At 30.3% G+C, this 144,179-nt stretch overlaps 7 protein-coding genes and 1 long non-coding RNA gene across 21 annotated transcripts in view; 3 read left to right on the top strand and 5 right to left on the bottom strand.

Moving 5' to 3' along the window:
- LOC8288360 (pleiotropic drug resistance protein 1) overlaps positions 1-6,914 on the bottom strand; it is a 7,435-nt gene extending 521 nt beyond the window's left edge. The window contains exons 1-23 of one of the 2 annotated variants that reach the window (XM_015724998.3): positions 6,305-6,913; positions 6,083-6,203; positions 5,890-5,978; positions 5,714-5,798; positions 5,461-5,620; positions 5,295-5,371; positions 5,097-5,150; positions 4,906-4,996; positions 4,534-4,835; positions 4,167-4,448; positions 3,751-4,067; positions 3,451-3,611; positions 3,248-3,351; positions 2,998-3,154; positions 2,798-2,917; positions 2,596-2,717; positions 2,172-2,504; positions 1,788-2,078; positions 1,627-1,710; positions 1,389-1,522; positions 1,069-1,296; positions 803-974; positions 454-708 (exon numbers count right to left, since the gene is read on the bottom strand). In XM_015724998.3, coding sequence (XP_015580484.2) covers positions 454-708; positions 803-974; positions 1,069-1,296; positions 1,389-1,522; positions 1,627-1,710; positions 1,788-2,078; positions 2,172-2,504; positions 2,596-2,717; positions 2,798-2,917; positions 2,998-3,154; positions 3,248-3,351; positions 3,451-3,611; positions 3,751-4,067; positions 4,167-4,448; positions 4,534-4,835; positions 4,906-4,996; positions 5,097-5,150; positions 5,295-5,371; positions 5,461-5,620; positions 5,714-5,798; positions 5,890-5,978; positions 6,083-6,203; positions 6,305-6,627 — 4,062 coding nt within the window. In that variant the 5' untranslated portion in view covers positions 6,628-6,913. Of the gene's footprint in view, positions 1-453; positions 709-802; positions 975-1,068; positions 1,297-1,388; positions 1,523-1,626; positions 1,711-1,787; positions 2,079-2,171; positions 2,505-2,595; positions 2,718-2,797; positions 2,918-2,997; positions 3,155-3,247; positions 3,352-3,450; positions 3,612-3,750; positions 4,068-4,166; positions 4,449-4,533; positions 4,836-4,905; positions 4,997-5,096; positions 5,151-5,294; positions 5,372-5,460; positions 5,799-5,889; positions 5,979-6,082; positions 6,204-6,304 lie in introns of both variants that reach the window. The other variant, XM_048379779.1, reaches the window with a different exon arrangement.
- A 16,222-nt stretch (positions 6,915-23,136) lies between these two features.
- On the bottom strand, positions 23,137-29,156 carry LOC8288363 (nuclear/nucleolar GTPase 2). Its single transcript, XM_002528521.4, has 11 exons — positions 28,761-29,156; positions 28,387-28,520; positions 28,002-28,131; positions 27,639-27,799; positions 27,162-27,263; positions 26,952-27,056; positions 26,438-26,566; positions 26,198-26,338; positions 25,657-25,757; positions 25,073-25,130; positions 23,137-23,732 (listed from the first exon to the last, which is right to left on the bottom strand). Exons 1-11 carry the CDS (start codon positions 28,987-28,989, stop codon positions 23,346-23,348), a joined length of 1,677 nt encoding a protein of 558 aa, XP_002528567.2. The 5' UTR covers positions 28,990-29,156; the 3' UTR covers positions 23,137-23,345.
- Positions 29,157-30,381: 1,225 nt separating this feature from the next.
- Positions 30,382-34,200, top strand: LOC8288364. 4 transcript variants are annotated; one of them, XR_003080384.2, is made up of 8 exons: positions 30,383-31,040; positions 31,480-31,559; positions 31,655-31,741; positions 31,817-31,881; positions 31,976-32,825; positions 32,925-33,328; positions 33,418-33,921; positions 34,014-34,200. It is a non-coding gene; the product is annotated as an uncharacterized LOC8288364 (long non-coding RNA). The 4 variants fall into 4 exon arrangements; XR_001535920.3 differs by having other exon boundaries at positions 30,382-31,040; positions 33,418-34,200; XR_001535921.3 differs by lacking the exon at positions 31,655-31,741 and having other exon boundaries at positions 33,418-34,200.
- A 2,264-nt stretch (positions 34,201-36,464) lies between these two features.
- Positions 36,465-40,757, bottom strand: LOC8288366 (pentatricopeptide repeat-containing protein At1g20230). Of its 5 annotated transcripts, XM_025159023.2 has the most exons (3): positions 37,893-40,757; positions 36,958-37,030; positions 36,465-36,851 (listed from the first exon to the last, which is right to left on the bottom strand). In XM_025159023.2, the coding sequence occupies exon 1, from the start codon at positions 40,485-40,487 to the stop codon at positions 38,244-38,246; it is 2,244 nt and encodes a 747-aa protein (XP_025014791.2). In that variant the 5' UTR covers positions 40,488-40,757; the 3' UTR covers positions 36,465-36,851; positions 36,958-37,030; positions 37,893-38,243. The 5 variants fall into 5 exon arrangements, with proteins under 5 accessions (XP_025014791.2, XP_025014792.2, XP_015580476.2 ...); XM_025159024.2 differs by lacking the exon at positions 36,958-37,030 and having other exon boundaries at positions 36,465-36,794; XM_015724990.3 differs by having other exon boundaries at positions 36,737-38,025; positions 38,102-40,757.
- Positions 40,758-40,850: 93 nt separating this feature from the next.
- Positions 40,851-68,438, top strand: LOC8288367 (plant intracellular Ras-group-related LRR protein 6). Of its 4 annotated transcripts, none has more exons than XR_007217392.1 (21): positions 40,858-41,012; positions 41,138-41,201; positions 41,317-41,453; positions 41,564-41,650; positions 42,194-42,269; positions 43,760-43,834; positions 43,962-44,031; positions 44,138-44,215; positions 60,309-60,369; positions 60,493-60,571; positions 60,977-61,067; positions 61,424-61,484; positions 61,571-61,638; positions 61,793-61,863; positions 63,350-63,487; positions 64,119-64,223; positions 65,446-65,570; positions 65,690-65,786; positions 65,843-65,918; positions 66,109-66,183; positions 66,658-66,718. XR_007217392.1 is itself a non-coding variant. In XM_048379449.1 (21 exons), the coding sequence occupies exons 1-21, from the start codon at positions 40,948-40,950 to the stop codon at positions 68,265-68,267; spliced, it is 1,755 nt and encodes a 584-aa protein (XP_048235406.1). In that variant the 5' UTR covers positions 40,858-40,947; the 3' UTR covers positions 68,268-68,438. The 4 variants fall into 4 exon arrangements, 3 of the variants coding, with proteins under 3 accessions (XP_015580482.2, XP_048235406.1, XP_015580480.2); XM_048379449.1 differs by lacking the exon at positions 65,843-65,918 and adding an exon at positions 68,192-68,438 and having other exon boundaries at positions 66,658-66,713; XM_015724994.3 differs by lacking the exon at positions 65,843-65,918 and adding an exon at positions 67,277-67,532 and having other exon boundaries at positions 66,658-66,713.
- Positions 68,439-70,158: 1,720 nt separating this feature from the next.
- Positions 70,159-74,597, bottom strand: LOC8288368. Of its 2 annotated transcripts, XR_007217393.1 has the most exons (6): positions 74,321-74,597; positions 72,983-73,120; positions 72,577-72,627; positions 72,317-72,368; positions 70,786-71,264; positions 70,159-70,695 (listed from the first exon to the last, which is right to left on the bottom strand). XR_007217393.1 is itself a non-coding variant. In XM_048379450.1 (5 exons), the coding sequence occupies exons 2-5, from the start codon at positions 73,115-73,117 to the stop codon at positions 71,074-71,076; spliced, it is 429 nt and encodes a 142-aa protein (XP_048235407.1). In that variant the 5' UTR covers positions 73,118-73,120; positions 74,321-74,597; the 3' UTR covers positions 70,739-71,073. The 2 variants fall into 2 exon arrangements, 1 of the variants encoding a protein (XP_048235407.1); XM_048379450.1 differs by lacking the exon at positions 70,159-70,695 and having other exon boundaries at positions 70,739-71,264.
- Positions 74,598-91,449: 16,852 nt separating this feature from the next.
- Positions 91,450-97,871, top strand: LOC8288369 (ultraviolet-B receptor UVR8). Of its 2 annotated transcripts, none has more exons than XM_015724999.3 (7): positions 91,450-91,726; positions 91,877-92,569; positions 93,223-93,435; positions 95,457-95,567; positions 96,286-96,654; positions 96,759-96,866; positions 97,331-97,871. In XM_015724999.3, the coding sequence occupies exons 2-7, from the start codon at positions 92,231-92,233 to the stop codon at positions 97,685-97,687; spliced, it is 1,497 nt and encodes a 498-aa protein (XP_015580485.2). In that variant the 5' UTR covers positions 91,450-91,726; positions 91,877-92,230; the 3' UTR covers positions 97,688-97,871. The 2 variants fall into 2 exon arrangements, with proteins under 2 accessions (XP_015580485.2, XP_002528573.2); XM_002528527.4 differs by having other exon boundaries at positions 91,515-91,726; positions 93,226-93,435.
- A 6,257-nt stretch (positions 97,872-104,128) lies between these two features.
- LOC8288370 (CBS domain-containing protein CBSX5) lies at positions 104,129-106,234 on the bottom strand. Its single transcript, XM_002528528.4, has 2 exons — positions 105,740-106,234; positions 104,129-105,264 (listed from the first exon to the last, which is right to left on the bottom strand). The coding sequence occupies exons 1-2, from the start codon at positions 106,096-106,098 to the stop codon at positions 104,397-104,399; spliced, it is 1,227 nt and encodes a 408-aa protein (XP_002528574.1). The 5' UTR covers positions 106,099-106,234; the 3' UTR covers positions 104,129-104,396.
- Positions 106,235-144,179: the final 37,945 nt, after the last annotated feature.

A 144,179-nucleotide genomic window follows, 5' to 3' on the forward strand; every position in this document is an offset into this window, starting at 1 on the left:
TGAGACTCCATTATGCTTTCTTTGCAGTAAATGCTCCGTTAATATCAAATTTTTTAATCTAAAATCTAGTTAGTATAAAAAAAATTATTTTTCTTTTAGTACCAGTGCTTATATTTTCTGTTCCAATTTAGAATTCCTACTACATTTTCGGTCTATTTTTGCCGGTTAATTGATATTATTAATATAACCAATCAATTAAAAAATTTAATTTTTGATGGCCACGTCAGCAAAAATAAGTCTAAAAGATTGCAGGTAATTTAAATTGAAACAGAAATAGAAGTTTTGATACAGAAAAAGAAACTAAAGTATTGATACCAATTGAATATAAGGGTCCAAAGTTTAGTACCAATGAAACAATTTATCCCTCTATTTGCAGAGGGAGCTTGTTTTCAGGACTCAGAACTTGCAAACATAAAAATGTAGCAACCAAATGTTCCATATTAAGAAACTTACAGGTTGTGGGATTATGAATCCTGAAAAGAGGTTCCACATCCCGTAAACTGCAGCTGAGATGATAGCTGCAACGTGCTGGTTCGGTGATAAGGCCATGACCATCATGCCATAGAAGGTGAAGAACAAGAATGTGCAGTATGTGAAGAACATATACCAAAAGAATTTATAGGCTGTCCATTCGAATCCCATCATTGCATATGCTATGGCACCATACACTACAGCTTGAACAAAAACATAGGGGATCTCAATTCCAACCTGCAGTGAATAAACATCAGGTTTACGTAGAAAGAAGCACACATTTTTATAGGCAATATTTTCTTGCATGATGATAAGTAAAAAGGATGAGTACTTGGGCAAAGGCATACGGCAAGGCTGAGTACATTCCAGCAGCTCTTTCTCTATAAAACACTGTTCGTCCGACCGCTATAACAGGCTGCACATTTGATCCATTTTGCGACCCAAGGAACATGACAGCAACGAACATTGAACCCATAGAATTAAAAAGGTCTTGTCTGTTTGTCCTGCAATTAGTTTACATATACGAGGATGACATTAGAAATGCAGATGGATAAGTCCAAGATTATATTCTGTTTTATTTCTTCAAGTATGTCTTACGTCTTCATGCCAAGATTCCAGAACATTGACCCAAGAACCAAGCCCGTGAAGATTGTAAATATGAGTCTCACAGCAGTGTATCGCGGGTTGCACCAGTATGACCTGTGTTGTTTCCATAAGCATGCCAAGCATTGAGTGACAAATGGCTGCGAGTATTGAGTAGGGAAATATAGATCCCTTGAACCAGGAACAGGCTTGCTTAATTCTTCAATAAGTACTTTGTTTCTCCTGAGAAATATATACAAAATTAACCAATCAAATTAGGATCAGATCAGATCCTTGGAATTAAAACCCAAAAGTAATTACGTCAGGTAACCTACCTGTATAGTTCTGAGTTCTTGTATATACGAGCAAAATCAACACCTAGTGCTACTTCTTGTCCGGGAGTGGTAACTTCCAACATCCAGGTTGCTGGATTATAACCATCTTTGATCTTACTGACTCCTTCGATTCCCTTTAATTTTTAAAGCGTGCGCATTAGTAATTAGGGTGAACATGAATTAAACTTTTACAGCAATATCTCCATTGTAAATTTTTGTTAGAACCATCAGTGAATACCTCGAAGTACTCTATCAGATGGCAAGAATGACGGCCGAGTGGCCCTACATATATTTCTTCTCCTCCCCGCTTTAATAGGAGTAGCTGCAAGGTCATGTTATTCATGTCAAAATGTAATGTATGACTCCTATTCAGTAGAACAATGTTCAAAATTTTCTCACCTCGTCGAAAGATTCAAAGATGTCGATGCTTGGTTGATGAATGGTGCACACAACTGTTCTTCCTGTGTCGACTGTGTTCCTAACTGTTCTCATGACAATTGCAGCAGCTCTTGCATCTAGTCCTGATGTTGGCTCATCCATAAAAATAATTGACGGGTTTGCCACTAACTCAACAGCAATTGTTAGTCGCTTGCGTTGCTCGGTTGACAGCCCATTTATACCAGGCAATCCAACTAATTCTCGCCTCAGTGGATTCAGTTCCAGAAGCTCAATAACTTCCTCAGTGAACATCTGTAATCAGTTTTAAATAGATTAGCAGGAAAAAGAAAAGAAAGAAAAAAGAAGAAAATCGAGCCTACAGAATATCAATTTTCTGATGCCTACCTTTCTGGTTCTTTCATCCACTTCGGATGGAAGACGAAGCCAAGCTGAGAAAACCAAGGATTCGTAGACAGTGACGTGTGGTGAGTGAATATCATTTTGTTCACAGTACCCAGAAATTCTAGCAAATGTTTCTTGCTTCTTTGGGTACCCAGAAACTGTGATGTTCCCCTCAATATGTCCACCAGTTTTCCTACCAGCTAGCACATCCATCAGAGTGGTTTTACCAGCACCACTGACACCCATTAAAGCAGTGAGTACACCAGGCCTAAATGCACCACTAACACCCTTTAATAATACCAGCTTATCTTCATGAACACCATGATTTTTCATCTCCTGCAAAGTTCAAATTCAAAAGTAAGATTTATATTTCTCAATTGATCACATTGAAAAAGGGTACCATACCATCTGCCTCACTTTGTGTTACCTGAGGCATTTCGACAGAGTAGATAATCTCTTGGAAGGTTATAGAATGTGGTTCAAAAGGAAGAACCATTCCTATTTTATTGTTATTAGCGGACCTGGGGGACTGACTTCTTTTAAGCACATCTGCGTCAGGTAAAATTTCTGATTAGTACATAAAAAAGAATGTTACTTAATGACTTGCCAATACTGGTGAACTTTCCCACCATTGTTTGTTTGGTGACTGAAGCTACTTTCGTGGTTCGTTGGTAGTGCCGCCTCGCCCTCTCTACCTTGTTCATTGTCGTGCAGTTCTTCTGATGCTACTGCCCGAGGCTTGTCAATCGCTGCAAAAGGTTAAATTTACAACATCAGAACATAACCTCACTTCAAAAGAAATTAAAGAAGAGTAAATGAAGATACTTACGATTCAGAAAAGTGAGGGCTAGACCATATAAGAAATTAAATAAAAGTGTGAATCCAACCGATGCCCCAACTCCAATCCAATACCAATGTGCTTCTGTGAAAATCCCACGAGACTTCAAAACTTCGACTCCTAATGACTCGGTCGAATTTGGAAGAACCTTTGATGTTAAGGAAACTCAGATATTAGTCAACTCTACGGAGGAAAAGGAAAACAAAACAAATGCAGGGTGGTTAGTTGCAGAATTTTGTACATGACTCCAACTCTTTCCAAGGAACTCATTAATTACAACTGCATTCTGCCCATACATCATCGGCGAGGTCCAGTAAGCCCATGTCCACCATTTGTTTATTTTGTCTGTAACATCAAACAGATATCAGAAGGAATTTTTTATGAGGTTTTGTTTCAGTTTTGATAGAAAGATTGATCTGGGTAAACTTGTATCACTAGTTTTACCTCTTGACAGGACAAAACCACTTAAAGTGAAAACAATAAGCTGTACAAATGAACCAAACGTGCTAGTAATAAGCATGTTTCTGCTAACTGCAGCAATGCATCGAAATAACCCAGAAGCCATCTGGTTACCGAATACAAGCACAAGGTATTGCATAAAAAACCTACAGAAATTGTATGAGATTCATATATCAGTAACAACACCTTGTGTGTGTATATATATGCTCTACATGACAGATTATGAAACAAATCCCACAGAAGATCCTGGTTTTCTACAAACAAATCCCACAAAACACTGCTTACCTTCCAACACTCGGATCAAATCCAATTACATAGTAGGTAGTGAAAACCAGTACAACAACTTCTAAGAATGACACAGGGATTTTAAGGATCCATGCAGGAAGAGCATATGCCCATGCAGGATAGAATAGCATGTCCCTTTGCTTGTAGAAAACAGGAATCTTTGCAAGAGTCATGGAGATTTCTGCTGAGCCATTGAACAGGACCATAGTCACAATATAGGACAAAGCACCCAAGTAAATTACTCCATCTGCCACAGAATCTCGATGCATCTCAGTCCTCACAAAGAGGGACATTGAAATTAGTGCCACTATTGTCAGCTATAGCAAGGGAAAGAAAAAGAAAAAAGAAAATCAGTAATTATCCATATTTACAGCAAGTTCTGGAATAAGTAAACTCAAATGAATGTTAACACCCACCTGCGAAAACTTGAAGATGTAGAAAAATGAGTTTCTCTTCATAAGTAGGAATTCTCTAGAGAAGCAAGCTTTATACAGCTCTTTCTTACTAATACCATACTTTTTAGTTGTCAAAGCAGCTCTATGACTATTGGCCTTGTCATATGGAACTGCTAGCTGATCTCCAAGTTCTCTTCCTACATGGAATGACTGGAATGCCTCAGAAAATTCCTTGGCTGTGAAAAACTTGTAAGGCACATCTCTGCGTGCCCAATATTGTTGCTGATCTTTCCTTGAAGTCACCTAGAAAAATCTCATACTCACAAAGATTAAATGTGAGGGGCCGCAATATATTAATGATACAGATAAATTTCATTTGCGTGCTTACTTCCTGCAAAAAATCGGCCACCCCTTTTCTTTCAGGACACTTGAAACCCATGTGCTTGAAAAATTCAAGCACTTGTTCACAAGGTCCCTGGTAAACAATATGGCCATCTGATAGGAGAATAATGTCGTCAAAGAGATCATAAGTCTCTGGTGCTGGCTGTAGGAGAGAGATGAGAGCAGTTCCCTTAAGAATGTGAACATATTGCTTGAGTGAGTTTACAACTTGATAAGTGGTTGAGCTGTCCAAGCCAGTTGATATCTCATCCATAAACAGTGCTTTTGCTGGTCCAACAAGCATCTCCCCTACAATTCAGTTTTTGAAGATTCAGATTCACCTATGAAGGCCATAAATGCATCAGTAGAGCTTATCTACCTGTTGTAACACGCTTCCTTTGTCCTCCTGAAATGCCTCGTAGCATGTCATCCCCCACCATTGTATCTGCACAGACTTCCAGTCCTAAAACCTGAAAATCTCAAGAGGGAAGGCATTACGCAAATTAGAGATATCAGCTCAAGTGGTTCTTAAATCCATTAAAACGTCCAACTGCTTGGTTCTTGTATTACCTTCAGAATATAATCTGTGACCACACTGGTCTCCTCACCTTCTATTGCTGCTGCCTGTTGAAGAAAAATGAACAAGAAAACAGAAATCAACACCATGTATGCAACTTCAACATAGTAGTTGCCAGTAATCAAGTTTTGATTGTCTGCAGAACAAAATAACCAATCAAAGTTGACTGAGAATCTGATGCCTTCCCCCACCTTCATGAAGACGTCAATATCAGGATCAGGCTTGATATTCATTGCTTTCTCTCTTCTTGATAACTCTGCTAACATATCTGTTGAAATCCAAAAATTTTCAAGTTATGATGATCACCTCACATAGATAAAAAGATATATGAAAATTGAAAACCAAAGGTGAACGTACCATAACGGGTGCCAACACCTTCACATCTTGCAGAAAAGGCCAAGGTCTCCCTTACAGTCATTTCTCCTATATGGAGATCATATTGACTGATATAGGCAGCACTTCTTTGGGGTACAAACTCATTCATGCCATGGCCATTGTAAGTTACTCTCCCCGAAACCTGCAGCCGAAATTTCCAAAGAGTCAATAAAAAGCAATAAATGATAAAGAAACTCCAAGAACATATGAGGCTATAAAAATTCTGCAATATCACCTTCAAAGTAGGATCAAGCTTTCCAGCCAAAGCCAATAAAAGTGTTGTCTTCCCAGAACTTGGAGGACCCAAAAGCAATGTCATTCTGCAACAGAATTTTGAAGCATATGAAATTCTTATTCTAAAAATTAATCCACAACGCATAAAAGATCATCTCCAATTCATGCTCATCTTACCTTGATGGCTTGATGATGCCACTAACATTATTAAGGATGTAGAGGTGCTTCTTTTTACTTGAAATTACATGTAGAGAATTCAAGATACGCTACAAAGTTGAAACAAAAAGAAAAATGAAGCTGATCGTAGAAGAAAAATTAAATACAAGTACTGCAATTTGATAACTAGTGAGGTGCACTTGCATGTTCTTACCTCTACCATATTAGCAGTGTAGTTAAAGAATGTAGGCAAAGCTCTGCCTCCTACATAGGCTTCTGCTTCAATATTTAGATGCTCAAATCGGACTTCAATGGTAGGAATTTGGATTCCAACTCTGAAAGAATCAAGAAACAGGTAAATAAATTGAAATGATCATGAAAAGAGGACAAGAACCAGCAAAAAGAAAAAAAGAAGAAGAATACTACTAATTATTACCTATCGACACGATTCCTGAGCTTTAACAAGAAGTTCTCATTATCCTCCTCAGCTACTGCCACCAATCTATCAACCAAACTCTTCCTTTCTTGCAATCCAAGATTGTGAACTTTAATCTCGCGGACTCCACCTATTGAAGATGTTAGAATTCCCTTCCTCAATCGATCATAGGTAGGAAGTTTTGACAGTGCAGCCCATATTAAAGCCTCTTCGTCAGTCTCTTGACTTCCATGAGAATTTGAAAAGATTTCTGCAGCATTGCTCCACATCAAAGAGTCACCTCTTCTTACACTGCTTCCTGCTCTATAAAGATCACTTTCCATTGATAAGGAAACTGCACTTTAGTAGCAGCTAAAACCCACTAAATTTTAGTCACTTTTATTACAGAATTTCAAGATTTTGACCTCTGTCAGGAGCTCTACAAGAACTCAACACAACAAATCTGTTTCTTTTTCTTTTGTTGTCACTTTGAAGACTGAGACTTTATTTAGTAGAATGGTGCATTTCTTCCTCCTGTCACAATTATATAGCTTCAGATATATGTGTACTTGATTCAGTCAAGGTTTGGTGCTCCAAGACAGATGTCCAAGACCATTGTTTGGAAAATAAATAAAAATAATGGAAGGAAAGAAAGGACAGTCTTCTTTCCAAAAGTGTATGGAGAAAGATTACAAGCAAGGTTTTGTTACATATTTTTCCTAGATTTGGATTTGGCCAGACTGATTTTGGATTTGGCCTGCTTAGTTTGGCATGTTCAGTGGATTTCACTCATTAATGTGTCTATTTTCGATGCTCAGAAATTAATTAAAAAAGATTACAAAAGATCTTTGAAAGTCTGCTGTAATTACACTGCAAATCAGCCCTCTGTGGAAACATTTTTATCTACTATGTACTTAAAAATATATTTTTAAAAAAATAGTTACTTGACATTTGGTTTAATACACAAACTAGTAATTTTTTTATTATATTAAAATTCTTTTAACTTTTTTTATAAATCTAACTATAGTAAGACTTCTTTATAATAGTAAATTTCGAATCAAATAAAATCTATGACTATGATAAAATTATAACTTAATAAAAATTTAAGTAATAATCTTTTTTTAAACTTAATCCTTAATTTTGTTGGTGAAATAATAAAAATTAGAGACAAGATATGTAAATATCTTGTCATATTATACAAATAAAATTGATGAGACAAAATAATACTATACAATAAGACAAAACATAGCATAACATATATTTTTTAAAATTTATTTATATAAAAATATTACTATATAGAATAATATTTTCTTAAGACGGAAATAAAAGAATTTATAACTTATTACAATAGATATTTTATTCTTATTTATATGTAACCCAAATTGGAACTGGAATTTTGTATTGTTATATAAATGTTATTCCTATATAGAGTATCACTATAGAGAGTTTTACTGTATTACTCATTTTTATATAGTCAGTATAGTAAAAAGAAAACTAATGCTATGGTTGGTTGAAATCCATTAAAGAATTCATTTCATTTAAGAAAAAGACATGATAGATAAAATAAAATTGAAATGATAAAATTGAAAGATATATTTTTAGTGTTATGAAATGTATTGACTTACTAATGTGAAATCATTTATTTTGTTAATCACTTACTAATGTGAAATCATCCAAAAAAATTAAAACATGTTAAAAACACTTACTTTTTGGAGAAATGTTAATCAATTTTAAATTATTAAATGAATTTCTAAATATTATTATTTTTGTTAGACATTAAAATTTAAACTATACTAAAAGTGAAAATTTGACCCATATTAATCTAATTTGAATTTTTGATATACAACTCTATTTTTAAGCTATAAAATTATTATAATCTTTCCATTTATAATGGACTTGTCAACTTGAGCATTTCTTTAAGTGTCTAAATTTTTTTGACTAAATTAAGACATGATTATGTAATTTTTTTATCAATTAGAATAATTTTTTATTTTTAATATAGTTTAATTCCATTGTGTAATAAAAGTAATAATAGAAATGGTGTTTTTAACTAAAAATATTAATTTTATATTAACAGTTTAAAATTAGTATAAAACAATTTAATGATATTGTATATATATGTCGCTTGTAATAAATAAGTTTTAATCGGATTAAAGTAGACTAAACAAGTTAGAACAAGTAAAATAATATTAATTAATAATTTTTTTAGACTCTAAAATTAATTATGTTGAAAATAAATTTTTACTTTAATTGATAAAAAATTGAAGAGTTTGATATTCGATAATAATTTTGGAGATTAAATTATAATTAATTATTTATTTAGTCCTTTTACTCTAATATTTTATACAAAGAAGGATAGTAGTTCATTTTATAAAAAACTTAAAGGGTTTTAATATAATAAGAAAACATACAATTAAATCTTGAAACTTTCTATTGAATTTTCTATGGTTATATTTTATTTTAAAATAAAGTAAGCAACCAATAGAAATATATCAAATAATTAATTTTTATATAAATATAAAAAATTTAATTTTGATAACCTCTGATTATATATTATCAATTATAATGGAGAAATGCTATAATAACCAAGGTTGTATAAACTTTTTAAATTTATGGAAATCTTTTTAAAACTATAAAGAAATATAAAAATGGTTATCATTTTTCCTAAAATAGCAATTCATTTTGCTATCACATAAAATTCTGTAACTTTCTAATTCTTTTGTATTTTTTTTACTTTTACAAAAATAATTCTATTTTTATAATATTTTATAATTTTTTCTGAGTAATAAGACTAATAAAAGAGTATTTTAATTTCAAAAAAGTATGATAAGGATTGTCGTTACTCGTAAGCTTTCATGATTATGTAAATTTAAATTTTTTTTGTAAAGTTGACTGCAAAGTAATAGATTTTCAAATATCATACTTTTTTAATAATAAGATTTAAGAAAGGTTATTTTAATTTACTACAAAAATATGAAAAGAATTGTCATTTTTCTTAAATAGAAATTTATTTTGCAATTATAATAATTTAATTATTTTTCATAATTTTATCAATTTTTTCATAATTTCTTTTATTTTTCATAATTTCTTTTGGTGTTTACTATTAATTAGGATACATTCTAGGGAAAATGATTAAACTATCCATATTTTAATAAAAGCATTGAAACTAAATCCATGAATTATCTCTTATTCTTAATAAGAATAGAATTGAAAAAAAAAAAACAAAAGAAATAGAGTTTATTAGAATTCTAAAATGACAAATATTTGAGAAAAGATTATGTAAAAAAAAAAAACACTTTTAAGTAGGATCGGACGAGTTATTTTTATTTCTCGGCAATTGATTCTATGCCTCATATGACATCGGTGTCACAATAATATTACTTTCAATAATAGGCCAAATAGATTAACATGTAATTAAAATTAATAATATGGATAAATCCTATATATAATAGAACTTATCTATTTAATTTAAACTAAATTTAAATATTCAAATATTTTTACTTAATTTTGTTAAAACATATAAGTATCTAATTTTTTATTTTTATTTTATTTTATTATAAATTTATTTTTAAAAAATCTAACTAATTTTTGTTAATTTGCAGTCCGTAATCAAAGTCATGTTGCCAACCCAGATTTTTTCTTTAATATAAATATATATATTTTTTAATTTTGCTAGTAGATATACCACTAATAATTTTTTTAATCTTTTCTTAAAAAATTTCATAAAACAATATCTAATATTATATGGGTAATATTTCAAATAAATCAAAATATTTGCATAAAATCTAATATCACAGTCACCCAATGAATAACAATATTTTTCTAAAATTATTATCTAATATGATTTTAGCACTAAATATGAATAGTTTAATCTTATATATACATCCTATTATTACTCTGGTAATTTTATTAACTATTTTTGAGTAAATGAATATCTTTAATAAATTTAACTAAATCACTTATCATCTATTTGTTGTTAATATATCATTTTAAACAATTTATTCCTTCTACTAAATTTCAAAATTTTAGACAATTTATTTTCACATTTAATTTCAATATATAAGACTAGTCTAACACAAATATGAGTTAGAATATAATGATCTTTTTTATTAAATTTGAATTTTTTAGATAATTTGATTCAATATTATTAATTTGAGTCTTATTTAATTTAGTTTTTACTAATAATTTATGATTAAAGATTGATGGTTAATGAATAATATAATCTTTTTAAATATGATTTTTATTATACTTTAACATATTAAATTCTAAAATGTAATTCAAATTTAAATTTAATTTATTTTTGCATATTTTTGTTTTCATATGGGCAATATATTCTTAATATTTTACAGAGATCTTATATGCCTATAATAATTATGTTAATTTAAAGTCAAAAAATATATTTAATGATAATGAGACAATAAATAGTTAATATATTTTAATATTAATTATTGTCAAATTTATATATCATATCAATTTGCTAAATATACATACAAACATAATAAAGAATTTATTTGAAGTATTTGATAAAGTGGGAAATAAACTTTGGATAATATAAAACATGGGAAAAAAATTCTATACCAAGAATATACTAGTCAATCTTCAAAATAAGAAAAATGAATAAAATCGGTGAAAATAATTGCTCATTGATTTTACAATTAATTTGAATTAATTTTATTAATTAATGATATTTTAAAAAATATATATTAAATTTTATTAAAAATAATATCTGAAAAATAAATATTTTTTAAAATAAATATCATATATTAATTTATTAATATCTTAAAAATATATTGAAATATTTTTAGCAGGTTATAGTTTATTTAGATGAATAAAATTTAATGTCTAAAATTTAAAAAAGTAAATTTAATGGTTAAAATTGATGCTGACACTGGTGTCACGATGACACCAAATAATGATGCGTTACTAATGAAATTAGACACTGAAACGGTCTTCTAACATAACCGTTGCTAAAATGGCAACAAAGTATGCCAACAAAGATAATAAATATAAATGCTATCTATTTACTGAAAACTTATCTAATTGGATGGGGAAGACTATACCTCCAATATCACAACCAATAAAAAATCAAATTAAATTTGGAGAAAAGATTTTCAACATTAAAAAATAAAATAATTATTTGCATTTAGAGTAAATAGATAATATGCCTTTTCTTTCTGTTTGAACTATAAGCTATTTTATTCTAAGATTATAAACATATTTATAATTGGAGCGACTTTTTTTTTAAAATAAAAATAAAAATTCTTGGATAATAAAAATAAAACAAAGGATTTTCTATTGGTACTTATCATTGATCATCTTTCAATAAAAAGATGAAATTAATATGGTTATCTTATTTTATTGAATTTGAAAGTTATTATACTTCTTAATGATTTTTTATTAGTAATAGTACTCTTAATACTAACTTTTGATAGCATTTTAACTAAGTATTGTGTTACTTTAGGTTTGGATTTCCTCCTAAAATTGCTAGTTGGAATATCTATTTTAGTGTATAATTTCTCCAAAGAATTATAAAAGGGGATGTCGTTAAGCTAGTAGTCTAGTGCATGCCTCACATATGGGAATGAAAATTAAAACCGACTGATTCGAACAATGTTCAAAATTTTAGCTCGATGAAATAATATTAATGAATGAGATTGGATTGAGTTTGAGATAATTTATACGAGTTTGAACAAGTTAAATAACTAGCTAAATTGGAATCAAGTTCCAATAGTTCGAAATATTAAAATTTTATAAACTTTTTACTTTATTTTTATTATATTTAAATTAAAATGAATAAAAAATATTTTTTTATTAGAACTAGTTGTGGAAAAACACAAAGAGTAATAAATTTAAATTAGGATTCTCTAAAAAAATTTTAAAAATACCTTATACTCCACTAAAAATAAAATAAAATAATCATTTTTTATTGAAATATCCTAAAAATTATTATTATTATTATTATTATTATTATATATTTAAATATGAGAAATAGAAAAAGATTTATTTGACTTTGTCTAATAAAATATTTGTCTTATTACATATAATATATATTATCAATAACGAGCTTAAATATTTATTTCTTATATTCAATTCAAAATTTTTAGAAAAATCTAAATATAAAATCAAATTTAAAATATTATATTTTTAATCGAGTTAAAAAAGGAATTGAATTCTGAGTTAAACTCCGACGTTGTTATCATTTTACACCCTCATAGTACAAGGGTCTCTTTCTTCCTGAAATAATAACGTAAAGTAATAGATCCACATCATTGTCCATATAGCTCTTCTTCTCCAAAGCATTACCTTCTTAACGAAATTGAAACCCTAGGTCATATTCCAAGATTTTTCTTTCAGTCCTTGTCTTCTACATAATCTTTATTTCTCAACTTGTGTCGGCACCAAATCATGGTTATTGATCAACAATAAAGAAACTCATTCTTTTCGAAGAAAAAAAAGAAAAAGAAAACCAGTTACTGTTTCAAGATGAAAGTTTGATCTCAAAAAGCTTCTCCTATAGCACCTTTTTCACTCCATGAAAATAAGCGTTGCTTCAGAGAATTGAAGTTTCACTCGCTTAGGTGTTCATCTCATACCCAGTCAGCCTCATTTTGTTTCACTTTATATGCCTCTAACAGAGAGTGCGTACACCATATACACTCTCAATTTCTATCAAACAAATTGTTAATAAAATAAATAATAAAAGTTAAGGGGCTTAATAAGCACAATTGATGTACTGAAGCTCAATATAATAAACATGAATGGTCCAGGAAATTTTATTGGGGTTTGCCTTTTATTTATGCAGTGGATCGAGTTACTTGCATATCATTTTTCTTTTATTTTTTTGACTTACGTTACTTGCATAATTAATCGAAACGTTTGAGCCTTTTCCTTCCCAAGAACGCCACTTTGACCATGTTTTGTTGCATTTCTGCTATTTTCTGGCTCAGTTTTGAGAGTGTGTTATGTGTGTCAGTATGCATTTCCAAGAGAGCTCTTAACTGTGGGTTTATGGTTTCAAGATGAACATAAAAGAGCCAATGTGGTTTGCAGTAAGAAAACGGTCATTTTGGCCTTAGGAATACATAGTGCAATCATGGTATCAACCATCGAATTTCAGTTCAAGTAATAACTCAGAACTGAATCCGAGTGCTGTACCAAAGTAAGCTTCATCTAGTGTTTAAATTTTGAATTAATTTTAAAATGGCTTTAAAGATCTTTATACTAAATATGCATAAGATTTCGATTACTCATTAAATTCTGATAAATTTTTATTTGAGTTTTATATATACACCACAACTAATAGCAGAATAACATATATGTATGAATAATTTATATTTTATAATTAAATAATTGGCGTATATTTTATCATTTAAATTTTCAATTAAGATAATTAAATTTTTAAATTAAATAAAATATAACTATTAAATCCATCGATATAAGTCGGTCAAATTAAATGGTTCCCATTTTCATAAAAGGTGCTAAAAGATATCATTCAAATGGACCTCTGAATCTTTTGGATAGGGCTAAATAAATCCTTTAGATTTTTTTGGGCTATTTGAGCCTAAAACTTAACAAATTTGGCTCATCTTAATCCTTGAGTTATGTTTGCTTTCTATTATCAATAAAAAAGGTTTTTATTTTGAAATTACAAAAAGAAATGGTTATAAAAGAAAATAAAAACAAAAAAAAAATATCTCAATTTTTTATTATTTTTCTAGCAATAATAAATCCTACCAACTCAAATCTTAACTAAACAAAATATAATCAAATGCTCAAACAATAAAAAGAATTTCATCTCCGGCCATGGGCGACGACTGTTGCATCTGCGACGGTTGTTGTGGAAGAGGAGGGAAGGTAGTCATTGTAAGAAGACAGTTGCGCTAAGGCAAAGGTAGTTATTGACGACCCATTTAACGGCGATGCGACATTGTGCGGCGAACGTGGTTGTTTGCATGGTGAGGGAAGGGAAGGAGGATGACTGGATACAAAAGGATGAGAGTTGGGGTAAAGGAATGTCCAATTGGGTTGGTGAATCAAGTCCTTGCGATTGATTATATTCTTTTTGTTGTATTATTCGTTGCTAAAATCTTAAATCTTGATGTTGTTGTGGTTTATATGGTTTAAAATGAGAGAGAATGGATTTGGGAAGAGTTGCATCCACTATTGCCATTAATAATTGCAAATAAGGTGTTAGATAAAATGTCTCAGTTGTTTTAATTACTAGCAATAGTTACAAAGGCAGTATTATTTTATTGATGAGAATAGTTGTTTTTGTGAGGTCTTGTTGGATGGACTTGCTACTGCAAATTATTGTAAACTTTGAAAAATAAAAGTATTGGATGTTGTTCGGAACGATGACAGTGGTATTGTGACGGTGGAGATGGTGGTAAGATAATAATAGAAAGGTATGTTTTATTTTTGCAAAACCTATAAATTGGCCCCTAAACTATTAGCTTTTGTTTCAATAGGCCTCTAATCTTTTTTATTGAACCCTTAATCTATTAATTCTACTATGTTGAAGGACTTTTTTGACGGTCCTCCTCAACGTGCTCCAGACGCACTTAATGAGAGCGTGAAGTGTCTTTACTTATGCTAACTAGGACATAATTGGACATGTAAAAGATGATAAAGAAAGGGACAACTATTACATAAGAGGGTTTAAAGTTAATAAAACGATTTTAATTCAAAGAAAACATATTTATTCGGCTTAAGATTTGGCTCTTTCTAATTTCCATCGATTTAGGTAATGGTTTCGCCCTTTGGCTTTCACAGAACTGATAGAGAGAAAAAGAGAGAAGACGATTTTAGTGCTCACATTTAAGGAATGTGGTCTTCAGGTGTTAATGAACATCAAGATAGGTTTGTAGCAAGTTTTTGTAGATTTACAAGGTGGACCAACATTTGTTTTTTCTGTTTATGGTGGACCAACTATCCAGATAGTGGGGGACCATTTGTCTTAGAAATATGTGTGTATTTTTTTTAATCTTTCATCTAAATGTATAATACTTCTTTAATAAACGTTGTCATTTTCTGTTGGTTGGTATTCTATATTTTGTCTATTTACTGCATTACCATGTTAACTATGAAATACTTGTAAAAGAAACTAAGGTGCTTGGCTTCAATACCCTAAAAAAAATTATTAAATAAAATAATAATAATAAATAAATAAATAAAAAGGGAACTTTTCTTTTCTATTCTTCCTTCTTCCCTCCCCCTTCTTCTTCATCTTCCTTCCTTCCCCACACACCACCCCCAAAGAATTATGTAAAAAACAATACAAAAATATCTTCACCGGAGTCGAGACTTTCCGGCCTTGATCCGGTGCTTCCGGCAAAAGCAGTAATTTTTTCAAACTCCCCGCAACTCAAGCTTCGCGTAGGCGCTTACAGATTCGAAATCCGACACTGCTGGTAGTACCAGTTTTCGGACCCTGGTGTTCTCCGGATGCACAAAATTTCAGATTTTCAGTTCGATATAATTTTATTTGGACCTTAAAAATTATTTTATAATTTTAAAAAATATTATTCTCATTAATTATTAAGTATAAATAATTTAATTTAATTAGATTTAATTAATTATGACTTAGATATAAATATTATAAATTAATTAGTATGATTAATTATTTTTCTGGTTAGTGGTAGATATGGTTGTGTTTGATTAGTTTAAATATCAGAAATTTTTTTTTGGGTTGGTCGTGAAATAAATATTAATGATGACCGTCTATAATTAATTGTGATATGTAGTATGTTGCAGAGTCGGAGAAAAATAATACAGTTTGGTGGCCCGACTCCCATTAATTAATTGCGGAATATTTGAAGTGTTTCTAGCACGTTCTGGACCCATTATACGGGGGGTAAACGTCCATATTTTAGGGGAGGTTCTGCCGAATTTTCGGTAGAATTTCTGAGTCTGAATTTCTTAGACAGTCTAATCTAGGAGTCTAGGCCTAGGAAAAATTAAAACTATCTTATTGATTGAGTTATTTTCGTGAATAGATAATCCGTCCGTCCAGCCAGCTCCATCCAAAGCGTAGGAGCAGACTGCAGAATGCGGCAGAACTATGAGTTAAAGTCATATAATCAAATGTACTTTTGTCATGTCTAAATTAAATGCGATGTTAATTGATTAATAATTATTATGATTATTATTAGCATCATTACTAGTAATTTTATTTGATTAATAGTTATTACGAATATTATTAGTATCATTATTAGAAATTTTATTTTCGTTATTATCGATATCATTATTATTATTATTATTATTATTTTTGCTATCATATTTATTCTTATTTTATTATTATTATTATTATTATTATTATTATTATTATTATTATTATTATTATGCATAATTTGCATGTTTGCTACAATCGAGCTATTCAACTTTAATTCTTAATATGTTATTCAATAATGTATGTTTGCTTATGATTTATACTATTATTAATTATTATCGATGCTATGATTGTAACATCGGAATGAGGTAACAGTAGAACATGCCACCTGATAGGTTGCATCAGGACCGCGTGCACACCGGTATTAGTAAAAGATTATTTTTGGGATTTGCCCTGGTCGAGCGTTGCTCTCTGGGCGCCGACTTATTTGGAAATCAAGTGACTAGGATGGATTTAAGGACTCTGGCAGAGCTTCGCTATCCGGGCGCCAAATCTTTTAGAATAAGAGAGTCGAAAGGCTGTTATATTAGCGTTAGAGTTCTGCTAAGGCACTCGTCCCATAAGCGTTTAAATTATATTTTTCTGAATCATGGTATGACACATGTTTTAGTACATTATGATATGATATTCTGATTAAATAAATATTTTATTGAGAAGACTGTATTTGTTATAGGATTATATGATTTTAACTTACTCTCAAGGTTGACAGTCTCAATTTTAAATTTTCAGGTGACAGATAGGTTCTCCGTTGTCTTCCTTTTGACAGCCCGGTTTCCTTCTCCTTCGGGATTATTGTAATTAATTTTTACTTTTGCATTTTGAATTATTTAAAATTATAGATTCTCCGCAGTAGTATACATGGCATATTATGTTTGAATTTGGTCTGTAACAAGTTATGGAATATTTGCTAGCATCCAGCTGAAGATTTGTGAATGAAATGCTAGACTGTTTTAATAGTATATATATATGTATGCATATCGATTAATTAGACTGACTACGAGTTTTTGTAGCCTTAAGCCTAATCATTCCCTAGTGCAGGTCACGGGCCCATAAATCGAATCGTGACATTGGTATTCTATCTATTTACTGTATTTCATCTATTTACGACATTTTGTTGCTTGGTGTCTAAGTGTATAATACTGCTTTAATAAACATTATCATTTTCTGTTGTTTGTTTAAATGCGCAGTTTGCTAATAATGTATGTTTATAATGTACACTAATGCTTTCATGATTTATTGGAGATATGCTTGTGATTTACATGGAAATATATAATGATGAGTATGTATTTTGTGACTTGTTGCAAATTGTGGCTTGTTATTATGTTAAGTTAGTTAAAAATGGTGGAGGGCAGTTAGTTAGAGGAAATAGCCCAAAATACTTAGGTGGAGTTGCTAATATAGTGAAGGAGTATTTTGACTTGGACTTGGTGTCATATCCTAATTTGTTAGCTTATGTGAAAGAATTGGAACATACTAGGATTGGTGGTTTATACTTATTTAGATAATAGTGAGTTTGTTTTATTAAGTGATGATGCAATTGTCATGCAAATGGGTGCAAAACTAAGAACTGTTGATGAGCTGCATGTATATGTTGATCACATAAATGGACCTACTAATGGTGGTGAGAAGCACAACCAATCTTTTGTCCAAGTTGGCAGTAATAGTCAAGATTTTGGTGTGACTGAAAAAGATTATAATGATTTTATAGATGATGTTGGAATTTCTGTCAGACAACAAAATAAGAAAAATGGTGATAATGACCAGCCTCATCTCACTTTTGATGAGTTCCTTGTATCTGTTAATTTGTTAACAAATGATGGAGATGATGAATTATAAGAAGTAAGGAAGAGGATTAGGAATTTTTGGACTAGAAATAAAATAAAAGTGGTGAGTGATGATATAGGTGATGGAGCTCAAACACAAGAAGAAAATGAAGATGAAGACGAAGATGAGATAGGAAGGATGAGAGAAGCTTGAAAAGAACAAGCAATTGAGTTATCTATGGTACAATGACTTCAAAAGAGATGAAGGATTTGAATAACATTTGTTCACAATGCTGTAATAAGGCACACAGTTCATTTAGAAAATAAGACATGTACATGCAGAGAGTGCAGTTGACTGGAATTCTATGTCAACATATAGTGTGTTGTGTATAGCCAAGATAAGGATCCAAAAGACTTTGTGGCTCACTGGTATTATAAAGACACCTACCTGAAGGCTTATTCATATTAACTGCAGCCTTTAAGTGGTAAAGAGGTTTGGCCAAAGCTAGGAGCTACACCAATAGCTCCACCTCAAGTTAGAAAGACGCTTGGAAGGCCAAAGAGGGCAAGGAGGAAAGATAAAAATAAAGTGAAGAAAGTTGATAAATTAGGAAGATAAGGAAGATTAATGCATTATAAGATATGTAAGAGCACTTCACATAATGTGAGATGTTGTCCTAAGAGAGAAAAAGCAACTCAGGTACTCATAATTCTATTTGAATAATATTTTGAAATTATTTGGTGTCTGTACATTTGGTGTTTTTAACAAGTTTTTGCCTAATGAAAAGAGCAAGGAAAGGGACAAGAAAAAGCTCAAATGGTGGGCAGTCTTCTCAAACTGAGGCAAAAAATTACATATTGTTCAAGTTATTACAGCCAAATATAGTCTAAAGGTAAAAGCAAAGGTGATAGATATGCAGCAAAGAACTCATATGTGGGATGTAGCAGCAAAGAAGGAGGTGCATGTCCTTTTAATGTGACTGTGAGAAATTCATGCACCAGGTCACAAATTAGTTTTAATAAGGTGGTCAATTTTAATAAGATTTACAGTGGAATATATATCAAAGAATAAATCACCTCAGAAGAAATTACCAACATGGAAGAAGTGTCTGCAGAATCAAGTGATACAATATCAAAATACATATTAGTTTATTACTCAAGGTTATAATATTGGCTCAAGTGGAAATACTCAACAAACACTAAAATGATGAGCATGACTATATAGGATAGGTTTTTTAGGCTTCACAACACCCAAACTATTCATTTTGCAGCTATATATTAATATTTTTGTAAAGAGTGAATTGATAGAAAACAATTTACTCAGCTTTGGATTATAGTAATTTTGGTTATAATTGGCAGCTAGACAGTCTTTGTAATGATTTGAGATGTTTTGAATTAATGCATTGTTGGTTAAGTATATCCAGTCTTATTCAAGATAGTTTTTATTTCAGTTCATTAATCATATTTGTCTTACTAAAAGTTGTCTTACAAATTATATATCCAAAAATATAACTATACAGAAAATACCAGCTTTGAGATAAAACTCTTGCTATTAAGCTTCCATTCAATTTAAATAAGTACATATTCCCACTAAGCCTCAGTTGTTACCATAATACAAATCAGCGATATATGTTGTACAAGAACAATCCCACTGCAATAACAAACACAACCTTATAAAAATCCCTACTAAATCTCAAACACTTGGCTTTTTGCTTTGCTTCGGTGACAGTTGCATTCAAACACATATTTGTTTCCTCAATGCTTTTGCCTTCTTCATAGCCCGATGAATAGCATTGTTATCATTGACTTTATTGTGACCCAAAGTATGAAGATGCAGCTTCAATGTCCTTATTTCATTCAGCAAAGCTAAACACCTTTCGCTCTTCCACTTATCATGCCATTTAAAGTAGTTGCAAATTAGTGGCTGTAAAATTAAAAGAAAAAAATATGTTTAATCTTGCCTAAGGAATGTACAAGAAAAAGTAGAGAAGAGGTTTTAAAGTCCATTATTACCCCCAAAAGAGCATCTCGAGAAATTTTTTATTTGAATTATTTTCACTCCTTGAAATAAATAGTATTGCACGAGCTCCACAATGGCAATGAGTAATGTGAGAATCTTCAATCCTTTCCAAAAGGCCATCATCGACGTGAAATTGCTTCCACCATACCCATCTCCATCACCACTTTCCATTTTTTTCTAGGATCTTAATGTAGTAGTTGAAATGATAAAGATGCCACATTTGAAGACACCCTGATTTTAATATGTAGCTGAAAAGTAACTTTCCACCTTGCATTCCACCTAGCATATATACAATTATTTACTTTTCAAGTTGGCCTTTTTATTAATTCTTTATTATGTTCTTAACATTGTTAAATGTGTGCTAGAGCACGCTCAAGAGGACTGTCAAAAAAGTCCTTAAATAGAGCAGATTTAATAGTTTAAGGATTTAATAAAATAAATTATTTGTACAGGGACTTATTGAAATAAAAGTTAATAGTTCATGAGCCAATTTGTAGGTTTTGCCTTTTACTTTTAATTGTTTATTATGTTAATAATTAATAATTTATTATATTAATTACTAATTATTTATTAAATTAATTTTAAACAGTTTTTATTTAATTTTATACTATTTACGCGTGTATCATTGGCAGTTTTTTTAAATAAAAGAGCCTAAATGATCCATATTGATTAAGTTTTGGGCTAAAATAGCCCAAAAATATCAAAAAGATTCCTGCCCAAAAAATTTAAAATCCTATTTAAATCTTATTCCATCTAAATATGTTTTAAGTTGGTTGCAAAAGCAATTTGGAGGTCTTAATTTTACTCCTAAAACTTGTGCAAGACTTTGATATCGCCATTATATATCGGCCAATTAAAGCTAACAAATCAATAATTTGATTACTTTAATTCTTTTGGTTTTTACATTAAAAAAAAAAAGAGTTGGTAGCTAATTTCATTAGTATATTAAATTTTGGGACCCATTTGAAATAATGACTTACGTCCTTAATGTTTACAAGTGTTCTTTTAGATGAAGTTACACAGAAACGTTTAATTATTTTGTTATATTCGGTATAAGAGTTTAATAATTGTTGTAATTTAAATTTTTAAAATTTAAAATTTAAAAATTTAATTGAAGGTGGAGAGGTTATCTTTTAATTGCTAAAAAACAATGCAGAGGTTACTGTACCTTTTCCTTATTAAATAATTTAAAAAAGTTTGATTCATATATTTTATATAATTATTAATTATTTTTTACTAAACAACTATATTAAAAATGTTTGATAAGATTTAATAAAAATAACTAATTTAACTACTAGTTGTTGATTCTATCAACTCTATTTTAGAGGTTTTTTATCAGCCGATAATTAATTTAATTTTTTTATTTTTTGAGACAATATTAGCTTTAGAAAAACTTATTAATAATAACTTATTTTAAATTGATTTCATATAATTAAATTTTATAATTTATAATAAATAATTATTATTTTGATATTACACTTGATAGTTAATAATTATGATATTTGTAATTTGTCAGTAAAATTTAAATTTTAATCTCTATCTTTAAAATAATTTTTATAAATATTTTTAATAATAAATACAATTGAGTTAAATAAAATTAATTATAATTTTTTTAATTATTATAAATTACTTTTACTAATTTATATCATCAAAAATAATATAATAAAATAAACTATACTATTAATAATTATTTAATATATTAAATGTAACTACTATAAAATTTTATCAAATAATTTAATTTATAAACTACCAGCTATCACCTACCAAATAAAGTCTTAATGGTACTTAAAATAATATAAGTTTACTTAGTCTTTCAAAAAGAATAAAAAATAAAAGTTTTAATTTATTTAGAATAAAATACAATTTGGCTACTAATCTTGTCACACGATCTCAGTTTAATATGTTTCTAAATTTATGGATTTATTTAGTTCAAACATCTATATATTTGGCTCAAATTAATCTTATTTTAAAAAAATAAAATTAAGAATCGCTCTCTCTTAAAAATAAAAAAATAAAAAAATTATAATATTATTTAAAAAATATTATATAATTTTAGTACAATTAAAATAATTAAACAATAAATAGCTATTACTACTATTATTTTCACCGAAATCACTCTCTCCTCCACCACCCTGGGCACCACTACTACTATAACTTCATTCACTATAATTATTAAGAAAAAAAATAAGAACACTATAACAATATTTATTTATTTATTATTTATTATTTAATTTTTAATTTAAATTTTTAATTTAAATAATTTAATTTAAAAAATTAAAAGAAATTAAATTTTCATTCTATCCACTTTTTTCCTGAAAAATAAATAATTGACTCTCATTTTTATAAAAAGTTAAAACTAATTTAAATTGAGTATACAAAATTTTAAATTAAAATATCCAAAATTTAAAAAATAATTAAATTAAACACGAGCAATAAAATTAAAAGTTAAATCAGACTTTATTCCTTTTTATTTTATTAGTTTTTATTTTTTTAACTTTTCATTTAATTTAATAAATTCTTGAGTTCTATTTTTATATTTTTTTTAAACATCTAAATTCTATTTTCTTTAATAACAAAAAGATATGTAAATATCATAAATAAAATTGAGGCACCCAACATATTATATTAGATCAAGAATTAACATAAAAGTGAAAATAAAAATTCAAACGTCTAGATATTGTTCATGCGCCTCTAAAAAGGTAAGGTCTTTCTTTTAATAGAAAACAAATCCAATGAATTGAGAAAATATTAAATGAAACAAGAGCTGAAATTTTTCTGGTGTTCTGGTTACTATGTTCATTATTGTGTCGTTCTTCTCTCAATTATCACAAGATTTATTATTTTATTCCCCTCCCCCTTCTCTTACCCTGAAATGGACTCACACGTACGCACGCCATACTTTAGAAACTGAAAACACATTGCTTCAATTAATACTTAATACTTTGAATTGAAGCTAACAAGATTTTAAAAGAAAACTTAAATTAAGGAGCAAAATTACTTATCAAGCAACTACTACGTTACCTAGCAAAAATCTCATAATTTCTTTACTTCTCTCTAGATCTCAAAATCTCTTAGTTTCCAGACTTTTAAAAAAGAAAAGGTAGATCCCAACTATGATTCAGTTGCCTGTACCTTCTCTTCTATTTTATCCTCTTCAGTTGGAAGCTCATCAGCTATTTCATCCTCCGTCCCGGAAGGCGACTCGGGCATCTCGTAGTCGGTCGGGTCAGTTCCATCACCTTTCAACTCATTATCGGTAAAGAGATCCCTCTGGACAGGGACGCTTCTAAGTTGTTGGGATGACATGACATTCGCAATCGCTTTAAAAGCTGCAGATTCTTGATTACTATCCTCCGCAGCCTCCTCGTCCATACCGAATGTATCATGTTCTACAATGTCATCTTGTTGCCGCAGTGGAGGAACGAAAAAAGGTATCTTACCTCGCTGCCAGTCGTGGAGGACCATCTTTGCCGCCGTCATATAGTCAGGCTCACCACCCTATGTACAACGCGGGAACAAACACATTAAGTGCTAGTGCAACCATTGTCTTTCAGAAGCAAAGAATGAACAGATATTTCCAAGATATTGCAACCAGTAGTTTTGTTAACAAGTATAATTTACTTTGGATCGCTGCCAATGTTTTATGCATAGACAGCCTGCCAAAAATAAATTAGGTTTACAACCAAAAAATTACAGACTTTGACCAACCTTAAACTAAGGCCACAACTTTAGGAGATATATTATTACGACCTGTACACCTCATGCATAAAGTACGATTATAGCCAATGTCCAACATTGTCTATCCAATGATGACATGCCCATTAAAATAACAGTATCTATTATGTGAGATGGCCTTTCTGATCTAAGGGATGTTGACATCGAGTCCAATGTACTTTCTGCCAGATGTACAGGGAATAATAGTGCATAATATTATTTTAATGCCTGGAAAGTAATTTAAGAACTTGGCTACAACTATAGCAGAAACATGAAGTGCAGCCATAATAATGCATCTTTAAAGAAGCAACAATCATAAACTTTTGACATATTTGGTATTTTCAGGTCATTAACCAAATATATTTACTTGATATCTTGACTGAACCAACAAATTTAGCATCCACAAAAGGCAAAGAGCATCTGGCCATGTCATGTGGCATATAACATTCTATAGCAGCACTACACTTGCAGCTAGAGAATAGAACCTCAATGCTGAACTACAAGAATGTACTATAAACCCAACCCGACACGTTTGACGTTGTCTAGAGCAATCTTCACTCAAGCTATATAGTAAGATGCAAACCTATGCTCTTCTTTACTGCTTATATTCTCCATTTAAATGCTGCTATGCACTCATAGGCATACTCCTGAGTCATCGCTCACTGTACACTATTCACCCATTCATGCTCCTTTCTATTGCTGCATTGATCCATCCTACCTAGCCTAGTAGTAAGCTATTACCAACTATGCACTATGTTCCAACCATTCTAAATCACAGAACAATCAATCAGAGGAAATTTGGCAGTACTAGTTTCAATCCCACTCCTTCAGTTTCTCTATTTCCAACTAAAACTCAGCTGAAACATAACCATGAGGTCTCAAGTCTCCCTGGCCCCATAGTTCACTCAAGATGTTCAGATCAATAATAGAGTAAATATGGAACTCCTATACACATCTAAATACACCTTGAAGATTTTTAAGAGGAACAAGACAAAATACTAGTGATCAAGTGTCATATTCACTCAGCAATCTAATGACCAAGTTGAATTGCAAATATTACACGCAATCACCCTGATTTTTCCTGAAGTGCTTTTCAATATGAAGCATTTAAAGGAGAAACATACCTTCAAAAGCTTGCCTGTTGATTTGCACAGCTGAACCAAGAAATCGTCCTCATCATTCCTGAAAACAATGAGATGTAATTGATTATTCACAAAAAGTCTGCATTTAAACTCAATGAAGAATACTTTGGTCAATAGCCAAAAAGGGCTGAGGCAATATTTGTAGCAATAAAAAGAAGCAAAAGAAGAAAAATTATCTCAAATTTTTCTAAGGCCTAGAGATTTTTTTAATTTATTGGTTATTAAGGCAAAACTTTCTGCAGGAGAGAGGAAAAACATATGGCAGTAGTGAAAGTATGCAACAGCAGTTTTAGCATGAATTAAATATTTAAGATATCATAAAGTCCCTTTCTTTTTGAAGATTCAAAGTGGATTTCAAAGCAGAATAAGGTGCATCTCCCAAAACATATGAGCAAGTCGTAACAACTGATACAACCAATTACAGCTGCATATCTTACAAAGGCAAGGGATGCCATTACGTAAGAACATTTATATAGGGAAGGCCATAATGCCACGAAAACCAAAAAATATAAAAATTCTGAATTACTTGATTCATAGAAAATAAAGCATCATTAGAGGTAGCTCACCACTCTTTTATTTTATATGCTCTTTGCAGGTGCTCCTTCTTGACACGTTTCAGGACTTCTCCTATGTGTTCAGCAGCATCATGCAAGTTAGTGACACGTACCTGTAAAGGGCCCCAAACACTCACATAAATGAATAGCTATATTGCAATACGAATGTGCATAATCAAGCAAGATTAATCAAATGTGAAATAGAAACTGTTCCGCTTCTTATCAAATTTATGTTCTCGAAAGATGGGAATGTTTTTTCATTTACTTTCTGTATCTTTCAGGGTCTTTTTCTAATAAAAAAAATAATATCTCCACCTAGAATCCCAGCATAAGTTCTGAAACCACAAAATCCAACTCTTTCCTATTCACAAAAATATAATCGGCCTTAATACAAGTCTCCAACAAACTATTTGGTTCAAAGAGCAAAACAAACCGACTAGTTCTTACAGACAAACACCTAAGCATGCGTCCTCACAATTAACCAAGTAGCAAAATTTACCAAATGCAACATAATACATACAGATTGACAAATGCAAACGGACAATAGACATACCACTCCCTTCAATACAATATCAGTTTCAGTGTCTTTATTCTGATAAACAACTCCAGGGCAATCAATCAAGAAGATCCGTTTTGTTAATGTTATATACTGCCAGACCTTTGTCTCCCCTGGAATAGGAGCAACCTTACAAACCTGAAAGAAGAAGAAAATATATTCATTAATTAAAATTAACAGCCGAACTGGTGTACATACATTAATCAGATTTATTTACAAGGTGAAAGAAAATGTTACATTCTTAGTGCGCAGCGTATTGATAACTGATGACTTTCCAACATTGGGATACCCAACAAATCCAACTGATATTGCTTGCTTATCGCTCTTTAAGCGGGCAAATTGTCTCAGTACAGATAGAAGAGAACCCTGAATTTAACAAGAGCCAGTTTAACAAATTAGGATAGAGAATACAGCCTATATCCAAAATGATTGAAAATTATAATTTGACATCTCTCTAGCAAATTCACATGCATAAAGAGAAAAAAACGAAGGTTTCATAACCCTCAAGGTAGAACACAGAAGCTGGTTTAATCCTTATTTATTGTAGTAGTAGCAGCAGTACACCCATAGCTTCTTTTTTTCTTTTTAGAGAAAGGAGCTGGCTTGAGAAAAGAAATAGTTTGCAAATTGTTTGAATTCTGAGAAATAAGCATGACCCCAATTCATGGAAATTATTGAACTCCAAGAGATAAGGACTGCAGCATATAGACTTCAATTCATCTAATCTTGACATTGACAAATATGAGCCCACCTTGCCAAAGGACTTGTTGATACTTGCATGGAATGCTAAAGTCGGATATTCCTTGGATAATATCCTTAACCAGCCCTTTGTTGCCCAAGCCGGAACAAGATCACACTGGATAGAAGGAATACAAATATTACAAACATTTCTAGAGATGTAAGTAGCAGAAACAAGATAAAACTCCTAGTAATAAGATTAAAACTGGGAAATACATCTGACCTTGTTTAACAGAAGAACCATGTGCTTCTGCTTGCAATGTTCTTTTAAATGCCTCTCTAAATGATAACATCTAGTTCCTTGGGGATCCCTGGCATCTATAACCTGCAAACATATTAACAAATAAAAATCTCAAGAATTCTTCTTCCAACCAGCTGAATGAATTTCTATTCATCAAAAGCACAAGAGAGATCAGGAGGAAGAGGTAAAAAAGAACAACAAAAAAATGTGTAGAATTGAACTGAACTTTTCTGAGGAAGACCCACAAAATTGGATCTCCATAGGAAAAATGTCATGGGAAGATAAATATAGCACACATTAATTTAATGATGATGCACATCATATTTTCTAATAGTAAGAAAAAGGACAGCAAAGTTTAATCTCAATCCTTGAGTATTCAACATTATCTTGCATCATGATTAACGACAACAAGAAAGAACCAAGATATTTTTTAGTTTGGCTAAGGAAAGATAGAATCACCTGGACAACAACATCTGATGAATCAATAACTTTGTATAGTTCACCCCATATACGCTTACTCTGGCCTTTTTCAAACATTGTATGCCGAACCAGGTCCCTAAACCCATCACCTTCACTTCCTTCTGCAGGGGCATCAGTACCATGCTTCGTCTCAAAAACATCTACAAATTTCAAACCCATTTGCTCAGAACATGATCATTTGATCCCTTTGGTAATATCATAAATTCAAATCTAAGAATGCAATAAAATGAGAAGCACACATTACATTAACAAAAAAGAAAGAACAACTACATATAATCAATGAATAACTAGAAATAATTAAATGCAGGAAGAACAGAAAATAAAGGATCCCATTTCATTTACCCTGAGAACCATCAGCTTTCTTAAGTAAAGACTCGTAATCAGCTGCCAAGAGCTTTGGGCGTTTCCTCTTCCGCTTAGGTCCAAATGCATCCTCAAAGGGCTCTGTATCAAGAAGATGTACTCTGGCTTGCTTCATAGATAAGAAATATACAAATGAAAACACATGTGAGAATTCAACTCAAAGACCATTCCAATAACCATGCAATACAATATTCTGCATTCCCAAATGAGAACTCGACAAAGCAGGTACTTACAAGATTCTAAAGAATCACATCAATTTGAACAATTTGCAAATGTGTATAGGCATTTTCATAATTAATCAAGACCTTGAATTGTTTTAATTTCACATTGACAAAAAAGGAAAAAAAAAAAAAAAGGGATATACCTTCTGATGGTCATTTAAAAGGGATAATGGAAGCTTTCTCTCCTTCAAGATAACATTATAGCTACTTGACATCCGACTTTGAAGCTCGTCACGGAAAAATTCAAGCTCCTTCTGATTTACAACCCTTGTATTTCCTGCACAAACCAGCCAACAAATATTATAGAAATATTTGGAATTGCATGAATTAAATTAAATTATATTCTTTCAGAATCATGTCACTTCGTAATACTTGAGCTTTCCAAACAAGAGAATTAATAGAAATTCAGATGTCTAATTAAAAACAAAATCAGTCAGCCGTACAAGTTCCCCTAAGTTGAACTGTTTTACATGTAAATTTCAATTAAAAGAAAAAAAAAGTGATTATAAGAACATACCAAACCAACGGCGGTCAGGTACGATACGAGTACTGGGCAAGTCCTTAGATTGCAAATCATGCTTCAATATCTTGCCCTTACTGTCACGCAACGGTTTATTCTTGTACATCTTCAGCCGCCGAACAGTGGCGGCGCTACGCGTAGAGCTACTACTTCCATTGCTCCGATTTGTGTCCAGTGAATGCTTTGGCTTGCCGGACACGTTCACCTTCCTCTCTTTCTTCACCATCTTAATTATGTCACTGCAAATGCAGAATCACTTGCAATTAACTGACGATGCTGTTGTTTGGTGATTTCTTTTTGAAACGAAGAGAGAGATATAAAAATGAACGGCGAAGAGTAAGGTTCTTTGTTTTTTGGAGGACGCGAAGAGTAAGGTTTTGAAAGAGGTAACCATGAAATAAAGTGAGATTTTATAGCGAACTTGTAAACGGACTAACCGGCCCGAGTGTTTGTTGGCCTTGCGTGGAGCATACAAAATCGGGTCGGTTTAAATTGGTCTACTCTTTCGGGCTGAAGTTACCATTTTGGGCTTCTCTTTTTTTAGAGCGATAAGGTATCTCAATCACGATGATCATTTTGTTCTTTTATATTTTTATCTTTTTTAATGGCCTCACAATTCTTCTTTTTCTTTTTATTTTTTATTCAAATTCAATCGCCTAACAGTTCTTATTATTTATCCTTTTTCCTTCTTTTATCCCTTTTACGAAGAAATAGAAAAAATATTATTATTATTTATTGGCTTCGATTTGGATTTGTAGGCATGCATGTCTGTACGATACACGAATCGTATTTGAATTTTGTGTTTCTGACTTTTTATCAAACGTTTGTGAATTTTTAAACATCTTTCAGCCACAATTTATTTGAATGTTCTACTAAATAACTATAAATGATTGTAAATTTGAATAAAGAGTGTTGGAATAATATTGGTTAAAAGTTTTAAAGTACAAAAAAGGCTTAATTGCATGAAGAAAATATAAAAAGAAAATTATCTGCTTGAAATTATTTAAATTTTTTGTGTTGTTTGAATTATTCCCTTTTTTTTTTTTGTATTTCCATAACTCCCATCAAGACTTGTATCTAATACTTATACCATGAGGCTAAATTCTAAAACTGCCATAGAAAGAGTTTAAAATAATTTATAGTTTTAAATCTCTTTTTTAACCTGTGTAAAATAACTCCTACATAACTACATTCTATCATTTAATTAAAATAATTATTTTATTTAAATCTTTATTCAAACTTAGATTTAATAATTATTCATGGGCTATAAAATACGGTGTAAACAAATGTCTCCTTATATAGGCTTACATACATACAATAATTCTTAAATCCTAAAATAATTTCTTTCCTCTTTCTCTTGCCACGGATGAAAATCAAATTAAAATCAAGTATAGAAATTTTAGGTCCAAAGTTTTCTTTCACCCATTTAATAAAAAATAAAATTTTACTGAAAAAATTCATTTCTACATCCAAAAAGCTTTTCAACAAAATCAAAATTTGAATCTCTCTTCTATACCTCTAAAATATCTATCTTTTTTTTTATTAATTAACCTTAAACCCTCATTACATGATTTATCAGACTTTTCATCTTTTTCAAACCATTTAAAATTCTCAGTACCAATCTACCAAACCAAGCATTACTCATTTAATTCAATTTTTTTCCTTCAAAAATCCAAAATTCCAACTTCTTAAATACCCAAAAACCAAAAACCTCAAATTTCTTTTCCTTTCCTACTCATCCTACATTTTCATCTCATCAATAAAATCCTCATTTCTCACAAATATCACAACAACCAACATTCTTTATTCTTCCACCATCTGCGTCGGCACCTACCAACCTCTTTTCCATTATTGAGAGCAATAGCTCAACAACCCATCTGCAACGCCGCCAATCTCTCCTTACACTACAACAATCTCGTCATGCTCAACAACTCCAACAGCAGCACCACCGTCGTCCTGCATCACAGCAGCCTCGTCGCCTTGCACCACAACTCAACGACAACAGCTTCTACATTGACGGCAGCAAGCATAACAACATCCCTCATTTTCTCTTCACATACTATATCCAAAAATCCATTTTCTAACCAAATCCGCATACCAAAAAATTATTCCTCTTACATTTCTAATACCCACATACAAAATACTAAATTTCACATTCTTTTGCAAAAGACTCACTTTATCATAAATACAAAAAATATTTTTGAGAAATTTTTCCTCCCTCTTTAACCAACAAAGCAAAGACTTTTTTGGTATATTAAAGGAAAAAGAGAAAGAAAGGTATCCATCTTATTATTTATTTATTTACTTTTAAACATTATTTACTTTTGCACATTGTGAATCTTATTGGTGAATTTAATAGTGTATAATTTTATGGTATGTTGATACTTTATTTTTGAGAAATATTTATGAACTAGTGTGATGAGTTGTGTCTTTTTAATGATATGAAAACAATGAAGAATTATGTCTTTATTTAGCAAATCAAACTTTCGACATTTAACCTTGAATTTTAATGCTGCAAACTTTGGAGGATATATGTATGTCCCTTAAAATGTAAAATGTCCCCGACTATACCAATTTATGCAATATTTCTATTCCTAATTCTGTCATATTTTTATTAACTGTTAATGTACTCCATCAAACTATTCACAAGCCCTAAGCTTATACAAGATAAAGGATAAGAATGTGCATCTTCCAATGTATATTTCTCTTTGTGTAGGTGTTGTCATGAATTCAGGAGGTGCTTCAAGCTCTTGTCTTTCAAGTGAACCCATTACTATAGATACAGTCGCTGCTTAGGTAAACTTTTTTTTTTTAATCTCCAAATTAATTCTTGGAAAAGAGAAAAGATAATATCCAATTTATCTTATGATTTTGTGATCTTGGTCTAATAGGAATTACTCTCATTAAGCACTACTACCCCACAAGTTATTATGCCTTTACCTTTTTTCATAGATCCTCAGACTATTAGTATTCATGAGGTACACTATTTGTTATACATACGCTTTTATCTGTTTTACTTCTTCCAAAACACTCTTAATTCTTCCCTTTTGCAGGCACCACCTATACCAACTAAATTCACCTACATTATTTTAGGAGTTCTTGACTTTCTCACTTTCAGGTAAACACATTGCTTCTACCTAATTTTATTTTGAACTCCAGTATTATTTTAATGTAGTTCTATTATTCTAAACCAAACAACACCTTGTTTGCAGAGATCTCCTGGCCATGTTCAATCCCGAAACAAGACATCAAAGGACTTTCCTCTCTATTGGTTTACCCAACTCTTCTCAACTCTCATCTTCTTTTCCCTTTGAAAATCAAGGAAAGAAGAAACTAAGACATATAAGGAGGAAGGAGCACTGTTATTGGGCAAGACTCTCTATAAACCAGTTACTCCAGGAAAAATTCAAATCTTAGCCAAGATATAGGAAGGATTGGCTAGCTTGGGTAGATAGACTTAGACCAGTCTTCTCTCCTATTTGGAAGCAAGTTGGTGTATATGATATGATTAGCCTCAGTCTGGAAGACCCAATTATGGAGTAAGACTTACTATGTGTCGTATTCAGGTTCTGGTCACCATCCATCCACTCTTTCATTTTCCCTTTTGGACCAGCATCCATCACTCTAAAAGACATGTTACTCCTCACTGGTTTACCTATCTTGGGATGTAAAACTCCTATTGTAATTGATAAAGCAACAGATTCTTACCCTTCTTATGATCCCCGTTCTATGGAGTTTTCTTCCTATCATCACTTTGTGCAGAAATGAAGCCAAGCGAGTGGATCCCCTTCAGATATTGAGCATATTGAGTTTATGTGGTTCCTTATTTGTCAATTCATCCTCTGCTCAACCTCCGGTAAACTTAGCTTGGAGTTCCTTCCCTTAGCCAAGGGTATAGTGTCGAGTAAGACGTGTTATGCTTTAGTCATGCTACTTGCCTCCACATATCAATCTTTAGATAGGATGGTTACTGAGCATCCATTGTATAAGGTTGGGAACCACATGTGGATTGTTCAATTATGGCTCTTAGCCTATTTTTCATCTTTGAGGAACAAGCAAATGGTAAACCCTCACTTATCTTTAGGCAGATTTCTTATGACCTACAAAGTGAAATGTAATTTGACTAATATAATGAAATGCTTCCTATCTACTGGTAACTAGGGTGTATCCGAGCTTGATATTTGGTCTTCTAGCAGAGAAATAACTTGGTGGATCAAGGAAAGGATCATTTACCACAGAGAGGCTTTTTGCGGTTAGTAGTTCTTTAAGTTTTACTACTGGCATCCTTTCACCTCAGCCTCCATTTTTTGTGAGATACTTACCTCCCTTTTGATGTAGGCAATTTGGTTTCCACCAAATCATACATGCCTTGAATTTTTCTGATGAAGCTCTTATTTTCTCTAATGATGTTACTATGCAGCACATAGATGCTTTTTTTAAGAAATATTAAAAATTATCATGTTCCATTTGTGAGATTGATGATGGTGCTAGAATTGCTTTTGACACCTGGTGGCCCTAGAGATTTGCACAATTTGTTCCAATCATTACAGGTGATATAGCTTAAGGTATGTTCTCTCACACATAACTTAGTCATATAACAAAATGGTCTTTAGACTAATTTTATTTTCTAACTTTATCTTGGTCTATTTTTCAGATTTGCCCTTGATTCCATTTCAACTTCAAGGAAGATCAACAAAAGGGAAACAAAAGAATAAAGTTATGAGCCCTCTCCATATTATCCTAAAAGAAGAAATAAAAAATCAACAAGTCTTCCTCTTTTGATGTTGCAGGAAAATCTTCAAAAGCTAAAACTTATGTTCCTCCAGCTCCTACTCGAAGGTCCCAAAAAAATATCGTCAAGAGTACCTTTATTAACTTCGTAGAGGATCCACTTGAAGTTTCAGGAGATGAAAATACGAAAGATTCTGAAGATAACAAAAGTCATGATCCTAGCGACTCTGATGATCTTGTGGATGGCAAGGATGCTGGGACCGAAATGGATGAAAATCCCATTGATATAGAGTATCTAGGGAATCACTCCCTCCCTTGACACTTACCTCTTTATCCTCCTGTAAAGTATGATGATATGGAGCCTCATATGACCAAATCTCCAGTTATTATTCTACCCAAGCCTTCAGCTTCTCTTCCTATGCCTTAGGTACATTTATTTTACATTTCCTTCTATAAATGTTTAGATTTGATATGCATACTTTTAAAAACCTGAAGTTATTTTATTCACTTTTTTGGTAGGACATAGCTCTAGTTCTAGAGTTTATAGATCTTCTTTTCGGACTTGATTTCTCTTTTTTAGCTGCTACCTCCTCTTCATTGAGTACTTCATTGACTCCCCCTACTCACTGTAGCCATTTTGCACCATGTAACCATATATTTATTTGCACTTATTTGTATTCTACTTTAAAATTTATGCTTTTGGCCATATGGTATTTGCTAGAAATTATAAATAAAAACAATACAAATTACTCAAGCTTCAAAAGTAGTCATGAGGCCTACTTTTATTAAAATCAAATTATTTTTTAAAATAAAAGAAAAATATAGTATTAGTCATATATTTGGCTTCACATCAAACAAAAACATATCCTAACAAACACATATGTTATAAAAACACAAAAAAAAAAAAATACATAAAACACATAAATCCTACCAACTACTAGTGGCCACTTTATTGGCCCTAAACTTCATTTCTTGTTTTTTAATTATTTTTCCATATGGTGGGATAATATTTCTCCAGGTATTTATCATTAATCTTTTTTAGCCAAGCCTTAAAAGAATTTAGTAAGGGCCTGTCTCTTTATCTACTCCCATGTGCATATGAACTTTTTTGGCAAAATAGCATTACCAAGTAAAGACTGATTCTATTAAATGACTAGGAAAAAGCCTAACTTAAAATTAACAAATTTTTTTGAATTGGTCAATTCACCACATTGAATAGTAAATTTAGCAATATGCTCTAGAATGGAATGGCCACTAAAGAAAATGGTGAAATCATAAACTCTATATTCTCTAGGGTAAGGATTATCAACATCAACAACAATATGATATGATTTGTGAAACTTTGATCGGCTTATCTGTCTCAGGCTAGGACCATACAATACTATATCTCTTACAACCTTTATATCTACTAGTAGTTGTCGTTGGTGTTGGTTTAATGGATCCATACACTAGTTAACTACAAGAGTATTGCCCCTCGGGCTTCCTTCCATATCATATACAGTAGTAGGTTGGTTAACATTCACATAAATCTGATGAGGCAAATATAGCATATGCTAGTATTGTGGCCATTTACAGTTTCCACCCTAATATTTCTCTTTTTATATGAAGGCACATATCTTTCCTCGGCCTAAAAGGCATGAGGTTCAACAACACTAGTAACTTCCACTTTTTTCTAGGAGTTCTATTATCGTTAGCAGAAGATTGGCTCCTGAGTTCTTCTTGGGTTTCTTTCTCCCTAGCATTAACATTTAAATAATCACTCCTAAACCTAGTAGGAAGACTACCGGTTAATTTTTCACTTATTTTTTTGCACAATATTAAGATGCATATTTTGGAATTCTTGAGAACGTATTAAAAATTCTAATAAAAGATTATCAAAAGAGATCAGACACATTAATACCTAGACCTCCAAGTATATTGGCAGAAGGTGGTCTGCCAATAACTCTTCTAGTAGGTGGTAACGCCTCACAATATTAAGATGTGCCTCGAGGTGTCATGTTCTTCTCTAACTGCTCCACCATGTGAGGAATAGAAAGTTGAACTTCATGTTCTGCTTCATCAGCAGCAACCCTGGTGTCTTGAGACTCCATTGGTTCTTTTACAAAATTACATATTGTTCTCGAGGCCATCCCACCGGGCGTGCCAAATTATGTTGGCTCCGATATGAATTTACAGGCGTGCCACATGTGTGTGGTACATGAACCGTTGCGCTTCTCACTTCAAATCAAACGTTTATGGATTTTCAAACGCCTTTCAATCACAATTTGTTTGAATGCTCTACTAAATGTCTATAAATGATTGTAAATTTGAATTAAAAAGTGTTGGAATAATATTGCTTAAAAGTTTCTAAGTACAAAAAAAGCTTGATTGCATAAAGAAAATACAGAGCAAATTATCTACTTGAAATTGTTTGTGTTGTGTTAGTTGTTCCTTTTGCCTTTTTCTTTTATTTTCTATATTTTCGTAACTCTCGTCAAGAACCGTAACTTGTATTAATACATATACCATGAGACTAAATCCAAAACCGTCATAGAAGAAGTCTAAAAGAACTTCTAGTTTTAGATCTCCTTTTTCGCGTATGTGAAACAATTGGTACATAAAAGACTACTACCCATCATTTTAATTAAAATAATTATTTTAATTAAATTTTTATCAAAACTTGAACCTAATTTTGGACAGGCCTATTAATTATTTATGGACTACAAGATGCAGTGTAAACATTATTATTATTATTATTATCTCTAAATATCATATTTTCTTATTGTTGCATTCTAAGCTCTCTGTATACAAAAAGTTTTCCATAAAAGGAGAATAAAATTTAATTTTATATATTTACTGGTTATTTACGTGCATATTTCACAAACTTCTGTTAGTATTATTTTAATTATAAATAACAATTTCAAACAGTTGAAAAAAAAAACAGCTCAATAGAATTTTTTAATGTTTCAGAATTTTCTCGTCGCGTTTAGATTATGTAATTGCTAATTATTATTAGAATAATTTTTGTATATGAATGAAGCTACATAACGTTAAAATTGTTACATATACTGTCAAGTCCCTTCAACTGCAAAAGATAGACCCACAAGGAGGAGATATAATTGGATCACAGGAAGATTCTGAAGATGATGGAGAAGGATTCGTCTTCTTGCCCTTTGTCTCACCGACTGCCGGACATCCTTTCATGCTAAAGGGTTGAATGGCATCAGCTTTTTTACCTTTTTTGTTGTTTTTTTTTCTTTTTCTAATTCTTTCTGGAGGTCTTATCTGCTTTTCCCCTAGCCACAGAATTCTCCTCGTTTGCTTGCCACCATAAACAGAAAATTTCAATGACTTTCTTTTGCTTTAACAACTCCTGTTCTGTTGCCATACATGCGAACAAATTGATCTACATAAACATTACAGGACACTAGGGCAGACCCATAGCAGATAACACCTAAGGACAGTGAACTAAAGTTGTAATTACCTAACCATGCCTCCTCATTAGGAAGCGGTTCATATTTCGTTTCTGCCTTCTACTGCACAGTTTATTCAGAAAGCTGCAAGAAATAATTTTGTTCAACATGGTAGCAAAAGACAACTACTTGGTGATAGTAATGAAGGCATCACAAGGAGTAAATGCTGAGGGAATCCTGTGAATCCTCAAAAAACTAGTGTCTCCATTCCTCAAAAAAAAAACTATAGTCGCCATTACCAACTTAATTCACTTCTGGAGTATCGTGATTCAAAATCCATATTTACATGTAACAGCAAATTCACATAAAAATTCAAAGATAAATGATTGCGCTAATTACATCCATATTGTTTAACATAAAATTGTAACTATACAAGTTTGTAATTCTCATAAACTCTAACTGCACAACTTGTAGCTTTTACTTCCAGTGGTGGTTGAGAATGTCCCTCCTTTTCCAGAAAAGACGCTGTTTACTAGAAGCTCCAGAAAAAGAGGAAGAGGGAAGGAAAAGTATGAGATAGTTTGATTGGACAAGCAATTCTAATTGTTTGGAGTGTTTCATGTAATATCAGGTTTATTCCTAGTTCTACAAGTATAGGAGTTAATTCTAAGAAAGGCCAGTTCATTTAGTGCAATGCTGAAGGAGATGTACGATTTCATCTTTAGCCTTCTTATTTTTGCTTTAGTCTAACTGGATACACACTGGCATGCTGCATGCAGGATAACTGCCATGCGTTTTTTGATCTTGGATATGCATTATACTTCATTATTTCAGTAGTATGTTCATTCATGAAGAAGGACAAAACTTTTTCAAATCCAACTAATAAAAAGAACGCCAAAAAAATGTGTGCCGATTAAATGACTCTTAGAAACAGATACAAAATCTAACTTTGACATTTATAAACATTCTGATTGATGAATATCCAAGTGACATAATGTCAACTTACCAGGATTAGCGAATTGGGATACCTAAAGATCTTTCAGGTTGATACTTTTAAGCTCAATACTTATATCTAAAGCAGCTGCTTCTTCAATTTGGTCATCAGTAGGATGAGGCATCCCAACATTTGACTCTTAAAACTGCAATTAGTCACCCATGTAATTGTTAGAAAGACTGCTATATAATACATTTTATCAACTCTAAATTTGTTGTTACCTCCTTAATATCTCTGACATCATCAGAGTAAAGAAGATATAAAAAGAGACAGTGATCACGGAGGAAGTCATGAACGTGGTCATGTAGGTGGAGGTCATTGTGAAGTTAAATCAATTGTATTCCCAGCAAAACATTTATATATTCACCAATAATCTCCACAAGAACAAGCCCCGTCTTTAAAATGATGAAACCGGTTCGTGTCTCGGACAAAAATCTCTCTCTGTTCAAAGCTGGAAATGAATTTTATAACAGCATGACAGTCACCACAGATCCTAAGGTTCTTAATAACTTGAAGCCGAGACCCTGCACTAGTGTTAAGAAGCCCTAGCACTACAGCCAGTTTCTCACTGTGACCACATAAGATCTGCTCCTTGTCTTGTTCATCCACATTTTGCAATACAAAGTCAGTCTCTGGAAAGCACCCTGATTTTCTCATTTCCAAGCTCAATTCAGCCAACTTTTGAATAATTAGGGTCATTTGTGGATGTGAGCTGTCACCAGCAAGGAGCATATGCACTTGGCTCTTGATCTCAATCCAACTACAGCCAGGGTTCTTCCTCAAACCTCTACTCTTCATCTTATCCCTTAACATATCTACTTCAGCCCACATTCCCTTAGAAGCATAAATATTTGATAGAAGAATGTAGTTACCAGGGTTTCTCGGTTCTAACTCAAAGAGTTTCTTTGCAGCAATCTCACCTAAACTAACATTATTGTGTACTCTGCATGAACTAAGCAATGCACCCCAAACACAAGCATCAGGTTCAAAAGGCATTTGCTTGATCATGCTATATGCCTCTTGCAGCCTTCCAGCACGACCCAGAAGATTCACCATGCAAGCATAATGCTCCAATCTAGCTTCAATACCATAATCATTGGACATGCTATTGAAATAACTCCAACCTTCATTTGTTTTACCGCCTTGGCTGCATGCAGATAATACTGAAATGAAGCTAACAAAATCAGGTTTTTGCCCACTCCTTTGCATGCGTTGAAAGATGGAAATAGCTTCCTTAGTTTTCCCATGCATTGCATAGCCAGCCATTAGTGCATTCCAAGAAACCAAGTTTCTAGTGGGCATAATATCAAAACATAGACTAGAGATATGTATTCTTCCACACTTGGCATACATGTCAACCAGTGCACTTCCCACATAAACATTACTGGAAATTCCACTTTTAAGAGAAAAACAATGTGCTGCCTTCCCATGCATTAATGCTGCAATATTTCCACAAGCGGGAAGCAAGCATGGAATTGTTACAGCATTTGGCTTTACCCCCACAACCTGCATTTCTCTAAAAAGTTCCAAAGCCTCAATATCCTTCCCATTCTGGGAGCAACTAGCAATAATTGACGTCCATGAAACAACATTCAGTTCCATCCCTTGATCCTTGAATCGTCTAAACACCTGCAAGGCTTTGTCAACTAGACCATTTCGTGAGAGCCCTGTAACTAAAGCATTACAAGCACCTACATCCATATGATACATCTCATCAAACACTTCTGACATCTTCATTGTGCAGGCAAACTTCCCATACATATCAATGAGCGCACTGACCACGCACTTGTCCTGACATAAACCTTGCTTAATCACATAACCATGAATCTGAAACCCCATGTCCAACATTTTCAAGTCACCTACTGCTGATAGCACGCTAGAAATACTAGTCCCATCAGGCTTAAATTCTTCACAATGCATATTTTGGAATATAATAACTGCATCCAAATGGTGTCGGCTATGATTAAAACCTGCAATCATCCCATTCCATGATATCAAATTCAGCTCCACTCCTAAATCTCCCCTTTTAGAAAACAACTCCATTGTCTCTCCTATACAGCCCTTGCGTGCATAACCCGCAAGCAAAGCACTGTAAGCAACAACATCTGGTTGAGACAGCTTATCAAACACCTTGTGAGCATCCTTTAGCCTGTTGCATTTGATATACATGTGAACCAAAGAGGATAAGACACGCGAATCTGAACCAAACCCAGATACAGATGCCATGCAGTAAACCTGCTTCGCAGTTTTCAAGAAAGATAACCCAGCACATGCCTTGATGACACTAGGCAATACATGTCTATCAAGCAAAAAACCTTGAGAGAGCATCTGAGACGAGAGGCGAATCACCTGACCAAATTGATTGTGATTTGTGAATTCATTGAATAGAGTATAAAAGGACTGGAAACTGGATTCAGGTACCGAATTAATGGCACGACCAGTGTTCGTGAAAGAGTGATGGTTTTCATAGAGAGGGAGGGGATTTGTGGCAGGGTAAGTAGTGGTGGAAATGCCACATTTGAGGATGTAGGCATACACTTGCCTGGTTTTCGATTGATCGATAGAGTGGCGAAGATATCGAAAGAAGGGGAAGGCTTCAGTTGCCATGCATAACCCCTCCTTTGGAAACTCTACAAATGCAAGAATTCAACTCATGTTTGGAAGGTCCAGAGTTCGGAGAATTAATTGAAAAGAAGAAAGGGAGAAAAAACTGAATTAAGATGCCCAATCTCCAAACCAACTGAAATTTCAAATTTCACTACACCAATCCGAATAACCATATCAAGCTCAGTAATTTTGGGGGAGAATGAGTAGGAACTTAACAGTTCAAAAGAAAGGGAGTGAGATGGAGGAGCAGGTGAATAACAGAGAAAGGAGGAGAGAATGGGCGGGGCAATAAATTTTTTAGGGGTGTTTATATATGAATTCTATACGACGCCGTTTGAAAAGGTTTAAACAAAATTAATAGGAATTGGTTATTTACCACAGACACTCTTGATATTCATTTTGATATACGCTTTGGTTTACAATGTGTTCCAATCCGCGAGTGGAGATCTGAAACAGAAAAATGGATCGGGTCCTGAAAGCTGCAAAAACTTCCGGTTCTCTTAATCTTTCGAATCGCTCTCTCAGGCAACTCCGTTTACCCTTCTTTTTTTTTCTTTAACCATTAATATATAAAAAAAATTGTATAAATGTAACTATAAAGATCTCAAATTAGGTTAAATTAAGTGTTTTAATTGATTTCGGATCTTCAGGGACGTGCCAGATGAGGTTTACAGAAGTTCAGATGCAGCTGGAGAGGGTGAGAAGTGGTGGGAGGTAATTCTCTAATTTAATTAAACTTGACTTTGATCAAAATAAATTAATGCTGCATTTAATTTGAGAATTTTTTTTTTTATGCTATCATTTGATTTCTTGTGGTTATTGCTGTTAGACTGTGGAGCTGCAAAAGTTAATACTGGCTCATAATAGCATAGAGTCATTGAAGGAAGACTTGAGACTTTTACCTCAACTTACTGTTTTGAATGTTAGTAACAACAAGCTTACTGCACTTCCTGCTGCTATTGGAGAGTATGTGTTTTTCAAATTTACATATATATGGCTATCTTTTCTATTTAGTTGTTATTTTATTCGATGCTTGATGGGGTATTTCTTTTTTTTTTTTTTTTTTTTTTGGACAGGCTTTCATTGCTTAAATCATTAGATGTGTCATTTAATATGATTCAAACAGTTCCTGATGAAATTGGATCAGCAACTTCTCTTGTCAAGTAAGCATCATTTCTGAGCTTTATCATTCGTTTTTCAAGACTCAAATCGGCATAGACGTCTGTAAGAGCCTGAGGTTTGATAATCATTAATTTGCTAATTGCATATCCCTGTTAATACAGAGTTGTATCAACAAGAGAACCAAAAAGAACAAGTAAATACCAAAAGAATTACTACGTAATTGAACTTTAGAAAGAAAATTGTTATCTGTTTCAGAAAATCTAACTCTAAGTGAGTTAATTAAGATGGAAGATGACAAGCATGAAACCCAAAATATGCATGAGATACAGGTAAAACATGTTTCCTAGCCACATTCAGACCATGTCCAGCTACTGAGACCGATAAAATGTGTGATTGTGATGAGATCTATAGGGAGTTACTTTATATTTGTGATTCATTTCTGTCACTTTGAAATTGCAGTTGCTGACCTTCTGTTAATTTATTCATGTGAAACTACCTATAGCTTCATACTTTGTTTGATATCATATGTAAAGTTTGGATTTATACTCTTTCTTGTGATTTTTAATTCTGTGTCTTCATTTTAGGTTTGATTGTTCAAGCAATCAGCTTAAGGAACTCCCGGGTTCAGTTGGAAGATGTTTAGATTTATCTGAATTGAAGGTATGCTTTCCTTGAATGACGATGAATATATAGGTACAGGCCGTGTGATTGGTAAAGCTGACAGAACCTTTCTATGTTATTAATTTGGAATGAGATTTGAATTTCTTGATGCTGATGGACTGATATGTTTGTAGCTCATATATCCATAGATTTAATGCATATAATAGGTGTAGAGTGCTGCTTAGTTTTTTATTTTTTATTTTTCCGCTTTGGCAATCACAAGTGAGGATGGTAACTAACAAATTAATATTACCAATACAGAAATAAATATGTTGGTTAGTAATCCTGCTAGCACTTTTAATATATACCAGTCGTCTTATTACACGATTGTTGCATTTACTTTAATTACAAATATTTCAAGTCCTAAAATTTAAATTGGACTTTTTAATAACAATTAAATAAAAGGTAATAATTGATAATATATCGTATAAGATGAGGAAGCTTTGTTATTTTATTCGTCAATATATTAATTACATTTATATAAACTAATATTTAAAATATAATTAATATACTGTTATTTATAATTGGAAATCAAAGTTTAGTTAGGAAAGTAACCTATTAGGTAAAATACTTTATAGAATTAGAATCATTATTTAATTGGGAAAAAAGATATTACTTAATGTATTAACTATATTATAATATTATTAACAGTGTTTTAAAAATCGGACCAAACCGGTCGGTTCAACTGGTTCAATTGGGCACCAATGGTCAGTCCAGTCCAATTTGGCTAAAAAACTTGATTTGCAGTTGAACCGGTTTGGACTGGATTGAATCCAGCAAAACCAGTCAAAATCAATTTATTATATATATTTGTAAAAAAAATATTAAAAAAATAAAGAAAAAAATGGATTATAACACCAAAAATTGAATTAAATTGTGTTTCAAATCATTAGAATTTGTATTTAGATAAAAAATAATAGTTTTTTTTACAATTTATATATTTTGTATTTATTATTTTATTATAGGATATAATTATATTAAAATACATGTACTTAAATCTATTATTTAATTATTTAATTTTTAGTGTTTGTACTTTATTAAATACTATTAAAAGTTGATAATCTACTATTAGTTTATTGTAATTATCATTTTAGAAAACTAACAAATAAAATATAATTAATTTTTATTAGACCGGTCTAACCGGCAGCCCGATCGGTCAAACCAGTTGAACCCTGACCGGTTCACTCTCTGGTACGGTTTTTAAAACACTGATTTTTAATATAATAATTCAAAAAAATATAAAAATTATGCAACAGTATTATGCCTATATGTCAAAAGTAAGTACACATGTTAAACAAAGTTTTTATATACATATAGATTTTTTTTTTTTTTTAAAGTGTCATGTTGGGGCTTGTCTGAAACATTATCTTCATGACTTATGACACTTAGATCTTCTTGGCATGAAATCAGAGTTCACACATTTATTTTTCTTGTTTCTAAATATTATATTTGATTTTCTTCTAAAACTTGCTTGTTTTGCTTTTCCCCAGGTATCAAACAACTTAATCACCAGCTTCCCTGAAGATCTAGCAAAATGTTTGAAACTGACAAAAGTGGATGTGGAGGTAACACAGATTGTCATATTTATTATTTCATGATAACTATTTAGCTTTTATTACATTTGTTTAGGGATCTAATATCTACTGAGATTGATGGTCTCCTATATTTTAATGTATCTTCTATGCATGGTAGGGAAACAAGTTACAAACCTTTTCTGAGAATTTGATGGCGTCATGGACTATGCTTACAGAACTTAATGCATGTAATTATTTGCAGTACTTGTGAGTTAGTTTTTTTTTTAAACAATATGCAGTTTTATATTTATATCTATAGAAAACTCAAATGTTTTTATTTTTCAACATTTGCAGCAAAGAACTTGCTGACTTGTATACCAGATAATGTTGGAAGCCTTTCACGACTCATTCGTCTTGACTTTCATCAAAACAGTGAGTAAATCTGAAGTTTTTAGGACAAGAAGAAATTTAATAGTTTCAGTTGTTCTATTTCTACACCCATTAATCTCTATTTATAGGGTTCACACATCTCTAAAAGGAAACAATCACTACTGCCTAATTTAACAGTAATATGCATGATTGGCTCCTACAATCAAGAGTCAATACTAATTAACTCCTAAAGTTAAGCCATAAAAACATGGCAACAACTATCAACACTCCCCTCAAGATGGTGTATGTATATCAGCCATACCCATCTTGCATACAAAAGAGTGAAACAATCCAGTACATAACCCCTTGGTAAATACATCAGCTAATTGATTTTTTGAATTTGTGTAGCTGATTCTGAGACTTTGATCTTCTAATGTTTCTTTGATGAAGAATCGATCAATCTCAACATGTTTTGTACGATCATGTTGTACTGGGTTATGAGCTATACTTATGGCTGCCTTATTATCACAATGTAACAACACACGCTCTTCTTCTAGAAGATGTAGATCTTGCATTAACTTCTTAAGCCATAACAGTTCACATACTCCTTGCGCCATTGCTCTGTATTCTGCTTCAGCACTTGACCTAGTCACTACACTTTGTTTCTTGCTTCTCCAAGTGACTAAATTTCCACCCACGAAGGAACAATAACCAGAAGTGGATCTTTTATCATTAGGAGAGCCCGCCCAATCAGCATCAGAATATGCTTCAATTTGTAAATGACCATTATTCACAGAAAGTATTCCTTTACCTGGACTTAGACCTGTTCATGGGTCGGGCCTGGGCGGGCTCGGGCTGGGCCTGACTTTTTTTTTATAAGCCCGAGCCCGCCCAAGCCCGAAAATTTTTTAATCTCTCTACCCAAGCCCGAGCCCGAAATTTTTTAAAAAGCCCGGCCCGACCAACTATTAAATCTGTAAATAGATCTGTTCATTGGCCGGGCCTGGGCGGGCTCGGGCCGGGCTTGGGTTTCTATATATTATTAATAACAACAAAACTATAAACAGAAATAATAACTAGCTAAGTGGTATAAGGCAATTAGTTATAAGCAGAAGGTCACAGGTTCGAGTGCTGAGTATGACATATTTTTCTAACTAAACTAGACATCGGGTCGGGCCGTGCTTGGGTTTCTATATAAATCCTAAGCCCGGCCTGAGGAGTACGGGCTTTTCGTGGGTTCGGGCCGGGCCGGGCTTATACACAAAAAATTTTGTCCAAGCCCGGCCCGAAGAGTACGGGCCTGGGCGGGTACCCAGGTCCATGAACAGGTCTACCTGGACTAGACTTGAGATACCTTAAAATTCGAAAAATAGCATCAAAATGTATAGTTCGGGGACTATGCATAAATTGGCTAACTATACTTACCACATAAGCAATGTTAAGCCGTGTATGAGAAAGATAAATCAATCTCCCAACCAGTCATTGATATAGATCAATGTCAACTAATTCTCCGACATTTTCTTTTAGCCTATGATTAGCTTCAATAGGAGTGTCAATAGGTTTACAGCCTAGCATTCCTGTTTCCTTTAGCAAATCAAGGACATATTTTCTTTGGGAGATGAATATACCCTTTTATGATCGAGCAACTTCTATCCCAAGAAAATATCGTAATTTACCCAGATCTTTGATCTCAAACTCCGTGGCTAAATACTTCTTCAGCCTGGTCATTTCTTCTTGATTATCACCTGTTATCACTATATCATCAACATATACAATGAGAATGGTAATCCTCCCTTGGAGATATTTGATGAACATAGTATGATCTGCATGGCTTTGTTTGTAACCAAAAGCAATGGTTGCTTTACTGAACCTATCAAACCAAGCTCGAGGGGACTGTTTCAAACCATATAAGGCTTTCTTTAATCTGTATACCTTTCCTTCAGTTTTTTGATTGGAAAAAGCTAGAGGAATTTCCAGATAGACTTCTTCTTCCAAGTTACCATGTAGGAAGGCATTTTTAACATCGAACTGCTGAAGATCCCATCCAAGATTTGCAGCACAAGATAAGAGCACTCTTACTGAATTCATCTTGGCAATAGGTGCAAATGTTTCTTGGTAGTCAATGTCATAGGTTTGGGTGAAACCTTTTGCCACAAGTCGCGCCTTTAACCTTTCAATGGAGCCATCTGCCCTATGCTTCACTGTGAATACCCATTTACATCCTACTGGTTTTTTTCTGAATGGCATGTCGACAACCTCCCATGTTCCATTCTTTACCAAGGCTTTCATTTCTTCCACCATAGCATCTTTCCATTTAGGATCACTAACAGCTTCCTCCCATCCCTGTGGTATAGAGATAGAATGCAGAAGACAAGAAGGCTCTATAGGAAGGAGACAAATCTTTATACGAAACAAAATTAGAGATAGAATGTTGAGTATAAGATCTAACTCCTTTCCTGACAGCTATTGGAAGATCAAGATCATTATCACATGAATTAAGAGATGGAAGTTCATTAGACAAGTTAGAAGGAGGAGATAGATTACCTGAATCCACAGGACTTGAGCCCGGGTTGGGTGATTGGCTATGAAGAGTAGTATTTTCCTTTTTCTTGCGTGAGCACCTTAATAGATTAGGTTTGTCAAATCTTTTCCTTGCTCGTTCAAGTATCTTTTCAGCATCAGTTTGAACATGATCTCCATCACAAGTATTATCATCACTTCCATGCTCCCTCTGACCATTATACATAGGCAACTCAACTATAGGTTGACCAAGAGGAATCACATCTTGTATATGATCATTCTCCCCTTGAAGAGGCGATGGTGGATAAAAGGCTTCTGACTCACGTAAGGTGACATCCATACTCACATACACCTTTCTAGACGAAGGGTGATAACATTTATATCCCTTTTGAGTAGGTGAATAGCCAATAAAAATACCTTTTAAGGCTCTAGGATCTAATTTTCCTCCATAGTTCTTATGCACAAAACAAACACATCCAAAAACCATTGGAGAAATAATGTGAGAGTTATTGCCCTGGATAAGTTCTATAGGACACTTAAAATTCAAGGTTCTTAATGGCATACGATTGATTAAATAAGCAGCTGTAAGAATCGCATCACCCCAATAAGCCTTAGGAACATGCATGGTGAACTTAAGAGCCCTAGCAACTTCTAAGAGATGCCTGTTCTTTCGTATAGATACTCCATTTTGAGCAGTAGTATTAACACAACTAGTTTGGTGAATAATCCCATGAGTGTCTAAATAGTGATGGAAGGTTTTCTCCATATACTCTGTGCTATTATCAATTTCGAAAATTTTTTACCTTAGTACTAAATTGTGTACTGATCATTCTATGGAAAGACTAAAAGCAAGAAAAAACTTCATTTTTGGCACGCATCAAATACACCCCTGTCATCCTACTGTGGCAATCAATAAATGTCAAACCATTTATACCCAGATAAAGAAACTATTGGGCTGGGGCCCCATACATCTAAATGAATCATCTCAAAAGCCACTAAACTTTTATTATTAGTTGAAGGATATGAAGTTCTAGTATGCTTAGTGACAAGGCTGTCGCGTGCCTATAAAAAATAACCTAACTAGACCTTTTAACTATGTAGTTGGGCAAGCAAGGGTCGAATCCCTAGAGACTGAAGTAGTAAAAACTAGCTAATCTTGACTTTAATTAATGCTAAGTAATTACCAAATCAACGATTAAGGATGAATTAATCTATAATGCAAATAATAATAATGAGAATAAATTCTAGGATAAAAAGCACCTAGAGTTAAGTATCCCCACTAGCACAATTTACGCAAAGATAAGTTTCTACCCCAAACTAATTAAATAAATGTTCATAAGGAAAGGTAAACCCTATAAAATACCATAGATCTCTCTCGAGTATAAATGGCTTCCCTAATATGCAATCAAAACCTACTCCCGTGGAATCATGCAAATTAAAAACATTAAACTCAATACCCTGACTTCCTAACAATCCATTCTACCTACTCCCGTGGAGAATTTCATGTCCTTAATTGAAATATTCAAATCCGTCAAAACCCAACTCCCGTTGTGATAAAGACAATGGAATCATAACAATACTAATTATCCCTAATCTAGTATTGGAATATGCACAATCAATTAAGCAAGAGCAATTAAATAATTAATTTAGGGAATTAAAGGAACAAATCATACATCATTCATGGCTAGGGTTCACTTAACCCTAGATTAGAAAACTACTCACTCATGATAGTTAAATAAACAAAATAGATTATAAAAGAAAATATAATTAATAACAGCTTAAAAAGGAAAAGGAAAATACTTGGATTGATAATTGAATAATGAGGTCTTTGATAAATCTTCAAAGCACAAAGAAAAGTAACATAAAATAGAGAAAGAAAACAAACTAAGGAGAAAAGAAGGAAGGGGGGCTCTCCTGTCAGGTTCTTTTCACCATCTATCTATATCATAGGATATCCAGGAGTTTGGCTAGATTTTCACCCTAAAAATTCGACTAGACAGGTGTCCAAACGCAGTTTTGCAGCTCCAGCCACGGGTAGGCCGCAGCATGGCATTGTAGGCCGCGAGCAGGGGGCAGAGTGGACTGTTTCTTTGCTTTATCATTGGCCTTGGAAAAGTCGCGGAGTAGCCACAGGATAGCTTCCCTTGCTCGTTTCACGATATAAGATTCTCCTAGGCATGAGTATCTCTTTGACATCTTGTTTGACCATGAACGACTCTACAAACATCCTCGCCAACACCTAGCAACTCGAGCCAATCCCTACAAAAACAAAATAAAACGAACCGGAGGAGAGAAATATCGAAAATAACGAATAATAGCTCTAAAAGATTAGAAATGCGAAGATAACATAAAGAACAACGTATATATATAGCATATAAAATGCGTATATTATTGCGTTATCAAATTTTCCCACATTTAACCTTTACTCATCCTCGAGGAAACAAAATAAAAATAAGAAAAACTATACTAATAAAGCAATAAAATCCTAACTCACTATCGTAGGAATCACGGTTGCACTTAGCATGTGCAACAAGCCCTTTAAACGCCTAGGTTCCCCTAGCGGACGAGTAAGGTCTCGTGAAGGTTTTCAAAATGGCATACCTACAAACCGGAATAATGAACATCCAAACCAATAAATTCAATCAAGTAACAATAATGAAAACTTAAAATCATTTTAAGAACTATGTTAAGGTCACAAATCAACGAACATGGAATGAAACAGGAAGTCGATAACACCCTTCAATGGCCAACTAATCTTACCGCTTCCTTCCCCTAACTCAGTCATATGCATGTAGCTTCTCACTTTAGTTCTATAAAAGAAAACAAATTGAGTCTCTCATGTGTTTAAAAAGGTAGCAGCATGATCACTCAACCTATTTCACGTCGACACTTTTATAGTCTTCCTCTTTAGCCTTGCCTTTCGTCTTTCTCAACTTTTTTTGGGATGGCACAAACACGGGGGTCATGAGTTTCTTGTACTAGGGTAGGCTTGTTTAAAATAGGGTAAGACAACGTTATTTGGGGATGTAGTGCTCAAATCCTAATAAAAGAAAATAAAATTTACTCCAACCAACACAACTATTTCCAAATGTTAGGTTCATTCTCCTCTTTTTTTTTTTTGGTATATCGGGAAACTATGTGCTTCTTTCCGAACTTTTTCACTTATTCTTCTCTTTTTTTTTTCTTTTCTTTTTTTTTTTTGTATATCGGGAAATTATGTGCTTCTTTCTAGAACTTTTCACTTTTTTTTTTTGAAAATAAACTAACACTTTATTTGAGTAACAAACTTTGTAACTTTTCTTTCATATCAGAATCTCCATATTAACATATAAAGCACACATTGTAGTAGCATATTCCGCAAAATCCAAACAAAACCTACAAAAGGGCTCTAAGGCATGTAATGTAGGGCGTCAAGAAATGGGATCGAAGCTCAATATGGTTCAACCTAGAGGGGAATGTAAAATAAAAAGAAAAAGGAGCGAATAATCCTAATCCTAAAATTTGAGGCTCTAACTACCTAAAGAAATCTTTAGTCATCCCCCTACATGCGTGTCACAAAATCTCAAATAGAACCAAGGCAATTCCAAGAATCGTACTACATAAGAGGAAAATATTTAATCACACGTGAAAAACAGAGACTGATTCAGATGTGTCAGTCTATATGGCTCAAATTCCTCACAAGTTACTCAAGATACATGCATTAGTCGAGTCAGGGCCCGGAAGATAATTCTAGCCACAACCCATTGCCAAGAAAGGATTTACATATCATTACCGAATTATTCAATCCAGTGTCAATCAACTCATGACAAGAACTATAGAAAAATATTTTTTCTTTTGAAATTACTTGCTTTATAAATTGGTTTGGAATGTTCAAATTTTTTTTTTCCATTTCTTTATTCTTTAGCAACACCAAAAAGAAAATAATACATACATTAATACCCTCCCCCACACTTAAATGTTGCAAAGTCCTCAGTGCAAAAGCAAAATATAAACATGAGTAAAAGGGAGGGGTACTCATAAAATCTCACTAAAGAGGAGGAGGGATCGAAAACCCTTGTGATTTCATCCAAGTATTTAGATTCTCCAGAGCGAATTTGGTTGAAGTCTAGTTGAATCGAGCATAAAAAATCCAGCAGATTGTTCACGACCAGGCTGCAATGATTATGGGTGCATCGCGTCCATCCCGTGGAGTAGACTGGTTGTCTCCTTTTTCAGGTGTGAGGTCATGGTCCGGCAGTGGCTCAAGATATCAGGTCGCGACCTTGCTGTGGAGTGGACTGCCTCGTGTCCTGTTTTATTTTGAGAGCTGCGGGTTACCTGTGGTTGAGAGTAGTCGGCCGCGAGGTGGTGGTGGACTAGACTACCTTCATTCTCCCGCTTCCCCCCTTTTTTTCTCTTTTTCTTTTGGCTAATTTGGTGAGGGCATGAGTACCTATTAAAAAAAATGAAATGAAAGAAATAAAACTAGAATAAGGCTTAAGCTAAAAGAAATTAAGTAAAAGAAATAAAAACACAACACACAAAACAAAGCAAAATAAAAGAAGACAAAAAGTCAAAGTTCTAAGTCCTAAGAAAATTAATTTTGTACCAAAATGCTTGCATAAAACGAAAAATTATTTTTATGATTTTATTTTTCTAATTTAATTTTTTTATTTATTTTATAAATGCAAAATGTAAGTAAATAAAGTAAAGTATGAGTAAAAAGAAAATTGAAAATAAAAATAAAAATTAGGAATGAGTTTGGGGTGCCTCCCAAGAGTGCTTGTTTATAAGGTCATAAGTTCGACCTCCTTCGCGATTCATTCCGATGAAGGGTCGGAAAGTGTGATATCCACACTCTCGTCAGTAAGGTCACCGACTCTGTAATGTTTCACTCTTTGACCATTCACTTTGAAAGTACCATTTTGTCTGTTCCAAAGCTCTATTGAACCATCCTGACCATCGAGAACAAAGTTTTCCAGGAAAGGGTTTTAATCTAGAGTTAAAAAGGAGAACTAAGTCGCCTTCCTTAAACTCTCTTCTCAAAATCCCTTTGTCATGCCATCTTTTAGTCTTCTCCTTGTACAACTTTGAACTTTCATAAGCATCAAGTCGAATCTCTTCTAGCTCATTAAGTTGCAGGAGTCTTTTCTCACCGGCCATTTGAAAGTCGAAATTTAGGCTCTTGATAGCCCAAAATGCACGATGCTCTAATTCAATAGGAAGATGACATGCTTTCCCATAGACTAGTCGATATGGAGTGGTGCCAATAGGGGTCTTAAATGTAGTCCTATAAGCCCATAGTGCATTGTCGAGTTTCACGGACCAATCTTTCCTTGAATTTGCAACCGTCTTCTCCAAGATGGTTTTGATCTCTCGGTTAGAAATCTCTACTTGACCACTACTTTGTGGGTGATATGAAAGCCCCACTCGATGATGTACTTCATACTTCTTAAGCATCGCCTCAAATTGATTCTCCAAGAAATGCTTGCCTCCATCACTAATCAACACTTGTGCTACACCAAATCGAGAAAAAATATTCTTTTTAAAGAACTTGCTTACCATGCGAGCATCATTGGTTGGAGTAGTTATGGCTTCGACCCACTTTGAGACATAATCCACAGCAACCAAGATATACCTATTCTCATGAGAAGCAGGGAACGGTCCCATGAAATCTATTCCCCACACATCGAACGATTCCACCTCGAGGATGTTATTAAGAGGGATTTCATTCCTCTTAGAGATGTTACCAGTTCGTTGACATCGATCACAAGACTTAACATGTTGATCAACATCCTTGAAAAGACTTAGCCAATAAAAACCACACTGAAGAATCTTTGCTGCAGTCTTATTAGTGCCAGCGTGTCCTCCACATGGCAAATCGTGACAATGTGAAATAAGGAATGGCACCTCACTTTTTGAAATACACCTTCTAATCATCCCATCAGCACAAGATTTGTAAAGAAAAGGGTCGTCCCAAAAATGTCTCCTCACATCTTTAAAGAATCTCTTCTTTTGTTGTAATGAATAGCCGTGAGGAATAGTACCACTGGCCAAGTAGTTTGCTATATCAACATACCATGTGATTTCCTTAATAGCTAGAGCTAGAAGTTGCTCATCAGGAAATGAATCATCGATGGGGCAATCCTCATCACCTTCACCATCAAGGACAAGTCAGGAGAGATGATCAGCAACAACATTTTCGCCTCCTTTCTTGTCCTTAATTTCCAAGTCAAATTCTTGTAACAACAAAATCCACTGAATCAAGTGAAGTTTAGCATCTTTCTTACTCATCAAATACCTCAATGCTGCGTGATCCGTGTGAACTATCACCTTCGATCCAACCAGATAGGACCGAAACTTCTCCATTGCATACACCACTGCCAACAATTCCTTCTCAGCTGTGGCATAGTTCATCTGGGCCGAATCAAGAGTTTTGCTCGTGTAGTGGATGGCATGGAGCTTGCCATCTTTCCTCTGGCCCAACGCTGCCCCAACTGCATAGTCCCTGGCATCGCACATGATTTCAAATGGAAGATTCCAGTCTGGCGATTGCATGACTGGAGCAGATATAAGAGCTTGCTTTAACCTGTCAAAAGCCTCAATACAAACATCAGTAAAAACAAAGGAAACATCCTTGCCTAAGAGCTTAGTTAGAGGTCAAGCAATTTTTGAAAAGTCCTTGATAAAACAGCGATAAAACCCCGCATGACCAAGAAACCTCCTTACTCCTTTTATAGAATTAGGCGGTGGTAAACGCTCAATGACCTCTATCTTAGCCCTGTCAACTTCGATGCCCCTATGAGAAGCAACATGACCCAAAACGACACCCTGTTGTACCATGAAATGGCATTTTTCCCAATTGAGAATTAGGTTGACTTCTTTACATCTATGGAGCACCCCTTCCGAATTATTAAGGCAAGCATCAAAAGATGTTCCATAGACTGAGAAGTCATCCATAAAAACTTCCATAGAATTCTCAATAAGACCTGAGAAAATTGCCATCATGCATCGTTGAAAAGTGGCAGGAGCATTACATATTCCAAATGTCATTCTTCGATAAGCGAAGGTGCCATAAGGGCAGGTAAAAGTAGTCTTTTCCTGATCGTCAGGATGAATAGGAATTTGGAAAAACCCTGAGTATCCATCTAGCCAACAGAAAAAGGAATGCTTTGCCAATCTTTCTAACATTTAATCAATAAACGGGAGAGGGAAGTGGTATTTTCAGGTGGCTTTATTTAATTTCCTATAATCAATGCACATTCGCCACCCTGTCACAGTTCTAGTGCGGATTTGTTCACCCTTGTCATTCTTGACAACGGTCATACCTCCCTTCTTTGGAACCACTTGTACAGGACTAACCCACTTATTATCTGAGATATGGTAGATTATCCCTACATCAAGCAATTTAAGAACCTCCCTTTTGACTACTTCCATCATATTTGGATTAAGCCTTCTTTGAGATTCTATAGAAGATGTATGGTCGTCCTCAAGATTGATCTTATGCATGTAGAAAGATGGGTTAATACCCACAAACAATTGCTCAGTTTGCATGTCATTGAGTTCGGCATTAACAATAACAGGGTATGTCTTATTAGGACCCATAAACACATATTTCAGGTTAAAGGGAAGGGGTGTTAATTCTACCTCAGGAGGCGTAGTACTCTCCTTAGACTCCCTTGGTTTTAACACTTCCTTGATAGGCTCATCAGCTTCTAGCACTTGTGTCTCCTCCAAGAGCCTCTTGTACTCCCTTGTTTCCCAAGCCTATTTATCTGCACTCCCTATTAAGATTGTCTACAATGAATCATCGAGTTGTAAATCCGTGGCCTTAGCTTCCACTACTTCATCTAGAGCATCCATGCTATAAATTGTTTCCTCCTTAGAAGGAAAACTCATAGAACTTGTGAGCGAATACTCCACCTTCTCATCACCCACTTCAAAGGTGATTTTCCCATTCTTTATGTCAATAGTGGCCCCAGCAGTGGCCAAGAAGGGTCTTCCTAGAATGACAGGGACTTGCTCATCTTCTTCCATTTACATAACCACAAAATCACAAAGGATGAAGAATTTCCCAACTCTAAGTGGCACATCCTTAAGAATACCCAAAGGAAATTTCACTGATCTGTCTACCAACTGTAGGGAGATGCTCGTGGGTTTTAATTCACCCATCTGAAAGTTTCTTGCAAATTGATAGGGGCATAAGACTGACACTTGCCCCTATATCACATAAAGCCTTCTTTATTTCGATGTCACCTAGCTTGACTGGAATGGAATAGCTCCCTGGATCTCCTAGCTTCTTTGGAAGCTTGTTTTGCAATAAAGCACTGCATTCAACTATTAGTGAGATTGTTGCATTCTCTTCGATTTTCCTCTTGTTAGAGAGCATGTCCTTTTGAAATTTTGCATAGGAGGGCATCTCTGAGATTGCATCCAAGAATGGGATGTTGATCTGCAACTTCTTTAGAATGTCCAAGAATTTCCCATAGTTCTTTTCTAGCTTTGCCTGTGCCAATCGTTGTGGGAAAGGTACAAGTGGCTTGTAAGGTTTAATGACAATGGGCTCCTTCTCTTCAATTTTCTTCTTTTCTATCATCTTCTCAGCTTCAACCATCTCTTCATCTACTGCAACTGCTTTCTTTTGAACTACCTTCGGTGGAAGGTCTTCTAGCTTTCTACCTTCGGTGGTTGCTCGGTGTTACTAGGAAAGTGACCCAGAACCTTTGAAGATTGACCTACTTGTTGAGCAAGTTGGCTTATCTGATTCTCCATGAGCTTGGTTTGAGCTTGAATCTGTTGAACTGTAGCAGTAAGAAGACTATTCTGTTTCAACTGCTCTTCCCAATACTTGTCTTGTTTAGCCTATGAGGCTGCAAAAGTTTCAACCAAAGCTTCTAGATTGGACTTGGGTTGTGGTTGTAGTGGGGGAGGCTGTTGATTGTAGTTTTGATGATTGAAGGGTGGTCTATTTTGAAAACCTGGAGGATGATTGAAGTTGTTGCGAGGTGGTGGTGGTAGTGGTGGGTTCAACTGATTTTGAGTGTTCTTGTAAGAGAATGCTGGGTTTTGTTTCCAACCTTCATTGTAAGTGTTGGAGTAGGGATCATAGGGTCTCCTTTGCTGGTTGTTGTTATAGAGAGCGTTAGCTTGCTCCATTAACATCTCAGCATATTGACACTCACTTGAAATGTGTCCATGTACTCCACATGTCTCACAAGATGCTACCATAGATGGCCCTGGTCGAAGTTGATCAACCTTAAGTGACAAAGCCTACACAGTACTAGTCAAGAGAGTCATTGCATCAACGTCATGTTTACCCCCTTTTTTTGCACTGTTTCTCTCACCTGAGTGAAAGTTATCATTAGCAGCCATCTTCTCAAGTAATGCCTTAGCCTCAGTAGGGACCTTTTCAACAAAATTACCACCCGACGCAGCGTCAATGTAAATCATATACTCATGTGTCAACCCATTATAGAATGTCTGAATCAATAGCCACTCTTGAATTCCATGATGAGGGCACTTTCTCTGCAGACGCTTGAACTCATACAATGACTCATCATCTAGTTGACGAAGAGTGCTCAACTCGGTCCTTGGCCTTGCAGTTTTCTCTTGACCCAAGAATTTGGCCAAAAATGCCTTTACTAGCTTGTCCCATGAATCAAAGTACCGATGCCTTCATCTTTTAGCTATTCCTTTGCCCTATCCCTCAGAGAAAAAGGAAAAAAGCGAAGTCTAATTGCATCATCACTTACATTATTAATCTTAAAAGTGTCACACTTCTCTAGAAAACTATCAATATGATTAACAGGACAATCATTGACTCCCCCTGAAAAGGAATCATTGGAGATGAACTTAATAAACTGAGGTTTCAGTTCGAAGTGTGTTGCAGTAATTACAGGTCTAAGAATGCTAGACATCGCACCGGTAGTTGCATCCGATACACCATACTCCCAAAGAGGTTTAGCAACCGGTGGTTCAGCCATTGTTTCCTTTGCTTGTTCTTATTCCTTCTCCTTTTACTTCCTTGCTTACGTACAATAGCCTCGATCTCAAGATCAATAGGGATTAAATCTCTTGAACCTGTTTGTCGAGTTTGCATGCAATAAGAAAGAAAACTAGAAACAAAAGATTAGGAGCACAAGGAATAATAGCCGAAGCACTTAAACCTAAAGCTTAGCAAAAATAAATCAAAATTAACTACTTTAATACCGTCAGTCCCCGGCAACGGCGCCAAAATTTGACAAGGTTGTCGCATGCCTATCAAAAATAACCTAACTAGACCTTCTAACTATGTAGTCGGGCAAGTAAGGGTCGAATCCCTAGAGACTGAAGTAGTAAAAACTAGCTAATCTTGACTTTAATTAATGCTAAGTAAGTTACCAAATCAACGACTAAAGATGAATTAATCTATAATGCAAATAATAATAATGAGAATAAATTCTAGGATAAAAAGCACCTAGATTTAAGTATCCCCACTAGCACAATTTATGCAAAGATAAGTTCCTACCCCAAACTAATTAAATAAATGTCCATAAGGAAAGGTGAACCCCATAAAATACCATAGATCTCTCCCGAGTATAAATGGCTTCCCTAATATGCAATCAAAACCTACTCCCGTGGAATCATGCAAATTAAAGACATTAAACTCAATACTCTGACTTCCTAACAATCCATTCTACCTACTCCCGTGGAGAATTTCATGTCCTTAATTGAAATATTCAAATCCGTCAAAACCCAATTCCCGTTGTGATAAAGACAATGGAATCATAATAATACTAATTATCCCTAATCTAGTTTTGGAATATGCACAATCAATTAAGCAAGAGCAATTAAATAATTAATTTGGGAAATTAAAGGAACAAATCATACATCAATCATGGCTAGGGTTCACTTAACCCTAGATTAGAAAACTACTCACTCATGATAGTTAAATAAACAAAATAGATTATAAAAGAAAAAATAATTAATAACAGCTTAAAAAGGAAAAGGAAAATACTTGGATTGATAATTGAATGATGAGGTCTTTGGTAAATCTTCAAAGCACAAAGAAAAGTAACATAAAATAGAGAAAGAAAACAAATTAAAGAGAAAAGAAGGAAGGGGGGCTCTCCTCTCAGGTTCTTTTCACCATCTATCTATATCATAGGATATCCAGGAGTTTGGCTAGGTTTTCACCTTAAAAATTCGACTAGATAGGTGTCCAAAACGCAGTTTTGCAAATCCAGCCACAGGCAGGCCGCGGCGTGGCATTGTAGGCCGTGAGCAGGGGGCGGAGTGGACTTTTTCTTTGCTTTATCGTTGGCCTTGGAAGCCAAGTCGCGGAGTGGCCACGGGATAGCTTCCCTTGCTCGTTTCGCGATATAAGATCCTCGTAGGCATGAGTATCTCTTTGACATCATGGTTGACCATGAACGACTCTACAAACATCCTCGCCAACACCTAGCAACTCCAGCCAATTCCTACAAAAACAAAACAAAATGAACCCGATGAGAGAAATATCGAAAATAACGAATAATAGCTCTAAAAGATTAGAAATGCGAAGATAACATGAAGAACAACGTATATATATAGCATATAAAATGCATATATTATTGCATTATCACTTAGCAAATTCACATGCATCACAAACTAAGGTCTTTAGATCACATTGCTTAAATAAATGAGGATGACACCTTTCTAAAATAGAAAATGAAGGGTGTCCTAAACGCCTATGCCATTGAATAATTTGATGAGGAGCTGATTCAGATTCACCTAGTAAAGCCTTAGGAATTGGTCCTTCATGTAACTGGTACAAGCCATTATGTACTCTACCATAGCCAATTGATTTCCCGGTGCTCAATTCCTGTATGACACAATGAGAAGGAAAAAATTCAATCTTACAGTTTAAATCTCTTGTAAGAGCACTAACAGATAACAAATTATATGAGAAACCAGGAATATGCAAGGCAAGTGGTAGGTTAATAGATGAAGTACAACTTATAGAACCTTTCCCGATGATGGGAGACAAGGACCTATCCGCAATACGAACTCTTTCATGACCTGAACAAGAATTGTAAGTGAAGAAATTTTTTCGAGAACTGATCATATGATCCGATGCTCCAGAATCTAAAATCCATGATTCACTAGGAGTATCGCAGGTATTAGTATGCCTAGCATGTAAGGCTAGATGTGGTATACCTGAATGTGCAAGGTAAGATAAAGGAGTGGAAGTAGTAGCTGCAGTGGAAGGGGATTCAAACTTAGCTATAAGAAGTTTAAGAGTTTTCAATTCTTCATTGGAAAGTCCACCAGAAGGCTTCGATTTCTCTTGGCAATTCAATGTCAAGAGTTTCGAAGACATGAGCTTGAGGCCGTGTACTACCAGATTTTTTTCCCACTCGACCACGTGGTAGGCGACCATGAAGTTTCCAGCATGTTTCTCTAGTTTGCCTTGGTTTGCCACAATAGTCGCACCTTCTACTGTCTTGTTCTACTTCCTTCAGAGAGTCAATTCTAGTTGAATCAGGTTTCATGGATGATGATTCAGCCATCATAACTGACCTTTCAGTTGAAATAGTTGGCAGCATAGCATTTCGTCGGCTCTCTTCTTGCTGCACATGGCTATATGCTTGTCGCAAGGAGGGAAAAGGGTCACGTCCAAGTACTTGAACTCTGATCTGATCATACACATCATTTAATCCTGCCAAGAAGTCATACACACGTTCCTTTTCCATTATTTTATGGAACTTTGTTGCATCAGTTGTACAAGACACTTGTAAATCCTGATAATAGTCAAGTTCTTGCCACAAGCCATTAAGTTCAGAAAAATACTAGGCAATAGTCAGCTTACCTTGTTTGGTTTCATGAACTTTTTTCCGCAATTCATATACCTGGGCATCATTACCTGACTGGGAATAAGTTTGGGCAGCTGCATCCCAAATTTTCTGAGCTGTATCAAGAAGTAAATAGCCTCGAGCAATCTGTGGTTGCATTGAATTGAGCAACCATGACATGATGAGAGTGTTTTTGAGTCCCATTTGCTACATACAGGATCTGTTCCATCAGGTCTTCTTTTGTCATTATTGATATAACTTTGCAATCCCCTAGCCTGAATAAATAGGAAGCATGATCGCGACCAAGCAAGATAATTCATTCCATCTAGTTTGACTGGACTGATTTGGAGAGAAGGGTTGTCATTCATAGTGGTTATCATGTTTCTACCACCATGCTCAGTAGGATTAGAAGATCCTTCCTTCTTTTCGTCAGACATGTCTAAAATACTGTTGGAATAAAAATTTGATTTGGTAGAAATATGCAGAGAGGCTGATTCTAGGGTTAGCAATATGAGAGAGTCACCCTAAAGGGATCAAGCTCTGACACCATGAAGTTTTTAGGACAAGAAGAAATTTAATAGTTTCTGTTGTTCTATTTCTACACCCATTAATCTCTATTTATAGGGTTTCACACATCTCTAAAAAGAAAGAATCACTACTGCCAAACTTACAGTAATATGCATAATTGGCTCTTACAATCAAGAGTCAATACTAATTAACTCCTAAAATTAAGCCCTAAAAACATGGGAACAACTGTCAACAAAATCAATCTAGGATTCCCATTCAGAGTATTTTCATTATTTTCTCTAATCTCCTATTGTGTTGCCCGTATTTGATTGTTGCAGAAATTTCATCAATACCACCATCAATAAAAGGCTGCTGTTCTCTTTTGGAATTTTACATGGGGTGATATTCTCATCCATTTTAGAGAATGCATTTGAATTATTAGGGGTATTTGGAGAATGCAGATTTTCTCTTAAATTGTTCCGCTTTGATAATCATCTGGCATTTTCGACCTTACATTTTCAGGAACAATTTACTGTCTACTTTACCTGCAGAGATTGGGGAAGTTTCTCGCTTAGCAACTCTAGATCTTCACTCAAATCAGGTCTAATTTCTATTCTAATTTATTAAGTACCTCCTTGCTAGATCTGGTTGTTGATACAGGTTAGAGTACATTAGTACAATGCTCTATTTGTTATGATCACTTTGGTTCAGCTTTATATGGCAGGAAGTGACATCCCTTCAGATTTAATAGCTTTCTAGCAGTTTATGGTACCTCTATTTAGTATTTTACATTTCAAAGCAATTGCTACAAGAATTTAGTTGAACCAGTCAATTAGAAGTGCTCAATTGGCAAAATATTTGTTCTTTTCCTTTCTGATCAATTGATTTCTGCAGAAACCTTTCTGACTCATGGCTACTTGCAGAGATCAATTAGATCAAATAAAAATATCGTGCAAACAGATATTATTCACAGTTCTAATTTGTACTAATTACTTTACACATACAGTTGAAGGAGTTTCCTGTCGAGGGATGCAAATTACATCTTTCAGTCCTGGATCTTTCAAATAATTCTTTGAGTGGATTGCCCTTAGAGATTGGTAAGGTTAGCAAATATTTTTGTTGATACTATAAAATTAATCTGGTATACTTGTGTCTATGTTCATCGATGGAATATGATGGTCTAAGAAGGGAAAAAAGCACACAAATTTAGCTCTCATTGTTTTCTGTTGCATTGTTTGTTACTTGAAAATTGTACTTCTTCGAATATGCTTATGTTATGTTATGCTGTGAGGATGCAAATTTTACCTAGATCATCTATTGGTCCAACTGTCTTCCTTTATCAGGAATTTCTTTATTCAACTTTGCTTTTATTTTTTATGCATAGGAAGGAATTTAAAGTTGTTAATTATTAACGTCATATTTAAACAATGCAACAAATATATTACTTGTGCAGGCAGGATGACAACTTTGCGAAAACTGTTGCTTACGGGCAATCCATTGCGAACTATACGAAGGTGTGGGGCATGGAATTGGCCTGTAGTGAATGTTCTATTATTGATGATACAAGTCTGTTACATGATACTTCTTTCTCCTCTTTCAGTTCATTGGTTTCTGGACCCACCCCTGCTTTACTGAGGTATCTTCGAAGTAGACTTTCTGAAGGTGAAGGTAAGATTTTTTCTTCACTTTTTCTTAAACCCATTGGCCATACATAATCAACAATTCATTTTTATGTTCATTACCTTCTCCATAGCGTTTTTTCCCTCCCTTGTATTCTTGTTGAGAATTAAACATTTGGCCTCATTGCCAAATGGTCATGTAGATTCTGAAGCTAATACTCCACCAAAAAAGGATGTTATTGCCATGGCATCGCGATTATCTATCAGTACAAAGGTAGCCATCATTTTAGTTTCAAGTTAACCTTTTCTTGCATATTGGTTGTCCCCACTAGCTTTCTTTTGAAAAAAAGTTATTTTGTTAGTTAAAGGAAATGTGAGAGACATAATTTTTATATGTTATCCATTTGAATTTGGATCTGGGTTATGTACTTGCAAATTCTTAAATGATAGTTGGTATGAGCTGTAGTTCTGAGGATTACAAATAGGTTCAACTTAGTTATGGCAGTGAAATTAAATATAATCATTTTGAAACCTATTGAATCCTTTAGCCCAACCTCAGTCATTTTTTTCACCTAATATGATTATGCAACGAGAAGCATGCAGTGAGAGGTCTTTGCTAGAGAGATATCCAATATATAAATGTGAGGAACAAGTTTTGGTAACTTGTTATCTTAAGATTATGCTGTTTCGGAAAATTGTTGAAACACCTTACTTAAGCATTGACAGTCATTAAATTTTCTTCAATCATATGAAAATTTTGGACTTTACATTCCAAATGTGAATTGTTGAAATAATGCTAAATTTGCATTGCGCAATGGGATAACCTTGTCTTTCCTTTAAATCTCAAATCCTACGTTTTAATGGATTTCAACCTCATATCATCAGGCTTGATGACAAGAAATGTTATCTGCTAAGCTGGCAACTCCCTAAAAATCTTGACATGCTACCATGTTGTCTATGCTTATTATTCCAAAATTATTGATTTGTTGTAGGGTTGCCAATAAGCCGAGCCGCTTATGAGCTACTCGAAGCTTGACTAGATAAAAGCTCGCTTGAGTTTGTTTAACAAGGCTCATTTAATAAACAAGCTGAGCTCAAGCTAGGAAAGCTCAGCTCCGTAAGCCGTAAGTCGGCTTGTTTATAAATTCATGAAATAGTTTGTAAATTAAATTTTGATATTTGAATATATAATTTATGTGTTTGCTTATAGTAGTTATAAAAATACCTCTTAAACTTATTTACTAGAATAAAATTATGAATTTTAAGATGTCTAATTCTGTAATAAATATTACTTTTTTAATGGATCAATGAATAATTTAATTTTTAATTCATAGTCATTAAGCTCGTTCCGGCACGTGAGACATGAAAATTTATTTGACTCACCTTGAAAATAAATGATTTAAGCCCAAGTTATCCAAAGCTCAGCTCGGCTCGGCTCAACTTGGTTATAACTCTAATTTGCAGCAATCCTAGGAGACAGCTTAACATTGTGTTTGGCATTACCAACCTCAACATTTATTTCATTTTATTTTTTGTGTTTTGAAAATTGCTCTTGCTAAAAACAAGTAAATTGATACTTCTCTCAAAAGCAGATTTGAGAAAAACTGTTTATAAAAAAAATAAAAATTGAAATCAAAAATTCTAGACCTGCTTTTTCAACACCGAACAGCAATTCCAAACACACCCTAAATCTTCCTTATGCATGATCTGTCCATCTATGTATTTGACTTCTTTACACCAATTATTATTTGGAATTTCAGGAACTGTTTCTGGTAGGGCTGGGCTTGAGTGCTGTTCCATCAGAAGTATGGGAATCAGGTGAAATTGTAAAAGTTGATCTCTCTAAGAATTCCATCCAGGAACTGCCAGTTGAACTTTCCTCATGTGTTTCTCTCCAGGTAAAATTTCTCTGATTTCTTTCTCGTACTAGGGTTTCAGGTGAAAAAATCTATTTGTTATTATTTTCTTTTATTTTTTAATATTAAAATTTATTTTGTCACCAGAATGTCAAAATCCTAGTGAGTCCCTTTTTGTGTTTGTTATTTCATTTTCTGAAACTTCATAATGATGTATTAATAACAAATGTAATTACAGAAACTGGTCTTTTGATTCTACACAGATACATGCATTCCGTGGTTGAAGGATCAGTCAACAAGCACCTAATACTATTTAATCATTTGAAAGCTAATCTTTTTGATCCTGACATAAAATCAATAGCTATTTTTCTTTAATGTTGGGCGTACATCTTTCATATGCTTTGAGGTGGGTGATTTTGTCACAAATCTGGTCATTGACCATTAACTTGGGATCTATGATTGTTGACTAACAAGTTGATTTAATAATGTAGCTAATAAAGTTTCTGCAATTAATTTGTTTCATTTCATTTCTACTTGGATAATCAGATTAGTGTTCAAATTTTTATCATTTGATAACTTTCTGAGGGTCGACAAGATCTGGGAGTGTCATATACTGATAAGCATGCCTGTATGAGCTTTCAATGATCAAATTTTTATTAACTCAAATCTGCAGACCTTGATTTTATCCAAGAACAAGATCCAAGAGTGGCCTGGGGCAATTCTGAAATCACTTTCTAACCTTTCATGTTTGAAGCTGGACAATAATCCACTCAGACAGGTAACGAGACCTGATGTATGTTTCTTCATTGTTAGGAAATAAGCTAATTGAGAAAGACGAAATACACTGGTGGGGTGGGGTTGTTATAATTGTTTTTTTTTTTTAAAGGGTGGCTTGATTTTCAATCCACATAAATGTTTGACAAGAAAAATAACATAGTTGTCTTTAGCATAAAAGACTATTATTTCTACTATTAAAATATCCAAACTTCCTTTAGATGTTACATAGTATAACAAATTGTACTGTAGAAAAATAGCTAACCATATTATTTATGCTTTTTCTAGGCTCTATCTATGATAAAAAAACTTGATTTTCTCCACTCTTGATATTATTAATTGATAGGAAACAATTAGTGAAGTTTCTGAATCAAGGTTTCACTTTGCTACTTTGAGAGGGAGAGATATAAGAGGACAAGGTTTTATTATGAGGTCCAAGAGCCTAGCTTAAACAGGGAAAAGAAAACCACTTCAATTCCAATGCACAATAGTGTAGTTTAGACTAAATATTCATACAAGGTCAACCATGAGGTTTTTATTCTAATGCAGTAAAAATGAAGTGCGAAAAGTAAATCTTATCAGTTAGAGTTTCAAAAACGACTTTCCATCTCTGCTGTACTTAATATAGGGGCCTTGTTTGCATGTTGGGATATATAGATAATATCAGATAGAGTTTGTCTCTAAGAACAATAATTTGTCACCAAATTTATTCAATGAGAAAGTTAAAATAGGATATTAGTCTGTTCTGGATACTAAAGATATTTATTGACCTAGCTCAAGTGGCAAGAGCAAATGCTCTTGGGGGATGGAGGTTTTGAGTTCAAGTCTCCACCTCTATACTATGTGAGATTTCGCCTTTATGGCGAGTGTAAGGGGATGGCTATCATCCCCTGTTATGTAGCTCACGGCCTATCGGGCCTCCCATGGATCTAAAAAAAGGAAAAGATGTTTGCTGACTGCTTAGGTCTTCGGTCTCCTTCTTCTTTCCCTTCCCCTTACTCCTTTTGCACCTTTTTGGCTTTTCAATATTTGCATTAATCCAAGCCTTTTGTATATTTTAAAAGGATGCTGTGCCTGCTTTCATTAGTATGATCTTGCTGCCTTATTTGCTTGATCTATATACTTCACCTGATTGATTTCGAGTTCCTTTTGTGTTTCTCTGTTATGTGTGTTCTCATAAATTGTCTTTGGAGTTGGACTTCCAATTTATTCTACTTGACTTGTAGATTCCATTGGATGGATTTCAAGCAGTATCAATGCTTCAGATCTTGGATCTAAGTGGTAATCCAGCTTCAGTGTGTGAGCTTCCACCTTTTTCCAAGTTGCCTCATTTGCAGGAGCTATATCTAAGGTCAGTCAACTGGAAATTGTGACTGAACATGCAGACACATTTCTTATATATTTAGGTCATATTATGCTTCTACACTTTCTGCTTATCATTTCTGTTTGTCTTATCTATTAACATGACAGACATGTTCAACTGCATGAAGTACCATCAGATATATTGAGCCTACTACAACTTCGAATTCTTGACTTGAGCCGAAATTCTCTGCAATCAATTCCAGAGGTATTATGTTAATGAAAAAGAGTACTCAACATAAGAAACTGACACTTCTTGATTAGGAACTTGTTACGCTCAGCGGGACTTGCCGTGACTTTTTGTTGATAGATAAACAAGAGATTGGAAAAGATTGATCTAGTATGTCAATGTTTTAGTGTATCTTAATTTTGTTTCTAGTCAGTTTTAAGATCTTAATCATTTTGTTCAGTCTTGAAATAAATGCTACCCTTTCTTTTTCTTTGGAAAGTGTTCCTCTTTTCCTTTCTTTTTGGCTTTTGATGCTTTACCTGCCTGCAAGTTCTTGACTGTTTGCAAGTATTCCCTGCAGGGTTTCAAAAGTCTTACCTCTCTCACTGAGCTTGATCTGTCTGACAACAGTATTGCAGCACTTCCACCAGAGCTGGTTAGAATACCCAGTCCTTTCGATATTTTTCAGTTATAAAATTTCTTATCTGAAGTTTAAATGCTCCCCCCTCAACCGGAAAGAAAACAGGAGTAAAGAGAGGGTGTGCTCTACATTTTTGAAGCCACTGTTTTGCAGAATAATGTTTAATCTACAATATTTTTCTGATAGGTTTTTGTATTCTGAATGAACACCTGTTCTAGTTGTGAAAGTCTACCCATGGAAAATACATTGACACACTAGAAAGAATAGAAATGAATTATGATTTGAAAAGGGACAGTTTCTATTACAGCTGCCCGCTTATATTGCTATGAACAATAGACAAATGCATGATTTATTTTCCTCAAATCTTTTGTCATGAAAGCCTCTATCTATGTCCTTTCGTTTCCTTCTTTTTTTCTTTACTTTAGAACTTGCATAGTAGCAATAAATGTTGTTAAGCTAACAATATTGATTCCGTGTCTTTTTTGTCAGGGTTTTCTTGAACCAAGCCTACAGGCATTGAGACTTGATGGAAATCCACTGAGAAGGTATAATTTCCTTCATTTACTATGTTGGGCTACAGCTTAATGTTAATTAAGTTGATTTGTAGGCAGTTTTTATGAATGGAGTCCATTTAATGTTTTTCAAAATGATAAAAGATTTCAAACCTTACACATTTCTTCAATTTAATCCAGTCCTTTTAATTTTGCCAAGTTTGTTATAGTCTATGTTATTGGTGACCATTTTAGCCAATTTAGGTTGGAGAATGAAAATGTAGGCTAGTAAATATAAATTGTAAATTTCTTTATATTTTCTTTCAAAACATACTGATGTTAACTCTTTTCTAGTAATTGGTAAACAATACTATTAGTGTTTTTAGAAAGAATAATGTACTTTAAAATATCTCTTTTATTGTCAACATTCAACTAAAAAGAGTGGAAGCCATTTTCTTTTCTACTTAGAGTTATAAAGGATTTACATGCGCATTCTGATGCCTTCTTAGTAAATCGGTCGACATTGTGGTTAATGATAGAGGTTGCATTTGAATTAATTAAGTGAAATGGAAAAACTTAGATATAAAAGATTTGGAATTTTCTGGTTTTATCATTAGCTGTTTAATGTTCGGTGGCTTGGAGATTTTCAACTTTCAAATACGAAAGAGGCTCTGCCGCTTGAACTCTTCCAAGCTAAAATCAAGGGAAGATTTCTTACGATAATACAAAAGAGAGATTTTGCTGGATTGTAAATTTCTATTTGTGCAAGGATTGTTTACTGATTCCAAAGAGAATCAAAGAGACTTGTTTAAATTTCATATCGTCCATGTAGTTTCTACAGAATTTATAAATAGAAGCAACCATTCTATGTACTATCCAATAAGAGAGGAATTTAAGGCCTTTCGAAATAGTCTTTTGTATGGGTTTGTTAGGTGGAGATTCATCTCCAATATCAAGAAGGAGATAGGGTCGAATCAACTATATATTCTATGGTTCTTAAGGGACCCTTCTCTTGAAATCCAAATATAGAAGAAAATTAAGTTTTAAAGAAACTATATTTCTCTCAAAATATCCTAAAATCTATCCCATAGTAGTAATCTCTATCATTGTTTTTATTGATCAGCAAGTGATATCTTTGATATTACACATGTTTGCATGTTTGATTTTGAGTTGTTTTTAGGGCAAATTATATGCATTTCATATTTCTATCCATAAAAAACTTCTACGAAGTCTTGAATGGCATCCATGAGAACTCACTGTTTTATTCAAGTAAGATCAAGGAAACTGGCTGGAGAAAACAGAATAGCAAGTCATGTTGCATGTTTTAATTGACACTTGCTGGATTGAGAACTATAATATTTTTCTGCAGAAAGAGGAGAATCTAATAGCATGTTAAACGAAATGAAAGTGCTATCCTTCTTCTCTTCTTCTTCTTCTTCAACATATATATATATATATATATATATATATATATATATATCAGAATTTTAAGTTATCATCCTGATCATGATTTTATATTTTTTCTACAACAGCATCCGAAGGACAATTTTGGATAGAGGAACAAAAGCTGTTCTGAAATATTTAAAGGACAAAATTCCAGAGCAGTAACCTGTGCGTCTCTCTCATTCTCCTGCTTTTATTTCATCTGGAAGCTTGATATGAAATTCCCTGCGTGTGTAATTTGTAACAGTTTGTAACACATATTTATTTCTTTAATACGTTTCCTCATGTGTAATTCCATCAAATTTTAACTTGTTTAATTTTGAACTGTGTTGTTTACTCTTCGAGCTTCTATTGAAGTATAAAACATTAATCCCAAAACCTCTCCACTCCAGATAAATTTTTTTTTTTTTTTAACTGGAAATTCAAATTCAAGACTTCTCAAGTCATAAGTTTAATCATGCACCAGTCTGATAAGTTTAATCATCCACCGCATGTTGAAGATCTTTGGATATCGCCCATGCCCTTCAGAGTTACTGATTTATTATAGTTCATCAAGGGGTTTAAGGGGTACAAGATTGTACTCAGGAAATCCAAAACGGGATTGAATCAAACTATGCTTTTGAATTTGATATCAAGGATACAAAAAAACAGAATTTTTTTTTTAATTCATCAAAGAGCTAACAGGCTGTAGACATTGTAGACATTCATTTTCTTACACTCGCGCCTCTGAGTTTAAGAAAAAAAAAAGAAGAAAAATTGGAAAGCTGACTTAGGTAACCAAATTGCATTTACAATCAGTACATGTATCAGTCAAAAGTAAGAAAAAAGCCTTAGTGTTTGACAACACCATATTTCAGTATGCTATCCCTACTTGTAAACTTGCAACAGCTATGAATTCTCAAATGTATTTACTTCATTTGATCATCTTTGCATTTAGAAAAAAAAAATCTAGAAGGAAATGTAAAGCAGCAGCATTTGGTTGGAGAACTAAAAGCAAAACCTTGTGTTGTGGGTATGCAAGCTTTTATCTGCACCATTTTCTGAGTATGTTATGTCGTATTACTCTAAAGAACTCAACCAGGTTGAATATAAACTGACTGCGATTAAAGGGGGTTTTGTGGCCACCATAAACAGGTCCATTCGGTGTAAACACATCCTCAAAGCCTCAAATCACACTTAATTGTGCTTGTCCCAAAAGTTCCAAACCCTAAATCCCTCGACCAATACAAACTTATCAGCCCTTGCAACGTGATATATAAAATCTTTTCCAAAGTACTGGTCAATCGACTAAAGCCTCTCCTCCCAAATCTAATAGATGAAAATCAGACTGCTTTTATCCCGGATAGGCACATTCAGGACAATATCCTAATGGTACGTGAATTCCTTCACTCTCTTAAAAAGCATTGCTCTCCCAAGAATGCTAACATGGGGCTCAAACTTGACATATCCAAGCATACGATAAAGACTGGGATTTTCTAAAACTGGTTATGGCCACGATGGGGTTTCACGAAAATTTCATTTTCCTAGTATCCCAATGTTTTGCAACTATGTCTTACTCAGCCATGGTGAATAGTAGCCCATTGAAGCCTTTCCTCACTTCTAGAGGTCTCAGGCAGGGTGATCCCCTATCTCCATACCTGTTCCTCTTCATCACTAATATCTTTTCTAGATTATGCACAAAGCCATTCAGGGGGTTTATCTCAGTGGTCAAATTAAATAGGAGATGCTCGGTGTTATCCCATTTATTATTTGCTGATGACACTATCCTGTTTCTCAAAGCAAATGAGACTGAGGGACTTGGGGCAAAAACTCTTCCGGATAATTACTAAAGAGCTTCAGGACAGATGATTAATTATTCAAAATCTGAAATCATTTTTGGAGCATCGGTTCAGAGAAATGTTAAGAGAGTCCATCACAAACATGCTATGGGTCAGGCAGATTAATGAAAATGACAAATACCTAGGTACTCCAGCATTATAGGGTAGGAGCAAGAGGGCTACACTTAATTTTCTCAAAGATAGGTTCCTTAATAAAATTGAATGCTGCAGGTCAAATCTTTGCATGTAAGGGACAACTACTTGAACCAAACATCTGCACAGCTAGTCAAAAGAACCTGCGTAGTTTACATCTTGTATGGGTAAGCATCAATTTTCAACACAAGATGAATGATGCTGTGTGGTCTTCAACAAATAACAGTAATTTGCTAACAAGAAAGTTTTCTGTGGTTTTACCAATAACAGTTGTTTTATCCAAGTATTCTGTTGTAGTGTTGGGAGACAAAATGTTCAAATACCTGTGCTTGCTGTTATTGAGCTTTTGCAAGCAACATCTAGATCAATCATTTCTAGTTGCAGGTTGTTTCAGGCTGTACTGAAATTTAACCATGTTGATTTCAGGGTCCTGGATCTTGTTTCCTATGAAATACCCGATCATGGTGTTATTACTCTTAACATTTCCATGATTTTGGATCTCCCTGATATCTCTGTTGTAGGTGTTCAAGTTACATTTTCTTTATATAGTTGATTATTCTGACATTTTGTTCCGCAGCTGTACCCCTAAAAGTAACTCTTTCAACCTGTACTCTGAAGCAAGTCTGGCACCATACAGAAAAAAAAAAAAAAAAAAAAAAACGACAATGAGCAGCTATAAGCAAGTCTTTGCATAGAAAAATTCTGAAACATACCTTTTCCAATTAGTCCCTAACAGTCGTGAAAGGGATAGAATGAAAACATTCCCACAATCCTTGGTGACCACCTTACCATATTTACCATGGGGTATCAGCTAGCTAAGTTACCACAGCAACACATGTTATTTTCTTTCTTTTGGATAACCAACCTTGTCGTAGTGGCCAATGCTAAGCAAATGCAAGAACCTATAACTATGAAACATATGCTAGTACATGGTCCATATTCTTATCCCAGTATAAAACAGCACATCGAGTTTGTGGTAGAAGGATCTTCATTCACAGATCTCATGTATTCACTTCAACTGATGTATCTTGGACATCATTATCCAACAACACTCTGAACTTTAGAATCTTCTGAAGGCGGGCAACTGGCTTCACTTGCTTAACTGGAGCTTGATTTGGATCTATAATATATGCTCCAGAGAAAAGATTTGCTTCTGATGGTCCTGTCTCCTCATGAACCACAGGGGCAGCTTCTGAAAATATAAGGTCATTTCAGCATAATAATGTAATAAGTCCCCAGTCAACTTCATTAGGGTCGTATGACAAAAAATGTAAGTGGAAGTATTCCAGCAACTACAGCAGGATATTGATATAATGCAACTATACATGTTTGTATATAAGCACAAATAGATATCTGACTGACATGTTGCACGGGCAGCAGCAGCTCATTGTATGAGTAGGTCGATCTTTTCCCAATCATAGCATCAGTCAAAAGAAATGCAGCAAAGGAAGAATGTCGGTAAATGTAAAAAGTTGAATCTAAGTACTTACAGCCTATTAGTTAAATGAAACTTTAACTAAAAAAATCCAAAACCAAAGGCATCCAGAAAATGACAGAAATAAACTATCTTCAATAAAAACCTGGTCACAAGAAAGAGCTGCTCAAGATGAAGCAGAATACGAGGCATAAGTCTACTATTCTTTAAAATAATTCCCAAGGTTTTCATCCAAATCACTAAACTTGAACCAACCAATCCGTCAATCAGCATAGAGAATTACACTAGCAAGCAAGAATGCAGTTGTTTTTAATTAATACTATGTTATCATTGCCTAGCTCAAGAGGCTGATTGAGATCGACTGCGTCTATTATTTTTGCATGCACAATGTAATCATGTACCTTTAATTTTGACAAAAATATTGAATTTGCTTGTTAGGAGTAAAATAACATAAACAAGAGGGGAAGGTACTTCAACCTCAATTCCAGATGACAATTCCATTAAAGTTTTGTTAAAATTTCCACAGAGAAACAAAGAACCAAAACATTTGAAATGCACTACACCTATTAAGTTCATGCTAAGAAGTAAATATCAATTTATCTCATATTTGCTATAAGTACCATTAATGGAGCCAAATCCAGAATTCCTCAGTCCTCTTAGTTGCCAGAGCATAATTAAATGTATGGAAGCAAAACTAGCATGTAATGCAAAAGATATGTAATTTCCATTTAAGTCAGATTATTCAATTAGTTGACGTGAGGGAACTTCCTTGCTTCACTACTAAATTGTCAAAGGGTATATGAGCTTACCCTCTTCAGCGAAAACCAAGCCTGTTCCTATGGTTTCTTCATATTCTCCAACCTGTGTGAGTCAAGGAGAATGATCAACTGTAAATTGTCAAAGAGAGAAAAAATAAATAAATAAATAAAAAGAAAGAAGCACAAATACCATATTAATCTAATAAGTTATCCACCCAAATACGAAAAGTTACAAATACTAACTCAAAGTGAAAACCAAAGTTGCTAAGTTAAATGGAACGAATGATATAGCTAGCAAACAATCAACTCACCAGCTTCAATTTGTCATCTATAATGAGTATTGGACTCAACGTGTCGAGACCCTACAGTTCAAGAACCAGCAAAGCAAAAGTAAGAGGAAAATTCACAAGAAGAAAAAATAATGGGACTAAACTAAACAAATAATAATTACATGTGAAACGAGAAAACATGTAAATTAAGATAGAATATCCAGAAATATCTAGAAGCCAGCATTCTCTACACCAATAAGCAAACAATTTCGCAGATTCAAAATCAAATACTTAAACAAGAAGTCCCAGTTAACCGCTTGAGAAAGATCAATAGCAGCAACAAAAACAACAGCCAAAAAAAGATTTATATCCTAGAATGTAGTGAGAATTACAAGCAAAAAAGGCAAGAAAATAGAGAAATGCAGATTATAGGGATTAATGTGCATACAGATAGAACATATGGAGCATTTGGTGGAATTTCAACTTGCTCAGAAACAGCATCAAGATCAATTAGAACATACTCTTCTTCGTCTTCTTCTTCATCATCTTTTACATGACTATGGTGTGTCAAACCCACCTCCATCACCTGTACAAGATCTCTTATGTTTCTTAATTGATATTCAATCAATAATTGGAGGAAACAAGAACAAAAAGAAAATTTAATTTAACTGAAAACAAAACCACAAAATTAGAATTGGAGCAAAAACAAATAACAAACCATATCAAAATTTTTATACAGAAGAAAACCCAAAAAAGAAAAAAGAAAAGAAACAAAAGACCAATTTATCTAATTCAAAAACAAATAACAAACCATGGCAATGGGTAGGATACCTGCCCATTTAATGCTATCCGAACCCGTTTAAACAATACTTACCCGAACCTGTACCAAATTCGTTTAAGAAGTTATCCTTGTTTACCTGAACCTATCCCAAATCCTAATAAGAATACCCGCATGCTACCCGAACCCGATTAAAACCCGTTTAAATTAAATGACTACTAAATAAATTTTATGGTTATTTAAATGGATAGCCGGTATCCTACCCATTAAAAACCCGTTTATATAAACATTCGGGTAGTTAAATGGATACCCATCTACCGAACCCGTTATAATAATTCAATTAATGAAAACAAAAAAAAATTACAAAATAAACTAATCAAGTCTAAGTATTCAACATTAAATGTTTAATATGTTAATATAATCTAACCATAGATTCAATAAAATTTAAAACAATATCGTAAATAATAAAAACTAAATAAAATGCAATATTTATTACAATTTGTGATTCTTCCAACTCCTTCAAAGTGCTTATCTACTACTTTTGAAAAAAAAAACACAATTAGTATAATAGATCTAAATATATCCCAAAAATTAATATCAAATAGAAAAATAGTCCTAACTCCTAAACATGTTTCTGCAACTTCTTCAATGCTCATATTAACCATGCTCAAATAGGCTTCCATTTTATCCAAAAAAAAAAAGCCAGTAGGCTGCCATCCAAAAACTAACCACATAGTTTATATTCATACAAGAACTTAATCAAATAAAAATTAGCCTAAAGTCATTTATTTAGCTAAAACACTAATACTAATATTCAACTTGCTTAATAATAACACTAAATTTTTATTTTACCAAAACACTCAGCCTCTAGCAAATTGTAAAAGCTCAAGTAGATCAAACAAACACTAAAGTTCCATTTCCGAATTTAGTTGATAAAAGGGTTTCTCAAAAATAAAATATGTTACTTAGCTAAAATACCATAGAAGTGTATTAGAACTACAACAATACCTAACAACGACGGCGGCAAGGACGACGCGGCAAGAGCGAAGGCGGTAGCAGCAAGGGCGAAGGCAGCAGCAGCGGCGTGAGGCGGCGTGAGGCGGCGTGGAAGACAGCAGCAGCGGCGTGAGGCGGCGTGGAAGACAGCAGCAGCGGCGTGAGGAGACAGCAGCAGCGGCGTGAAGAAGATGCTTTGTAAGGGTGGGTGGTGAGGCAGGGTTGATGTGAGCTAGGGGGAAGAAGAGAATAGAATTGGGTTTTAATTTGTGATAAGTTTTGTTTAGCTTGGTATCTAAAATTAACGGAATTTTATTTAAATTATGTGTAGATTATTTTTAAAAAGTATAATTTTGTTAATATATTTTTTTAATTTATTAATAAAAAATATATTTTTAGTCTATTAATAAAAAATATTTTTTAAATTTATTAATAAAATATTTATTAGATTTATACATAATATTTTTATTTTTATATGAATTATGAATTTTAATATTATAAATATAAAAATTAAATCATATAATATATTTAAATTTTAAAAAATTATATTTATGAACATAATAATAATATAATATATATATATATATATATATATATATATTAATATTTTATCTTAATAATAAAAGTAAAATTAATTAATTAAAATCAAAAAATCTTAATTAATCATATAACAAGATTCTTTTATATCATATACTAATTAATTAAAAATTATTTAATAAATATTATTAATATTATATTAACACTATATAATTATAAATTAATAATGTTAATATGTTAAGTTGAGTATTATAACAAAAAAAAATTTCAAATTCATATGATATTCTCTTATATCTTAGTATAATTATCCTATATGAATAAACTGTTAGCAATTATGATGATTGATGACGTAATATTGATTTTATTAAAAATATTAATATATAACGATATAAATAAAAAGAATATTTATTAAATATTATTTATTTAATAAATATATATAAATATATATAATCGATGTATATTAGCATTACATAATTTTAAGTTTAAAATATTAATAGATTGGATACTAATAATAATATTTTCTAAATGTATATATTTTTTGACAATAAATAAAATTTAATTCTTACTAATAATAAAATAAATAAATATTAATAATTTTACATATATATATATATATATAAAGATAAGATGATAAATTTATTAATGAATGAACAAATATACAAACTTTGGAATAAAAACTTTAAACAAAAGAAAGCTTTAAGCTTTAAACAAAAGAAATATAACTTATAAGAGGAATTGAATACAAGAGGAAGGTGGTTTTCTCACTATCACTCTCACACTCTCTCTTTTCTCATTATATTTCTAATAGTATGACTTGAACAATACAAGAGTCTCTTGTTATTTTTCAGTATGCCTTCTTCTTTGGAAAACTCCTCTATTTATAAAGGTCTTCAGCCTTGAAGCTTTAGATGCTCTTCATAGTGGAATGAGGGGCTCCACGTCTTTTGTATTCTTTTGATAATGGAGTAAGATGCTTCATGACTTTTGCAGAAGTTGTCTGCCACGCTTTTGAGAAGAATCTTTTGCTTTTTTAAAGAGTCTTTTGTTTTCTTTCTTTTCTTTTTAAATGACTCTTTTTTTTATTATTATTGGGCATTTGGCCCATTACATAAATATTTTGGGCTGCCATTTCTGGTTTTCAACCCAAGTGCTTTACAAAGGTGTCATTTGATGGGCTTGAATATCCCAAAACAGTCATCTTCGTTCGAGTCACCATCTAGGTCTATCGCTGCTGAGCTGGTGCTAGAAGAGGAAGATGAAGCTTTTGATTTTCCTTTGGAAGAGGCGGTTTCCGACAACTGTTTGATCAATTGTAAGAAATCTTCTTCTGTTTGAGCCGCCGCTAGCTTTGGAATAATGACGGACTTCTGTGCCAGGAAAGTGGTCTATTCTTTCGGAGCTAGCAAGAAGCTATTCTTTGAAAGAAAACTTTGTACCAACTTTAGATATAATTTTTCTTAGTGGTTAAATTTATCCCACCATTTGACTTTGAATCTTCAAGCAAGGATGATTTCTTCATCTGCTGCTTGATTGAAATGGAAATACCATACACATACCTAGGGGAGAAAAAAGTTTGAACAAAATAGAAGTAAAGGGGAAAAACATCTTTCTATTTTGTTTGGTTTATAGTGGGCTTTGAATAAGTTAAACAGAGGTAGAACTTCTGGAATTATGGTCTCAGGAACATTGCCATAAAAATTCCACCATTGTTTAAACCAATATAGGATCTTTGAAGTTTGGATTGAGCTTGTATCGAAGTAGAAAAGCCAAGAATGGCTTTGTCCTTCGTTTTGAAGAAGAAAGGTATTAAACAAGCTTGTTGGTAATCCCAATAGTTGAAAGAAGTGTTTAGGCTTGATGGATAGGTTCTTTGGAGTGAAGTTGGAAAAGATCTTGATAAGTGTAAATCCATTCCCCAATCTGAAGGGTGGAGGATTCTTTGTATGGTGCATGTGGAATATGCAGAGTCTTTATGGTCTTTATGCTTTTTGAAGTGTTTGAACTTTGCAGAACCAGTTACCTCAAGGATAGACTGGTAGTAGGATTGAGGTTTTGAAATATTCCAGGGCTTGAAATACCATCTTCGAGGGAAAAATTTTGAAATCAGTTTTGAGGGGCTTTCTGTACAGAATCCTTCCTCAATAGTCAAAATGCTTTGAAAATTTTGCTTTTCTATATACTCATTGGATTTTAAAAGTTTTGTTTGTGACAAAACTATTTCTTGAGAATTGGGCTTTGAAATACTTTGAGAGCTCTGAGATAGGTTTTGAGGGAAAATTTCTATCTCTGGTTTTGAAAAAAGGGATAGAAAGTATACCTTTACCCTTGTTGGAAGAGGAGGATGTCTTTGGAGAGACTTCGGGGTGAAGTTGTTTCACTTGTTTTGAATATTCTTCGACCCTTTTTAGAAATTCAGGATCTTGCTGTGCAAGCCACTCTTGAATTTGTAATTGCTATTGGGCCGGATCTACCTTGCTTTTGTCAATTTCTTCCTGGATGATTTTGGTCCAGGTTCGGATAGGTTTTGAAGAGGAGGGTAAAATCTCCTTCTTTGGACTTTGGACAAGCTTTGAACTTGCTGTCGACTTTTCTTCTTTTGCTTTCGATTTTCTTGGCATTTTCACTCATGTTTTTGAAGGAACTCTCTGGTTAGAAAGTCTGGAATTGAATTCGAATCTCCTCTTATGTATTCGATTTCAAAATCAAAAACAGAAAGAATGGCTTGCCATCTGGCAAAAATATGTTTTGAAGCTATATTTTGAACATCTTTTTGTAAAACCTCTTTAGCAGATTTAGAATCAATTCTTAAAAGAAATTTTTGGTTTAAAAGGTCGCTTTGGAATTATGAAATGCACAAAACTATCGAAAGAATTTCTTTTTTGATAGTTGAATAATTTTTTTGTATATCATTCCAGTGTGCAGAAGTAAACTGGACAATACATTCTTTGTTGTTTTGGACTTGCTTAAGAATCTCACCATATCCTAGATTTAATGCATTAGTTTCAACAATTTTGAATGCAGATGGATCAGCTAGGTGTAAACATGGTATTTCAGAAACTTGCTTTTTAATGCTTTGGACAATCTTTGTATGCTCATCGGTCCATGCAGGGGGGGTTTTCTTTAGCCTATCATGGAGGGGCTTTGCTAGACAGTTCAAATTCGGATAAAAATCTATCACATAATTTAAACTACCAAGGAATCTTTGTAATTGAGTTTTTTCCAAAATTTTATCTGAAAATTTTGAAGTAAAGGCTAGAGACCTTTCAATTGGGGTGATAGTTCCACGGGAGATATAGTGACCAAGAAATCTAATTTTTATTTGGAATAAAAATATCTTGGATTTTGAAACCACTAAACCATTTTTCTTAACAACATAGAAAAATGTCTCCAAGTGTTTGAAATGTTGCTCTAGAGAATTTGAAAATATCAACACATCATCGATATAGACAATGCAAAATTTTGAATAAGGATTGAAAATGTCATTCATGATTTTTTGAAATTCAGAAGGAGCATTTTTTAATCTGAAGGGCATTACATTCCATTCGTACTGGCCAAATGGAAATGTAAAAGCAGTTTTGTACCTGTCTTTAGGATGAATCTGGATTTGCCAAAATCCTGATTTCATATCAAACTTTGAAAAAATAAAAGCAGAATGAAGCTTTTGAAGAAGATCCTTTTTGTTTGGAATTGGGTATCTAATCCACTTTAGGGCTTTATTCAAGGGTTTGTAATTAATCACCAACCTAGGTGTTCCTCTTTCTATCTCACTATTTTTGTTGACATAGAAAGCTGCACATGACCAAGGGGATCTGGATTTGGTAATCAAACCCTTTTGCTTTAAATCTTTTATTTCTATTCTATAATGGCTTTCTAGGGTTTCATTCATTTGGATGGGTCTTACTTTAGTAGGAATTTGTTTACCAGAAAAATCTTTTTCATATGGTAAATCTACCATATGTTGTTCTCGTCTCCAAAAGGCATTAGGAAGATCAGAACAAATTTCATTTTCAATCTTCTTTTGCAAATCAGAGATTTTTCTTTGGACAAAATCATTTTGCATTTGACTTTGGATCCTTTTCAAACCCATATCTTGTTTCAAGTAGAAAAGCTGAGTTTGTTTTCCTTTAATCAAAGCATTTATCTCAAAATTAAAAATTGAGTGGGCTTTTAAGAGATTGATATTTCTCTTCTTGGGTTTTTCTATAAAAGGAAAAACAATCTTTGAATCTTTAGCTTTAAAAATAATACCAGCAGTAGTTTCTTTGAAAGGAGTAATTAAATTGATGAAAGGAGTTCCCAAGATAACTGTTTGCTGTAAATCCTTTATAAGAATAAAAATATTTTTTAAAGCAATATTATTATTTAGAATTGCAGCTTCAGTTTTACCCGCAATTCTAATCTTTGAACTATTGGCTGAGGTAAGCCCTTCTTTTGTTTCTTGATGATACCTTTTAGGAACCAGCTCATAATTGATACAGTTGAGGTATGCTCCTGTATCAAATAAAGCGATAGTTTCTATTTAAAAATCACCAGGGAAAATGAGTTTTATTTGGATCAAATATTTTCTTGAGGTAATTTCTTTTAAAATGTTAATGAAGTTTTCTGGAACATTTTCAGAAACCTCAAGATTTTGAAAATCATTTTCTTCTTCAGAATCAGAATCACTATTCTGTTTGAGAATCAAGCTTTGGAGCAAAACAAAATTATTTTGTTGTTTTTCTTTCAAATCTTTGAGCTCTGTTTTGATGGCTTTGATTTCTTTCTAAAGTTTTTGGACGGTGGGAAGAGGGTTTTTTAGTTTTTTCCCTTTATCCAAGATCATAAGTGTTCTTACTAGAAGAATGGACAAAGATTTCAGTTTTTAAGATTTATTTCAAAACTTGTTTTTGGATTTAGGGGTCATTAATATGCTTGACGGCTTCAAGAAGAGCTTCTTATTGCCTAGTGAGCATATTAATATTCTTTGAAATATCTTCAGAATCTGATTCAGAATAATCGGATGAGGTTTTGATTTCATCAATTTGAAACTCTTCCTCACTATTCGAAAATTCTGATTCAGAGGAATCGACAAGAAGGGCTGAAATTTTGCTCAAAATTTCATCTTCTATTTGGAGCTCATGAAGTTTTTTAGAAAACTTGCAATATTTTGAAGTATGACCCTTTTTGCCACACTTATAGCAAGTAATTTTGCTAAAATCTTTTTTGAGATTTTATTTTGGAAATTTAGAAGATGATGGCTTTTTATAGAAATTCTCCTTGTTTTTGGGAGTTCTCCTATTTTTGAAAAATCGTTTTTTTTTTTTAAGTTTTGGAAAAATCTTCTTTGCATTTTCCTTTGCATGTAGGAGAAGGTTCTATGGGATTATACTCAAACTGATTGCAAAAACTACCTAGTTCTTGCCTAGTCTTCTTCATTTCCCATTTGAGTTGTCTTTGGAGTTTAAGATCATGACAAATCTTTAATCCTTCTTTCTGAGTAAGGCTAACTAATTCACCATAAGTATAGAAATCATAAGGGATCTGGCCATTATAGGCTTCTCTTATGGTATTTCTAACTCTTTCACCTAGTATCTTAGATAAACCGGCTAAAAATTTTTCTTTCCAGAAAGGTTGGTTTGAATCTTCCCTAAGCATGACTCTAGTCAGGAAGGTATCTTATAAGCTTGGAAATTGCTAAGCTTTTTACAGGTTAGATTGCTAAGAAGCTCAACATTCTTATCTTTTAGAAGAGAAGGGTTTCCTATGAAGTGGAGGAAAATCGTCAAAATTAAGGTTGACACAGCATCCTCAATTGGATTTCCTAGTTCATCTAAGATGGGGGTCTCTTCTATTGTGGTTTGGATAGCACCTAGGATTTGGAGCTGTTGTGCTTGTGTGAGATGGTAATCCCACCATCCTTTAAGCTGGCCAGAAAATCCAGCTATGAGGAGTTTAGCAATGGCTCTATCAGAGGTACCGCTTTGGGTTTTGTAGGCATTGGCTGCCATGGTCATCTGTTGTAAGAGACCAAGAATGTTGTATTCTGACATTCCATCTATATTCCATTCATAGACAAAAGAGGCATTGAATCTAGATTGGGTTAGGATATTATTCCTATTTTCTATTCCTAGATTTGGAGCAGTATTCCTAGAAGTATACCAGGTCAATCTAGGGGCTTGCCATCCCAATCTGTTGATGTTGGAGGGTTTTTCAGTGATACTTTCAAGTTCTGAATCATTGGATTCATCGCATTGGGATTGATCTATAGTACTGATATTCCTACTGCTTTGAGGAGTATCTGGCACTAGGTTTTTGGAAGACTCAGAAGTGGCTAATTTGCGAAGCTGTTCCCTGACTACTCTAGCAAACTCAGTTTACTTCTGAAATTGATCTTGGCTAGGCTTTGAGATTTGGTAGGGTTTGAAAACTGGATTTTTGAGCTTTTCTGATTGGCTTATCTCTTTTGGATGATCAGTGTTGGGGATTGGAGAGGTAAAGACTACAGGAGGTTTTTAGATTTGGCTTTCTATCCTAACAAGCTGTTTCCCTATTGTGTTAAGATAGGTATTCGAGAAATTGTTCTGCTGAACAATATTCTTGACATTTTTCTCAAGATCTTCTCCTATCAATTTGTAAGGTGTAGCCTCTATTTCATTCTCTCCATAAGGAATGATTATTTTTCTAAGGGGAGGATGTTCAGACTGGATGGTTTGGTTTTCTCCGACCTTCCACTTTGGAGTCTTGTTTCTTACAGTAACAGGACTAACAAGCTTTTCTTTGAAATGATAAAAAATACTATTTTCTTTGCAATAAATCTGAAACCAATTAAAAAATTTGATTTGAATCTTGTTTTGAATGCAAAATTGATAGTATCTCTCTTGAATACTGTCTTTTTCTTGTAAAAAATGCTTAAAAAACCAAAGTTTTTTAGAATGGTTTTTCTTTGAATAGAAATCTTCATGTAAAAGCTTTTTATTGATTTGAAAATCTTTTGAAATCATGTTGATTTCTGCTTCTAGATTTTGCGTTATTGCAGATGGTGGTGGTGAAGAGGGGGTAGAGACGGTCTCTATATCCTCATCTTCTTTCTTTGGTTCATTGTAGACGGGTCTGGAGATATTGCTTTGGTAATTAACATTCTGTAATATAGTGTTTGAGCTTGGTATATCAGATGTTGAAAATCTTGGTTGTGTTTGAGATGGAGTTGGTTCTTTGTAAGGAGCATAAATAACGGAAGGTATTTTTTATACCCTTCCAATATCTATGGTTGATGTTGAAGAATTATCATCAGAAAATCTAGAAGAGGTTGATTTCCTATTGAATGTAAGCTTTACTTTTCCATCTGGAAACTGGATTATATTTTTTAGATTTATATTTGGCTCTGTTTGCTTTGGTGATTCAGGTTGGGTTGCACCTTCAAGGATCAATTCTTCTGGAAGAGTGATATCTTTCCATTGAATGGTTTTTGGAATAGTTGCATTGGATTTGGAAATATCTGTTTGTAGGAATAAGGTTTCTCCTTTTGGTGAATAGAGTTTGTGTTTTGAACCAAAAGCAGAAATCATGGCTTTGTAATGTATTTTGAAAATTAATGCTATCGGAATAGATCCTTCAAGCATTTTGTAATTATGTGTCTTTCTTTGAAGAACAATGCTCTTTAAGATATTTTTATCATTTAATGAAATTTTAATGTTTGGAAAACAATTGAAAGAAATTGGTCCTTTATTAAGGCTTGACTCAACAGTACCTAACAAAGAATCATAAAAATTTGTAAACCTAGCATCTCTAAGGACTGCTAAGATGGAAATATCTAAACCTTCTCTGGTAAGGGGCTTTATTCCTACCTGGACAAGGCCTATATGGATATACTTATAGTCTTTTTCTTTGTGCTTCTGGAGGGTCTTTGGATTCAAAAGATAAATTTCTTCAAAAGGCTTTGAAATTTGAATATCTCTTTCTTCAGTTTTGATAGTAAAATCAGTTTTGAAGAAAGGAAACTTTAAAAACTCATAAATTTATTTCTTTTGAACTTTGGGTATTTCCCAATCATTAATATTCTTTAAAAAATCTTCAATAGTGATTTCCTCACTATTTACTAAACCTTTATACCTTGAAGACTCAGAAATAGAGGAGTTTGAGAAAGAAGAAGATCTATAGAAAAAAGGTTCTAAATTCATTTTAAAATAAATCAAAATAACTTTCTAAACAAACATGAACCAAGCCACCAGTTTTACTACCCTTACACCAGACGGGACTTACTATTGTGCATAAATGAACAAGTTTGTTTATTAGTGGTATGATGCAGTTTAAAATGATTTTAAAATCTTTTTATGCAAATGATGTTTCTTTCCCGGAACCCAAATGGCTTTGATACCAACCATGAGACTAGTCTAACAAGTTTCTGGTGTGCAGGATCCTCAAACGAGGCAAGCATAGAGCATACGCTTGTTAAATCTTAAACAAGAATGGAAGATAAGATGATAAATTTATTAATGAATGAACAAATATACAAACTTTGGAATAAAAACTTTCAACAAAAGAAAGCTTTAAGATTTAAACAAAAGAAATATAACTTACAAGAGGAATTGAATACAAGAGGAAGGTGATTTTCTCACTATCACTATCACTCTCACACTCTCTCTTTTCTCACTATATTTCTAATGGTATGACTTGAAGAACACAAGAGTCTCTTCTTATATATATATATATATATATGCCTATCATTTTAACAAAAATATTAAATTGCTTAGCAATAGAATGACTTATTTCGAGTAGCGAGTACCCTCTAGTTGTATTCACCAATATATTTGAGTTCGGTAACCAGTATTCACGTGTTCAAATCCGAACCCGACACGAATAGTAAAATTAAATTTCAAATTCGTTTACTGTTATTCAAATTTTATTCTAATAGGGTTCGGTAGGGTCGAGTACCCGAAAACAATCGTCCGACTATCATTCCCAGTGTTATTCAGAATTACATAATTTTAAATAAAATTTTTAGTTTATTTTTCTTAAAATTTATATACAATATTTTTATTTTTATTTTATTAGTACAATATTCTTTTAGATTTATTCTAAAAAATAACACAATATATATAATATAAAATTTTAATAGGAAAAGTTTAAAAATAAAAATTTATATTTAAATTTTACTACATAATAAGATAATATAAATTTTTATATCGTATTAATTAATTAAAATAAATTATTACTAGTAAAAATTATCCAACAAACATCATTAATATTATATTAACACTGCATAATCATAGGTTGGATATCAATAATAAAATATTTCTTTAATAAAATTTAGCTCTTTTTCTTTTTTGTGTTTATACGTGATATTTAGTTTGCTAATAAAATTATTTTATAATATTTTTATATTTTAATATTATGTAAATAAATCGTTAACAGTTATGGTGATCGATAATATAGTGTTGAATTTATTAAAAAGATTAAAAATATTATATTAATTAATTAAAAGACATATTATTAATAAATATTTAATAAATATAATTAATGTAATACTAATATTATATAATTACTTACTTTATTTCATACTAACTGTCTTTTTCAAAATAAAAGAATTCTAATTATTTGTCAATTTTATATATCCAATACAATATTAATTTTCTTTGTTTTATTTTATTTTTATATTTAAAAAGGTATAAAAAATTTTACAATATTTATAAAGAATAATTTAGCTAGTTTTTTTTTCTAAAATGAAGCTTATTAAATATTTTTTTAATATGAATAAACTTTTAAAGAACAACTTTTAGTATGAAATGGGTGAAGTATAAGTTAATAATATTCATAGGTTGGTATTAATAATAATATGTTGCCAATAAGTGAAATAAGCAATAAAACTAATAAAACTTTAATAATTTTAATTTTTTATTATATTTTATTTCACATACACATACATAAATTTATACATATAAATATTTATTTTAACAAAAATCTTTAAATGGTTTAGTGATGGAATCACTTTTTTCTTTTATAAAAGGTCTATAGTTTAAATACATGGAGAATAAAATGATAAATAATAAGGTTGAATGAATACATATTTCCACACTATACTTTTTATATTTGATCTCTTATAACTTTTATTTTAACTAATAGTACATCTATACTTTCATTTTTAATAGATTTCACTCCTAATATCATTTACAAAAACACGTATTAAGCATAGATGGACAAACTTTAACGAGCTAGATAAATGAGTTGAACAAATAACACGCGTATATTAATAAAAAGTAAAAAATAAATAACATCAAAGGAAAACTTAAATCCTTAAATCAGACATATTAAAATTGAAATCTCTAATTATCTTACAAATAAAAAAAAACTTTGAATTCCTCAATTATTTAACCAATTACTTTAGGAATATTTTAATGATTTGTTTAATCCTTTAAGGTTATATGGTCTCCTGTACCGTGATTCTGAAATTGTATAGTATTTATTGTCTATAATGCTGGACAAGTTGTTAAGAATCAAAGAGAGAGAGCATTGGTAATTTAGGGTTTAAAAAAGAAAATCTTTTTTAAATCAAAAGAAAAAAGAGTTAGGTGTCCACATCAACTAAGTTAGTTCATCCATTAGACATCGTTTATAACCATGCTATATTTCATATTGGCAGAATAGCACGATTGAATTAAAGTTGGAGAGTGAAATTGATTAAAAATAAAAATATAGATGTGTTATTGGTTAAAATAAAAGTCTAAGAGTGTTAGAAGTAAAATGTGAAAAGTACAAAGGTGAAATTATGTATGCAGCCTGAATAATAATGTTATAATGGCTATAAAAGGGTAGAGTAACTATATGTACCCTATACCCGTATCTGTTTACTTAATCGGGTGGCGGATATCTGAGAGTTCAAATCCAAATCCGATTCAAAACCAACATAGGTATTAAAATGGGTTCTTACATAACTACCTCCTTTTATAACAATAATTGCATGTTTATCTAAAAAAAAGTTTGCAAAAATACACTTTTATGGAAAAATATATTAACAAAAGTACACTAAAGTCAAATATCATAAAAATCAATTAAATATCAATCACACCTTTAGAAACAAACACACATCAACTAAAATCAACAAAATCATTCAATTATAAAAAAATATTAAATAAATAAAAATCAACGAACAAAATAAAAATCTAAACAAATATAGATTAAACAATAAATAAAAAATCAGCCAAACATTAACAATACATAAATCATACCCATCTTAACTTCAAATTAACATCAACCAGACGTTAACAAAAAAATCATTAAACTATAATATTTTAAATTCTAAATTTTATTTAATGATAATTTAATATTTATTTATTGAGAATTTATTTAGGTGTTGATAAATATTTTAATTTAAGGACTTAAGTGTTGTAAATTAAAATTTTATTTTTCATTTTATGTATTTAAATACCAAAGTTTGAGAAATGATGATTTTGTCATTGAAATTATAAATTATATATATATATATATTGAAAGGAAGAACTTAATAGGAATTTGAACTGTAGCCAAATAACTGTTCCAGCCCTTCTCTCACTAATACGTTCTATCTTTGCTGCCACCTCCATAGTTTGCTGTCCAATATCCTAACAGTCTTATCTTACTGATAAACTTCCTTTCCATACCAGTCTTCACCTGCTCCGTGAGTCTCCATCGTCAGTTGACGTCGATTCTTGCTAGAATTGACAATTCGAAGAGAGAGAAACTATCTCCTCTAGCGGCCGTCGTCAGCAGCACCATCTCTCAATGCCTTTAACTCAATCCAACACCACAAATAAATTTCTCGCCCCCTAAAAAACACTTGTGCTATGAATTTCAGCTTTAGACATCACCATTTCACTGTTAATGATAGATTAGAGTAAATAAGGAGCTTCAATTTGAGTGTTTCTGAAAAACAAGTAAAAAAAAGTATAAAAAAAGAGCAAAAATGTAATAAATTAAAAAAATTGAGGTATTTTAGCAAATATTTTAAAAATGACATATGGAGTGTAAATTTCTTTATTAAAATTCAATCCCAAATCCGTTTATTACCACCTGAACTCGACCATTAGAGTTCAGTTATATCGAGTATCAAAAAGTACCTGTCAATTTGTCATCTCTAATAAGAAACACCGATTTATGACTATTGACCAACTTTCTTTTATAGAAATAATTTTATTTAATTGTTTTAATTTTTTTTCAGCGTTGTATAGAGTTGCCATAGAAATCGAATAAAAGCTTTTGCTTAATTGTATTTAGGATTGAAGTCTACAATTTAATAACAACTATTATATTATATTCATAAGTTTTGTTTTGATAAGAGAATTTGCTTATGGTTGCTTAGCTTAGTTGCCAATTGAAGGACATCATGACGAGATGAGAAGATAAAGTTTTTATAAATATTAATAAATTAAATTAATGTTTTAGTTCCTTGATTAAGAAACAAAGCTAAAAACAAGTGACAGATAAGAGGTTTTTGTTTTTCTCCTTTTTCACATCCGTTCCGGGTCATCAAATTAGAGTTAGATGTCTTTGTTTTTTTTACCCTGTCAAAACTTTCTTCATATCCAAATTTAAAACCAAAAATTTCCTTCACTTCTACCTCTTTCACCTCTCTTTCTCTTTACTCAACAATACCCAAACTTATTCTCTAATCCAAAAGAGAGGCTATTAATTTGGTGTCACAAATACTATTACCTACAGTATCAGATAAAACATATAATAGAACGTAAGTTTTTTCTTTTAAATATTAACATTGCATGAGATAAATTCTATTTATATATGTAATATTATTTAAAATTATCAAAAATTTAAATTTGATTAATTACAAAGTGCTTTTTTATTTTTATTTTTTTCTATTTCAACTTTTTTTGTTTAATTTATAAATATTATATATTTTAATCGATTTATGTCTATTAGAATATTTACTTTTTATTTTATTATTGTCTCTAAGCAATAATAGAAAAATAAGATCTTAATTTAATCCTTAATTACATATCATAAAAAAGACTTAGTGTTAACTTTTAAATAATTGCAATTTTATGTACGTTTCCATTAATTTAAATAATATAAGAATATAAATTATTTTTGTGCTTTTTTATAAATTCATGGTTGTATTTCTTTTCCACATTTAATTGATTCATTGTCAATATATGATTTGATATAATTTATAAAATAGAATTTATTATTAAAATTATAAAAATTAATAAAAATATATAAGAAAATGTACTACAGATAAGAAAATAAAATAGTATAAATGTATAATTTGTAAAGAAATAATGTAACAACAAAACCTTAGAGGAAATGAAAAAAAAAACTCGTAATTTGAATATAAAAGAGTTATCTTTTATATTTTCTTTGAATTAATAAACTTAACCATAAGGTTTAGGATTCAATCACGTAGCCATTACTTTTTTTTATTTTTTAATTTTTCTACTGTAAAGAATTGAAAATTAAAAATAACTCTTATAATAAAAAGTTTGTAATGTATAGAAAATATTTTATAGAATCAAATTTATCAATATATACTTAATATGGTATTAAATAATATAAAATAATAAAAATTGATAAAATAAAATATAAATATTTAATTATATAAATAATTAAAGTTGATATTTATCTATTATATCTTGTAATATATATTTAATATTATTTTAACCAATTGCTCAAGTTACTAGTCGTCTAAAGAAATATAATTGAACGGCTGAAATTTAAAATATCAGATCTAACCATTAAAATCAAATATAGCACTAATTTCATATGACACTAAACAATGACCCTAAGAACAAAGGCCATTTTTTTTTCTCTCTTCTCAGTTCATTTTTCAATTTTACCTATTCATTTACAACTCACTATTCAATTTTACCTACTCATTTACCACTCACTATTCAATTTTACTGACTCTAACCATGTTCATCCCGACAAGATTCCTAGATCCTTCTATTATGTAATGCCTTAGGTCCATCCCTATCGTCTCCTTACAACCATTCTTGTAACTTAACAATTTTAGGATTCAAGTTTTAGAATTTTAAAATTAAAAGATGAAATGGTATAAACAATTTGTGTTTTTATTAAGAAGAAATAGAAACTTCATAAACTGTCATAGATGCGGTTCTCATCCCAATTGTAAAGAGAGGTCTATATAATACAAAAATATATATTTTTTTTTTCAGATTAATTATGCGTAAAATTAGTTAAGGGATATATTTGTATCTCGAGGCTAACTTTAGGGGCAAAAATATAAATTCTCAAACTACATAGTTTGGATTCGTTTTAATTAATTCTATTGCATACCAAAATCATATAGTCTCATTAAGAATTATCTAGTTTTATCAAATATTTTCATTTTTTAGTTTTTGGTTAAATTTTTATCTAATTTATCCTACTCATATTAGTTTATGCCTAAAGAAAAATTAACAAAAAATTAATAATAATTTCAGTTATAAAATAATAAATTAGTTGTAATTAAATATTTTTATATATAAATTTTGAGACATAGATTAATTTGACATGTGTACTTATCTTGATAAATAATTTTTTTAACATATATATATTTTTTTATTTTTTGACATTATGCTAATGTGTTATCTTTTTATATATAGTTAATTTATTAACTAATAATATTTTTCTAATTGAGTAATGAATTATATTTTAAGAAATAATATTTTAATTAATAAATTAGTTTTGTAATTAAATAATGATTCTAATTATAAAAATTTTATTTAAAAATTATACTTCTAATATTATATTAACTATTCTAATATTATATCAATAAATAAATTAATTTTTTATTATAATAAAGACAGTAAATTATATATTATATATAACTAAAATTTATCTAATAAATATTCTTAAACTTTGTTATATAATAATATTTTAAAATAATAAAAAAATTTATCAAGAAAGGTATCTGAAAATATTTTAAATTAGTGCTATTTTAAGAAATGGCAAATAATTACAAAATATTAAAAAGCTATTAAATTTTCTCTATAACTCATTACTATATATAATTAAAGTAGTAATAAGAGTTATGCAACATATGAATAAACATTTAGTATAATTAAATTCTAACATAAATAATAATAATAATAATATTATTAAATCAGCATTTAATAAGTAACATTAAGATCTTTTAATTAGAAAATTTATAAAATCAGAATTTTGACTTTATATCATTATTTTAATATAATAAAAATCAAATTCTTATGCCCTATTTATTTGTTTTCTATTTTTAATTAGATTATAATACTCTTTAAATACTGATTTTCAATAATTAAATTCAATTATGTTTATAAGTTTCACAATATGTAAAAACAAGTAAATTCAAAAGTAATGCGTTCAAATTTATTTATTTTAAATATCTATTTAATATTATTAAAATTATATATTCATGGAGAATATATAAATAAAATAAGTAAATTTTTTTCTAAATGTATATAAATAATATTTCGTGCATTGTAATTATTTCATAAAGTTTATGCTTCTCCTTTATAGAGAGTTTAATTTTCAAAAACTTTTCAATCTATCTATCAACTTATCCTCAGTTTAGAGTATTCATATATTATATGTATATTAATATATTTTATTTTATCAAATATCAAGTGATTATCATCATTTAATTTATTTATAATATTTAAAATATTTATATTATAAATAATAATAAAAAATTGTGATGCATAATATGTGTCCGTTATTTAACCATCTATAATTTTTAATAGATATATAAAGAAAGCTAAATTTTTCTATAAGACTTTATGTGACAGAATTTTATAAAAACATGTTATGTTATTTTTAATAAAAAAAATGATACATGACATATTTATAAATTTGTTAATTAAAATATTTATAAAAAATTAGATATGATCTTAAATACTAATAATGAATATGGTAAAAATTTATAATTTATTTAAATATAAGATTATTATGTTCTTAAAAAATGATTATAATAAGTATACTTATACCTGCTATATATTAATAATAAATTTTATTATTTTTTAATAAAGTATATATATTTATGTTTATATTCATAAAAATAAAAATAAAAATGGAAACAATAAAATAATAAAAGAATATAAATTCTAAATTTAGATCATAAAAAAATAAAAAAATTTGTGATACATTTGAAAATTTATTAATCGAATATAATAATTAAATTTTTTAATTTATATGTGTATAATATTAATAAATAATAATAAAAAATAAATAGCAAAAATACTAACAATTTGATTTCTTAAAATTATTATTATATGGAATAAATATAATATAAAAATATGTAAATTTTATTTTTCTTATATTTATTTATTTTAGCAATATTATAAATATAAATTTTTTATAAAAATATTATTATATAATATTTATAAGTAACTAATATAAAAGGAATAAAAATGTTATAAAAATAAAAATAAAATTTATATTTATACTAATATATTATAACTTAAATTATATAATATATAAAATAAAAATTTAAAATATAACATCATTTATTAATTAGCAATTAATTGCTTTTTCGGTATTCAAAGGAGAATTTTCCAATAAGGAACGAAAGAAAATTGAAGATGATCGGCAGCGCGTGTACCTACTCCAGGCGCGAATGGTTATGTGTGGCCAGTAGTTGCGGGTGACGCAGAAGCCAACACATTAATCCTGCGTGGCAAGCATCGTCGCCTTCCACGCGTCAAAACAAACTAGAGCAAAAGAATAATTAAAGTCTACATAAATCACAGGCCGGAAAATTAAATCACACACAAAAAGAACCAATCAATAGAATCATTTGACAGCTAATAAAGAAAAAATTTTCAAAACCCTAACTTTTGAATTTCCACTTATTCTTGTTTTTTAGAGCTCAATTTGGTACAGTTCGGTTGCAGAAAGTCGAGATCCGCACCCAAAAAACTCCGCTTATGTCTGCTTTTGTTGGTAAGTTTGCACTAATTGGTTTCTTTATTGTAAAATATTTTTATTGCTTTTATATAAACCCACATTTTATTCTTTGTTGTCTGAAGTTATCAAACTTTTATGTGCTAATTTGCTGGAATTGAATTGAATTGTGTTGTATCTTATTTGCAGGTGAGGCTGGAAGCACTGTGTTTTGACAAAAGAAAAGATTAAATCTTGTGGGGGGTAGTGCGTGAATTATCAGTTCTGATGTTTTATTTTCAATCACTGAATCAAAAACCCTTGAATTTTTCATCGAGGCCACCTTTTTTGTATTCCATCCCATCCATTTTTCTTCCTTCTGATGTTGTTTTCTTTATATGTTGCTTTAATTGCCTCAGATTTCGCCTAAAAATTTGATGTTTATTGTCTATTTTTGCTTTCTGCTGAGCTCGGGTTTTTCAAAATAAGCCTCGAATTTTGAATTTGAGGGTGAAAAGGTGGTGGGTTTTCGTTGGTGAAGTGAAAAGTGAAAAGTTGATCGCAATGGCGGATAAATATAGGTTGGTTTCGATAGATGAATTGCCCTCGCATCTGATTTTGGAGATATTGATGACAGGCAGGCTTAGTGCTACTGACCTTCTCTGTTTAGAGTTAACTTCTAAGACTTTTGGAGGGAGCCATGGGTTGTACCCTCACAAATTCAAGTCATTGGTAGATTTCGCAGCATTTCAGCTCTGTGCATCCCATTCTGTATACACTGGAATGCTCTGGAATGCTCAGAAAGAGTTGCTTGACCGTTGTGGTGGAAATTGGAAGCGGGTTTTGAGGTTCTTACTGGCTGTGGAGGAGTCATCTGGCATGGTCGAGACTTCAGCAGGCAATGTACTGTTTCTTTAGTAAATGAATGTACTATATACATGCATATCAGTGGTGATTGGTCTTTTGAAGATGTGAAGTACTGGGCTACTTTTAGATTTCGCATTTGATTATCATTCAAAATTTTAATTATCATTCAACCTCAAGTACTGATGAAATCATTAATTTGTTGTGTATGGGACTGTACATTTAGTAACGTATACTTAGCAAATGATTTTTAGAATTTGCAAAATGGCTAGAATTATCATCTCAATGCAAATGAAAATAGTAAATAAAACTTTTGGAAAAGCATCTAATTCTAATGCTTAATTACATTGTCATGGCTCCCACTGGTATGGAACATGCCCTTATATATGTAAATGCAAAACCTATTCTTGGGTCTTTATAAGAACTTCATCTCTTTTTTGAACTGCTCAGAAATTGAACAGGTTACTTTAGGTCACGTTATGAAAATAAATTATGTTTAAGTTTTATTTATGTTCCATTTTCTAGTGGAGAGGCATTTTCTGATTTCCCACAATGATGGCCTTTTTTTTTTCCTCTTCTTTTGATGCGAGAGTACTTCCATTGTTTACACAATTTCTTTTCTTAATATGGTTGAAGCTTCTTGAAGAGTTCTTAATATTTATTATTTTTCCTGTCCCATTTGGTTAAATCAGCAGATGCAGATTACTACTGGAAGGTACCATACATTGCTGATCAGCAATTCCTCTGTGTATTCTTGTGGTTCCAGTTTGTGTGGTGTTCTTGGACATGGTCCTGAAACAACACAATGTGTATCATTCAGTCGAATCACTTTCCCTTCCTTGGCTCGTGTGGTTCAAGTCTCAGCCTCCCACAATCATGCTGCTTATATTTTGGAGTCTGGAGAGGTGTGTAACTCTTCATATATTGCCTTTCATATGATTTATTTTGAGCAAGTTAATAGCTGATTCATAGCTCAGAAGATATTATAATCTTGTTAAAAACAATGGGGCCTATTACCAATTTAATCTTGAATTAGTCTTTTTAACAATTTTATCTACTTGTTTCAAAATATGAAAACAAATGCCCATGTTTTCCATTTGTTTGCAAAAAATTTTCCGGTGAAAGTTCTTGCAATTTTCTAGGGTGAGGAAGAAGATGGTGGTAAATCAATTGTGCTTGCTAAAAGAAAAAAAGAAAGTGAGTTAGCAAAAAGCTTGATGCATTTAGAAACAAGATGTGCGAAAGGATATACATATATGAGACTTTTAACGCTCTGCATTATTACATCTAGGACAAAGCTTTTTGCTGACTTACAATTTTTTTTAGCAAGTATGGTTGACTTGCCATGTCATTCTGGTTACCATAAAATTGTAAAATGGTCATGGGAAAGTTCTCTGAAAAGAAACTGAAAGCATAAGTATTTATTTTCAAATTCTGAAACAATTGGATAAAATTGTTAAGAAGTTGTGAAGTCTAGGATTAATTGGTAATTAGGCCAAAACAATAATAAGCGTTTGTATATAGGAAAAAGATATGTTTCTTTTCTGCTTTTTTGTTTTTAAATAATTTTTTGATGTTGTACTATATATATCCTTTTTCCTATGATTTTCCTTTTACTAGTACTTTTGAGGTATTTGAGTATTGGTGTTGGATGTAGGATTTTTAATTAGGGGTGATAACGAAACTAGTTGCCATGATGTAAAAGGCTTAGCTTGATTATATTTCTTAAAACATGTGATCAGAAAAGGCCAAACTCGAGCTCACTGGTAAAACTGAGGCATGGAGATCTTTGCCAATACCCATACCACATTTTCAAAGACAGAAAGAAAGAGTTTCTTCTGTTGAACAAATATTCCCAGACCTGAAGTTGCTTAACTTGTAAATCTCCAGGCCCCTTGCCTATTCCCAGCCCCAATAGATACACACACACCAAGGATAAAAAAACACCAAAAAGCACATGTACGAGTAGCTAAGAGAATTATACCATGCAATATCAACAAGGATTCTCAAGCTTGTATACATAAGGAAAATCGTCTGTAAGGCGGTCTAGCTGTGTAGGGTATTGCACTTTTCCTGAAGTATTTGTGCTTAAATTTTAGAAGAATGTTCTGCCATCATGTAAAATATTAAATATATTACAATCTTACTTTTCTTAGTCTTACAAGTTTCAGTATATTCGCTATATCCAGAAGGTAATAACTTGGTCAAAGAATGAAATGAAGTCAATAGGCACAAACTTGGTTTGAGAACTTGTATGTACAACTTAGAAAGAAGCTTGAGGCCTTTTCTTTCTTAGGCCAGGCTTGTCTTTATGTAATTTTAATGAACAAATTAAGTATTTGGTTCATTATGTGTTCTTTGTAAACCAGCTTTATGCAGCATCTTTATCGATGTTGAATCTGTGTGTTTAATCACAGTTGTTGGTGTTTGGCGTTGCAACAACAGTGCAAATGCAGGAATTTTCTTGTTATCTAGATGTGTTAAGTGTGCTGACATAACTAACACGTTCACAGCATTTCCATTTCCTGAATTGATCTTTTTCTTTGTAAAAGTTTTATGCACGTATCCATAAGATATTATCTAAAGGCATGTGGTGGTGCTCAGGAAAGTCTTATGGCAGAGAGGTGGAGTTCATTCTGTAGTGCTATTTACTAGGATGATGCATTGGGTTGATATCTTAGTTTGAATCTGTCCCGTCTATGATTGATGTTATACTTTGGTCATTTTTTCCATTTAGTGGACCTTGCAGCATCCATCTTGCTTATAATTTGTTTGTTATTTCTACGGGTGATCATCATTATATTGCAAATGATAACCTTCAGAAATGCATGCTGTATAGACTGACAATGGCATATCTGGTAAAAATTATGACTTTGGTCTGGGGACTGCTGGCATATTAATCTAGTGTTCTCAATTTCTGATGCAGGTTTTCACATGTGGAGATAATTCATCATTTTGTTGTGGTCACCAAGATACAAGCCGTCCCATATTCAGGCCTAGGTTTGTTGAGGCGTTAAAGGGAGTTCCTTGCAAGCAGGTAAAGTGTCTGCAACTGTATGCATTCTGATTACAAATTTATTACACTAGAATTTTTGCGTTGCATCATTATTGCTATGCTATACTTGGTATTTCTGAATGTAAGTGCATGAAAATGAAGACTTTAACCTATTGGTCTTCCTGCTGCTTTCAAATGACATTGTTGGTCTTCAATACTATAATTTTTTCTCTTTATTTAATGATCACTATTACAAAACTTCTTATGAGAGATTAATTCATTTCATGTAATTTAAAACCATGTCATGTGTGAAGTATTAAGCATTTTGTAATGTAGCTGCTTTCCCTGTTGGATGAGAGATTAAGATTGGAAAATTCATATTGATTATTTATTTCTTATTATTGGTTGGTGTAATTGGAATTGTCTTGGCTTCTTTTCTTGTGTACAATTTGAAAACCTGAGAGCAGCAAATGGTTGTATAAGAAAAAACATTGAGGGTTAGAACTCTCTCTTAGGTCTTTTTCCAAGATTCCCTTTGAAGGACTTGCATTTGAATGGCCTTTTAAGCGTTTAAGCTCCTTGGCTGTGTAGCCATTTCCCAGTAGCATCTTTCTTTTCCTAAACAGTGGATCAGAGGGAGGGGTAAAAGCTCTTATTAGGATTTATGAGTGTTATGCCTTCTTCCTATTGTGACACACTTATATGGTTTAGCACTGAGTACAGTTCAAGGAAGACTTGACATGTCTCATACATGTTTCAGGTTGCTGCGGGGCTTAACTTCACTGTATTCCTCACAAGAACAGGCCATGTCTACAGTTGTGGTACCAACACACATGGGCAACTTGGTCATGGTGATACACTGGACAGACCAACACCTAAGATCATTGAATCATTTGAGGGAATTGGTTCTGTTGCCCAAATAGCAGCTGGTCCCAGTTATGTCTTAGCTGTAACTGACAGTGGGGTAGTTTACTCATTTGGTTCTGGTTCTAATTTCTGTCTTGGCCATGGAGAGCAGCATAATGAGTTCCATCCTCGTGCTATCCAGACTTTCAGAAGGAAGAACCTTCATGTGGTTCGTGTGTCTGCTGGGGATGAACATGTGGTGGCCCTTGATTCCAGTGGATTTGTTAGTATCTGCATTTATATAACTTTTGTTTTATGTTTAGTGCTTGGTTTCTGACCACAAACTATTACAAGAACTTATGTAACTTTCTGTCATGGTGGTTGTAGGTGTATACTTGGGGAAAAGGTTACTGCGGTGCATTAGGTCATGGAGATGAGATCGATAAGACTCTTCCGGAACCCTTGAACAGTCTTAAGAGCCACCTGGCTGTGCAGGTTCGGTTAACCTCTACTGGATTATTAATAACATGTACATAATCTACCCACAGTTGTAGGCTACATAGTGGCAAAACACTGATATTATGAGGAGCTAATGAACATAGGACACATGCTAAATTCTCGCAGCCATCTTGTTATAGTCATTATTTACTTCAGAAACTAGATTTGCTAATTTCCTTTATATCGTGTGGTTCACATTTGATCAGCCTTGCAGCTTTTTTATTTCCTTAGTCCTAGTTGCATAAGCTTTTGTATTCAAGTGTTGCATCAGATTTCCTCATATGTGTGAACTTAATATGAAATGGAACTTTGATGTCACAGAAAAATAAATGGTTTTGGCTAACATGCTGGGTTATTTTGCTTTCCTTTGAGCTAGATGCACGTGTGATATCCTTTTTTTTTTTTTGTTATTTCAAAATATTGTGTCAGACCCACCAATAAGCTAGCGTGTTATCTTTTAGGTTTGTGCAAGAAAAAGAAAAACATTTGTTTTGGTTGATGGCGGCTGTGTTTTTGGCTTTGGTTGGATGGGGTTTGGTAGCCTTGGCTTTCCAGATAGAGGAGTTTCAGATAAAGTGATGAGACCCCGAATCCTCGATAGTTTAAGGGCACACCGTGTTTCTCAGATCAGCACGGGCCTATATCACACTGTTGCAGTGACAAGCCAGGGGCAGGTATTTGGATTTGGAGATAATGAAAGGGCACAACTTGGGCATGATACATTGAGAGGATGCCTTGAACCAACTGAAATTTTTCTTCAAGAATTTGGACATGATACAGGTATTACTTCTGAAAGTGAATGTCTGTCAAGTGTTTAGAAGCTCTTAGTTACATGGTGCTAGTTTTTATTATTTTGTTTAAGCGAACTGCAGTAGGTTTTCTTTTCTTATTATGGATAACTTCAGTAGAGAATTTCATAAGAATGTAATTATGACTACAAGATCAAGTCTATATTTTATCTAGACACAGAGACTATACCACGAGTAGACACATTGTTTTTTCTGTTCAAGGCCAAACTTTTATTAGATTCTTTTGTTTCACTGTTTTTGTCGGTGCATGTGGAATCTGGGTTCTTCTACTTCATTTTTATTTATTTTTTATTTATTATTATTATTTTTTTCTAGATATTCACTGTAAGCCTTTCCTCGTTTGAACCTCGACCTTAACTTTAAGGCTATGCCATTCTAAGGTGCTACTAAATAGAAGGATCTTAGTAACGTCCATGAATAATAAATTGATAAATCATAGATCGAACTGTCAAATCAGAAAAATGGGGTGCTATCGGATAGCTTTATACGAGCCGAACACTATCTTTACTGTTTTTAGCTTTGAATGTTGTTAGCATTCATTTTGTCTGATATGCTATTATTGCTTGCTGCATTTTGTTAGCCTCACTGCACTGAATTAAAGCCCATACCCAATCAAATGCTTGACATTTTATTCTGAAAAGATCTGCTACCCACTCCTTTTAAGTTCCATTTTGTTTGTCATTTATAATGTGAGAATGGCTATTGTTGTCCGATTGAGACTAGAAAGAAACAACGCTCCTCCAAGATAAGGCAAGTATTTTGCCTGTTAACTGAAGGAGATAACACAATCTCTAAGAAACCTTAAATCTGAGTTTTATTTAGTCTCAAATACTATTTGGAAGTTACAGTTTGATATGATAATTAGCTCCTCTTTATTTAATAATTTCATATTTGATTGTATTTGGAGTTTTAAATTTGTGTCTTTACCAGAGAATGGGAGATGGGTAAAATCTGAAATAAAATGTGCTTTTTCTAAATATCAAAATATAGGGTTGCTAATTATATATATATATATATATATATATATATGTGTGTGTGTGTGTGTGTGTATTTTTGATATATAATGTATTATTATTTTAACATAATTTTTTATTTTATTTTGAAAGTGTATACGAATATATAGGATTAATGGTGGGTGGCTTTGTCAATCATTAGCATTTAGCACAAATTTTGCTTAAAGTATTTGTTTTGGAATGAAATTGTTAATGAGGAAACACAAAATGGTAGTGTTATTGCCTGAATCGGATCAGTTATTGTCATTGCCCTTTTCTTTTTGTAGCCTAGCATTTTCTTAAAGATACACACTTTTCCTCTTTCTTCTCAGTGATATTGTCTTAAAAGGCAGCAGAATTTTACCCCTTAAAAACCACATTCTCAAAAGCTAATCATAACAAGAGGTCAATTGCACTTGCTGCACAAAATTTTTGCATGTACAAATTGTAAAGTTCCCACTTGTCAGAATCACATTGGTGGTACCATTTTATGGTCAATAGCATTCCTCACAGTGAATGTATTGTTCTCATTGCAATTTTGACTCTGCAAATATGTGTTTATCCTGACGTATTATTAATATTAAAGTCTTAAAATAAATATTAATCATTTAATATTTAAAATACGTAGTACCCATCTATTTAATTTGCTGGAGTATTTCTTACTCAAATCATTATTCAAGCCTGACCATGTTTCAGATTGCTTTGGATAAATAAGGTTACCAGCCAAAGAACTAATCAAAATAAAAGGGAATGTTAAACATTTCACATTTAGTTCCAATTCCTACTACTATGTGATATATAATATTTTATCCTCAATAAAAGATTATCAAGGAAAATCAGGTGTACTTTATTGGAAAATGCAAACATAAAAATAGTTGAAGGAAAAAAAAAAGTTCGTTTGTTTTTATCCATTTTCAACACTACATTTTTTATATTTTTTAAATTTTATTTGTTTCTCAAAACATTAACAAAAAAAAGTAAAATTCTTTTATTTTTTTCATTCATTTAAATGAAAAATTAAAAGAAATTAAATGTCACTTACTTATTTTTTTTTAATTTTTGTGCATTCACTTCAAAAAAATAAAACATATTTTTTCACTTCAAAACAGTAAGACGAAAAAGAGGAAAGTATTTAGAAAAATGAATTAAAATTAAAAGAATTTAATTCAACATTTTCTTTAGTGCTAAAAGGAGATTAGATAGAAAATAGAAAAAGAATAAAAAAAATTAAGAAAAAATTGTAAGTAAGGATGAATAAGAGTATTTAGGTCTAAGAATGAATAAGAATATTTAGGTCTACGGATGAATAAGAATATTTAGGTCATTTTATGTGTAAATGAATTAAATTATTATTTTAACCTATAAAGTATGTAAGAGACACCATAATATATATAAATTAGCAAATTCAAATACTTGATTGAACAAAAAAATAGTTTAAACACTGAAATAGAAAAAATCGAAAAGTTAAGACGCTAAATTTGAAATTATCTCAATAAAATATAAAGAGTTCATTAAACTTAAATAAAATATTTTTTTTATATTTAAATATTTTTTAAATTATTTTTTATTATAAAAATTATGTTCTTTGCAATAAAGAAAACAACTAAGGATCTTCTTAGAATGCTATTCTCACTGCTGCTAAATTCTAGCATGCTAATATTTTTTATTTTCAATTTCAAATTTATAAACTAATTTTAGAATGATTCTATTTTATTTACTTTTCATGAAATTATATTTTTAAAATTTTAGTTTTATAAAAATATTTTTTTTTTCTAAACCATAATGTATATGAAACCTTTATAATTAAGAGGGTCTGGGCGATTGCCTTAGTGGCCTATCCCACTGAGCCAGTCCTGCGTTCAACCTCCATTGGGAAACCTTAAAAATCCTCCACCATGCTAACATATTCTACATTTTGAGGATCTATTGAAAGGCATAAGACTCAATTTTGGAGCCAATAAAACAAAAATTGGTTGGATGAAACCCAACACTAACTAAAGCATAAAAGATGAAAATTAAAACTAAACAAAAAACATTATCAGAAGAGACGTATCGCTAATTGGCGATATTTAAATGAATAAACAAAAATTTTATTTTAGAAGATGTGAATAGATAAAGTTGTTGTAATGTCAATGACTAACAATTAGTTCAATTGTCAAACTCTAAGTTTTCTTAGCTAAACCACCTACCTATCTAAGTTAAGAGGCTAATGAAGAAATCACTGAAGTAAAAGATTAGTGATGTAAGATTAGGGTTCCTTGATAGTGTGAAATAAGCACATCACACACATTATCTTTCTTGTAATTAACCAATAGATCATTTTCATTTCATTTTCCTTACTGGTAGCAAGAAGACTCAACTATATTATTTACTATCTATTATTGATAATCATACAATAATGTACTGCAGACAAGTAATGAAAGTTCAATTTTTGGTAGAAGAACTTTGCATTAGTCATGGGATGCGCATTTTCTTTCTTATTAATCAATAAATCAAAATTTCGTAGCAAGATGACATGAATGTACTATTCACTCTCTTTTATTGAGAATCATACAAGAATGGGTCTAAAAATCTACAAAAATCCAAAATTTTATAAAAAATTATTATTTTGATAAGTTCTTTAAAGATTATCAATTTAGCCATAATTTAATGTATTGAGTACAATTTTTGATAGATTTAGTTGCTGGTCAAAATTAACAATATAAATAGTGACGTAAATGTCACTTAGAAAATGAGATATTTCATTTCCTAAATAGGGTCTATATTACTCTCTACACTGCTTAGTTTTGACTAACAATTTAATTAGATTAAAATTGCACTTAATCAATCAACTCATGACTAAAGTGATAATATTTATAGAATAGATCAAAATTGTAAAATTTCATAAAACCCGGATTTTTTTGGGACCATTAAGCCTCCAAAAATGTATCTTAGAGGATTGATAGTCATGATCAAATTTGATTTTTAGCAAAGGGGGATTTTCTATTTTAATGAATATGATTGTGAAACAAAGTTGGCAATTCTTCTTCTTCGTTTTGTTTCTTTTTATTTCTTTTTTAATTCTTCCTTACCTGAAATATCAACCAGCTGTACTGATAGTGAGCTTATCTAGCACCTGAGCTTATGGTTTTTTTTTTATTGTTGGTTTTCTTGTAATGGTTAACGATCGCAAATATTATGGACCGTTTAGGTTTAGGAACTTATTTTTAAATGCAGCATTCAAGATTCAAAAAAAAAAAAAAAAATTTAAAGCAGTTTGGTCCACCTTTATTCCAATGGGGGGCTTAATTTGTGTACAGGAACAATATTAGAATTAAAATTGAAATTAATGTTAGGGTTGTGGCTTGTGGGGGAAGAAGGAAGAGGGTGTCTCATTCTTAATGGAGGAAGAAGGTAGCTTCTCATTTATGGACAAAGAAACAACATTCACATTTGGTTTGGTCTAAATTCTCATAATTAATTAATTTAGAAACAACATACTAATAGATAATATGTTATGATTTTTATTTTTTTAATTTATATGCGGAAAAGAAAATTATCTTGTAGAATTTTTTTATATTCACTATTTATTTATAAGAAACTGACCCGATTCATTCAATCTATAAATAAAAATATTTAATAAATCTAAAAAACAGAATAATTATATAAATTTTGTTGTACACATATTATGATCATATTAAACATATTATTTAGTGAAAATTACTATATTAATCTGCAATAAGATACAATTTAAAATTTGTATCACTATTAGATGAAATACGATAATAACACTAATGCTATATGCTTTAACCCAAAGTCAGTTAAACTGACCTGATAGCAAAATATTAATTTTATTTATTTATTTTTCTCACCTAAAATATTAATTTTTGGTACTTATTGTTTGAAAAGGAATATACTGAGTTTTAAAATCGACAAAATAGTTTATTTTAAAGTTTTAAAAATTCCTCATAAAAACCTTGAAAGCAACCATTAGCTCAAATAAGAGAAACCAAACAATCAGCATAAATGGCAGAAATCTTTGGAGATGGAAATTATGAGTATAAGGACAACATTCAAGAAGACAAGGAAAAATCTAATAATGGAACTATGTTTCTTGCAAGACATTGATCTGTGGAACCAATGGGTAGAGAAGGAGAAATCAGTTCCATGGTAGTTGGGCACTTCCCTGCTACAATGACCACACAATTTCCTTAAGGACCACTGCTATGCTAACTAATAAACTGAACCCTATTATCATGGGATTTGTCCACTTGAATTACCTCACAAAATCTCCACCAGATCTTGTTATTCTCATCTAGTGTACTGTATCAATGGCCATTTTCTTATTTATGATCCACAATAAAGTTTTATTTATTATTGAGTTAATGCTATTGAATCGAATAAATTTAAGTTTAATTTGTTATTATTTTATACGAATTCGGACTGAACTTGAGTTTAACAGCCATGAATTTGAGCTCGACTCATTAAAATATTTAAAATTTATTTACCAAACTTAATTTGTTGGTTTATCTAATAATACAATTTATTTCATTTATTGAATTTATTAATACTAAATATTTAATGTTTAATATAAGTTAATTATAATGTATAACAAAAACATTTTGTTTTTTTACATATTAATTTATATAAATTGATTATATATATATATGTAAAATAAATAATCATAATAAAAAAATTTATTTTTTATAAACTTGTTACTAGATCCATTAACAAGTTAGACTTGTAAGTGTACAAAAGAAACAGCTTATAAGTTAATAAATCAGAGTATTGACAAGTTTTAATTCAGTTTATTAATATTAAAGAATTTCTATTAACGAGCTTTTATTGAATCGAGTAGGAGGGTCTTTATCCGTTTAGAGCCCTACTATAATGAGTGTCAACAGAAAATGTGATGCTGTGTATGCATCAACAGAAATCACGTTGAGTTACCATTTAAATGCTATCTGAAAATAGAGATGTTGCACACTTTGCGTTTCATGGGCACCCAATTGCAGCATGGATATTAATAATGCATCCTGACAGGAGGTGGTCAGTAATAATTATTAGAGAGAGAAAATAGAGAGGGAAGAAAAAGATGGTTCTAGAATGTATAGTACACACCTATGAGTTGTCATAAAATATAATAAGGGTTTGAGCAACTACTTCCATGGACAGTTCTTGATAAGTAAGGTTACAGGTATCTCTCACACACCCACATGGGGGAAGGATTAGATTGCTCATAAAATACCCTTGGTTTTCCCTTTACTAATAGAAAATCTAATCAAACAATAGTCATGCATATGACATAATCTTTCTATCAAAAAGAAAATTCATGGGCTAAAAGGCCAACCACTTTAAAAGATGATCAATTATAATAATGTTAAAAAGGTTTGAGACAGATCATCATCTGCTCATTCTATGCTATCTTTCCCTGCTTCCATAATTGAAAAGAGGACAATGCTTGAAAAGAAGAAGAAAATGTGAAAAAGCATTTAACATAAACAAACTAAGAAAATTATCACTCAATACAAAACATACAACAAATAAGTTGAACTCCCTCATTGAAATTGATTCAAAACAAAACAAGAAAACAAAGAAAAGTCTATATTCACATGACATTCTTCTGAATCACTTATTTTCTTGAACTAAATCTCTCACCAGATTAGTATTTTAAGTCTAGAAGATGATGATGATGAAGAACCCCAAAAGAACAAAACTTTACTAGAAAAAAGTTTCCTCAGCTTTTTTCAAGCCATAGCTTCTAAATGTTCCCTGAAAACCTTTAACATATTACAGAATGTGACAATTCCAACCAAGCTGCAATCTTCCTCTATAACCCACACATAATTCACTCTATGTGCAATTGCTTGAATCATCACAGCCACCAGTGAGCTCTTCGGATGGCAAACTATTGCTTCTGCTCTTCTCACCATTCTTGCCGAGTAACTTTTAGACCTACTGTACTTTCCTGATCTATGCAATGTTGTTGTTGATTCCTCGTCGGAGGAGGATGAGGATAAAGTAGAAAATGAGACGAGTGATGTTGTTGAGTTGGTAAATTCTTGGAGCATAGCTTCAAGGCCTCTATGCTTCAACCGTGCCATCACGACCCGGACAAGATCCTCTGGGGGGCCTCCACAGTCAATGTACGCCATTAAGTCCCCAGAGGAAAGGGTCGTGATGGCTGCCGCCACAGTCTCGTCGCAGCAGGCTAATGTGAAGGGTGACAGCTCCCCAATCAAGATACCCTCGTCCCCATCCACCACAGCCACGGATGTTTGGGTAGCTAATGCACGATTAATGGCTCCGAGTGTAGCGGAAGCAGGAGAGTTGTAGTCTATTGTAATGATGTCAGTGGTAATGATGCCAAGACTATCGATGGAGAGAGCTGGAACCGGTGAGAAAAGACCGATTGAGCTCAGGAAGAACCGGATTATATCTTCTTGAGCTAGCCAGCAGAATTCCCGGCCCTTGTGGATGGTGGTGAGACCTGTGCTTGTTGCTGAGAGTTTCTGCTGCTGTTTCCTCCTTGAATTGGAGGAACTGAGTCGAGTCTTAATTGGTACCACAAGGTTTTGAGCTCCTTGAAGAATCAGATCAATTGCTTCCACTAAGCTGAAAATTTGAAAACAGAGATGTTGATGAGTGATTCTTGATAAAATTGGCAGAACAAAAACTTAGATTCATGATAGTACTGAAGACAAGTGTCAAGTTAATTCTATTTTATGAAAATTAGGATGAAAACTGCAAAACATTTTTTACACCAAAATTTTCAGGTTTTGTGAAACAAATTTCAGATTGAAATAATAAGACATAACTTGTGAGTTTGAGATGGAATCAAACAAGCATAGCCTTTGCTTAAGAAATTAATTTACAAGGGGTAAAAAGGAAAAAAGCAAAATTACCCAAAGTTCAAACAAGCATAAAACAGAAACCTTGTCTTTGAAGGGGAAGAAGACAGATAATAACTTGGAAACTCCCATAAAGAAATTAAACTGAAAATGGAGAACCAAAATAAGATTCAAACAAACTCTAAAACTAATTGATAGAGCATAAATCCAAAAACAAAACAAAGCACAAGTTTCAATACCTCGAAGAGGGTTCCACATGCATAACAAGGCCAGGAATCTTAGGCAAAAGAACAGAAACAGGATCTTTCAAAGCATCAGAAGGAGACACCAAATTCTTGTCTTGGCAAAGATAGCATATAACATCAACAATGCTAACCTTCCCTACACACTTACACTCATCTCTGTCTTCGCGATCACAATTAAACCCAGAATTTCTTTTTGTTATATGGTCACAATTCCAAACACTTAAGAAGCTATCATCAGAGTTCTTTAGTGCAGAGAGTGCTTCGGCTACAGTGGCTGTGACTGGAAGAGACCTCAGTGCTGGTTTGCCTAGACAGAGGTCAGATACCTCATGAGCAAACAAGCTCACTGCCATGCAAGAATGAGCTAAGAATTTGAGAGGTAAGGTAGTGAGGCTAAAGCGACGGTGGTTTTGGTGGTGGTGGTGGTGGTGGTGATGGTGTATAAAATGAGGAAGGGGATGGATATATATAGAAGATATTGAAATGAAGATGATGCAGTTTGTTTTTGGAGTGTAGGGGTACGGTATAAAGTACTAAGAAAATAGAAAGAGAAAAAACGTGTAGGGTCCATAGTATTTTGTTGTCGAGTTAGGAGTAGGTTTGGGTTCAATATAGGCTCGACCCTGGTTCCTAATATACTGTCGGTTCTGGTTCCACAAGGGGATATAACCGAAACCGATCTGGTTTTAGCCGGTTCATCTGATTTCAAGTCAAAATTGGATTTTTTTAATTATTTTATTTAATCATTGAAAATATCTAAAAAAAAATACAAAAATAGAAAAAATCAAAATTTTTGTTCAAAGTATTGTGTTTACTGGTACACAATTTTCTCTCTTTTTCTTTTCAAATTATTTATAAAAAATAAATTTATTTTATTTTCATAAAAAATTTATAAAACATGTCTACTTACTATTATATATAGATAATTTCTTAATTTTTTATTTGGATAACAAATTAAATTTATAGATAGATTTGGAACACAAAATAAAATCTTATTATTTTCAAATAAAAATAAGTGATGTCTTATATAATGAAAAATATAGATAACTATGTTAGAATTTATTTTTTAAAGTTTAGTTATAATATAAAATAAAAAATATTATTTTTTATTTTTATTTTTTAAAAATAACATAAATAAATATAAAATATTATTTTATATTTTTATTTAAAAATATTTTTTTAAAAGCTCCTCTAATTTTCTATAAATAAATAGAACAATTTAAAAGTTTGGAAGCCCGCGGTAAGTATAAAAGATAGTTACATATGAAAAATAATAGAAATGAATTGATGTTTGAGATATTTTTAAATTATACAAATAAAATACAAGACAATAAAATTATAATCTCTCTATATTTTAAATAGGTTGCATATTATTCTTCACCATAACTCAAAAAGATAAAGTCAATAATAAAAAGAAATCAACTATTTCATAGAAGTTCCTATATATCAAGGTACAAAATTAAGATCAAAATTTTATTTTTCTTTAAATACTAATTTTATTTAAAAGTTATGTTAGGAACAGAGCAATTAAGAATATCTACATACTTTTTTAATTTCAGAAACTAAGATTAAACGTGTTCTAAAAATAAAATTAGTTTTTCTTAAAACAAAAATAAAAAATTAACTTTATTCATATTTGATAAAAGTAAATATTTAATAATAAATTAAAAAATTTAATAAAATATTTTATAATATCAATTTAAATTTATAAATTTAAAAATTAGGGTTGTTGGAGTCTGGTTCAGATCTCTGAAATTCAAAATCAATTTGAGTCCGATTTTGACCAAAATGATTGTGGCCTGAAATAGCCCTTAATTGAATTCATGTAAAATATATAATATTTGAATCTTCTAGAATTCCATAGATGTAACAATTAACACTTTAGATGACAGAAACTAATGATATATATATAAATCATATTATATGAACTAATCAAACCAAAAAGAGAGTTCCCTTATCATTAATCTAACTCCTCATATTATATATCATTACTGAATAATGCTAACTCCTGTTTTCTACATTAAATTTTAGCCAAAAAGGGTCTTCTTTAAATTAATTAATTAATAGTGGAGTGGGTAGTTTGATGAATGATGCTAATAAGTTAAATTTTCAATGTCCATTTTTCTTCTTTTGTATTAGACTATTTTAATTCAATAAATATAAAATTTTCAATTAGTTTATTCTTTTTCTATTTACTGCTGCTTAGATTTTCTTTTATGGGTATTTTGATTTTTTTTTCTTTTTATAAGATTTTGATAATATCTTCTTTATGGGATTTAAATATTCTTTTATTTGCAATAATGTAAGTCCATTTTATTTTTTAGAAAACATCTATATCATTTCAAGAAAAAGTTAATATCTAATATCAATTTTCAGCTATCAAGCCTAATCCAACTTTATATTTAGTATTCGAGATGTAAAATCTTTAACTAAGTTTCATTTAACAATTTAAGTTTTTGAATGAAATAGTTGTTTGACATGGTAACAATTTTAGAGCTTTCATAATTAAAAAGTCTAGATTCCGATACGATGGTCTCACATACTGTATTGACTAAGAGTCAAGAAGACTTGAGCTTTATGAGGTTCAATACTACCTTTCTCTCTTGAAGACTCTTTTATTATAAAGAACAAAACCGTGAGACTATAAAATGAAAAATCGAATAATACCTCAAAAGCGGATTACGACCTAATTTATGGGTTGGTTCATTATCATTGGCATCGTTTATGAGAAACTGATTTCGACCTCACAATGACTAAAAGTCAAAAGGATTTGAGCCTTATAAGGTTCGGTATCACTTATTTCCCCTTAAAGACCCTTTTCTATAAAGGATAAAACTGTAAGGTATAAGCTAAAGGAAATAGATAATACCTTAATAGGGGATCACGACCTAATCTATGAGTTGGTCCGTTATCAATGATATATTCTCCAATGTGAGAATATTAAATTCCACTCCTTCCAATCACTGAACTTTGTGTCTGGCCACTTGTTTTAATGGCTAAGTCAGTAACTATTATCATTTAATATACATAGAATTGAATTAATGAGTTTATTTCGTATTTCTTAAGCTTATACTTTCATGTAGTTATATAGATTTTGTTAATTGTCCTTGTCCTAATTGAACTATATTGATTTATTAGACATGACTTCTAGTCCAAGTTGGACTATTCTTCCATACTTTAAACATAATATCCTAGTTTTAGTAGACTTTATATATATTATGGTATGATCTATAATTTTAAAATGTTTTCCTTACTTTATTTGAACTCTTATAGTTAATTATTATAGAACAAACAATCTTATTTGGTTAGTCGACAGTAGGGGTACTCATAATTCGGTTAATAGAATTATTAACTAAAATTTAAGATAGAACCATTCACTTTACTTTTTCTTTTTAATTTTTAAAATGAAGCTAAACTGAATGAACGAGTTAATCGATTCATATTGACCGGTTAACCTTATTTCACAATTTTTAATCGTTACAATTATTCAACAATATTTTCATAAAAATCTTAAGTAGAAACAATAACTCAAGCTGAAATAAGTATAATTAAAAGTTACAGTATAAGTTAAACAACCAACATTAAGAGTATATTCTTCTAAGAAGTACATAGATTTCAAATATTTAAATACAAATTTGCTTGTAAAATTTCTTATTAATACCCATTATAAAAATAAAATTCAAATCTAAATATAAAGGAAGTAACAATTAGTCATTAATATTGACGAGAAAATAAAATAAGGTTATTTTAGATATATTTACAATAAATATAATAAATATATAAGATATATACTTTTGGTCGGTTAACCAAAAATCATAGTTTTTTATTTAAAAAATTGAAACTGAACCGAAAACTGAAATTATAAAAAAAATCGAGGCCTAAACCTAAACCATGATTCAATTATCCAATAAATTCAATTTTGTTTAATTGATTTCGGATCGGGTATCGGTTTAAATGGTTTTTTGCTCAATTCTAGTCGAAGCGAGTGTTCGATTATCACTATTTATCACGATCCTTAGCTATTTCTATAACATTCATATTGGAAATTGAATTGATTGATTAAGGTGAGAGCTAAATAAATAAGAGAGTATAAAGCCTAACTAACAAAGTTGTGTTTAGATCCAGTCAATACTAAAATGACTAGAACTAATCACTTAGTTCGTTAGACCTTAATCTTTAATCTTTAAAAGTTACTTATATTTTTTCACTTTTTAGTGATGTGTGTTGAAACTAGACCTCAAACAAAAAGTCAGAAAATTAAGAAACTGGTCAGACTTGCTCTGATACCATATTAGAAACTGAATTAATTGATTAAGGTGGTAGTTAAATGAATGCGTGAGTGTAGAGTCTAACTAATAAAATTTAGCTTGGTTCCAACAAATACAAAATGACTAAAACTAGCTACTTAGTTGGTTGGATTTTACTCTTATAAATTACTTATATTTTTTTTATTTTTAATGATATAAAATCTCTAACAATTCGCATGTAAACTTATGTTAAAAATATAAAATTATTTTTAAAATTTCATTTAAGAGCTTAAACTTTTGGGTGGAATGATTTTCTTACCATAATGGAGTTCTACAAATATAGAATAGAATCATCTTCTTATCAATATCATATTAAATATAGAAAGATAATCTGAATAGTAAATTAAAATAAGTTGATAGATTGAGTGTTCAATTTTCTTTTCAATGAAGGTCCAACCAAGATTAAAAAAAAAATTAAATTTATACTTTCAAAATCGCTTAAAAAAGTCTATTCTAACATAATAAAAATTGTATTTAAAAAATCAAATTTTATTATTAATTCAGGGGGGTAAAAGAAAAAAGTTTCTGAACTTTTCATGTCCCACCACTATAATGCAAAAGATAAATTTAAACCGTACATAAAGAATCACATTTATTTCAGATAAGCCCTTCTTCATTTTCTTTTTCTATTTTCTTTTTTTTTTTGGTAGGGAACAGAAAGGGATATGCCCTTCTTTTTCAGGCAAAACAATAATGTAGTTGTTCAAATGGGAAGATTAAGTTGCCATAAAAATTGCAGCATGCATTGAATGGCATGTGCAATAGTAGGTAAATCTTTAATAACATATTTTAAATTCAGATTTTTTTATGAATTTTGAATTTATTTTAGTATATTATAAATGTATTTCAATAATTTATTTTCTTATAATTTTATTAATCTTAATATTTTATTTATGAATTCTATTGATAAATATTATTATTGGTTCTTAATAATTTTTTTTAAGTAAATAGTTAAAAATATTATGGTATACAAAACAAATTTTACTTCAAAGATGGGATAACCTTGCCTATAGCTTTTGAAAAAAAAAAAAAAGTGAAAATGTAGTAAGTGATGAGAACCATGTAGCAAAAGGAATCATATTTCCACAAAGAATCCTAAATTCACTAAAGATCCTAATCCAGCAAGGAGTCCTGATGATGAGAACCATGTAACACAAAGAATCCTACTTCAACAGAGAATTCTAATTCTACTAAAGATCTTAATCCAACAAGGAGTTCTGATGACATCAAGAGTTCAAGCGACAAAAGGAATCCTATTTCCACTAGGAATCCTAATCCAATTAGGAGTCCTACCGAGATTCAACTTTGATTAATTGTATTTCATTCATGGATTAAAGCCTAACGTGAAGACATGAAGATCAGATCTGATTTATGTTGAATACAAGCAAATGTAAAGCCCAAGTCCAAAGTTGAATATTCAAAATCAAAATCCAAGTCAAAATAGAAATCTTCTTTTAACAAGTCCAAGTCAAAATAGGAGTTTGCTACTCTTTTACTTCAAGTTTTGTTTATTTAGGAGTCTTGGCTACATATCCTAGTCATTCTAGGATTAGGATTATTTTGTTTTAAACTCTATAAATAGAGCTATGTAATTCAACAAAAATACATATATCTTTTGATTGAATAGAAAACCTTATTTTTGCTTAAAGAGTTTCTTTGAGTGTTCTTGAGATTAAAGCTTATTGTTTAGGTTTTGATTTCACTTCTACCTTAATTTAATTCTATTAACTTGTTAGTTTCTAGGATTAATTAAGTTCATCTCATTATAGCTATTGATCTTATTTCTTTATAAATAAGGATGATAGTTCCGCAAATAATTTTTGGCAAACCTTATAAGTATTGATCTTGGCGTGTAATCTTCTCTTCCAAAGAACGAACTAATTTTGATAAACAAATTAAACGAAAAGGACAGATTTGATTTACGTAGAATAAAGAATATATTTAACACTTAAGAAGCAAAAGGAACGAATGAATTGGACTCTAAGAATAGCAAGAAGGCGAATTGAATAAAGAAAATACTACAGACAGAAAAAGCGAATCCTGAAGAAGAAACTAATGGATTGATTTTTTTTTTTTTGTAACAAAACAAGAACAAAACACATAGAGCTTAATTTGATTGAAACGTCTCGAAGACTTTGATCAAGCAAACTAAAGGAAACGAAATAACAAAATAAAAATATCACAAACTAATTTATCTAGAACGTCTCGAAGACTTTAACCAAACAAAAGAGTATGTGAGTAGAAGAACAACGAAGATAACAAATAGGATATGTAACCAAACCTTGTAAGCTAGCTCGATGCGAATGATGTAAACCTTATGGAGAAGATTACACGCCAAGATCGATACTTATAAGGTTTGTCAAAAATTATTTGCGGAACTATCACCCTTATTTATAAAGAAATAAGATCAATAGCTATAATGAGATGAACTTAATTAATCAGTGTTTTTGAAATTAAAGCTTGTTTAGGTTTTGATTTCACTTCTACCTTAATTTAATTCTATTAACTTGTTAGTTTCTAGGATTAATTAAGTTCATCTCATTATAGCTATTGAAATTATTTCTTTATAAATAAGGGTGATAGTTCAGCAAATAACTTTTGGCAAATCTTATAAGTATCGATCTTGGCGTGCAATCTTCTCTTCCATAGAAGGTTTACATCATTTGGTATCAGAGCTAGCTTATAAGGTTTGGTTACGTATCCTATTTGTTATGTTCGTTGTTCTTCTACTCACATACTCTTTTGTTTGGTTAAAGTCTTCGAGACGTTCTAGATAAATTGGTTTGTGATATCTTTATTTTGTTATTTTGTTTCCTTTAGTTTGCTTGATCAAAGTCTTCGAGACGTTTCAATCAAATTAAGCTCTATGTGTTTTGTTCTTGTTTTGTTACAAAAAAAAAATATCAATCTGTTAGTTTCTTCTTCTTTGTGATTCGTTTTTTCTTGTCTAGAGTATTTTCTTTTATTCAATTCATTTTCTTTGCTATTCTTAGAGTCCAATTCATTCGTTCCTTTTGCTTCTTAAGTGTTAAATACATTCTTTATTCTACGTAAATCAAATTTGTCCTTTTCGTTTAATTTATTTATCAAAATTAGTTCGTCATTAATTCATCTTATTCTTATGTGTTTTATTGTGTTTAGAGTTAATCTTGGTCATTAAGTCTAGTTTCGTTTACCTAGTTTGTGTTCTTGTATGTTCTAAATCTGATTCGTTGGTTATTGAGTCGTTACAAATTTGGTTGTTAGGAATTTGATTATTTTAGCCTCTATAAGTGCCAAAGAGTAGAGAGATTGAGTGGTACAAGGCAAATGGTGAGCTCATTAGAGGGTAAAAGTCTAATTGAGTGAAACACGAGAGTAAATATTTTTACTTTGAGTGTTAAACACGTGTGATTGTGTGTAAGAAATGTTTTGTCAGGAGGAGTTTGCTAGAGGACGTCGAGATCTTCTTTATCAATCTTATGATAGATTATGGGGATGAAAGAATGATGATTATTATGAAAAGTGTTTGCAAAATTTTTATAATCCTAAACCTAAACCAAAGAAGATAGAAAGACAATCACGTCAAGATTTCATTGATGAACTTTTAAAGGATATAAAATCTTTAAGGAGTAGCCTTAAAAATAATTTTGAAGATTTAAAAGGATTGGAGCATCTTGAAGATAAAGCTGAGTCTAAGCCATCTTTGGAAACTAATGTTGATGATATAGAAAAGGTAAATTGCTCTACTGAAGTCAATGAAGATACAAAAGGCATAATGAATGGAGATGGTGAAAAAGATAAACTTTTGAGTGAAATCTAAAATGAAGAGATCATTATTGAAGATGAAGCAAAAGTTGAGCTGGTGAAGGATGAAAATATTTTACTTGATGCCATTGAGCCAATTGAACATGTTGATTTTATTGGCATTGAAAGTATTATTTATTTTAAAGTTCCTCTAACAACTTTTGTGAAAGATCTGCAGGTTGATAATGAGTTAGTATGGTTTTTTGAGATTATATATTTGCTTCTTTCACAATATTCGAACAAGATTCGAGGACGAATCTTTTCAAAGAAATGGGGAATGATGAGAACCCATGTAGAAAAAAGGAATCCTACTTCCACAAAGAATCCTAATTCCACTAAAGATCCTAATCCAGCAAGGAGTCCTGATGATGAGAACCCATGTAGCACAAGGAATCCTACTTCAACAAAGAATTCTAATTCCACTAAAGATCATAATCCAACAAGGAGTCCTGATGACATCAAGAGTTCAAGCGACAAAAGAAATCCTATTTACACTAGGAATCCTAATCCAATTAGGAGTCCTACCGATATTCAACTTTGATTAATTATATTTCATTCATGGATTAAAGTCTAACGTGAAGACATGAAGATCAGATCTGATTTATGTTGAATTCAAGCCCAAACGTAAAGCGCAAGTCCAAAGTTGAGTATTCAAAGTCAAAATAGGAATCTTCTTTTAACAAGTCTAAGTCAAAATATGAGTTTGTTACTCTTTTACTTCAAGTTTTGTTTATTTAGGAGTCTTGGCTACATATCCTAGTCATTCTAGGATTAGGATTATTTTGTTTTAAACTCTATAAATAGAGCTATGTAATTCAGCAAAAATACACATATCTTTGATTGAATAGAAAACATTGTTTTTACTTAAAGAGTTTCTTTGAGTGTTCTTGAAATTAAAGTTTATTATTTAGATTTTGATTTCACTTCTACCTTAATTTAATTCTATTAACTTGTTAGTTTCTAGGATTAATTAAGTTCATCTTATTATATCTATTGATCTTATTTCTTTATAAATAAGCGTGTAATCTTCTCTTTCATAAAAGGTTTACATCAGGAATTATTTTGTCTCTTATAAGATCAAAAACATTTATTCTGTTTCATTCAATTTAGTCCTGCCAATCAAACACGACATCATAACTAGTATAAATTCAATAGAAAGAGTTGACATGAGATTTGGTAAACATTAGCCATCAGTGAAGTATAACGTGCCTAAATTAAATCATAACTATTCGTTTACTCAATGTATGACTATTATTATTATTATGATTATTATTATTATTATTTTAATTATAAAATTAAATTAATAAATATAATTTAATAATTTTTTAATATTTAATATTTATTTATAATATTTTAAAAAATATTATCAAACTAAATATTTTTAAATATTCTTTTAATTTTTAAGTTTTTAAATTTTATTAATATAATAATATAAAAATTATTTTAAAAATATTTACTAATTAATTTTAGTATTATATGACTTAATACTATAATTGATATTACTATTTTTTAAAATTAAAGATTATTATATAACTAAAAAATTATTTTATTATTGAATATAAAATTAAAAATATAATTTTAAATATTATTCTCTAAAATTAAAATTATTATCTAATTAAAAAATTTATTAATTAATATAGTATTAAAATATAATTAATATGCTATTTTTTAGAATATAATTAGTATCATTATCTTATTAGAAAATTATTTAGTAGTTAATTTAATATTAAAATATAATTAATATATTATTTTTCAGGATTAGAGTCAGTATTTAATTAGAAATATAATTTATTAACCTATAAATTAATAGAAAAAACTATAAAATTACACATAAGTTTGAATTCTATGTGTCAAAAAATAGTACACATATTAAAATAAAAATTCTACGTGTCAAAAATTAAGCACACGTATCAAAAATATTTTAAATCTCGGAAATTAATATATACTAGTCGTTTAGAGCGTTGTATGATGTTATTACTATTTTGATAATAAATTTAAGTTGATAGATATAATTTAATAAAATCTTTAATATTTAATACTAATTTATAAAATTTTAAAAAAAATAGCAAACTAACTATTTTTTAATTTTTCTAATTTTTTTAAATTCTAAAATTATATTAATGTAATAATATAAAAATTATTTTATAAATTATTTATTAATTAATTTTAACATTAAATATTTTAAAATATCAATATAATTGGTATTACTATTTTTTAAAATTAAAAATTATTATATAATTAAAAAATTATCTTATTATTAAATATAATATTAAAATATTATTCAAGATCTTATTTTCCAGAATTAAATTTATTATTTAATTACAAAATTAAGTTATTAAATAATATAATATAAAAATATAATTAATATACTATTTTTTAAGATATAATTAACATAATTATTTGATTAGAAAACTATTTATTAGTTAATGTAATATTAGAATATAATTAATATTCTAATTTTTAGGATTAGAGTTAGTTTTTAATTAAGAATATAAATTATGAATCAATTAATTAATAGAAAAACTATAAAAATTACATATAAACTTGAAATTTATGCATCGAAATTAAGTATATATATCAAAATAAAAATTTTACATGCCAAAAATTAAACATACATATAAAAAGAAGTTTAAATTTTAAAAATTAATATATATAGATTAGCACATATACATATATTTAGGGATTTTTAATATTTATAGAAAGATCTAGATAAATGTTATAGATAAGCTTTTTACTTTTTATTTTGAAGTGTGGATAACTACTCAACCTTCAAATATTTTGCACTTTTAAGTATTAAATATTTCTAAACAAGTTTAATTAAATTTGAAACTCGATTCTTAAATCTGCAATTATTATTGCTTGTGATCCAAGCATCCTTGAAGTGCATAAATGGTACACTACAAAAAAATCCTGCATTTCATGATGGGAATTTTAGTCGATAAAAAGAAAAAGAAAATTGTTATTATTTCATTTTAGCAACGGCGACAATCCGTTGTTAAATATGTTTTTGTTAATTTTTAGCCAATTTATTGGAGTTCGTTGTTATTTATAGTGAAGAATATTCCGCAAAAAAACTCGCTGCTAAAAGGTAGCCTTTTTATTATTACCATTAATTTAGCAACCGCATTTTCGTTGCAATTGAAATGGATATAATCTAGCGACAGAAACATTGTCACTAGATGCCATCTAAAAATGTATTTAAGTTGTTAAATGAATAAATTTTTTCATCGGTAAAAGCAAGAGATAATTTTAAAAAATAACTAATTGCTAGTCTATTATTAATGATATTTTTAAATTAATTAATTTTTTATCGTTAAAAGTGAAAAGAATAATATTTTATTATTAATCCTTTTGTATATTCCCTTTCAATTTAATATTTTATGATTGTTATAAAATAAATGAGGAATTAATTTAAAATAATTAAATAGGGGAAAAGCTGATAGTACCAATTATGTACGTAGTAAATGTCCTGAAGTGCAAAATATATGAAAAGTTAATAATAAATACAGGGAATGTTTAATCATAAAAAAGGAGCCATCATCCTTGCCATTAGTAGTAACACCGGGCATACCAGAAGAATCAACTGGTCGAGGAGCTGAAGCAGAGCTGTGGATGGAGTCCCAGGTGGAGGCATAATGAAATTTCACATAATACATAATATATATGAACTCATTTTTACCAATTGTAATATTTTTTTAAATAGCTATTGTTTGTTTTAATATTATAAAATATTATATTATATTATTTTTTTACTATTAAATTTTTATTTATATAATTGTTTCACATTTATCTGTATAAATGTAGAAATTTTAACGGTATTTTTTTCCAATTTTTCGAATGCATAAAATAAAATATATACGCATAGTATGCGCATATTTCAATATGCCCGTAAAAATCAAAGGAAAACGAGAAATTACCAAATATCCATATATGCATTAATATTATTATATTAATTTAAATTTATATCTTAATTTTAAGATTATTAAATTTATAATTAATACTTTTAAATTCTTTAATATATTAATTTTTAAAATTTTTATTATTACTTTTCAGAAGTTTAGAGATATAAAAACATCTACAACACATGCATTATTACTTATTCATCATTAGTTTTATTATTATCTTTTAGAGATATTTTTTTCTCCTAAAATTCTATCAAAATTCTGATAGAATTTCGTTTAGAAAACGGATATACCTCCATTGAACGGGTCCAATTCCTAATTTAAAAACATCTAAATTATTCAATCAAACATAATACACATTTACAACATATGCATTATTAATTATTCATCATTAATTTTATTATTATCTTTTAGAGATTTTTTTTATTCCTAAAATTTTATCAAAAATTCGATAAAATTTCGTTTAAAAAATGAATATACCTCCATAAAACGGTTCAATATAATTAAAAAAATATCTTAAATATGGATACAAACACAATATACATCAATTATTTCTTACTCGTTAGTAATTTAATATACATAACATGCAAACAAATTTTCATCACAAAAATAAATAATAAAAAATAAATAAATTTTTTAATTACCATACAGTCAAAGAAAAGTACATATACATAATATAAAAAATTTATTTATCACAATAGACATAAACAATATAAAAAAAATTAATAAAATTTATACGTACTATGAGCTAATCCATATACGTTGTGCTCCACCAAAAAAAAATCTGAAAAAAACTTAACAAAAAAATTGTATTCATATATACAATTAAAATTATTATTAACAAAAATAATAAAAAATAAAAGTAAATCTAAAAAAGCTATACTAACAGAAATTTGAAAAAAAATTAAACTAACCAAAAAAGCTAAAAATACTAAATAACCAAAAAATATAAAAAAAATACACACCTAAATAACCATAAATTTAATACAAAGATACAAAATAACCTATATTAACAGAAATTAAAACTACAACTAAATAAATTAAAAATAAAATAAACTAAACGTAATAAATTAAAGATACTAAATAACCATAAACATAAAAGAAATATATCTAAAAAATACTAAACAGAAATTAAGAAAATAAATAAAAATAAAAGAAATTAAACAAATAAAATAAGTTATGAAGGCTATAAATAGGCCTTCCTAGGCACTTTTTCATATAAGTGGAGGACAACGAGAAGACAACTAGAGTGCATATGTGGCAATTAGAGAGCACAAGTGAGAGCTAAACACTTCTGAGAGTTTTTTTATAAATTCTCTTGTACTTTATACATATAATGTGTGGCTTTACTCTCAGGCGTGACAATTTGCTCCTATTCAGAATGAGACAATAATTTTATTGTATGTTTTATATTAAGTCAAATAAAATATTTGTAAGGTGAAATAATATTTCTCTTATTAAATAAATTGAAATATTATAAATATATACTCTTTTTTTATTATTACTTTTAGTTGAATTACTTTATATGAAATTCTTTCCATTTATAGTTGCTTACTTGTTATGTATATAAGTTTTAAGTTTCAATTGTTTATTGATCGTTATAATCATTTTAAGAGAATTATAAAATTTTAATTGAATAGATTAATTAAAAATTTAATGACTCTTCTTAAAGATAATGAAATCATTATCTAAGATGATATAGTTCCAGACATTATTTTCATCGATTAGTTTCACTCGAATTTTTAAAGAAATAAATATATAAGTTAATTTCTCATATTGAATCAATTGCTTATATATTTTATATTTTGGAGACTAGTTGTCAAAAAAGAAAAATATGCATTTGATAGTTCTATTTTAACTTTAAATTTTATTTTAGATTATTTGTTACGATCTAAACATAAAAATTATTCCATCTGTATTCTTAATTCTCTAATTATGTATTCTTTTTTTTTTATCATTTACTCCGTACAAATTAGTAGAATGATAAACTAATTAATGTGTTTCTTAAGCAATTAAATATTAAATATTGTGTAACTCAAAATTTTAATTAATATAATTACTATTAACTAATTAAATTTATTTTAATTAATATAATAATCATTCAATGATTATAATAATAATTACCAAAAGATATTTAGGTTTCCATATATGCAGCAATATTATTTTTATCTTTTATTATTTTAAAAGTCAATGTTATTTTCTACATTATAAATTATTAGTATTAAAATTTCTTTTTCATATAAATAATCTCTTATCTAAATAAAAAATTATGGCCCTAGCACTTTAGGTTATAGGAATCGAATCAATATTTTTAAATTAGTATGACAACAAACTAATTAATCAAGCGTTTTAACTAATTAAGTATAATTTAATATTTCAATATTCATTATTCTTGTAATATAACACATATTTCGATTAATAATTATTAATTAATTAATTGAATTAATAAACTAATTAGCAGTTAACAAAAGAGAGACCAAATTCTTTTATTTCTATTTTTTTTTTCTCTTATTTTGTATGCAAGTGTTTAGTTTCATATTTATGTAATCATTGTTTCTTATTCTTTATAAGATGATTTATTTTTTATTCACGTTTTTGAATGATGTAATTGATAATCTTATAATTAGTTGAACTGTTTATTAAACATACATAACTAATTAGTCAATTATTATTTATTTTTTATAATGAGTAAAACTACTAATGGATTATCTTCATATATAATTTTATTTTGATTAAAAGAATTATTAATCGATAAAAGTCTTTGCACTGAAATTTAGTTATTCCTTTTTATTTTTTAAATTTTATATAAATCCTTAAATTATTCTATTTTATTTGAATTTTCAGTTTTTGACAAAACAAACAAATTTATAAACCTATTAAATATATTTCTTAAGTTGATATTTTGCAACTAAACGTGTTAACATATATATATCAAATTTAATTTGATAGCTTGAGATTTTGCTATTAATATATATGTATTAAGTTTCATTTTCTATTTTCAAATTATGCTATAATAATAATAATTATAATTATAATTGGAATATGATTATGTATTATATTATCAAGTCGCTTATGTACGAATTAAGTTCTATAATTTATTTATAAGGTATATCATTTGTGATATAAGCTTAATGAATATATATTTTGTTTAATAAAATATCATAAAGATTTATTATAAAATATTCATTTTTATTTAAAAATTAAAACTTAATTATAATTAGAATATATGATTAATGTATTATATTATCAAGTTGCTTATGATTTGTACTAATTATTTTTATAATTTATTTATAAAGTATATCATATGTGATATAAGCTTAATCAATATGTATTTTGTTCAATAAAAATATCATAAAGACTTATTATAAAATATTTATTTTTATTTTAAAACTTAATTTTATAATCATTTAATATGTTAATATTTTTACCATATCATAATGTAAAATTATTGATTATTTATTTTTTAATTTAATAATGTCATTATTAAGCTGCTCATAGGGCGTGTATTTATCTAATATATATATAAAAGCAAGGTTATAACCTCTTCACAAGAATTTCTCTATGAGTTTTAAGTTATTTATTTAAATTGTAATGAGTTTAAAATATAAGAAAAATTACTAAAAGATAAAAATTGTATGAGTATTAAAGAAGTGCATTAACTATTCTAGAAAGATATATATTAATTAGTAGTAAAAGTGTTATAATTTTATACTTCACAATTTACTTACTTTAAATTATTCTTCTCACACTATTATCATAAGAATTATCCTAAAATTTTTAATCCACTTCTTAGAATTATAAATTTAATATGATTTTCATTAAAAAAAATCTCTATAATTTTTCTCTCATTTATTTAATAACTTCGAAGTCTTTTTCTTACTCTCTCTCATAAGAATTATATTAAGATTTTTAATATATTCTTTAATTTAATTTTTATATTTTTTTATTTGATTTCATAAAAAAAACTATAATTTCATATTTTAATATAAAGATTTGTATATCTATCTAAATAACTTATAATTAATAAACATATTAATATCTAATTCACATAAATATTTTATGGCTAAATACATAAATAAATCTTTGAACTTGTTCTCTTTTACAATTGGCCCTCTAAACTCAATTTTGACTTAATTGGACTTCTCAACTTTACATGTTGTTATTTTTAATCTTTATACTAACAGTACTAATAGAAAATCAATATTTTCATTAACGACGTTACATATAATATAATTAAACTATTGAACTTGTCTTATTACTGTAATCAATTTATTAATGATTATTTTTTATCCATATAATCTACTTTCATCTTCAAATATAATTAAAGTACAAGTAAAAAGTTTTAAATTTCTAAAATTGTATTATAGAATTTATAATTCTCAAATAATATAACTTTCAATAATCATCTACTTATTCCTAGTAAAAATTAATATTTTTTTATATATTAAAAGGTTCACTTTCATACTTCTGTATAAATTTATATTTATATCTAAATAATTTATTTTTAATAATACTATAAACATTCATATTAATTTTAATTTATATATATATTTTATTTATTTAAAATGACTTCCGGCCAAAGGACGGGTACTGAACTAGTTTAATATTAATTAAAACTTCTTAAAATGATAGTAAATATTAATTAATTGACATAAATTGACTATATATACATATAAAAAACTTATAGCTCAAAATTAGAAAATCATCAAAATATCAACAAAGTTTCCACATTAAATTTATGCAAGAGCTATTTAATTAATAAATGATGAAGCATGTAGTTTGAGGAATGATGTAAATAAGATAAAAGAGAAGCTGAAAGCCAAAAGGCATAACTAAACATATATTATAATCCAATTTCAATTTCATTTCCATGTCAAAGTGATCTCAATCATGTCACTGAAACAAGTGGACTATAAATAATTTAATGTCTTGGAAACATAATAGTGACTTTTAAGAGCTGTAAATATTTTAATAAGCTAGTGGTGCAAACTGAACACAAAAAGTTGACATAACATTTGGTTAACATATAAAAAGAAAATTTGGTTAACATTAGCCCTTAATTATTGTTTAATTAGTGGACTACAAACTTGCAAATTTAAATTTCAACCAAAGTCACTTCACACTTTTAAGGCTTTTGGTTATTGTAGAAAAATCTAATAAGATGCCAATTTGATTATTCCCCTTCTCCCCATTTCCTATCTAAGTTTTTGTCTCTTCAAAGTCATTGCCATTGTGATTAATTGATGATTCTTCTTTCAAAGTAGCAAAAGGGAGGGAAAATTAAATACTACCTCTCTATGCTTTTTATTTGTCTTTGTTGAATCAATTCATTATCTTGATGGTGATGCTTGAAATATAATTTTCACAAAGAATCTCTTGTAGTCTTATGGCTGTGGAGAATAAAAGATCAATTACATATAAATTTTCAAGGTATATTTATTAATAATAACTTAGGATAAAATTATACTAAATAAATATTGTTAATGGTTATAAGAACATAATTCAATCAGTAAATAATATAAATATAGCCTATTGGTATAACAAATTCATATTTTATACCATTTTAATTATTATATCCAATCTTTTTAATCTTGATAAATTTATCTAAAAATATACAAATTTTAATAATTTTAGTCAATTGACGCACAGGACACCTAATTCTAAAGTATGTTTCATGTCACATTACATAAAATATTTTCAATTTGAGTCGGCTTCTTTAATTAGCCAAAATTACTAAATATTTACATTTTTGAATTAATTTGCTAAATTTTGAAGAATTTGACACAATAATCAAAAATCAATAAAATCTGAATCTTTTATACCAATAGCTATATAATCAATAGAAATATAAAAAAAACACCTAATTTGAAAACTAATAACTTTTTTCCATGGTGTAATCAATATATATAATTTTTAATTATATAAATACAAAGACTTGAATTTTGACCAATAATATAATGAGAAAGAAACCTTTGATAGCTAAAATTAGTGGCGATCACGGTTCGGTAAATCGAAATGTTGGTCACTTTTAAAAATCTCACTTTATATCAATTCTTCAATTAATTAATTCTAAACTTAAACCGTTAGTATCGATTAATTGGTTATCAGTTAGTTGGTATTTACGGTAAAGTTAACTGAAATTTTCATTTTAAGCATATTAAATCATAAACTTTTTTCTTAATAGGATTTTTAATATTTTAGAATATTTTTCCTTTTCTTTAATTAGTGAACAAATAATAATAACAATTACTATTTTTAAAATTAAAATTATTTTTAATTAGAGAAGTAATTTGTTAATCAATATACTAATTATATTTATATAAATTAATACTAAATATATAATGAATATAAACATTACACATAATTAGCAATTACATCAATTATACATCAATACTACATATATTAAAAATTATATATATAAATATATATTCAAACAGTTAACCGAATCATCGATTTTTTAATATAAAAAACTAAAAATTGAAAACATAAAAATAATTGAAAGGGAAACCCTCGATTCAATTAATCTATTTTTTTCGTTTCAATTTTTAGTTTCAGACCAATTTTTCAAATTTATCGTTTTTTTTTTTTTGTCACCCCTATCTAAGATTCTCCAGGAAAAACAAAAAACAGTTCACATTGAAAATGACTTCAATCCACCTGCTCTGTATGCAGCTAATGTTTTACAACTTTGACTTGAGAGGGACCATATTGTCAAACATTTTTCTTTATCCTGGCATAAACTACCAAAAACAAAGTATATAATATAAAGCTGGCTTCCATTAAGGTGAAATGTACAGTGAACCAGCTCACTTAAATCTTCCAAAAATGTCCTTTCTTTTTGGTCTTTAATTATTTAAAATAAAAATAAAAAAAACTCCCGAGATTTTTTACTTTTAACTTATGAAACTTTCAAAATTTTATTTTATTAAATTAAATCTTTAACATTTTATTTTTATCGAATTAATGAATTTTTATTAATATTTTATAAGATTTTTATTTATTAAAAATTCAATAATGTATTTATCCTTTTAATGGTTATTTTATTTTTTATTTGATTTGAGAAGTTCGAAATTATGGCTTCTACACGTGAATGACACAGATGAGACGAGCATCATATGCTTGGAAAAGTTTTCAAATTATGCCTTTAATGAATTTATTTAGGAAATATATAATTGTATTTGAATGGATTTAGGTGCGATGTTTTATTATCCCTAATTAATTTCAACATTAGAAATGCAATGGATAGAGTAATTTTGCTTGTCCGATCCTAATATAACAGGTTTAAAAATGTATAATTAAATTTGACCGAGTTTAAATTTAATTTTTAATATTAGTAGGAGATTAAATTTATGTTCATGAGTGTCTGTTTTTAATTTAATATTGGATTCAATTAGTATCTAATTAATTACAAAATTTAAAATATATATCATTTTAATACTTGTAGTTTTTACTTGATTGATTTATTAATTTTAAAATTTGATTATTATAAATCGGTTCAGGAAGCGAGATTTTATTTTATTATTCAAATTCATTCACAGAAATAGATAATTAATAGATAAAATATTAATTATCCAATTAAATATATATAAAATAAAATATAATTATTATTATTTATTATAATTGTAATAAATTATTTATTTCTAGATTTTTAAAGTTAAGATACCTTTTTTCTCAAAGAAGGGTGTATCTTAATTGAAACTCATTTACATATGATTACAAAATATCACAGTAATATATCACATAACTTACAATATTTAGATCACTTTATGACAAAATTAAACTAAATATGATAACAAAAGGGTATCATGCTAGTTTACCAAATAATTATTATTTTTTAACTGATACCAAATAAAATGGTATTAAAAAAATAATTTATTACCTAATAATAATATGATAAAATTACTAAAAAGTAAGCGTCAGATTCAAATCGGGTAAAGTCATAAATAGAATAAACAGAAAAGAAAAAGAAAAAAAGAAAGCTGGTAGAAATGGGATCCAATACAGCCAGTGAATTGTCCATACGTTGGACTTATCAATGCTCTGAATTAAAATGCACAATTGACTGAGGCATGAATCACGTTGTGATTGAGGAAATAGATAATTATTTCATGGTCTTTTATGGAATTGCTGGTAATATTATTAATTTTTTTAATCCTTTTATAAAGCATTTTTTGGATTTATTCTAAAAATATTAATTTTATTATTCTTTAAGACAATTTCTAAAACTTTAAAAATAAAAATAAAATTAAATAAAAGATTGAGGTGAGCTAAATTTGGCGTAATGGTTTCATCTGTTCAGAAATTTGTAAATCTTTGTATATATATATATATGCATAAGCTAAACTTTCAAATATTGCTGCTCTGCCAGTTAATTGATTTTGTTGTATTCGAAGAGAAATTGTTAGGATTTTGCACGTGTTTGACCAATTCAATTATTTTAAAATTTTAAAATAAATATTTATATTTTTAATTTATTTTTAAAAATATTTTTCGATAATAATTTTTGAAATATTACGATGAAAAAAATGTGACGGGAAGTCCATTCTGTTTACTAATATAAAAATTAGTGAGTTAATATTAATTATTACATTTATATGTAAAAGATGTAAAAGAATACACCTGTATGAAATTTTTTTAATAATAGAATAAATTATTTTTACTAGTTTATAATTATTATTCTTTTAGTAAGTATAATTGACTTTCTATAATATTTTTTATTGTAAAACTTTAAAAATTGATATTAATAATATTTTTGAAAATAAATTAAAAAATAAATATTTATTTTAAAATTTTAAAATAATTAGATAAAGTTATTAAAAAGAGTAAATCTCAGGATTTAATTTATAATTAAGCCTAATATTTATTTATTATATTCTAAATGTAATAGCAAATTAAATATAACTTATTAATCAATTAATTAATAGAAAAGTTAAAAAATTATACATAAGCTTGAATCTCATGTGACAAAAATAAGTACACGTGTTAAAACTAAAATTCCTTGTGAAAAAAAAAAAAACACATGTCAAAAAATTTTAAATCTCAAAAATTAATATATACTAGTTGTTTACTCATATATTGTATGACCGTTATTATTATTCTTCGATCATAAAATCATGTTGATAGATACAATTTAATAAAATGTTCAGTATTTAATATTAATTTATGATATTTTAAAGGCCTAAATACAAATTAAATTCCGAACTTTACAGTTTTTAATAATTTTATCCAAATTATTTCAAAAATTTAAGACAAAAAAATCAATCTTTTAATTTGTTTTAAAAAATACTTTTCGATGACAATTTTTGGACTTTCAAAAGTAAAAAAGATGACGCGGGAAGTTAATTATGCTTACTAGAGAAATAACAATTAATAAAAATAATTTATCCTAAATTTAACAATAAGACCATTAAGAATCTCACATATGTACATTCTATTATATATTTTACATTTAAATATAATAATTTTGTTACTAACTCGCTAATTTTTATATTAGTAAGTAAAATTCACATGCCACGTCATTTTTTTCATTGTAAAACTTTAAAAATTATTACCGAAAAATGTTTTTAAAATAAATTGAAAATATAGGTATTTATTTTAGAATCTTGAAATAATTGATAAAATTGTTAAAAAGTATAAAATTTATGATTTAATTAATAATTAGACTATTTTAAAAATAATAGCAAACTAACTATTTTTAAATTAACTTCTTAATTTTTTTAAAAAATTTAAAAATTTATTAGTATAATAAAATAAAAATATTTAAAATATTTATTAATTAATTTTTAACACTGTTAGTTAAAAATGACGTAGCTAATAAACTAATATATTCATTTAATTAATTAAATAAAAGTACATTTAAACATTAAAAGAATTATTTTTCCCTTAATAAAAACAACACCTCTCTCTCTCTCTCTCTCTCTCTCTCTCTCTCTCCTCCTTCTCCCTTCTTCTTTTATAAGTTGGTTTCCTGCAACATGTAAGGAATAAAATAAAAAAAATTAATTTTAATGTTATTGAAAATAAGAACACGAAAATGCAGAAAAAAAAGAAAACAATATAGAAAAATAGAAATATATCATTGTTATTGAAAATGAAAACACAAAATTATAAGAAGTTAATTTAATCTCAACTTTCTGAACTTTTGTACAAACAATGCCAACAACAAAATATTATTATTAACACCAAATGCAGAAAAACAAGAGAAGATCAAACCTGAAATATGAGTGGGTGAGATCAAAGACTTATCTGGGATTAGTTTTTCTCTAACCATGGACTACAAGCTGAAAGTGAGGGAGCTAATGGTTGCTTTGAAACAATGTGTTTGGGACTATTTACAGCATTATCCATGGAATGATGCAGGTAGCAGGAGAGAGAAAGAGATTTTTCTATTAAGGGAAAAATAATATTTTTAATAAATTAATTAGAAAATATGTTAGTTTAAGGACCCACCACTAACTAACTAACAGTGTTAACTTTTCTTATATAAGCAGGGCTTAAAATTACAGTTCTTAAAAATTTAAGAGTATAATTGCGTTAAAAATAGTTTAAGAGTTAATTGGTTCTTTACGCTAAACATTAAGGGTAAAAATGCATATTTTCCTAAATATAATTAATATATAAATTTTTTAAAATAAAATTAATATCATTATCTGATTAGAAATTATTTATTAGTTAAATAATATTAAAACATAATTATTATGCTGTTTTTTAGAATTATAGTCAGTGGGTAATTAAAAATATAATTTATTAATCAATAATTTAATAAAAAAATTATAAAATTAACTTAAATTTTAAAAATAAAAATACATGTAAAAATAAAATTTTTATGTGTCAAAAGTAAATATGATATATATAGATTGTATAGATGCAGCTCGTAATTTAAGTAACAAATTAGATATTTAAAAAAAAATTGAATCCTAATGACAATAAATATGAAGTTCAACTAAAAGAAAGAGTAAAAGACATAAAATCTCTTTATGGTCGTACTCTTGGGATAAACTAATTTTATTACCACAATGAGAATATAATTTAATAGAACTAGTTATTCATTTGTGCATTACACGGCCATATTATTATTTTAATTATAAATTAAATTAATAGATATAGTTAAATAAATTTTTTAATATTTAATATCAATTTATAAAATTTTTAAAAAATGATAGCAAACTTACTATTTATAGATGTCTTTAATTTTTTTAAAAATCCTAAATTTCTATTAATGCAATAATATAAAATTATTTATTAATTAATTTTAATATTATATAAATTAATATATCAATATAATTGACATTACTATTTTTATGATTAAAAATCTATTATATAATAAAAATTTATTTATCATTGAATATAATATTAAAATAGAATTAATATATTATTTTTAAGATAGAATTAATATCATTATCTGATTAGAAAATTATTTATTAGTTAATATAACATTAAAATATAATTAAGATGCTATTTTTAAGAATTAGGATTAGTATTTATTTATGAATGTAACTTATGAATCAATAAATTAATAGAAAAAAATAAATTACATATAAAATTGAATCTCAGGTGTTAAAAGTAAGTACACATGTCCAAGCAAGAGTTTTATGTGTCAAATATTAAACATACATGTCAAAAAAAATTTAGATCTCAGAAGTTAATATATATAAAAATTATAGTCAAAAAATTTCTTCTCTTAAGTTAATTATCCTTATTATAAGAAGTATTTATTAAAATAAAGTAAAGTGTATATTATTTTAATATAATTCTTGAGAAAAACTATTTTAGTTTAATTAATAAAACATCTCAAATAAAATAAAAATTAGAAAAATAATGAACATAATTTTTTTAAGAAAATATCACACTAAAAAAAGATAAATATTATTTATCGTGAAATCTGGCCTAATATACAAGTTTTATCCTTTTGAATTTAATAAAACTAAATAATTTATTAGTTAAAAGACAAAATAATAATTTACTCGTTGAACTTATTATTAATATCAAACTCGTTTAAAATATATTCTTTTAATCAAAATAGAGTAAGATTTTATTTTTAACACAAGTTAGTTTTAATGGCCAACAAAAATAATTAATTATTTTCTTACTTGCTTTTATTTTTTATTTTTAGATATATTTTAATTCTAAAAATTAAATATGTCAAAAACACTTATTTTTTGGAACAATATTATTAAATTACTATGTAAGTTTAGTTTGAATTTTAAATAAAACAAAAGGTTAAAAATTATTATTTTTATTAGACACTAAAATAAGACTTTACTCTAATTTGATAATAAAACTAATCTTGGTCGAATTTGATACTTAATAATAAGTTTGAGGATTAAATTGTAATGATAGGGAGATAGTAACTAGTTTTATTAAAACTCAAGAGAATATTAATGTAATAAAAAAATACAGAGACCAACTTATGTATTAGACTAAATATGAAAGACAAATATTATTTAATCCCACTAAAATAAGACATAGTTATAACTTCAAAATAATTCTAAAAACTTAATTTTATAAAGAGTTATTAAGCAGTCGTAAATTTAAAGTTTTGATAATAATTCTAAAAGATAATTATTATACTAACTATTTTACATAAATATTTTATGTTATTTTATTTTAAACATGGGATAAAAATTTAATAATTTATTGCTGATGACTTATTTTGTTTTGCTCCTCCTGCATAAGTAAAAGAGTTAGAGAAAATATCAGTTTGTATCCGACATTTACTTCGACAATCAAATTAGTTTTATATCTCAAGAAGAATAAGAGATTATAAATTTATTTATGTATATATGGAATGAATATATTACTTGAGAGGTTGAGAGGATATCTTTAAATAAGTCTTCCTAATAATATTTATATCTTGACCAAATAATGGGGTTGAACGTATCCTTTCTAAGGTTCAGCCTATTGGTGCTATATAAGTTTACGAGGATTCTTCCTTTTATAATCTTTTATATTTGCTTTCTCATCAATTACAATATGCAAAATATTTTTAATCTTCAATAATCAACACCAACCAAATCAAAGATCCACAAGTTAATCTTCAATAATCAACTATAAGAAATTCATGGAAACATCTCAAGAAGCCCTTTTGTACTTTATCTTCATGTCTAAACAATTAAGTGTAAAGATCAAATGAAGCATACAAAAAATCTCATTCATGGGAATAGAAAACATCACTAATACTGTGATTGTGGTGAGGAATATCTTATGATGATAGGTCCAAATAAAATTAAATACAATAAAATTCGACCTTTAGCTCACCAAAATCACCTCCAGAAGTCTTATTAGATTAGACAAAACATTAACTTCCAACATGAGTAATAATAATAATGACTTAAGCAACTTTCTTTCTTTAATTAACTAAATACCAACTTGATCATCTTTGAAAAAAACAACATACACTACTACTACTTATTACTAATAAAATGGCTAATTAAGCATTGTAATTAAGTCAAAAATCATGATTGAAGTCTTACTTACTGCTATTAGATTAGAACAAAAATGATTCCCACATGAGTAATATATTATTTAAGCATCTATATCTCCTCCTTGAGGAAACTAGTCTACGGGTTGGTCTATCACCATTAATGTTTATTTTACTGTTACTTGACCTTTTAAACTAGAGTTTATTCGACCTACAAATCAATCATCAGTGGAGAAATGACACATTTTTCTTCAATATTCGTCTTTCAAGATTTAAGATTTTTCCAAATTTTTACATCTCTTGCTCGGATCAAAGGTCAACAGTTGGCCTCTTTGATGATCTCCTCTATCAATAGAGAATATTGTTTCTATAACTAGGAAAGTAAACTTTGTTACAACACATTAGTATTTTATAACGATTTTGTAGCTGTAGAAGAGCATTACCGAGAATTAAATTAATTTTGGACACCCATAAGTTTAACTTTAAATTGTAGGCATATTTCAAACAAGTAATTAAGATTTTAAGTTTGAAGTTTTGCAGAAGCAGAATACATGGCAATGGCTTCAACTGCAAGTGAAATAGTTTGATTCACCTTTCTCTTGAAGAATTTCAAAGTAGATTATGCACAGCCTGCTAGGGTCATCCCTTGCCTCTTCGATCCTCAGCCATATGTCCTCTCCAAGCTCTCCCTTTTTTAATTATTTATCTAAAATTTTAATTACTTCTTCTTCCTATTACTTACTGGATCCCTTCAGACTTGGAAAGCTAAGGCTTCTCTGGCCAGTAGGAGTCATCAAAGTATGAGTCCATACATTGCTTTCTTGTTTGAGTTATAACGCCTTTGTGATAATATAGCAGCTTTGCATATAGCTAAGAATTTTGTGTTTCACGAGAGGACAAAATATATTAAATTGGACTATCATTATGTAAGAGAGAAGATTCTCAATGGTGTAATTCAAGCCTCTCATGTGAAGACCACTTAACAGCTCGCAGACTTATTTACAAAGTCTCTTCATACATGACAGTTTAATTACCTACTCATCAAGATAAACACTCACAATTTATATGTTCATCTTGAGGACGAGTGTGGAAGGAGGTCTGGCAGTTAGGCATCCAAGGGTTTTAGAGAGCCCACTTGCTTGTTCACTGAGTTAGTTAGAGTCTTGTTGACTTGGCAAGACTTGTGTTGACTAGTTAATTACTACATTAGAAGATTGTACACAATACAAGATTGGAAATGGTGCAATTGTTGTTCTTAGCTTTAGCAGCTTGTACTTAGTTCAATGTACATATATCTGTAAAGCATCTTCTTTTCTTAAAGTTAATGAAATAACATCTCATAATTTTCTTCCTTCAATCTATATCAAGAGAATTTGATTTACCATTTTAAGTTTCTTCTAAAAATAATAATATTGCAGGTATTGGAGTGAGTTCTTACAACAACCTCCAAAAATATTAATAGGTGCTATTTTTAAAAGAAAATGTATTGATGACACTATATCCCATATTGACTAAAAGTCGAGAGAATTTGAGTGTTGTAAGGTTCAATACCACTTCTCCTTCTTGAGAATTTTTTTTTAATAAAGGACAAAACCGTGAAACTATAAGCTGAAGAACCAAGCAATACCTCAAGAGCGAATCATGATCTAGTTTACGGGTTGCTCTATCATCATTACTGTTCATCTTATCGTTACTTGAATCTCTTAAATTAGAGTTTATTCGATCTACAAACTCATCATCAATGGCAAGATGATACTTTTTTTTTCACTCTTCATCTTCCAAGATTTAAGACTTTTTCAAAGTTTTAAATCTCCTGCTCGGATCAAGATTGGGAACTAGGCTCTTTAGTGATCTCCTCTATCGATAGAAAATATTTTTTCTATAAGTAAATTTGTTACAACACATTACTATATTTTACAATGATTTTATAGTTATAGAAGAGCATTACCAAGAATTAAATTAATTTTGGACACCCATAGATTTAACTTTAAAGTAGAGGCATATCTCAATCAAGTAATTAAGATTTTATGTTTGAATATAATGTTTACATTTATAAATGAAAAGAGAAAAAAGAAAATTAAATTCTTTAAAGAACCTTTCTATTTTTGTTACTTTCATGGTTGCTTACAACAATACAATGTCTTAGATGCCCTCATAACTTCAAGGTTTAACTCTAGAAAATAATCTAAATTAGTAATTTTCTTTCAAACTCCTTTTTTTTTCCTTAATGATAAACATTAAAATCGGGTCAATATTGGTAGTACCTTATATATAGCTATCATTCGAAATTCACAAGAAAAATTGAGCAATTAATTTAAAATACCTCCTTACATTATGAGGATAAAGAAGCATGAAGAATGAGGGTGTTTAGTTTCCAATATAATAAAAAATTAAACCAAATGTAATAAAATAAGAAAAAAATTCTAATAAATTATGTATTAATAAGCTAATATATTTTATAAAATTCAAGTATTTCTAACAAGAAAAATGATTGAGGAATATATTTATTCTTATTAAATAGAAACTGCGATGAACAACAGTATTTATACATCAAGCTAAAATGAGTCAACCCTTTAACTAATTCAGTCAATCAAAGCCGGTTGTATAAAGAAAGAGCGGAAAAATAAATTAACAGTTACAATAGTAAAGCTACCGTGCCACAACTGTGTAACTGAGCTGAAGTTACAACCGTGTGATCAAGGTAGAAAGTTGATGATGAATGATAAGCTCTGTTAGCCCCCTCAAGTTGAAGTATACAAATTTTGTATACCCAACTTGGAGATAGTTTATTGAAACGAAGAAGTGGGCAATGGCTTTGTGAAACAATCAGCTAGCTGATGATGCGTACAAACAGGAAGCAATTTGATTAACCCTTCATAAAGCTTCTATTGAATAAGATGGCAGTTAATTTCTATGTGTTTTTGTACGTTTATGAAACACATGATTCTCAACAATCTCGATAGCAGAATCATTGTCACAAAAGAGAAGTGCAAGAGAAGAGGCATGAGCTTGAAGGTCAACAAGTAAATATAAAAGCCATTGAAGCTCACAGGTGACTGAAGCAAGTGCCTGATACTCTGCCTCAGATGAAGAGCGAGAAACGTTTGCTTTTTTTTTTTGATTTCCAAGAAACCAAGGCATACACCAAAAATACACAAAAACCTGAGATAGACTTGCTCGAATCAGGGCACGAAGCCCAATCAGAATCAGAAAAAGCCTTAAGGGTGAGAGGATTATTAGCTAGAAAGAATAATCCTTGAGCTAGGGTGCCTTTGACATATCATAAAATCCTATGTAAAGCAGCTAAATGAGTCTGATTTGGCGCATCTAGAAATTAAGGAACTTGTTGCACAATACAAGAAAGGTCAGGTCTTATTGTAGTGAGATAAAGCAACTTGCCAAAAATCTGACATTAAGAAGTTACATCTATCAAAGTAGTGCTATCATTTTTAAATAACTTTAGAGAAGATACAACTTGTGTGTTGACAGGTTTAGAACCGAGAAATCCAGTTGTTGACAATAAATCCAATGCATATTTACGCTGGCAGAGGTTGATACCTGAACTAGAGCGAGCAACCTCCAATCCAAGAAAGTATTTAAGAGGACCAAGGTCTTTGACATGAATGTAAGAACGACTTGACAGATTTGATTTGCTGAAGATAATTGTTGCCCAAGATTACATCATCAACATAAATAAGGAGTGCCATAATGGTAGTAGCACTAGATTTCCTTATAAAGAGAGAGGAATCAGATGATGCTTGATGAAAATTCTAAGGAAGCAAGACAGAAGTGAGTTTAGCATTCCAACGACTAGCCTACTTTAGACCATATAAACTTTTATTTAGTTTATAAACAAGACAAGGAGTAGGACTTTGAAAACCTGGAGGAAGAGCCATAAAAACCTCCTCATCTGGATCACTATGTAAGAAAGCGTTCTTGATATCTAATTGGTGAAGGTGCTGATTATTTGTAGCTGTAATGGCTAAAAAAGACCGTATCATTGTCATCTTTGCAACAGGTGAAAAAGTATAATTATAATCAACACCAAACTGTGGGGTAAAGCCCATCAAATTTAAATTTGGTACGAAAGACCCATTTACAACCAATTCGTTATTTAAATGGAGGTAAAGGTTACAATGTCCAGGTATTATTAGCTTGCAAAGTAGTAAGTTCAGCCATCATAGCATCTTCCCAGTGTTGACGTCTAACAACCTCATTATAACTGGTTGGATCATTTGAGTTTGATATGGTAAAATAAATCTAGAATGGGCTAGGGTAAGACGGTGATAAAAAAGGACTATAGAAAGAGAGCATGGAGTGGTACGTATAGGAAAGGTTAGGTGATAATCTGAAAGATAGTGAGGAAGTTTTGTTTGTTGAGTAGAGTGTCTAATCGGATGAGTTAAAGATAAAGGGGGTCAAGGAGATGAAATATCACATGAAGAGCATTGATCAATAGAGACTATTAATATTGAATCAGCTTGTATCTCTGGAGAAAAAGGATCAATTGACAGATCAATAGTGAAAGGATCAATGGGAAGAGGAATATCAAGATCAATTGCAGACAGTTTAGAACTAAATGTAAAAAAAAATGTCTTCATTGATTGTAACATCACGGGAAATAAAGACTTGTTTTCTATCTAAATCATAAACTGGACATCCTTTTGAAAAAGACAAAACACCAATGAATACACATTTAGATGTACAAGGATCAAACTTGTGTTTATGAGTAGCAAGAATAGAAGCATAACATTCACTCCCAATTAACTTTCAGATTGTCAAAGGAATGTGGTTTTTGAAAAAGAAAAGTATAAGGTATTTGATTATTTAAAAGAGGTGATGGGATTCGATTAATAAGATAGGTGGTATGTAAAACACAGTCAATCCAAAAAGGTAAAGATAAATATGATTGAAATCTTAGAGATCTTGCAATATTCATAATGTGTTGATGTTTACGTTCAACCATACCATTTTATTAGGGGTGTAAGGGCATGAAGTTTGGTGTATAATCTCCTTAGAAGAGAACAAATCAAATATAGCAAATTCTTTTCCATTGTCTGATCAAATACACTTAATTTTAGAAGAAAACTGTGTTTCAACAAATGAAAAGAATTTTGAATGAGGACTCTTGTTTTAGTTTTGTATTTCATACAAAATTTCCAGGTAAATATGCCTTTATCATCTACAATAGACAAAAAATAATGATGTTCATAGAGAGAAGAAGTAGACATTGGACCCCAAATGTCCATATGCACCAAATCAAAGCATCTTTCTGTAGTAGAAACACTTACAAGAAAAGTATGTCTTTGTTGCTTAGAAAAGTGGCAAACATCACAATCAGACCAAGGAGTAGACTGGAAATTATTATCTAAAGCAAGAAGAGTTTGAATTCTTGGAAAAGAAGTATGGCCTAATCTATTGCCAGATATTACAAGGAAGAACAACATTAGAACAACAAACATAATTCAAGACAGACTTAGAAGCAGAAACAAGAGATGATCTAGAAGACACTAACTAATACAAGCCATTTTGTTCTCTAACTAAACCAATCATTCTCCATGGACGAAGTTCCTTTATGAAATAAAAAGAAGATTGAAAAACCAGAAAACATTTAGAAGTTTTAGTTAGTTGGCTGACAGTATGAGATTAAAGGTAAATTTAGGAACAAACAAGGCATTATAAAGGATCAAGGTAGGTGGGAGATGAAATCATTCTCCATGGACGAAGTTCCTTTATGAAATAAAAAGAAGATTAAAAAACCAGAAAATATTTAGAAGTTTTAGTTAGTTGGCTGACAGTATGAGATTAAAGGTAAATTTAGGAACAAACAAGGCATTATAAAGGATCAAGGTAGGTGAGAGATGAATTTTACCAATGTGTGTAATTGTAACAGATTGTAAGTTTGGCAATTTAAAAAAAAAATTTGTAACAAGTTTATAAGTAGAAAAGAGAGAAAGAGAAGACATTATATGGTCAATGGCATCCATGTCGATGATCCAAGCAGTAGAATTAGGTTGATGTTTGTAAAAGTAATGGAGCAAAATGACATACTTGACTCTGGCATATCAGTAAAAGCATAAGATAAGGCATTAACTTGAAATGAATGATGTTGAGAACTAATTTGAGGAGTGGATAAAGAAGCTTAATTTGAATTAATAAGGTCAACAATTTGTTATATTGATCAGAAGTAAAAACATTGTGAGATAATTCTTCTTGTCCAGAATGTGGTTCAACATCCTCTGTGGATTCAATTTGATTTGTATTTCTGTTAGATCTATTGAAAGGTTTAAAACCAATAGGATACCAATGCTTTTTATAGCATTTCTCATCAGTATGGCCAAAATAACCACATTAAGTACATATAGGTCTATTATTTCCAGAAATGGGAGTTCTTCTTTGCATGCCATAAGATCCATTAGGAGGAGGATTTGTGAAACATTTATATTTTATGAACCATTACTAGAATTGTAGCAAAAAATTCCAGTAGAGTTGCTATTGTAATTTCCTTTTCCAACATAAAAAATATTATACTTAAGATATTGTTGAGAAATAACAGCTGCAGTTTATCATTCATATTGTAAAACAAGAACGAATACTTTTATAATTGGAGGAATAGAATCCATCAATATAATCTGAAATATAACAATCGCAAAATTATCATTCATTCCCTTTAGAAACCTAATCACATAATCTTGTTATCTATAGTTTCTAACCACTCCAATAACATTACAATCATGTGGAGGATCACAAATACATGAAGGTATAGGTCTAAATTTGTCAATTCATCCTATAAAATCTTCAGTCGAGTATAAAAGTTTGTCACAGATGAGTTACCTTGCTTTAGAGTGAATAATTCTTCTTGTAAATCAGATATTCTGATGGCATCACCTTTAGCAAAACAGTCATGAAGATCTTTCCACAAATCTTTAGCATAGTCAATCGAGATTACACTTTTTGCTATTAAAGGAGATAAATATCTCATCAGCCAAGAAAGTACCATTGTATTACACCATTCCCAAGCAAAGAACATAGGATCATCTTTATCTGGAACAGAAATCGTGTCGTCCACAAACTTCAACTTATTTTTTGAGATTAACGCTATTTTCATGGATCGAGACCATAAATGAATATTATGTCCAGTAAGAACAGAAGAGGTAAGAACCAAATTTGGATTTTCATTAGGATGCAAAAGATATGAACTCGAAAGTGAATCTTTTAGTCTTGATTGATTCGCCATTGAAAAAACAACGAGATTATAGAAGAAAAATATTGTTTAGTTGTTGAGAAAACTTTAACAAAGAAAAAGATGCTCTGATACCATAACAAGAAAAGCAATTGAGAAATATATTTATTCTCATTAAATAGAAATTGCCATGAACAACATTTAAACATTAAGCTAAAATGAGTCAACCCTCCAACTAATTGAGTCAATGAAAGCTAGCTGTACAAAGAAAGAGCGAGAAAATAAATTAACAATTACAACATTAAAGTTAACGTGCAACAACTGTGTAACTGAACTGAACTTATAGCCATGTGATCAAGGTAGAAAGCTGATGATGAACGATAAGCTCTATTAACTTCTTTTGACTTCATCTTTTTATTTTATTCTTATGTTTTATGTTTCTATAATTTTTTCTTATTCATAATATTTATTTTATTTAAAACAAAGTTTGTAGTTATTATTTAACATATCAAACATAAAAATTCCTTAATTGACTTCACCTAAATACAATAGAAAACTATTAACTAACTTTGCTTTTATAAATTTTTATAGTCATCAGCATACACACTTTTTCTTTTTCCTTCTCCATGATAAAATAGTTTATATTGGTATGTTTGAAAGCACTTCATCTTAATAGTTAATGACTAGAAGCAAATGTGGACCTAAAGTAAGTAGTAATTTATTTAATTGCATGCATGCACCAATAGATAAAATAAATTCTTCATAGACTTTTGTATGACAACTCCCACAATACTAATGATTTATTAGTAATATAATCAATATTTTATGAATTTGTATAAAATAAAAGAATAAATATTTAGATTTTAATATTTATGATAATTTCCATTTTTGACTTTACTATTTAATGATTTGATTAACAGGGTTATAAATATATTAATGTGTCATGCAATGTGTATTCCTTAAAAAATATTAGTAGTAGATCATGGGTAGATAAATAAAGAGACAATAGAATATAATATTATTAATATTATATTAAATAATTAATTTTTAATATAATAATTAGTGATGTTAACATCATCTTCACATATTAATGGAATTTTTATTTATTAAATTTTAATATATATGGTATAAATTCGATATTTTTTATAATGCATTAAGAAAATTATGCAATCGAGTGAGACCAATTAAAGAAATAAAACCACACTTCACATGGGTAAAAAAAACCGGATTAAAATTAGGAAACCAAATCGAACCGTTTAGCTGGGTTAAGGTTTTCTTATTTGATTTTCTTGTCGTATAAATTTCAAAAATTGAAAGATTTTAGTTTGACTAGATTTTGACAAAAATATTTTAATTAAACTGAACGAGTTAATTTTTTATTAATATTATTAAATTTTTATATTATAAAATATATAATTTAAATAACATTTTAAATTATTTAATTAGATTTTAGTTAAATAAGTTATTTTCATTAGTTGTTACTTAAAAATATAATCATCTTTTAGATAAATATAAAAAAGTATAAATTAGTTTTAAAAATTAAGAAAAATTAAGAAATCAATATATCATATCAAACGATATGGAAATTGCTTAATTCGATTTAGTTCAATCCATTTTTTAAATTTAACTCAGTTTAATTTTAAATTTTAGATTTTTCAAGTTAATATTAAACCGGACCAAGGATTTGAGGACGACTCCTTTAGTTGTTTTGACAATCTTTTGGTGATTCTCTTCGCATGGAAAAGGCGACAAAAACATTTTCAATTTGTCAGTAAAAGCAATTAAAATAAAAACCAGCCATGTGCTGAATACACGTGTTAGATTAAGAGAGGAAAGATTCGGTACGTTGCCTTGTACTAAAAGTTAAAAAAAGAGTACAACCTCACTGCAACCCGCTGTTAACTGATCTACTCATTATCACACACCAAAATATGGGTGGGTTCTACTAGCATGTGGACAATTTCATTATTGAGTTTGTCCATACACTTTTGGTGGGCCCTACTCACAGTCTCTGCTTGTTAAGAAAAATGCTAATGCATATTTTGACACCTCCAATTATTAATAATTTAGTGACTTTAATATTTTAATATTTAATTTAATGTAATAAATATTTTAATTTATATTATTTAAAGTATGTAAATTTTTTTGACAAATAACTCTATTTATCACTTACACATATATTATATATAAATATTTTAATATTATTATAAAATAAAATTCAAGTGTTTATTATATTAAATTAAAATATAAAAATATTTTAGAAAGTATAAAAATAAATTTTAAATATTTATTATATTAAATTAAAAATTAATGAGTTAAAATGATTAAATAATTAAAATTTAATTATTTAAATATACATCATCTAAAAAAATAAATATATCATTGCTATGAAAATTATGTTAAAAGTATGAAAATTATATTAAAAGATTCATTTTATAAAAAAAAAAATTACTATATTTAAAGAAAAAGTATCTCAAACTCATGAGTATAATTAAAATGTTGATTTATAAAAAAATTAAAACAGATTATTACAAAATATTGAAAATAAAAAAAAAATTAATATTTTCTTTAAATTTTATAAAGACACGCGTCGATGTTGATTAGTTAGTTCAGTACCATTAAAATGCTCAGCAAATTTGCCCTGTAATTAGACTCAGTCCAACTCCTTGCCACTATATATACATATATTTAACTTCAAATTGATATATATATATAATATTCTCTTAAGAAATTAAAAGAAGGAAAAAAAAAAAAACATAAAAACCGTAAACATGTTAGTGGCTTTACAGTTTCTGTGCAACCTGCCAAATTATTACCTAATTGAATTTCTGATACGACTGAGATCGTGATTCCTTGTCAAGGAGATATTTTTAATTCAAATATCTCAGAATTTTGTCAACTGTGAAACTCATGCCTAAGAATAACAATTTAATCTTCACAAAAAAATTAAATTAACTTAATTTTTAATTCATAAAAATGAGAAAATTAATTGTTTTTGTAAAAGAAAGTAAATATTTGGACTGACAGCATTAGTTATATGCTTTTCTTCGTTCCTTTAATTATGTTAACTAATAGCAAAAACTGTTGGCCAAAATTCAAAACTATTTAGATGTAAAAATATAACAACTCACTTAAAAAAAACCGCCTCTTCTCTTTTTCTCTAATTTTTATTATTCTTTATCAAAATTTTATTTTTTTCACCGTCGATCACTTGATAGGCAGTTGTTCTTTTCTTCTCTTATTTTATATTAATTATTTTTTATAAATAAATATTAATATATTTTTAAAGAGTTTTATAATTTTTTATTATGAGTGTGAAATCTCCTTTTATAAGAGTTTTATGGTTTATATTTAGAAGTTATTGAGTTCTTTTTTTATGAGAATAGTGAAGAAAATTCGATCTGACATTTAAATAATCAGACTAGTCAAAAGACACTTATAAAATCGATATATAGCTTGGTGTCATCTAATGGAGCATTCCTTTTCGCAGAATTACAGTCTAATATTTCGTCAACACAATTGATGATTGTTAAAAGTAAATATTTTTTTCTACGTGTATTTCTTGATATGTAATATTTACTTTTATATTTTATATCAAAATATAGTTATTAATTTTTATTAATGAAATATTTGTATTTCTTTTAAAAAAAATCACTTAATAAGCCAATTTTAAGAGTATATAGTAATTAGTCCTTTATTTTTAAAAAATTTCATATCAGTCACCACTTCAACATAATTTGTTTTTGGTATCCTGAAAGAGAGAGCAGATGGTGATGGGGACCTTAAAATATTTAAAACTAAAAAGGGAAAACCAAAAAATATAAAGGGAAAATTGTCACCATTAAGAAGGAAAATTATAGATGGGAAAGACGTCTCAATATGTAATATTGGAGACAGCAACATCTCAACTGTGCTCTTTATTAAGTTCTAAAGCTATTAATGTATAAATAACTTAGAAAACTTTAGCAAAATTTTGAGAAATCTCAGCAAAATTGGCTTGCTTATTTGTACACTTTATTTATATCCCCCATGGTACTACCTTTTCAAGTTTATAATGATAAAAAAATTTAAAATAGTCATCGACCAACTATAAAGAAGACATATAAAAAATATTTTTATTATTTTTATTAAATAAGAAAAATATAAAATTAATTATAAAAAATCAAAAAATTTGTTATTTTCTTATAAATTTATTTTATATTATTATTTATAATTAAAATAGTAAATAATAATATGTAAATAAATTACTGATTTAAAATAGTAGAGAATGAGAATTTGAACTCTTTATTTTTTAATATATATATAATATATAAATAAATATTATAAAATAAAAAGTCACTATATTCATCAATTAGATTTGATTATGAATTTGTCCTTTTAACAAAATGATACCTCTGTCTGTGTCTTCTTTGAGCTCTTCATGTTGCTTGATAAGGCATCCGAAGAGCAGAAGGTTTTGAAAAAAGAGATGATGTAATAGCGTATCGCCCTAATTTATTCCACTCTATAGCTCTTATTGACTATAATTCCCACATGGTTGGGAAACACCCAAGTGTTCTTTGTAATTAAATTTTTGTTAATTTGTAAATAAAAATCTATTATGCTGATAGCTTATGATGATCGATCACTTGCATTTTGTATATAAAAATAACCCCACTTGTTCTTTTGCTCAACTAGTTCACATGGTTGAAAATATAAATAAATAAATAAATAAGGGACCATTCATGCTGTGAAATGATTGAGTCTAGAGATTTTTGTTTTTTAAACAAAAGAAGTAAAAGGGTTACCAAATTCAATATGATATAATTAAATAGGGGACGTATAGTTGGTGTCATAGCTAGTATATTTAATGTCACATCTCTAATTGGCTCAGAGAATAGTTTTAAAAAAAAATTAAATAATTACAATTAAAGATCCAATATGTACTAAATCAAGGTTCGAATCTTGTTAAATTCAAAAGAAAAGAATTTAAATTATATCTTTACCCATTTAAAATAAAAATTTAAAGTAACTTTTCGAAGAAAAGGATTCCTATGAAAATAAAAATAGAAATAGAATTGTCAATTTGATGAAGACGTTGCAACGCCTTTGGTTCCGTGTGTATGCATTTATTCTATGTAGGTGCTGTCGTTCAACTAAAAATTTCATATTTTTTCACATAGAAAAATGAATTAAACTATTGTAGGTTTTATATATATATATATATATAGAAAGAGAGACAATGGTTTCTTCACAACACTCAAGATGTTGCATCTCTCTTATGTCGTTTCGAAGCTCATATTATAATGACAGATTTAGGCTTCACCTCAAGCTTAGTTATAATTTCACAAAATATCTTACAGTGAATGAAAGTTTGGATAATCACGTCTAACAAATATTATTATCACTAGTCATTTCAATTATATATATATATATATATATATTGGCCTTTTTATAGAGCACACAAATTATAACAAGATTGCTAAGTTGATAGATTATCTTTTTATTTTTGTAAGAAAAATAATATTTTTAATTTAATTTTGTCTCAAAGTTAATATTGTCAAGCACGGAAAATATATTTTGCAGTTAATAAAAATCTATATAATCACATCCGGGGGAGTTTATTACCACCTATCATTTTCTCTCTCTATATATTTTGACAAAAAAAAACATAAATCAGGAGAAAGATCATGAAAATCAAGAGTAAAATAGGGCCTTTCTTATATAATCCTTTTCAAATATCCTCCAAACTTCAAATATTACTCTTAGTTTCACCATTGCTATTTATCTTCTTTATTCAATTAACTAATTTGACGGTCCAGATTTTTCAATACCCTGTCCATTGACCTACCTGACT

This window comes from Ricinus communis, chromosome 9, assembly GCF_019578655.1.
Source record: "Ricinus communis isolate WT05 ecotype wild-type chromosome 9, ASM1957865v1, whole genome shotgun sequence".
NCBI classification, from domain to species: Eukaryota; Viridiplantae; Streptophyta; class Magnoliopsida; order Malpighiales; family Euphorbiaceae; genus Ricinus; species Ricinus communis.

Excerpts from the sequence above, each read along its gene's own strand:
- LOC8288363 (XM_002528521.4), bottom strand. The coding sequence starts at position 28,989 with ATGGTGAAGAAAGAGAGGAAGGTGAACGTGTCCGGCAAGCCAAAGCAT. Across the intron at positions 27,057-27,161 it reads TGGTTCTTCTGTTAAACAAG|TGTGATCTTGTTCCGGCTTG; the intron begins GTCAGATGTATT and ends CCTTCTATCCAG. Across the intron at positions 25,131-25,656 it reads GCATATAAAATAAAAGAGTG|GAATGATGAGGACGATTTCT; the intron begins GTGAGCTACCTC and ends CATTGTTTTCAG.
- LOC8288366 (XM_025159024.2), bottom strand. The coding sequence starts at position 40,487 with ATGGCAACTGAAGCCTTCCCCTTCTTTCGATATCTTCGCCACTCTATC.
- LOC8288367 (XM_015724994.3), top strand. The coding sequence starts at position 40,948 with ATGGATCGGGTCCTGAAAGCTGCAAAAACTTCCGGTTCTCTTAATCTT. Across the intron at positions 41,202-41,316 it reads AGGGTGAGAAGTGGTGGGAG|ACTGTGGAGCTGCAAAAGTT; the intron begins GTAATTCTCTAA and ends TATTGCTGTTAG. Across the intron at positions 63,488-64,118 it reads CCTCATGTGTTTCTCTCCAG|ACCTTGATTTTATCCAAGAA; the intron begins GTAAAATTTCTC and ends TCAAATCTGCAG.
- LOC8288368 (XM_048379450.1), bottom strand. The coding sequence starts at position 73,117 with ATGGAGGTGGGTTTGACACACCATAGTCATGTAAAAGATGATGAAGAA. Across the intron at positions 72,369-72,576 it reads TAGATGACAAATTGAAGCTG|GTTGGAGAATATGAAGAAAC; the intron begins GTGAGTTGATTG and ends TGACTCACACAG. Across the intron at positions 71,265-72,316 it reads CTTGGTTTTCGCTGAAGAGG|AAGCTGCCCCTGTGGTTCAT; the intron begins GTAAGCTCATAT and ends TTATATTTTCAG.
- LOC8288369 (XM_015724999.3), top strand. The coding sequence starts at position 92,231 with ATGGCGGATAAATATAGGTTGGTTTCGATAGATGAATTGCCCTCGCAT. Across the intron at positions 95,568-96,285 it reads AGGGAGTTCCTTGCAAGCAG|GTTGCTGCGGGGCTTAACTT; the intron begins GTAAAGTGTCTG and ends TACATGTTTCAG. Across the intron at positions 96,655-96,758 it reads CCCTTGATTCCAGTGGATTT|GTGTATACTTGGGGAAAAGG; the intron begins GTTAGTATCTGC and ends TGGTGGTTGTAG.
- LOC8288370 (XM_002528528.4), bottom strand. The coding sequence starts at position 106,098 with ATGGCAGTGAGCTTGTTTGCTCATGAGGTATCTGACCTCTGTCTAGGC. Across the intron at positions 105,265-105,739 it reads CATGTGGAACCCTCTTCGAG|CTTAGTGGAAGCAATTGATC; the intron begins GTATTGAAACTT and ends TCAAATTTTCAG.